The sequence below is a fragment of the Pseudorca crassidens genome, chromosome 8 (assembly GCF_039906515.1).
Source record: "Pseudorca crassidens isolate mPseCra1 chromosome 8, mPseCra1.hap1, whole genome shotgun sequence".
Lineage (NCBI taxonomy): Eukaryota > Metazoa > Chordata > Mammalia > Artiodactyla > Delphinidae > Pseudorca > Pseudorca crassidens.
In genome coordinates, this window is record NC_090303.1 from 33738461 (window position 1) to 33882639 (window position 144179).

A 144179-nucleotide genomic window follows, 5' to 3' on the forward strand; every position below is an offset into this window, starting at 1 on the left:
TGTTAATATACATTTTATTATACATGTAAAATATTAACTTTTCCATATAAAATCTGTTTCAGAAAATCTCTAACAGATAGGTGAACATGTGAATGAATGTCTTAGTTTTTAGAACATTAAACTGAATAACTTCTAATGGCAAACACCAGCAGAGGAACCAGTTAGTTCTCCCAAAGTTGCATCTCTCCACTAAGCAAAATCTACTCCTTTCCCAAATTAATTACATCAACCAGATTAATTAAATCTTACAATCTTCAACATTTCCCTTGGGAACTACTCTTTCTTTGCCACAAAGTGTTTCCAATTACTGTCAAAATAGTCTCAAAAAGGCAAAATTACTTTTAATCCCCATTAATTTTAAGAATGCATACCATACAGAACTTTGGAATAAGAAAACAGACAATTAAGTTGTTCAAAGACAGTGTATTAAACCTTTAACATTACTGGAAATCATGGCTTTGGAGACCAAACTCTACAACTGACTTTGCTAATTCAACTGGCAAGCAATTTCTAGGGCTCTCAACTTACTTGATCATAAATGCATGCTAGGTTCTCTCTCCTCATCATCCAGAAATCCAGTTCAGTTTGAGGATTTGAGTGAAGACCATTCAGCAAAGGCCGCACTAAATCTTTCTCTACAATTTCCTGGATTTGATGCGACCATTTAATAACTACTGATTCAATTGCATGGAGTACTGTCCTTTCATTTGGCTCTAGTCTACAAACATTGAAATGATTAAAAATACAAAAATGAATCATTTCATCCAAATAAGGATAGGACTTGAATTTTAATAGGTATTTTATGAATCCATAAAAGCTAGTTTTCTAAATATAAATACTTCAAAATCAGATCTATTATTTTTATAGCCTCAATTTGAGTTGTGACATTGTTATTCTGTCATGGGCATGTCTCTAACATTTAAAAAATTGTTAAAGAATCATAATGCCCTCAAAAACGTTTTACTAGAAGAGTACTGTTGACATTATGGCAATTGGTACTGCTTGCTTTTTGTACAGTCTGCTTTTAGAAAGAATACTTTGAAAGGAAATAATATATATGGTGTTTCTGTACATTATTTTTTAAAGTATGCTGTAGTTATAATAATTCTGATATTTTGCTAACAGTTTGCTGGGGGTATGATATTAAATGGGTGTGTTGGCTCTCCATGTTGATATCCTGTGTAAACCATATCATTACGTACTTGGTCTCTGAATATTTCTCATCCAGGTCAACATTTCCTGCAATAGTGGGAATTGGTAGAAGAGTTCTTCTCAACATTTTGCCCCTAAAAATATGCATTTTATTTTTCATGACTTCTATGTGACGTTCCATGTCTTGTGAAATAAAACAGGACCAGGATTTATGGTTGTTCTTATTAGAAATAATTGGCACTAAAATCTAGAGAAAGAGAAACATTTTAAAAAGCAGTGAAATTAATTTATACACAATGTGCTCCTTCAAAGATTTTCTTGTCACACAAGATCAGCAACAAAACCACCCAATTTCAATTTCATAAATATCCTCCTGTGATATCTAATCTACAAAGAGATGACAAAGTCAGTGACCCATTTAGATTTAATTAGATAAATTCTTTCGAAGTGGAAATACTATACTACTTGTTCATTCATTTACCCATTTATCAAACATTTATGGAGGCTCCCAATAACTTAAACTCTGCATGAAATAAGCAAAATCATGTCAAGTAAGTAAACTGCTTTCTTAATGCAAACTGCACACACTGGCAGGTACAGTAATGTAAAAAATCTTCTTGAATCACATGGAGGCAAGAGTAAATTAATCTTCTCCAGCCCTGGGTGACATCCCAGTGGATTAAATTTTGATAGAAAGATGTTCATTCAATCATATGAACCTTTTTTGAACTCCTTCCACCATTAAGTTGGAAATACCAATGAAATTATATGTGTGAAAACACTCCAAAATTATTTTGTGTTCCCAAAGCCCAGCATATCTTACGTAATTAGTAAGAGTTTGTTGAGTTAACGAAGTTGGTCTCTTCTTGCTTCCTCACTCATTTTCAATATGTACTAATTAAACATTTTCCTGACACAATCTGTCCAGACCATCAGCATTACCTATAAAATTTCCATTAGCTAAAATGCTTAGAAAATAGGTATTCCACCTTTTTAAAGCTGATTTTGAGAACACAACCTTCTAGTTAACTAAAAACAAACTGAAATTTTATTTTATTTTCCAATGGGGATAAAACAAATCTTTCCAAATTGTATTATTATTACAATTTCCTGCTTTGTACCCACTACTTGTTGAGCTAGGAGATTAGTAAGGAACAGTGTGTCTTCCATGGAAACAGCCTAAATGTCCATCAACAGATGAATGGATAAAGAAGATGTGGTAGGGGAGGAGCTTCAAGATGGTCGAAGAGTAAGACACGGAAATCACCTTCCTCCCCACAAATACATCAGAAATACATCAACACGTGGAACAAGTCCTACAGAACACCTACTGAACGCTGGCAGAAGACCTCAGACCTCCCAAAAGGCAAGAAACTGCCCACGTAACTGGGTAGGGCAAAAGAAAAAAGAAAAAACAGAGACAAAAAATAGGGACGGGACCTGCACCAGTGGGAGGGAGCTGTGAAGGAGGAATGGTTTCCACACACTAGGAAGCCCCTTCGCGGGCGGAGACTGCAGGTGGCGGAGGGGGGAAGCTTCAGGGCCACAGAGGAGAGCACAGCAACAGGGGTGCGGAGGGCAAAGCGGAGAGATTCCCGCACAGAGGATCAGTGCCAACCAGCACTCACCAGCCTGAGAGGCTTGTCTGCTCACCCGCCGGGGCGGCCGGGGGCTGGGAGCTGAGGCTCGGGCTTTGGTCAGATCCCAGAGAGAGGACTGGGGTTGGGGGCGTGAACACAGCCTGTAGGGGGTTAGTGCGCCACAGCTAGCCGGGAGGGAGTCCGGGAAAATGTGTGGAGCTGCCGAAGAGACAGGAGACTTGTTCTTGCCTCTTTGTTTCCTGGTGTGCGAGGGGAGCAGATTCAGAGCGCCGCTTAAAGGAGCTCCAGAGACGGGCGTGAGCCACGGCTATAAGTGTGGACCCCAGAGACGGACATGAGACGCTAAGGCTGCCGCTGCAGCCACCAAGAAGCCAGTGTGTGAGCACAGGTAACTCTCCACACCTCCCCTCCCGGGAGCCTGTGTAGCCCGCCACTGCCAGGGTCCCGGGATCCAGGGACAACTTCCCTGGGAGAACGCACGGCGCGCCTCAGGCTGGTGCAACGTAATGCCAGCCTCTGCTGCCACAGGCTCACCCCGCACTCCGTGCCCCTCCCTCCCCCCGGCCTGAGTGAGCCAGAGCCCCCGAATCAGCTGATCCTTTAACCCTGTCCTGTCTGAGCGAAGAACAGATGCCCTCCGGCGACCTACACGCAGAGGCGGGTCCAAATCCAAAGCTGAACCCCGGGAGCTGTGCGAACAAAGCAAAGAAAGGGAAATCTCTCCCAGCAGCCTCAGGAGCAGCGGATTAAATTTCCACAATCAACGTGATGTACCCTGCATCTGTGGAATACCTGAGTAGACAACGAATCGTCCCAAATTGAGGAGGTGGACTTTGGGAGCAATAATACATATTTTATTCCCTTTTTCTCTTTTTCTGAGTGTGTATGCGTATGCTTCCGTGTGTCATTTTGTCTGTATAGCTTTGCTTTTACCATTTCTCCTAGGGTTCTCTCTGTCCTTTTTTTATTACTTAAAAAATTATTTTTCTTAATAATTATTTTTTATTTTACTAACTTTATTTTATCTTCTTTCTTTTTTTTCTCGCTTTTATTCTGAGCCGTGTGGATGACAGGCTGTTGGTGCTCCAGCCAGGTACCAGGGCTGTGCCTCTGAGGTGGGAGAGCCAACTTCAGGACACTGGTCCACAAGAGACCTTCCAGCCCTATGTAATATCAAATGGTGAAAATCTCCCAGAGATCTCCATCTAGAGGCCAAGACCCAGCTCCACTCAACGACCAGCAAGCTACAGTGCTGGACATCCTATGCCAAACAACTAGCAAGACAGGAACACAACCCCACCCATTAGCAGAGAGGCTGCCTAAAATCATAAGTCCACAGACACCCCAAAACACACCATCAGTCGTGGACCTGCCCACCATAAAGAAAAGATCCAGCCTCATCCACCAGAACACAGGCACTAGTCCCCTCCACCAGGAACCCTACACAACCCATTGAATCAAATTTAGCCACTGGGGACAGACACCAAAAACAACGGGAATTACGAAACTGCAGTCTGCGAAAGGAGACCCCAAACACAGTAAGTTAAGCGAAATGAGAAGACAGAGAAACACACAGATGAAGGAGCAAGGCAAAAACCCACCAGACAAAACAAATGAAGAGGAAATAGGCAGTCTACCTGAAAAAGAATTCAGAGTAATGATAATAAAGATGATCCAAAATCTTGGAAATAGAATGGAGAAAATACAAGAAACATTTAACAAGGACCTAGAAGAACTAAAGAGCAAACAAACAATGATGAACAACACAATAAATGAAATTTAAAAATCTCTAGAAGTGATCAATAGCAGAATAACTGAGGCAGAAGAACGGATAAGTGACCTGGAAGATAAAATAGTGGAAATAACTACTGCAAAGCAGAATAAAGAAAAAAGAATGAAAAGAACTGAGGACAGTCTCAGAGACCTCTAGGACAACATTAAATGCACCAACATTCGAATTATAGAGGTTCCAGAAGAAGAAGAGAAAAAGAAAGGGACTGAGAAAGTATTTGAAGAGAATATAGTTGAAAACTTCCCTAATATGGGAAAGGAAATAGTCAATCAAGTCCAGGAAGTACAGAGAGTCTGATACAGGATAAATCCAAGGAGAAACACGCCAAGACACATATTAATCAAACTATCAAAAATTAAATACACTGAAAAAATATTAAAAGCAGCAAGGGAAACACAAGAAATAACATACAAGGGAATCCCCATAACGTTAACAGCTCATCTTTCAGCAGAAGCTCTGCAAGCCAGAAGGGAGTGGCAGGACATATTTAAAGTGAGGAAAGGGAAAAACCTACATCCAGGATTACTCTATCCAGCAAAGATCTCATTCAGATTTGATGGAGAAATTAAAACCTTTACAGACAAGTAAAAGCTAAGAGAATTCAGCACCAGCAAACCAGCTCTACAACAATTGCTAAAGGAACTTCTCTAGGCAGGAAACACAAGAGAAGGAAAAGACCACCAATAACAAACCCAAAAGAATTAAGAAAATGAGAATAGGAACATACATATCGAAAATTACCTTAAATGTAAATGGCTTAAATGCTCCCATCAAAAGACATAGATTGGCTGAATGGATACAAAAACAAGACCTGTATATATGCTGTCTACAAGAGACCCACTTCAGACCTTGGGACACATACAGACTGAAAGTGAGGGGATGGAAAAAATAGTCCATGCAGATGGAAATCAAAAGAAAGCTGGAGTGGCAATTCTCATATCAGACAAAATAGACTTTATTTTTTAATTTTTTTTAATTTTAATTTTTTTTAACATCATGTAGAGTATAATTGCTTTACAATGATGTGTTAGTTTCTGCTTTATAACAAAATAGACTTAAAACAAAGACTATTACAAGAGACAAAGAAGGAGACTACATAATGATCAAGGGATCAATCCAAGAAGAAGATATAACAACTCTAAATATTTATGCACCCAACATAGGAGCACCTCAATACATAAGGCAAATACTAACAGCTATAAAAGGGGAAATCGACAGGTACACAATCATAGTAGGGGACTTTAAAGTTTAAAATCGAAATCATATCAAGTATCTTTTTGGACCACAACGCTATGAGAATAGATATCAATTACAGGAAAAAACCTGAAAAAAATACAGACACGTGGAGGCTAAATAACACACTACTTAATAACCAAGAGATCACTGAAGAAATCAAAGAGGAAATCAAAAAATACTTAGAAACAAATGACAATGAAAACACGGCGACCCAAAACCTATGTGATGCAGCAAAAGCAGTTCTAAGAGGGAAGCTTATAGCAATACAATCCTACCTTAAGAAACAAGAAGCATCTCAAATAAACAACCTAACCTTACACCTAAAGCAATTAGAGAAAGAAGAACAAAAACCCCTCAAAGTTAGCAGAAGGAAAGAAATCATAAAGATCAGGTCAGAAATAAATGAAAAAGAAATGAAGGAAACGATAGCAAAGATCAATAAAACTAAAAGCTGGTTCTTTGAGGAGATAAACAAAATTGATAAACCATTAGCCAGACTCATCAAGAAAAAAAGGGAGAAGACTCAAATCAATAGAATTAGAAATGAAAAAGGAGAAGTAACAACTGACACTGCAGAAATACAACAGATCATGAGAGGTTACTACAAGCAACTCTATGTCAATAAAATGGACAACCTGAAAGAAATGGACAAATTCTTAGAAATGCACAACCTTCTGAGACTGAACCAGGAAGAAATAGAAAATATGAACAGACCAATCACAAGCACTGAAATTGAAACTGCGATTGAAAATCTTCCAACAAACAAAAGCCAAGGACCAGATGGCTTCACAGGCGAATTCTATCAAACATTTAGAGAAGAGCTAACAACTATCTTTCGCAAACTCTTCCAAATATAGCAGAGGGAGGAACACTCCCAAACTCATTCTGCGAGGCCAACATCACCCTGATACAAAGACCAGACAAAGATGTCACAAAAAAAGAAAACCACAGGCCAATAACATTGATGAACATAGATGCAAAAATCCTCAACAAAATACGAGTAAACAGAATCCAACAGCACATTATAAGGATCATACACCATGATCAAGTGGGGTTTATCCCAGGAATGCAAGGATTCTTCAATATATGCAAATCAATCAATGTGATAAACCATATCAACAAATTGAAGGAGAAAAACCATATGATCATCTCAATAGATGCAGAGAAAGCTTTCGACAAAATTCCACACCCATTTAGGATAAAAACCCTCCAGAAAGTAGGCATAGAGGGAACTTTCCTCAATATAATAAAGGCCATATATGAAAAACCCACAGCCAACATCGTCCTCAATGGTGAAAAAGTGAAACCATTTCCACTCAGATCAGGAACAAGACAAGGTTGCCCACTCTCACCACTCTTATTCAACATAGTTTTGGAAGTTTTAAGCCACAGCAATCAGAGAAGAAAAAGATATAAAAGGAATCCAAATCAGAAAAGAAAAAGTAAAGCTGTCACTGTTTGCAGATGACATGATACTATACACAGAGAATCCTAAAGATGCTACCAGAAAACTACTAGAGCTAATCAGTGAATTTGGTACAGTAGCAATATACAAATTTAATGCACAGAAATCTCTTGCATTCCTATACACTAATGATGAAAAATCTGAAAGTGAAATTAAGAAAACACTCCCATTTACCACTGCAACAAAAGTAATACAATAACTAGGAATAAACCCACCTAAAGAGACAAAAGGCCTGTATGCAGAAAATTATAAGACACTGATGAAAGAAATTAAAGATGATACAAACAGATGGAGAGATATACCATGTTCTTGGATTGGAAGAATCAACATTGTGAAAATGACTCTACTACCCAAAGCAATCTACAGATTCAATGCAATCCCTGTCAAACTACCACTGGCATTTTTCACAGAAGTAGAACAAAAAAATTCACAATTTGTTTGGAAACACAAGACCACGAATAGCCAAAGCAATCTTGAGAACGAAAAATGGAGCTGGAGGAATCAGGCTCCCTGACTTCAGACTACACTACAAAGCTACAGTAATCAAGACAGTATGGTACTGGCACAAAAAACAGAAACACAGATCAATGGAACAGGACAGAAAGCCCAGTGATAAACCCACACACATATGGTCACCTTATCTTCGGTAAAGGAGGCAAGAATATACAGTGGAGAAAAGACAGCCTCTTCAATAAGTGGTGCTGGGAAAACTGGACAGGTACATGTAAAACTATGAGATTAGAACACTCCCTAACACCATATACAAAAATAAACTCAAAATGGATTAAAGACCTAAATGTAAGGCCAGAAACTATCAAACTCTTAGAGGAAAACATAGGCAGAACACTATGACATAAATCACCACAAGATCCTTTTTGACCCACCTTCTAGAGAAATGGAAATAAAAATAAACAAATGGGACCTAATGAAACTTCAAAGCTTTTGCACGGCAAAGGAAACCATAAACAAGACAAAAAGACAACCCTGAGAATGGGAGAAAATATTTGCAAATGAAGCAACTGACAAAAGATTAATCTCCAAAATTTACAAACAGCTCATGCAGCTCAATATCAAAAAAACAAACAACCCAATCCAAAAACGGGCAGAAGACCTAAATAGACATTTCTCCAAAGAAGATATACAGATTGCCAACAAACACATGAAAGAATGCTCAACATCATTAATCATTGGAGAAATGCAAATCAAAACTTCAATGAGATATCATCTCACACCAGTCAGAACCCGTCATCAAAAAATCTACAAACATTAAATGCTGGAGAGGGTGTGGAGAGAAGGGAACCCTCTTGCACTGTTGGTGGGAATGTAAATTGATACAGCCACTATGGAGGACTGTATGGAGGTTCCTTAAAAAACTAAAAATAGAACTACCATATGACCCAGTAATCCCACTACTGGGCATATACCCTGAGAATACCATAATTCAAAAAGACTCATGTACCAAAATGTTCATTGCAGCTCTATTTACAATAGCCAGGACATGGAAGCAACCTAAGTGTCCACTGACAGATGAATGGATAAAGAAGATGTGGCACATATATACAATGGAATATTACTCAGCCATAAAAAGAAATGAAATTGAGTTATTTGTAATGAGGTGGATGGACCTAGAGTCTGTCATACAGAGTGAAGTCAGAGAGAGAAAAAACAAATACTGTATGCTAACACATATATATGGAATCTAAAAAACTAAATGGTCATGAAGAACCTAGGGGCAAGATGGGAATAAAGACACAGACCTACTAGAGAATGCACTTGAGGATACGGGGAGGGGGAAGGGTAAGCTGGGACAAAGTGAGAGTGGCATGGACATATATATACTACCAAACATAAAATAGATAGCTAGTGGGAAGCAGCCTCATAGCACAGTGAGATCAGCTAGGTGCTTTGTGACCACCTAGAGGGGTGGGATAGGGAGGGTGGGAGGGAGGGAGACACAAGAGGGAAGAGATATGGGGACATATGTATATGTACAACGGATTCACTTTGTTATAAAGCAGAAACTAACATACCATTGTAAAGCAATTATACTCCAATAAAGATGTTAAAAAAAAGAAAAGATGTGGTATATATATATCATGGAATACTACTCAGCTATAAAAAAAAGAATGAAATGATGCCATTTGCAGCAACATGGATGGACGTAGAGATTATCATACTAAGAGAAGTAAATCAGAAAGACATACTATATGGTATCACTTATATGTGGAATCCAAAATGTAACACAAATGAACTTATCTATGAAACAGAAACAGACTCACAGACATTGAGAACAGACTTGTGGTTGCCAAAGGGGAGGAGTGTAGGGGAGGAATGGACTGGGAGTTTGGGGTTAGCAGATGCAAACTATTATATATTGGATGGATAAACAACAAGGTCCTACTGTATAGCACAGGGAACTATATTCAACATTCTGTGATAAACCATAATGGAAACGAATATGAAAAAAATATATATATATAACTGAATCACATTGCTGTACAGTAGAAATTAACACAACATTGTAAATCAACTATACTTGAATAAAAATAAATTTTAAAAAAGAAAAGAACTAGCGTGTCTTCTATGAGCTCCATGGGTTAGGTACCTCAATATCAGAACTGCCATGAAAGGCACGTTTTTGTGTCATGTGGAAACACAGGAGAAACACCCATCTCTGGCCAGGAGGGTTATTAGGGAAGACTTGCCAGGAAACTTGCTACTTGGTTTAAATCTTTAAGATGAACGACGCAGGGCAGGCTGAAAACTGAACACTGATGCAAAATCACTGAGGGCTGCAGGCGTAGGGTTCTGAGAAAGTTCCAGTCTGGTCTGCCTGAAACTAGAGCCAGCACCCCTAAGAGGCGGGGCTGTGAGAAACGCTGGGAAGGTTCATAAAGAGCTTTGGAAACCAGACTGAACAGTTTAGTCTTACTGGGCTGAACATGCACTGATCCACTGAAAAACTGCTTTCTAGATTAAATTTCCAATAGCAACAGCTTTTTCTAAAAGTCAGGGTTGAGGATAATTCTGGTTCTTCAACATTTCTAATTTACTGGATACTGTTTCAAACCTTCACTCTATTTACTGTTCTGTGACGAGGCCAACTTCTTTTAAAATTAAATATTTGTGTCACAAGCTGTAGATAAAATTGTTAGGAAATTCTGAGCCCCATGCTTTGTGGAGCAATTAGGCGAGCAACAAGAGTAACTCCATGAACATCATTTAGAACAAATTGACCTGGGATGTGCTCTTTAATGACAATAAATCTTGTTATCAACAAGCTGTATTACAAAGTAATTCAATTAACCTGGGGTTTTGTCTTCAGCTGTAAATTTTTTGGTCTAGGTTTTATGACTTACAAGAAAAATCCGTGAACTTTCTCTAAACCAAAATAATTTGGACATGTTTACTAGGGGATATACCAGTACAGATAAAAGAGCCATGGTGCCTTTGCTAGAGTTCTCTTTACTCACCTTTCTTTTATCTCTTTTTAAATCTCTTTACTCACCTTTCTTTTATCTCTTTTTAAAACACTCTTTAAAAAGTGTTTCTTTTTACAGTGCTTCTTAAATCAGTAGAGACTACTACGAGACAAACACTTTCAAAGTACAGGAGCCTGGTCCTCTGCCAGACTTCTTAAACGGAAATGTCTAGGAATGGGCCCCAGACACTAACTACAAAAACCAAATCATAACTTTCATTCTGGCTTCATAAGCATTTACAATTATTGTTTCTTTCAAGATTTGGGTCAACATAATACTTAAGGAAATAACTACATGACATTTTTAATACTTTTGCTAATTATATAATAGAGTTAGAAATAATAATGTATAGGGACACATAATAATGTTGAGCAGCAGATCGGGAGTAAAATTTCGGAGAAGATGGATTTGAGATGTCTATTACACAGCAAGTGCCATGTCCGTAAGGGCAGTGGAAGTCTAAGCTTGGAGTTCAGGAGAGAGATCAAGGCTGGAGAGAGAAGTTTGGGAGGTCTCAGCTTCTCAGCATAAATTACTGTTAATCACTGTATATCTGAGTCAAACTTCAAAGACTATACAACACTGAATACAAGTGAGAGCATATTAGGTCATTAAACGAGAAAAAATAGTCAAATGACCTTCCCCATATTCCTTTCAAACACTTGGTCCATCCCTTCTTTATTCTACCCCAGTTAAGAACCATAGCACTGGAAAACTACCTCAATCCTTTTCATTCCAATCACTACCTCAATAACACAGTCCCTCCTCGCTCCTTGATTGAGTCACCAATTCACCAATCCTTGCATTAAATGTTTTTCTTCTTCATATACAAAGTACCCAGAAAGACAGAAGTGTTTAGCTTGGAATGCAAGTCATAAATGACCATTTGATTTCAAAACTTTCCACTGAAGCCTGTCCTGATAAAAACCTTCACAGAACATGCCTTACTGCTACCATCTTCCAGTAAACACACGGATATGAGTTTGACAACCGGCTTTGGTGGCAACCATTGGATGAAAAAGTTACATAGGTGTTAATTTTCTAATCAGCCTCTCCAGCTTTGTTTCTCACCACCCTCCAGCTCTTCTTCCCCAATCTAAACGTATTAATGCAGTCCATTTTTAAAAATGCAATCTGGGGCTTCCCTGGTGGCACAGTGGTTGAGAGTCTGCCTGCCGACGCAGGGGACACAGGTTCGTGCTCCGGTCCGGAAAGATCCCACATGCCGCGGAGCGGCTGGGCCCGTGAGCCATGGCCGCTGAGCCTGCGCGTCCGGAGCCTGTGCTCCGCAACGAGAGAGGCCACAACAGCGAGAGGCCCGCGTACGGCAAAAAAAAAAAAAATAGGGCTTCCCTGGTGGCGCAGTGGTTGAGAGTCCACCTGCCGATGCAGGGGACACGGGTTCGTGCCCCGGTCCAGGAAGATCCCACATGCCGCGGAGCTGCTAGGCCCGTGAGCCATGGCCGCTGAGCCTGCGCGTCTGGAGCCTGTGCTCCGCAACGGGAGAGGCCACAACAGTGAGAGGCCCGCGTACCGCAAAAAAAAATAATAAATAAATAAATAAATAAAAAATAAAAAAATAAAAATGCAATCTGCATTTCCTCACCTCTGTGCCTTTGCACTGCTTCTCCCTTCTTCCCTCACCTACGTCTAGCTATTGCTCCTGTCCTTCGACACTATGGGGACCAAGTAACTTACCATACAACTGAGGATGCTTTAGAGAATAAAAACAAGCAATAAAAATGAGCAGATGTTAACTGATCTGTAACAGGAGGAAAGTGGAACCGCCCCCAAGCAAACCAAGACCTACAATCATCCTATCTGAGACTCCCCACCTTCCCTGCCAACCCTGCAGGTGCCACAGCATCCTGCTAAAACCACTACGTCCACCACATCATATCACTGTTGGCTCACACGGCATGCTTTCCGATGGCAGGATCGTCCTAATTGCCAGGTGTGTTCAGTCACTGGCACCAAGCAGATATTCATTAAGTTCTGATTAAATGAACAAACGACAACTATGGGCTTAGTTAGCATACAATTTCCCACAAAGTGTCCTTTTCATATAAAGGTCCAAAAAATTCAAATGGAGATAGCAGAGATTGTACACCAAATGCTTTTTCTCTAACGAAATATCTTGCAGCTTCAGTGTTTTGTCTCTTATAAGAACAGGCTATCCTTAGCCCTTATTTAACCTTCATTCGTTTAACAAGTACTTACTTAGATCGTACTATGTGTCAGGCAGAGTCTTGCGTGTTTGGGACTCATCAGTGAGCAACGAAGATTAAGAGCTGGGACTACTGTAAGGCAAGTAAGGCACTCACTTTGGAGCATAAGAGGGCATCAAAAATAAAACCCAACAAACCTCAATAATTGAGATGAATAATATTTTTAAAGTAAAAGCTAATCCAAAAATGATGAATAAAGTATCAACATTTTTGAGTAAAGACAGGATGAGTATTACTGACCTTTTGCCTCAGCCTCTAACATGACTTGGCATGGCACTATTAGTGATCCTACTTTTACTTCAAGTGCTGATTTTTTTCTGCATTAGTTTTTATTTTTTAAAATACTGCGTTTGGGAATTCCCCGGTGGGTCCAGTAGCTAGGACTCTGTGTTTTCACTGCAGAGGGCCCAGATTTAATACCTGATTGGGGAACTAAGATTCTGTAAGCTGCGTGGCACAGCCAAAATAGTAATAATAATACTGCCTTAAATTATTACTCCTCTTGATTACTGGGTTGTTTTTGTTTCTCTCCACCTCTCTGGAAGTTTTGTTCTTGAAGTGGGTATCTCACTTGCCTGACCCTAAGTCCCTGACCTTCAAAGATCCCTGCTTACCTGGAGGGTGGCTTCACGGAAAATAGATATTTGAGCAAAAAAGACTTGCAAGACATGAAGGGGTTGGCTGAGTGGATTCTGGGGAAGATGAAGAAATGGCAAGAGCAAAGGCCCTGGGGCACCTGTGTGCCTGAGACAATTAAGGAAATGCAAGGAAGCCATGAGTTAGCAACTGAGATGAGTTGAGAGGTCATGGGGAGGTCACAGAGAATTCGAACCCATGCTTTCATCCTTTAACAATCCTAAGAATCACCTGTGCTTCTTGGTCCTGATTTAGCGGCTCTGGGGCGGGGCCTGAGATTCTACAGTTTTAACAAGCTTCCAGCTAATGCTGATACTGTTGATCCACAGCGAGAAACAATGCAAAGTCTAGACTGCTATAAGCTCTTGGGCCCTTACTCTGAGTAAAAGGAGAACCAGTGCAGGGTCTGAGCAGAAAGTGACATGTTTTCTCGTGTTTCAACAAGGATCACTCTAGCTGCTGTGTTGGGAATAGGTTCTAGATGGGAGTCATATAGGAGCAGAAAAACCAATTAAGAGGCTGATGTATTAACACAGGTGAGAGATAATGGTGAGCTGGACCAGGGTGGTAGCAATGGAGGGGAGAGGGGAACTGATTCTGGGTATGTTTGAAGGCAGAACTTGCAAGATTTCCTGACAAAATGGATATAAAGTGTGAGACAAAGCCAAGAGTCAGGGCTGACTAGGAGGTTTTTCTGGTTTGGGCATCTGGAAGGATGGAGTTCACATCCATTATTCTGGGAATAATTCCAAACAGCACAGGGTGGGGAACATCAGCTCAACTTGGAATGTTAAGTATGAAATGTCTATTGCACACGAAGTGGAATGTCAGGAAGGCATATGGAGCTTTTTGGAATTTGGAAGAGAGATCTTGCCTGGAGAGAAAAGTTTGGGAGTCCTTCAAACATCGTAAGCCACAGTTAATTAGCCAATTATGTGAGCCACTGTGGATACTAAGCAAAGACAAGCCTTGAACATTTTTTTTATCTAAAAATCTATAGTCTTGCCTTAGGGCCCCTTCATTCTGAATTTAAGCCTTGTCCATAAAGAAACCCAAGTGACATCTTGAGCGTGATGTCCTCACTTTTTTCCTCCCAATGCTCATATCCTCAAGCATAATTAAATAAATGAGAATCTTCCAAACCTGTTAAACCCGTGAGGTTCTGAATGTTCTGTGCCTTCTATAGATGTGCTCAGGGACAGCTTACTCTCTTTCACTTAAGCTTTTCAGAGGGCCGTGAAGACCCTGGTATTGAGGTAAATTCCGATGAATTGGGAAAGGTTTTGTATCTTCTGTCACCGTACACAGACAGAGTGAGAATTCCAATGAAGAGTGCTGCCTTGCCCTTCCAAGGCCAGCTGATGGCAGCCTGGATTCACAGGACCAAAGGTCATTCACATACCATGTGAAATCCTGTCATCAGATTCAGTTCAATAAAAATCTCTTGAACACCTGCTACATACCGAAAACTGTCTCAAGTGCTGAAGATAGAAAACTCTCTTCCTAGTTAACTCCATGAAATCAACTAAAACCATGTAAATTCAACAGAAGAGGAGTGAAACCAAGGTAGAACTGAAGTTGGGGGACAGAAGCTTTAGTTAGCCCAGAGATCGCAAGAAAACACCTCCTTTCAAGAAGACAGCAGAAGAGACTCAGGAAGGAGAAGAGGTGTGAAAGATGGAGACTGACAAATCATTAGTAAAAAGTATGTTGGCAATTATTCCTATGTTAAATATTGGCGTTGGCAAGACTGCTTTGGCTACTGAAATCTGGTTTAGCGATACTAACCCAGTGTTTCCCAGAGTTTGGGGTGCATTAGAGTCACCTGGAGATCTTTAACAACTACTGCAGCCTGGCTCCCACCCACCCCCAGACATTCTAATTTAATTGGTAAGAGGTGTGACCTGGGCCGAGGCATGTTAGTTCCCCAGGTGGTCCAAATGTTCAGCAAAGTTTGAGAACCACTGCTCTGGTTCTTTCAAACCTAGTTATTTGGCACGTTGCTCCTCAAAGCTGGTTCATGAACAAACAGCATCAGCACCAGGTTAGAAATCTAGAATGTCAGCCCTACTCCAAACCTAATTTATCAGTTTGTCTTTAACAAAATCCCTAGGTGGTTCTAATGCACATTAGAGTGCCAGTAACACAGGTTTAGAGAGCATTTCTCTGACTTAAGGGGAGAGAAAGAGGAATTTTAAGGCAGTCATTCCTAATACATTATTTCCATTACCCTTTCCCATTATCTAACATGAGTGCACTTAGAAACTAACAGGAATCTGAAAAACTGATAATACCCCTTTCCAAAGGGTAAATTTGTCTCTACTCTGAACATGAAGTTTAATACCAATAGCTAAGTACAGGAGCCTATTCAATTCAAGCTGCTTTTTAATTTCCTTCCATTATTTAGAAAGAGAGGAAAAGGAGGATCCTGCAAATTAACCACCTGTTGAACATTAGCATCAATAACAGCTCATTTCAGGAACAGTCTAAATACTATCATTTTCCATCCACCTGGCTAATGAGATGACTGGCTTCTAAAAATTCTCTTTTTAATAGCCACAGTTGTCCTGAATAATTCTAAGTGTCATAAAGATAAATGAAAGATTAAAATATTAAGGATAGACCAGTACCTCGTCTAGGAAAGCAGTTACATGTCCAAGGGATGAGGCAGGTAACTCTCCAAATAAAACTGTTTGAGAGAAATCATTTACTCCAATGTTTTCAGTACTCTTCTTGGCAATATAAACAAGTTTATGTTTTGCATCTCTTGGAATCTGAAACAAGAGTAACATAATTATTTTAAGTCCACAATGTAGCTTCCATGTTAACAAGCAGGATTTGCTGTATCTAACTTGTAAGTAGATTGCTAGCATACGAAACAAAACCTGGCATCTTACCTACCTTTATAAATAAGATTGCTCCACTGCTCTTCTGCAAAGTTTATACAATTTTCTTTGTTCTTTTATAATGTTAATTTCACAGTATTATTGGTGTGGAATGTCCTTTCAAAAGCATGTCAATTAGGATCATCATATACCATAAAGTCTCATAATTAAACAAATACAGGAAGAAAGAATGTTTCCATCTTAGCAAAGGTTATTCTTTTGTGTAACATTTTCTTGTTCAGAAGTAGGCCAAACCGAGATAAAGACCAAGAGGTTAAATTGTATTTCTATACTCAAAGCAGTGTTTAATCAGATATTCTAACATTTCCATAACTATCAAGTCATTTCTTCAGATATCATGACTGTTTAAGTGATACTAAACTGTTCTTGTCCACTCCACTGACAAACTTTTAAAATTAGGACAGTAGCAAAACAAAAACAATTCAGAACTCACAAAACCCTAAGGCTAACTCCAGTTACTCTCTTTCTTTGGGTCCCTATTTCCCCGCCATTATTACGACCACATCTAGTGATGATGGCATCACTTTACAACACTGACAGTGAGGCATCTCAAAATTGTAAATCTTGCTCCAAAGTCTTCGCAAACTCTTTAAGTATAAATGCCGTGATCGTAGGTGATACGTTAACCCTCAAGTGTACAAGAAGTCTAGATTTAAAAAGGTAAAAGGAAAAAAAAAAAAAAAAAAAAAAAGGAAGAGAAAAGGGAGTGGGGAGGGAGAGGGAGAGAGAACTGTCCTGAGCGCAGATTTCCGGGCAATTCTTTTTTAAAAGGAGTCCTAAGTATTATTCGTTGGGATGAAGTGTGCTAGACAGGCAGACTGAGCCATGACAAGTTATTTGGGCTCCGCCAAACACCACATTTGGCTCCGGAGTGACACAAGAGCGAGTTAAAGGAAAGTTATCTGGCAAAGAGAACTCACCTCGCGCCTCACGCCCAGGCAGCTGAAGGACGCGCTGCTTTTCCTGCTTTATCCGGGTGAAGCAGGCCCAAAGGCTGACCTTCTAGAAAACTAGCCAACAACCACTTAACAGCAGAGTGGGCACACGTGGGGGACCCTGCGGACTCTCGGCAGGCACTTGATTGAAGTTTTTTAAAGCGCCCTCATGTGTGCCCCGAGAGAACCCAAGGAAGCACAACTGGCCTGTCCCGCTCAAGTGTCCGTCAGGCTGGGCGGGAGGCGTGACCTGGTTCCCTCGCCCGTCGCCCCTTACCTGTTGGGACGCCGCGAGCCGCTCCAAGGCGTCGACGCTGAACACAAGGCAGGCGGGGCTGGGGCTCTCCAGAAACTCCCCCAGGACCTGCCGCTTGTCCTCGCTCTCCAAATGCTGGCTCCATTTCTCCTCCGGGAGCCCCAGCATCTGCTCCAGACGGCCGCCGACGAAGCGCACCCGCGCGTCCTGGGCGAAACTCCGCGCTCTCCTGGCCGCCGCCACCTCCTCGTCTTCGTCCTCCTCTTCATACTCCACTAGGCCCGCCGCCTCCGGGCCGGCGCCCGGGGTTAGGCGAAGGGTCGGGACTTCCCGGAAGCCTCCCGCCTCCCGGGCTGCCACCTGGGCTGCCATCCAGCACGTCTGAGGGGACGCGGGGCTGGCCGGCTCCACGCGCGCGCCCCTGCCCAGCTCCGGGTAGGCGAGGCCACCTCCACACTCGCGCTCCGAGAGGCGCCCACCTCCTCCAGCGATCACCGGGAGCGCGGCCGCTAGTCCCACACCTGCTCCCACTTGGCAGCCGGCGTCTGCGCGCAATGCGAGCGCAACGCGCCAGGGCTCTGGCGAGTCTTGAGCCGCCGCGTCCCGTTTCCAGGGGAACGGCGTCCCCGCCCCGGCCCTCTGTGGGCGGAGTGAGAGCCGAGTGGAGCAGCCTTCTGGAGGGGAGGAGCGTGCCCTCGACCGGCATGAGCCACTCGATGGCCTCCTCCGCTGCCCTCTGACGCCCTGGCACACTGGACATCTTGGGGCTCCCGGGAAGGGAGAATGGCAACCCAGTATTGATTAACTGCTGTGTTTTGAGCAGTGCTGGGTTGTGCTGAGCTCCGTGCTAAGTCCATCCCCTTGATTATTTTATTTAATACCTAGAAAGGCAAGGCTTCGACTGGTCAGCTTATTTAATGAGCAAAGAAACTAAGTCACAAAGTGACTAAGCAACAAGGAGATGGTGGAACCGGGATTCAGGACTCGCGTCGAGGGCTTTTAATTTACCTTGCCCATAGCTGTTAGAATGTTTCCAGAAAAGAGCCAACACTACAATTCAGCTTTCCTAGTTGCGGCAATCCAAGATCTAGGTATTCAAAATCCTGATTCTGAACCTCACCTGCCACTTACTGGGATGTTAATACACCTAATGAAAGAATGCATGACGTCTTTGTAAATAGCAAAGTGCTCTGAAAATATATAGTATTATTCAATCCAAGAGTAAAAGCTCAAGGGGGAAAAGTTCCAGATTAGTAACAGTCTCCGTGATGTTGAAATGGATTTCAGTATGGCCTATTAATGACATTTGTTGAGACTGAAGTAGCCAGAATTTTGAGGGGCAGTCCTCAAACTAAAGTTTTTTTAGTCCTTTCCATTTGTTCATTTCAAAGTAAAAACTTCAAACCCCTTGTTTCCCATAGGAACTATGAAGGAGTGCTGCCCTCAATAATCCATTATCATAACTGATTATTGATAAATAGGTTGTATCCAGCAAGATTTGGTGCCTTAACAGTTTTTCTTTTTAGGATGTCAATTGTGTCTGATAACCACCTGTAAGATTTTCTAGTTATATCATCAGACGCTTGAATGAACACAGGCTCCTGGAAGGCTGTTTTGTATGGTCCAAAGCAATCCTTGGGGCACCCAGTGGTTACTAAGCAAGCCTGGAAATCACTGTAAACACCTTACAATGCTTCTTAGTCTCTCCTCTCACGCCTATATTCTACCTTTGCATCTCCTACCCCAGAGACACAGGAATTCTGTAAATAAGAGTTGAACTAAATTGAAGTGAAAAACCACTTTAAAATTCAGAAAAATTTAAATCATAGTGTTACTATTTAAGTACAATTTTCAAGAAGTCACATAGTAACTCAAAATATAGAATGAAGACATGTCAAAGATGTCTTCAACTCATTAATGAGGATATCAACAAAATGGTGAAGTTGGTTCCAGGAGAATCAGAGAAAGAGATTCACAGGCAGTGGAGAAAGACTATTGAAATAAGGTCGCTAGGTTAGATACAATACTCCTTAATGTCCTATAGGACAATATAATCTTGACTTCCGTTTTGGGCTTTTTTAAAAAATTGTGTATTTCAGAAGTAATTCATATCTGTAATGAACAAAAATCTGCAGTTAACTGCAATTAACAGAAAACCCAAGTAATAGTGGCCTACAATAAGAACATTTATAATCTCACCCAAGAAGTCTGGTTGTAGAAGAGCCATGGGTTGGTTAACACAAGGACTCTGGGATGAGACTGTTGTTCATCTCCCTTTTCTGTGGTCTCCAACCAGTCAATTATTCTCCTATTATGGATGCTAAGTGGCAATCATGTTTTCTAGCACTCCTTGCAGGTGACAAAGTCCAGAAGCAAGAAAACAGCATCTTCATTTTTGTGTAAAGAAAACTTTCTGAAGCCCTCCAGAAGATGTTCCTTTTCATCTGATTGGCCAGTATTCCATCTCATGTCCATATCTAAACTTGGGTTTGTCAAGGGAAATGAGATCAAGATCCAACTCCAGCTTCCTTTTAAGGATATGCCCAGTAGGAGGAGCCTGAGCAAAATGTGGGTTCTGCTAGTGAAGAAAAAGGGTAAAAACTGTCCATTTGGTAGTCAACCAAGAAAGGTATGGATGTGTTTTTTTTTTCTCAGATTCCCCATAAACGTATAGCATCATGGGAAGTATCTCTTCACACTAATACAATTTCCCAAGAATTATGAAGACTTTATTACTTTTTTTCCCCCTAAGTGTGGCTAAACATTAAAAGAACTTTATTCTTGGAGAAGCCTGGATTAAGGTCAACTTGAGATTTTGGAAGGAGAAAAAGAAAAACAGGGTAAAACTGAGAAAACTATGTGATTTGAGGAATTTTACTGTCTGGATTTCCAGAGATATCAAGACAGAAACAAGTGGGTAAAGGACAAATATAATGGGGTGCCACTGTTGAGGCCATCAGGTATGTGCCATGGTCAAGAGTGGGGGCAGAGAAGGGTTGTATACCAAGTGAAGGGACATGGAAATCAAAGGCAGGAATGTCAACTCATAAGGTCAAGGCCATTCAAAGCAGATACACAACAATAGTTAAGCTACAGTTTCTTACCACTGCTGGTTTTGATTAAAAAAATAATAATAATAAATAACAACAACAAAAAAACAACCTAAAGCATCTTTGCAGAGTCTAAGCATGAATTTAGGAGATAGAGGGGGAAATGTAATAGAAAACCAACAGATTTGCAGGAAAGAATAATTTTGTAACATTTAGAGAGACAATTCTGAGGTGTACTTGTAATGACTGACAGAAGCAAGCAAGCAACAAGGATCACAGGACTCTGGAGAGGAAATCCTCACCAGTCTACAGTGTAATCTCTTCCTGTACCTGTATGATGTACTCTACCTTGCATTATAGTTATTTGTGCAACTTTCTTATTTTTCCTTATTAGCAACAAAGCCCTTTGAAGGCAGGTGCTGTCAGGGACTGTGCCATTTATTTATTTTACCCCCTGCAGCATCTAACACAGACCCTCCAGCAATACTACCGTTCGAATATTTGTTGAATTGAAATAAGCACTTCAAAATAAAATGCCAACAAGGGAAGGACTTCTGTAACCCAAAAAATTTTAGTCAAGGAAAGGGTTAGAGCCTCTGAAGGGAGAAGAGAAAAATAAATGTGTAAAAAGAGATGAATTAATTTAATTAATTAAGAGAACAGAAAAGAAGTTTTATTTCTGGAGCACTAGTTCCAGAGAAGGAAGAGGATTTAGAGATTAAATAAATTCTACAAAAGAATATGAGTTAAGTTGTAGGGAGTATAAACACAATTATTTCTGAATATCTCCTACATCGTATCAAACACATTATTATTTCTATTCCTGCTTGTTAAACCTTTCTTTGAAATCAGAAATGAGGAGAAAGCTTAGAGAAAGTGCTCAGAGTTGGGCACAGGTAGAAATTAAATGAGGATTCGTGATCCCTCCCCCCGTGGAGGCAGCGCACCCACTTGTCTAGTGCTCAACAGTTTACAAAGCCCTTTCATAGGTGCTACTTAGTTAGTGGAGGGAGATTTGAGGAGGAGAGCAGTGTGTTTATATCAGGTAAATCTGCCTTTCTCTTTTCTATTTACATTGCTGATGTACCCATTGTAAAGCTGCTAAGCTTTCTTCCTAAACCAGTAAGCATTGTTTGCATTCTTGCTTTTCTCCCTAAATATATATGTTCTTAATATGAATTCCTAATATAAATATATATTTATATTCCTAATATGAATTGTTCCAGGATATAGAATATCACATATAATTTGTAATATCCCCAAATCTCCAAGGATTAGAATACCCTAGAATGCCCAAATTCTACCAGCACCAAGAAGTCCCCAAAGCTTTCCCAGCAATTCCAGCTCCTTACAGAGAGGGCATTCTCTGTGACACACAACAAGGTTACTTGGGCTGGGAAAGGTTAGAATTAATAAAACATCCTTTCAGTGCGCACTAACAGTTCTTTTCCTGTGGCCATCCAAACCCGTAACTCCCCATGTAAACAGACAATGCAAATAAAGTAATCTCCTGTGAATCTCAGTAGTTTGATCCTGAAATGGTCAACAAAACTACAGTTGGCAAGCTCAGGGTGTTGGGGAAGAGAGGGAATTGATGGAAGCAGAAAGGAAATAAACATATCTTGAAGTGTAGTTCATTGATTCTGTGATGCACCTTTTTTCACATTTTAACATCTCTGCAATTGGGGTCTGTCTTACTTTTGTGGTCTGCCAAGAGGCATGTCTGTGGTCGTTATTACTGCCCATACATCTGCAACAAGACTTGCAAAATGGAACATTATCAGCACAGAAGAAATTCCTGGAGGTAACAGTGGAGCATTCTTTTAAGAAATGCTACATCATTAATACTCTTCATGGCACACTTTGGAGTATAAACCTACCTGTCCACTGTTCACATTCAGCTAGGATGCCAGTATAGCCACACCGGTTATTAAAATGCTGAGATAATGCCATACTGGAAACTAAATAGCCACTCTGGTTCCCAATCCCCCTACTACCACCCCATGACCTCCCCAAGATCTAGCAACTGAAAGAGTAATGCCAGGGGGGTGGGGTTGGAGGAATGGATGGGGGTGTGGAGTATAGGATGCAGAAACAGGGAGGGGCTCTGGGACCTCCCTCCAATCAATCCCTTCTGATTGATGGCTGCTGTGCTGTGTCTGTTATTAAAATTTTTTTTTTTTTTTTTTTTTTGCGGTACACGGGCCTCTCACTGTTGTGGCCTCTCCCGTTGCGGAGCACAGGCTCTGGACGCGCAGGCTCAGCGGCCATGGCTCACGGGCCCAGCTGCTCCGCGGCATGTGGGATCTTCCCGGACCGGGGCACGAACCCGTGTGCCCTGCATCGGCAGGCGGACTCTCAACCACTGCGCCACGAGGGAAGCCCTGTTATTAAAATTTTTGACTGTTATCTCTATCTATAATAATCAGGAACAATAATTATTGTTATATTCTTTTGTTTACAGGGAATGAACTGAACTTGGAACAGGGCAACTCTTAGTCTGATAGCTAAATATGTCTAAATTTTGATTGGGTGCTGTAGATTCTTGAGAACAAAGCAATGTCCTCTGGATTCACAAGCTTGATGTATTTTAGGCCAAGTTATAGCTCACCTACAAAAAATAAAATAAAACAGAGTTTTTTTTTTAGAGATAATTACTTTGAGAGTATTCTGAACAATGCCAGAGTTAAAAGACATATTTAGTAAGAGGCATAAATACTTAAATCATAAATCTGATCAATATTTCTATTAGAACAAAATGTATAAACTGAAGACAAATATTTTATTTGAATATATTCTCTGGTGATTATTACCTCTTTTCTCATCGCATTCATTCTTTAAAGAATTTGTTAAGATCATGGATTTGAATAAGGATACTATTTAAAAGAAAATTAATATTTTAAAAACATTTTGTAAACAAGGTAACACTTTTCCTAAAAATACAGAACAATAAATCTTAGATCTACAAAATGATCAGTAAAATTCTTTAGGAAGGTTCACCCTTTTATCTTTTCCTATTTTATGTCAAAGTCTGGATTTACAATTGGACATAAGAATAAAAGTACTCCTAGTTACTTATGGAATGGGTGGACATACTTACTAGACTGTTCTTTTTTTCCTTCTTTTATTAGTTTGTTTGATGTATTTTTTTGACGCATAATTGACCTACAACACTATGTTAGTTCTGTGTGCCCAAGATACTGATTCAATATTTCTATATGTTAAAAAGTGATCACTGCGGGCTTCCCTGGTGGCGCAGTGGTTGACAGTCCGCCTGCCGATGCAGGGGACGCGGGTTCGTGCCCCGGTCCGGGAAGATCCCACATGCCACGGAGTGGCTGGGGGCGTGAGCCATGGCCCCTGAGCCTGCGCGTCCGGAGCCCGTGCTCCGCAATGGGAGAGGCCGCGGCGGTGAGAGGCCCGCGTACCGCAAAAAAAGAAAAAAAAAAAAGATCACTGCTTACACTGACTTTTAATACAAATTGACATCCCCTGGATTTTGAAAAACAAAACAAACAAGAAAATAAATGAAGAACTGAGGTTCTTTTCATAGGACCCATAACCCTGTTCTAGTCATGATTTATTCCATAAAAATGAGAATTAAAGGTTATATATCATCATTAGAATAGGGTATAATTTTCTAACAATATTACCTTTCTGTCCATATAATTATAGAAAATGAGAGGAAGCGACTATAATACAAAACCATAGTAACTTATAATTTAATTCTGACTTACAAACAGCAATTAGAAATGTATATGATGCTTCACCAAACATGCACACACACACACATATTTCACATACATATATATATTTGACAAAGAATAAGCTAACATAAAAGCTTCAAAGACATAAGACAGTTAAAGTCGTAACCATTTACAACATTGCTGAATTGAGTTGGAATCTTTTTTCAGTTAGCTTGCCCTCTGCCTTTATACTATTTTCCTCAACAGTGGTTTTCCAAACATGTTAGGGTGACCAAACATTTCAAAACCATGATGCCCTTTAGAACCATGAATTACTGATGTATTTAATTCCAACATAAAATTATACAAGCTAGGAACAATTTTACCAGCAGAAAATATAACCTTATTATGGCTTCTACATCTCAAAAATAATACTGCTATCAGTAAAATATTTATTAAACCACATTTCATAGCAAGATAATAAATAACACAATTTGAGTCAAGCCAACCGTCTAGAAAGGTATGCTTCAAAGAAGAATGAGTGTGGGAGACAACTGCTCAAGTTTAATTTCCTCCTCTTCCCTGTAATTTGCTTTTGTCTGATCTTAGCTCCCAGGGTCTGACTTCTTGGCTCTCTGATTCTGACTCGAGACTTGTTCATCTTAACCTGTGGCCCAACATGATCTGAGCCTTGGCTGCTCCCTGCGGATGAGGGCTTACTGCACTCCCATCTCTGCAAGTGCTGGCCAGCCCATCCTAGGAGTCGGGGAAGGGGATTTCGAGGTGCTCTAGAAATCTAGCCAAGGGAGAGATGGAAGGAGGCAGGATTAATACAGAAAAGAGGAAGAGCATCCCTTACGCCTGAACCTGGTGGCACACAATATGTGCTAAATGGACTGGCTGATTGGAAAAAGCATCTCTACAGGTTAGCTTGGGAATGAAAGAGGCAAGTCAGAGTTAAGAACAGGATCTGAAGCCCAGTTAAGATAGTGACATGGAAGAGGTGCTGGAAGCAGCACTGCTGCTGGGCAGCAGCCAGCGGAGGTGCCTCTGAGCCTGGCAGGGCACGAAGCCAGTCTGAACAATTTATTTGTTTATATCTTATCTTATTCCACAAAGAATCTGAAAAGCTAAGTGAAGATAGCTTAGAGCTCATAAATGCAGAGCATCCTATTCTTTTCTGAACCAAGTCTGAGAGAAAGTTGTCTAGGATAAGAAAAGGTTTGGACACCAAAATGCACATTGTTTTTTTTTCATGGTTGCAATTTAACAGGGAACTGAAAACATAGGAGTACTTTTGCCCTGTAAGCTCAGGTTCATTTTGTTTATTTAAGTGTATCTCTAAACACAGGGGATGATTTTAGATATAGAAAGTTTTCCACACGTTAACAACAAAATAAAAGTTTTTGAACAGCAGATGGGCGATGTTTCTGTTTTTCACCGTTTGGTTTGCTTCTTAGTTCACTCATTTGGTTGTCTGCTATCACTTAGGTAGGCAAGTAGTTGAAATTAACATTTTAAAATTAGAAAATAACTGGGCTTCTCTGGTGGCGCAGTGGTTAAGAATCCGCCTACCAACGCAGGGCACACGGGTTCGAGCCCTGGTCCGGGAAGATCCCATATGCCGCAGAGCAACTTAAGCCTGTGTGCCACAACTACTGAGCCTGCGCTCTAGAGCCCACGAGCCACAACTACTAAAGCCCGCGTGCCACAACTACTGAAGCCTGCGTGCCTAGAGCCTGTGCTCTGCAACAGGAGAAGCCACCGCAATGAGAAGCCTGCACACCACAATGAAGAGTAACCCCTGCTCGCCACAACCAGAGAAAGCCCACACACAGCAACGAAGACCCAACACAGCCAAAAATAAATAAATAAAATTAATTTTAAAAAATTAGAAAGTAACTAAGATTTGAAACTTTAATTTTGCTTAGCATTGGGAAAAGATGACCATCATATAAATCTGAGATAGAAACTAGCTCATAGGCAGTGTGAGAAAAAATGTACAGTTGAATCAAGAAATTCTCACTGAAATTTCTCTTTTTTAAAATGGGATATTGAGCATTAACTTTTCAACATATTGGTACCCAAAGCATTTCAAGATTGGTCCAACTGGGAACTATTCCATCCTCTCTGCCCCCTTTTGGGTTGAGTTATGATAACAATAACTTCTATCTATTAAATACTATTGTGTCAGAGGCTTGAGAGTTACCTTATTTGATCCTCTTAAGACACCTACAAGGTATTATTCCCATTTTGGAAATGAGAAAAAGAGGATGCAGAAGTGGTAGTTAGATAATTTGCCCAAGGTTGTGTAGGAAGTGGCAGAACCAGGAATCAAGCCCACACTCCTCAGCCTCCCAGTTGGTGATCTCTGTGTCACACGGCTTTGCTTTTACCAGGCTGCTCAACACTCTGCGTTATGAGCAGGCCTTTATCTCCATGGCAAGGATGCACCGCCACCTCTTACCTCTCTCCTGCTCTCCTCGTTTTTGGCCCCTCTAGACTATTGCGCATTAGCTGTGGTCCAGTCAGGCGTAGGGCTCATCCTTTTTGCTGATTCCTCTTCCCCCAGCTTCCTCTCAGATACTGATCGGCAAGGTTTGCTTCCTCACTTCCAGTTTTACTCAGACATCAGTTCAGGGAGGCTTCCTGACCCCCCTAATTACAATCGCAGCCCCAGCACTCTTCACGTTTAGCCTACTTGTCCCCGTTGCCCTTACCACTTTCAAATCTATGTGTGAACTCTGTGAGGGCAGAGGATAGGGTTTTTTGTCTTCTTCTTGGTCTGACACATGGATTAGTGCCTGGTACCAAATAGACCCTCAGTATTTGTCCAATGAGTGGAGACTCAAAATATAAGCCTATTAGTCATTGCTATCATTAAGTCCTGAAGCAAATTAATTTCCAGAAGTAGAAGGGCTAGATAAAAATGTAGTTTTATGGAAACTATTGGTACAAATCTTTTATACAGAATTTTAGGGTATGTGTGTATTTTTAGGCCTATCTGTATTTCTTGCAGTCTTTCTTTCAGCAGCTTTAAAAACAAAATAGTTTTATGCTGAAGTTTGAACTTCCTAATCCAATCCTAATGTTATAGTGATATATAGCTAAAATGTTACACATAGCATATATTTTATCTATATACATGTACTTAATTTTATTAAAATACATATAGGAAACACAAAACCCTGTGGATTACGTTTCCACTGAACAAAAATTTTAAACAGTGCCACAATTATACTGTTAACTGGAAACACAGCTACTGTTTCCTTGAAAAAAGTTTTACTGTGGTAAAAATATTGTTTTTATGGAACATTTCAAATATCATAAGCGCATGTGAAAATTCCGCTTGACTATCACCCAATTTTCCTGGTTGACTTCGTAAGAGAATGTACAATGTACTTAAGGCTTGAGTATCTGTACTTAACTGTGGGCAGCATAGTGATGCATGATTTATCAGGAAAATACCTTTTCTATTTAAAGAGAATAGATTTTATGTCAGTACAGTCTAATACAAAATATGTAATTTGCTAACTCATTTGCTAAATCAAATCCTTATTGTAAAAAAGCTGTTATATATATGTATATGCATACATAACTTGCTTTTCTGGGCTAAAGTACTATAAACAGCATACTGATTTCTTTCTTTTTATACATGAAAACTTGATTATTAAAATTCTGTAATCTAGAAACCCTATTAATTGGAACATTTTCCTCCAGGAGAAATTGTCCTAGCAGTTGCCAAACTATTACCTTAGACAAAAACGAAGGTTTGTACCATCTTCCTTCCTCCCTTGCTCTGTGTTTCTCTCTTACTATTTGCACTTGAAATCACTCTCAGGTACCCAAAAATAAATTATTTCATTGCCACCTGCTTCAGAGAAGAACACAGCCTAAGACGTACACTAATCAGCAACCCTTAGAAGAACAGAATACATGCCTTAAAAATCCTGCTACACAATTACAAGTTGGTTGTGTGTGAATCAAACATTATTGCTTGGGCAGTAAATACAATAATATGTAATTCAGATGTATTAAAGAATAAAGTATTTATTTCTTGTACATACCTGAAGTCTGCACTCTTTAAGCATCTGAAATTTTAAATAAAAATAAACAAGCTATGCCATCTTTTTTTCTTGATATCTTGACTTTACCATGAACAGCATCGTGAACTATACCTTATTATATTTAGTGTTGTGCTGAGCACTGCTTCAACTTTCCTAACTTATTACACCAGTGGTTTTATGTCAACAATCTATGATATTCTGACATAAACTGCAGCAAGATCTTTTTTGACCCACCTCCTAGAGTAATGAAAATAAAAACAAAAATAAACCAGTGGAACCTAATGAAACTTAAAAGCTTTTGCATAGCAAAGGAAACCATAAACAAGATGAAAAGACAACCCTCAGAATGGGAGAAAATATTTGCAAATGAAGCAACTGACAAAGGATTAATCTCCAAAATATACAAACAGCTCATGTAGCTCAGTATCAAAAAAACAAACAACCGAATCAAAAAATGGGCAGAAGACCTAAATAGACATTTCTCCAAAGAAGACATACAGTTGGCCAACAAACAAGTGAAAAGATGCTCACCATCACTATTTCTAATAATGCAAATCAAAACTATAATGAGGTATCACCTCACACTAGTCAGAATGGTAATCTTCAAAAAATCTACAAACAATAAATGCTGGAGAGGGTGTGGAGAAAAGGGAACCCTCTTACACTGTTTGTGGGAATGGAAATTCATACAGCCACTATGCAGAACAGTATAGAGGTTCATTAAAAAACTAAAAATAGTACTACCATATGACCCAGCAATCACATTACTTGTCATATACCCAGAGAAAACCATAATTCAAAAAGATACATGCACCCGCAATGTTCACTGCAGCACTATTTACAATAACCAGGACATGGAAGCAACCTAAATGTCCATCAACAGAGGAATGGATAAAGAAGATGTGGTACATATATACAATGGAATATTACTCAGCCATAAAAGGAACGAAATTGTGTCATTTGCAGAGATGTTGATGGACCTAGACTCTCATACAGAGTGAAGTCAGAAAAACAAATCTCGTATATTAACACATATATGTGGACTCTGGAAAAACGGTAAAGATCATCTTATTTGCAAAGCATTAACAGAGACACAGATGTAGAGAACAAACATATGGATACCAAGGGCAAAGGGCAGGAGGTGGGATGAATTGGGAGATTGGGACTGACATATATACACTATTACGTATAAAACAGATAATTAATGAAAACCTACTGTATAGCACAGGGAACTCTACTTGGTGCTCTGTGGTGACCTAAATGGGAAGGAAATCCAAAAAAGAGGGGATATACATATATGTACAGCTGATTCACTTTGCTGTACAGCAAAAACTGACACAGCAGTGTAAAACAAATATAATCCAGTTAAAAAAAAAATCTATGATAAAGTAAAAAGCATTACTTTTTTGGTATTTTCTTTGACTCACTCTTGGCGCCTGGTTCCTGGTTCCGAGTATGAAGTTCCTAGAAGTCCAAGAATCAAACTGGTACTACCACATAAAAAATAAAAAAATATAGAAAAAGTTTACTACTTGCATTATCCCTTTTATACAGTATCATTCTGATGCTTCCAAATGTGAATTTTTCAGATAACTGAAGTTTACATTTTTAGTTTGATGCAAATCTTTTGAAAAATTTATTCCTTACTAGTCTTGTTTGGCAGAGTAGAATAAATTTAACTGTTTCTTGATTCAGGAATTGTTAATGAACATATATTATTACACTAGCCATGTCTTTACCTCAGGGTTTTACTATACAACGCGATCTACCCAAACACTATGTAAGCCTTGGTCGCTACAGATTTAAAAAGAATTTTTGGCGTCTTCTGTTAGTAGATCAATGTACTTCCCTGCTGCCTAACATCCCCTGCCCCTCACTTGGCCATATCTAACCTGTCCTGGGTTTGGAAATCTGTTAACTGAAGTTGTTATAGTAATGTATTCATTATGTCCATTAAGGTTCTGCATGAGATTTGCAGGGCTCTCCCAAGAGGAAAAGACAATAGCTTCTGCTTATAGACTGCGGCATCTATATATATGGCATACATTGCTTCTTAGTGTTTCTGTAAGCTTAAGAAACATCTTAATTATGTTTTCGTTTTTAGGTCTTCCTACAATTTCCTAACATTTACTGTTTAAAAATATTTAAGTAAAAAATGTCCCTAAATCAAATTTTAATTTCCATACATGTCTAGAGCAATGGCTACAAATTAACATGAAATTTGAATTGGTGTTCTTTGGTGGTACGTTCAGAGAAATGGTGACCAGATCTTAATACCAGGAATTATGAAGAGTTGCCAATATGTTTTCTAGTGAGAAGCATTTACTTTCCAGTGTTCATCATTATAAAAAGGTTGATAGTTCAAACAATTTATTGCTGTTTTATAGCATACATAATTAAATGAAGAAACGTGTTAAACTCAAGGGAATTTTTAATAGGTTACTTGCAATTGTTATTGCAGGCAACAACTTGTACATGATTTTATTTCCAAATCCACAAAAAACAAATTTTATACAAATCAGCACTGTAAAAATGTCAATTACAGCCCCAGAGGCTTTGCTGGCAGAATAATTGTCTAAATTCTAGGATATGGGAAACAGGTTTTTTTCTGGACTCATCTTTTTTTTTTTTTCTTTTTTTTTACAAAAAAAAATTTACAAGTGAAATGTTACTACAAAACTTTTTATAAGGAATTTTTGCAAAACATTTACATTTTACCATCAACTATTTCTGTTTTAAAATCATTATGTAGATTTAATACCCTATGCTGCACATCAATTTATGTGGGATGACAACTTAGTGACATGCATAAAAAAACACCACAAGGCCTTAAAATGAAGACTTAAATACAAATATTGTTGCAATAAAACAGTTATAAAATTGAAAAATAGGACCTAAACATCATGCTTATCTAAGTTTGACAAATTAACTTTTTCTCCTAGATTACACACTTTTATTACTGCTCTCATGAGAGTGTGATAAATAATGACTTAACATCAAGTTCTAATGTAATCAGCAACACATACACAAACCTAACCAAAGAAAGTATACTGTAAGAAAAAACTATTCTAACACTGGAGTTCTACCATGATAAATACATAGCTTTGCACTGATAATTACAATAAAGAAAAGTTTTATAACAGTGGCAAAGGGAATGAACAGTGAAATGTCATTAAACAAGACTCTACTGCACATCTGTGCCCTATTACTTATAACAGCTATATCCCACTGAGTCAAATAAAGGACACTGAAATTTACGATTCTTATAAGACAGAAGAGTGGATTCAGAATGGTATGCAGAACAGACTGTCAAAAGATTTCTAATTTCAGTGGTGAAATGTGCACCTGCTAACACAAATTAATATATTTTATATGCTATAAAGCTATCCAAATTCATTTTGTTAAATTTATAATAGGCCTCATTGTTGATTAAAAAATAACTTCGGTTTCTGAGGAGCATACATAGGTATGCATTAAAATTGGTTCATGGAATAATGGTGCAGAGAGCTCATACTCGGTATTAACAACAACAAAAAGTGTCACTCTGAGGAAACATGATTCAAACATTACGAAAGTTTCTTTGCATAAAAAAATTTATAGCACTGATTGTGTAGCATAATGATAGATAAAATATATATTTGATGTTTCAGCTCCTATATAATAAAATTAAAATTAATACTACCAAATGCTCCTCTGTACCAAACAAAGCAACAAACTGATTCTGATGTTTTAAAGCCAGATACATCAGTTGTTAAGAGTACGTTAAATAAAATATACAAAACAATTTACAAAATCCAACTAAAATTTAAAGACTTTGTTACAAGTCTACAAAAGCTTTAAGAAACTTGAAATTTATAACCACAGTGTAAAAATTTTTTTTTCCTTTAATCTCAAAGCTTTTTTATACAAACTGAAAGCACAAAAGACCTTCAGTTTTATATAACGCTACAAAGGGCTGGCCTAAAGTGTACATAGTGTAAACAGTGATCATTACAGTATTTCTCCTTCATCAAAAATACAAGAAACATCACAATTTCGGAAGAGATTTCACATGAGTAGTACTTTTCCTGAAATAATAGGGAATGCACAAGAAAACATACACCTATATTCAAACAGTCCCCAAACTAATGGTGTTAATAAACCGAGCAGTTAAAAACTTTAGTTTTCAAATGGTCAATTCCAATTCCATTATAATTCTTTGTAAATATATTTTTAAACTATTAAATATCTTACTAATATTTAAGCTACTGGTATACTCCCAATTTTTTTTATATGAAACTTTTGGCCATCTTTCCTATTAAGACCCTTGTATAAACAATGAAATACATTTTTTCTTTAGTCACTTAATTGAAATTATTCTGATTTTTAAAAAATAATTTTTGTTTCATAGTATCACATCTGTTATATATTTGTTAGGCTGTCTTCTTAGGGAAAATTCAGTTATTGGCATAACATAAAGACATTACTGTGTTATAAATTCTTAATCAGCCTCTAACACAGTGCTAGAAATAAAATGGGATTCGCTAATTTTTAGTAAAGAGGAAAACAGAAACTGTAATGTAGTTAAAAGATAATTTTCTGCTGGCCTTAAAAAAAGTGTGATAATTCTTTCTTTGGCTACCAAGTCAAAGCATAAAGAATTTTGCACATTGTCAACATAATTCATATTTACAGAATATGAAACTACAGAACGATTTAAACTCTATGCAAATATTTCCAATATAAACATTTAAAATGAACTTTGTGGTTCAACCTAGGGTTAGGAATATAATCAATCCTAACTTCAAAACCTTACCTGTTAAATTGCCTCATTTTATTTTTCTGAAGCTATTATGAGTTTTGTTTTCCCCCCAGTATTTTCCTAAGGTTTCAATCTAAAATTTAACCTAAGGTTTAGCTCTAAGTTCCTCTTGTGTCTCCAAATGGAGAAAGTACTTGGACTTCACTGATTGTCTGCATACGCACTACTACAATGTAGTGGTAATAAAGATCTGAGATGCCTCTCAGATTACTTTTTTGGAACTTACCTAATTCAACTGTTGAAGAACTTCTAATATTTAGAAAAGACGGCCAAAACTATTTTCAGTTGATTTTCCAAAAATCAAGCTAAGGAAATAAAGTATTATCTCTATCATCAGTTAACTATTTGTTTTCTGTGCTACTGCAAAAAAAAAATAAATCCACATAAATTATTACTGACTGAATTTATAACAAAGTACTTTCAAAGAAAACAAGTCCAATTAAGGTCCAGCCTACAAACTACTGAGGTCTGTCTTTTTAAACATGTTAACACATGATGTTAAGAGAGGGGAAGATTCAGTTTAAAGATAATGTGATAGATCTCCAAATAACTACAACGTATAATATGGAGGAAATACTTTTCTACCTGTTTCCAGTACATCTGTTTGCTTTTTATATTTTTAAAAATTCAACACTTCATGTGCTGACCCAAAATCTTGGAATACTTAAAGAAGCCAAGAATGAAAACATGATTTCCTACTTTGTAATTCACCTGACCAGCCCATTTCCAGATTTTCAAATGTGTGTAAACTTAAGTGCAGCACTAGAGGTCTCTGTTATAAATAACTTTTCAGAATTCTTCCATGTTGGTTGAAACATTGGGAGTTGCTGGGTTTGAATCTTGAGAAATGGCTGCAACTGTGACAATTCTTGGGGAGCCAAGCACCTCTGTTACAGATGAGTCCAGTTCTCCGGAGGTAACAATGGCAAGAGCTGTCCCACCACCTTTCTTATTCTGGTGCGTTTTGACATGTTTGGAGAGATGATCACTCCGCATAAATCTTTTAGAACATTCCGGACATTCAAATCTCTTTTCACCTAAACAGAAAAATAATAAATGAATAGTAATTCACTTTATCTAAATTAAATTATAATTTAAAATAATTTCTCTTCTGGTCATACTATACTTTTGAGTAGTTGCAAAATACTTCATGTTTTTATTTTAAAATGCCATCCAACACACAGTGCAGTACATGACTTTAAAGTCATGATTCTGCTAAGAACTGAAAATAAAAGCTGTTTCCTCAGTTTCCTTATCTACAAAATAAGAGGGTTTTCTAACAGATGATCTCAAAAATCTCTTCCAGGTATAACAATACATAATGTTCAAGGCTCATATCCGCCCTTCCTTAAAAACTATTGTCTAGGTTTTGAATATAATGCCTAGAGGCAGGAAATACCTTAGAACTACTTCAAATAAAATCAGTTAATAATTTTGTAGTGTACTGAGTTTCTTCACAAGGCAAAAATAAGAGTGGGGCAAACACTACATTTCAAATTTAACAGAATTTTTAGGTCTCACAGAATTAAGACTATTAGATTCTGGTACACGGAGTGATCCTTATATATTCTCTAAGTTATAAGATAGTTCTACTGGAACTAACTGCTTCTGTATTTCAGAAAAAAGTCCTTTCGTTTTGTGTATAATGGGTGCAGCACATAAAAATTTGGTTAATTGGTATATTGTCACGTTCTTAATGGATAAACTATTAGCTTTAGTCCTTCCCTTAAAATTGTTACTTAAGGGAAAGAAGCAATATTTTTTCCCAGTCTGATAGTAGAACTTGGATAATAAGAATATTCAATTCAGCTGGCTTCTTTTACCTGGCCCTGCTTTTGACTTACTAATAGAAAATCTATAGTGTCCATGTCAGATATTATCCCCTATTCTTTGTTTTATTTTAAAAAATTGCATTTGAGGTATCTCATTGAAATTTTCTTCCTCTTTCAGTCTTGAAAAATTAAATGAAAGGATAAATAGTTGAGACAAAATTCTTAAAGACATTAAAAATAAAGGCAGTTAAGGTTTAAGGTAAAACGACTTGCATCTTATGAATGCTAACAGCCAGACAAGGGCTAAAAACAATTAAATGAGGGTTTATGTTTAGGATCAATCTTGAACTCTTTTATCTTTCAAGTTTCCCATTTTACTTCAAAAGAAAAATTCTAAGTGTAAAAATTTAAAAGCTGGAAGAAATTTTAAGGATCTTATTTTACATTTTCATTTTATAGATAGTAAGTTGGGGCTCAGAAATTAATTAATTTGCTTGGGAAACATACAATTTATTAATATCAGAGCAGAATTCAAGGAACCTGGTTTCTAGTTCAGGCTTTTTGTACTGAATCACCTGTAGTAGAGACCTCTGTTCTTTTACAGCAACAGTGGCCAAGAATAATCAGAAAGAAATCAGGTAAGTGATGGCTTGAAGGCACGAGATCATTCAGTAAACACTGAATCAATGGGTGATCAACTTGTACACACTGGCTATTTAATAAACATTTGTTAGCTGTGATATTCATGAGCTCAGTCATTTTTCAACAAATATTTGTGGAACATCTGTAATGTGCCAGGCACTGGTGATACAAATCTGAACAAGTCAGAGTCTCTGATTTTAAGAAGCTTCCGTTATCTTGAGAGAGTCATTTGTAACCACATGGAGCTACTGGTACCAAATGAGAAAGAAATTCAAGTCCCCACCTACTCAGCAGGAAACTGTAAGATAAATGAGAAATGATGGGGACATGGTTTGTGTGTGGACTTTCTAGTCTACTCCTAAGAGGTGTGGGTATCCAATTAATTTCAAGCAATGAAAGTTGGATAAAATCTCAAAATAAGTAAATTATGTTGTACAATTCAACTATCATTAGGGGAATGACATTTCAGTTTATTAACCTTTTCCACAAAGAAGTGTGTTTTCTATGGTGTAAGACAATTTCTGAATTTCTTACCTCTTAGCAAACATTATCATTATACTTTATAATATATGGATACAGGGAGGTACAGGGTTCTTGTACTAACTAAATACACTATAATATCTTTTTTGTATTTATAATTATTTTAATTATTTTTATAATTATTTTTAGTAGGGTTAATACTTTTTATAATTAATGCAACTAATTATCAAAACTGTTGATATTAGTTAGTTATGGTGGGCAAAATGCCCCAATCCCCCACAAAGATGTCTGTGCCCTAATCCCTGGAACTTGTGAATACGTTTTATTACATGGCAAAAGGGATGTAACTAAGTTTATAAAGGTTAACAAAGGGAGAGTGTTCTGAATTACCTGCGTGGGCCCAATCTAATCACATAAGTTCTTAAAAGGAGACTGCTTTCTTCAGCTGGAATCAGAGAGACGCAGCAAGAGAAATCAGAGAAATCAGAAGTGTGAGAGGAACTTGACCCGCTGTTGCTGGAGGGGTGCCACGTGGAAAGTGTGAGAAGGAACGTGGGTCACCTCCAGGAGCAAATGCCAGCCCCACTGCCCACCTGCTGACAGGCAGCAAGAACACAGGGACCTACGCCCTACAACAGCAAACGCTGAATCTGGCTGATAGCGTAAGTCTGGAAGCAGATGCTCTCCCAGAGCCTTCGGGGCGGGAACACAGCCCAGCCAACACCCTGATCTCACCTTTGTGAGAGGCTAAGCAGAGGACCCCGGCTGAGCCTACTAGGACTTCAGACTTAAACAAACAGTGATATAAAAATGTGTGTTATTTTAAGCTGTTAAATTTGTGGTAGTTTGCTGTAGGAGCAATAGAGAACTGATAGTTATATAAGACACAGTCTTGAAAAAGGTAAAGCCTAATTAAAAAAAAATTACAGCTGATCTGTTACATGGATCAAGATCTGTGAAATATCTACATCACAAGTATCAAAAGCATATCAAGAAGAAATTCCAAATTTTATTTCTCTAAGAAAATCTCAAGGATGTAAGCAAAATGATTTTGGTTTAATACACTGAATATAGGGAAAAAATTGCTTATTTCACCTATATTATTAATAAAATGCCAAGCTGTATTACACAACTATTAAAATATGGTAGTATTTTAAAAGGATTTAAGTAGAAGATTCATATTTAGAAATTATGTAGATTATTTGCTAACATGATGTTAACAGTAATTTCTCTCAGAAAAAAAATTTGCTGAGATTTTAAAATGGAATCATAGACTTGAAAGGATAAACGGAACTAAATCAGATCTTTTAAGCTTTATGTATTTGAGGTAGCCATCAAGAGCCAATTATCTAGCTGCCATAGTTCTGCCTACAATCTCATTTTCAAAGTGTTACCCTCAAACTTAAGCTAATGTAATATATAAAACATACTTTATGGATTACTGATGTTATTTCTACGTTTGTCATTTGATAACATACCTGCATATTTATCAATTAAAATAATTTCAGGAGTGAACTGAGGGCCTATATTAGTTTCCAAGGGCTACTATAAAAAAGCAAAAACAAAAAATCACAAACGGGGTGGCTTAAAAACAACAGATATTCTCTCTCTCACAGTTATGGAGCTAGATGCCCCAAATCAAGGTGTCAGTAGCGCAATGCGCCCATCAAAGGCTCTAGAGAAGAATACTCCCTTGCCTCATCCTAGCTGCTGGTGACTTCTGGCAATCCTTGGCATTCATCGGCTTGTAGGTGCAGCTCTCCAATCTTTGCCTCTGTCTTCACATGGCCTTTTCCCCTGTGTCTCTGTGTCTTCTCCCTTCCTTACATGGATGCCAGTCATTGGATTTAGGGTGCACTAGGTCCTAAATCCTAGACACTAAGCATAGTATGACTTCATCTTAATTCATCTCATCTGCAAATAACTATTTCCCAAGAAGGTCACATTCACAGATACTGGGGATTAGGACTTAAACATATCTTTCTGGGAGGCACAATTCAACCCACTACAGGGACATTTTTAAATGTCTGGCATTTATTACAGCTAAGTAAAAAACACACCCTTTGCTCAATGAATAACTTTCAACTAAACGTCCATTTGTAGCATATATACAATTTCTTATCAGACTTTTATATATAACTCACTCTACAGAAATCATATTTTGATTTGTTCTAAAAAACCTCATTATTCAAACTGAGAAACCTGTAGTCCCTGGATCCCTCCAATGTCTATCAGGAGGGACCTATCAGTCCCTCCTGGACACTCTCCCTTACCTACTCAGCCTAGAATATCTAAATGAATCTTTTCATAAGTGCACTCAATTCTCCTCTATCATTACCTGTGGATAAAAACAAATTAAAAGGGGGAGGAATGATAATTTGAGAGAATTTATATGGCTCAAATTTTCTTGAAGTAGAAGACAGAGTAAGGGAAAGTTAACTGGGAGTGACAAGGGAATTCAGAAGACTTAAGGAGGTTTAGGTAATTGCTAAGGTAATGAGGAAGCTGAAAAAAAGAGTAAGACTGATAGGCTGTCTGAGAGACTGGATGAGATTTGAGACCATAAATTTGTAGATATCAAATGTGCATCACGAGTAATTTTTCATTTCTTCCTTCAGCAATTATCTACTCAGATATAGAAGCCCTTTGGTCATTTCATTATAAACACTTTTTTTTGTTTGTTTGTTTTTTGGGGTTTTTTTTGCGGTACACGGGGTTCTCACTGTTATGGCCTCTCCCGTTGCGGAGCACAGGCTCCAGACGCGCAGGCTCAGTGGCCATGGCTCACGGGCCCAGCCGCTCCACGGCATGTGGGATCTTCCCGGACCGGGGCACGAACCCGTGTCCCCTGCATCGGCAGGCGGACTCTCAACCACTGCGCCACCAGGGAAGCCCTAAACATTTTTTTAAAAGGCAATCTTATCTACTCTAATGGTTTTAACTATCATCTATAAATGGATAGGTACATCAAGATCCAGATTCCTAAACTATGAATTTAACATCTCCAAGATGTGCCATAGAAAGCATCATTCAACATGTCGCAAACAGAACTCATTAACTTTCCAATCCTTATAATTCTCAGAAATAAAGGGGAAAAGTCCCCCAAACTATGAAAGAGGTAATGTCAGTAAACATGGTGATCTCCAAAAATCCACTCCTCTGTGAAAGGAATCAGAAACTGGGAAAAAACAATCAAATCAACCCTTTCAGACTCTGGAAATTAATCAAGCGTTCCAGTAACTCAGGGAGTGTTTAATAAAGAAAATGTCTGAATCTTGGTAAGAAGAGCAAGTTTTGTGGTGTTTTAACTTGCCTAGTTCCATTTTCTACTCCCCAGCAGCCTGGTAGTCACCAGAGGGAACAGAACAGAGCTGGAGCCCTTTCAAAACTTCTTTCCCAAAGAATCATCATTGTTTCTTTGGAGGACCCCACTTAAAATACTTTTCTATTTAACCTTCCTTGGAAATATCCAATGCAAAAAGTCTTCTTCCGGGGTAGAGAACGGCATGTGTTTGTCTAAAACAATTATAGGAAAGTGTTTTAACTTCATGGATGTCCAAAACAATGAATAATACTTGGGCCAAACAATAAACAGACTAAACAAAAAGCTTAAAAGAAAAAGCTGACATACTCCTTGGAATCTAGAAGGCCACATACATGCTTAGGGCTGTGAGTCTACTCAGGAAAGGGCTGAGAAGAACCAAACTCTCACTTATGCCTATCCTTTGAGGTTCTGCAAAAGCAGAAAGTGAAGGCTATGGTAGCATTGTCAACTGTCTGGCTGAGTGTTGATGGGGGCTCCAACATGCACACAAAGCCTCTCAGCAAAGAGGGAGAGACTTATTGGTCCTAGGTTTTTAAAAGAAAGAATATTTGGGGCTTCCCTGGTGGCGCAGTGGTTGAGAGTCCGCCTGCCGATGCAGGGGACACGGGTTCGTGCCCCGGTCCTGGAGGATCCCACATGCCGCGGAGCGGCTGGGCCCGTGAGCCATGGCCGCTGAGCCTGCGCGTCTGGAGCCTGTGCTCCAGGACGGGAGAGGCCACAACAGAGAGAGGCCCGCATACCACAAAAAAAAAAAAAAGAATATTTGAAGAAATGATGGCTGAAAACTCCCCAAATTTGATGAAAAACATTAATATACACATTGAAGAGGCTCAGTTAACTTCAAGTAGGTTAAGTGAAAAGAAATTCACACTGAGACACAATAATCAAACTGTTTAAAGTGAAAAACAAAGACAGAATCTAGAAAGCAGCAAAACAGAAGTGACTCATCATCTACAAGGGATCATCACTAAGAAAAAAGCTGATTTTTTTCATCAGAGATCACGGAGGTGTGAAAGCAATGGGATGATATATTCAAAGAGATAAAAGGAAAAAACCTGTCAATCAAGAATTCTATATACAGAAAAATTATCTTTCAAAAATAAGGATAAATTAAGATGTTCCGAGATTAATAAAAACTGAAGGAATCTATCACTAGCACATCTGCACCTGTAAGAAATACTAAAGGGAGTCCTTCAGGCTGAAATGAAAAGACACTAAATGATAACTGGAATACACATGAAGAAATAAAGAACACCAGGTAAAGTAACTACATAGATAAATATAAAAGACAGTGTAAATGCATTTTTTACTCATTTTTCCTGCATCTAGTTCAAAACACAACTGAATAAAACAGTAATTACAAATCTGTGTTGATGGGTACAATATACAAAGATGTAATTAGTGAAAGAAACAGCAGAAGTGGAGGCAGAGCTATGTAGGAGAAAAGCTTTTGCGTGCTATTAAAATAAAGTTGGTATTAATCCAGACTAAACTGTTTTAAGATGTGAACTGCAATCCCCAAAGCAGGCAACCACTAAGAAAATAACTTAAAAAAACATACATACATATATATATATATATATATATGTATGTGTGTATATATATATATGCATACATATATACATACACATACATACATACATATATTAAAAGAAATTACAAGGTAATTAAAATAACACATGAGCAATATTTGTTTAACACAAAATGTCAATAATGGAGAAACACAGGAACAAAAAAGATAAAAGACATGAAGACAAATAGAAAACAAATACCAAAATGGCAGAAGTCCTTAGCAGTAATTGCATTAAACATGAATGTATTAAACACTCCAATCAAAAGGCAGAAATTGACAGACCGGATTAAGAAAAAACATGATACAACTATATGCTTTCTACCAGAGGCTCACTTTAAATTCAAAGACATGAATAGGCTAAAAGTAAAAGGACAGAAAACTGATACACTGTGCAAATAGAGTTGGAATGGCTATATTAATATTAGAACAGTAAGATAAAAATTACTACTAGAGACAAGTAAGGATACTTTATAATAATAAAAGTGTCACTCCACCAAGAAGATATAACAATTAGAAACATGTATGTACCTAACAACAGAGACCCAAACCATAAGAAGCAAAATCAACAGAATTGAAGGGAGATAGACAATTCTACATTATACCTATCGCTTTCCTGAATTCTCCATTTCAACTGGTAGTAGTCATCATTGGTACCTTTCATCTCTTTTCTCACATCTAATTAATCACCAAGTCCTGTCAATTTTATTACACAAACATCTCTTAAACTGGTCCCAAATATACCTTACAACTTGTTTTAGTTGGTATCTTACCAAAAGTCCTTACTGTCTTTGCTGATTGGTCTCAAAATTATTCCCTATAAATTTATCCTCCATACAAATACTAAATGGTCTAAAATGAAAAGGTGACCATCTAATTATCTGCTGAAAACTTTCAATGGTTCCTCATTTCCTATGGCTGCAGAAAAGAACAAAATCAAATAGTACATAACATCCTACTGACCTCTGCCTACCTTTTCTGTTTTATCTATTGCCACAAATATCATGGTTCCCAAACACTGAACTGCTTGTAGGTTCTGACATATCATACTTTCTTTCTTGTATGAGTTAGATTCTAGTCCAGGTGACTCTACTCCACCTCCCAGTCATATAATTTTAGGCAACTTCTCTCTCCAATTCTCAGTTTCTTCATTTTTAGCTGGGAGTAACAGAAATACCTACCTCATATTATTGCTCAAAGGATAAAATGAGAAAATGGATTTTAAAAAAGCATTTAGAAACCCAGCACACTGAAGGGGATCAGATACGTTAACTACTACTGTTACTGCCTGTCTGTATTTGTTTACTGCTTCCATGGCTCATTCTTCCCCATTATTAAATAACTCAACTTGGCTCAAGGAACTAAGCTTCTCATTAGTCCTTATTTATAAAATGATGGAATTGCACAAAATCATTTTCAGGAGTCCCTCTGGCTCTAACTCTTATCTTTTTTTTTTTTTTTTTTTGCCTTACGCGGGCCTCTCACTGTTGTGGCCTCTCCCGTTGTGGAGCACAGGCTCCGGACGCACAGGCTCAGCGGCCACGGCTCACAGGCCCAGCCGCTCCGCAGCATGTGGGATCTTCCCAGACCGGGGCACGAACCCGTGTCCCCTGCATCGGCAGGCGGACTCTCAACCACTGTGCCACCAGGGAAGCCCAACTCTTATCATTCTTGATAAAGAGACATGTTTCATGACGTTGAGGCATATGCATGAGGCTGAGCAGGAAATTCTTTGGATTGTTAAAATAAAAATAAACTAGAAAATCTCTCTCCCTTTTTAGACTGCAATTTCGCAAAGATAAGAGTTGTCTCACACTTCTGAAAATGTATTAATTTACATACAGTAAAATTCATTCTTTCTGCTACATAGTTCTATGAGTTTTGATAAATGCATTAAGTCATGTAGCTATCTCCAAAATTCAAATGTAGAAGAACTGCTGTCACTTCCAAAAACTCCTTCATGATGTCTCTTCAGTCAAACTCCCTCCTCCATCACACGCTAGAAAACACTGATCTGTTCACCTTTTGTATAGTTTTGATTTTTCTATTACATCATACAAATGGAATCATTCAACAAGTAGCCTTTTGATGCTGGATGCTTTCACTTAGCATAATGCATCTGAATTTCATCCATGTGGTTGTGTGTATTAATAATTCATTCCTCTACGTTGGGGAAGAGTACTCCAATGTATGGATATACCACAATATTTCATCCATTCACCAGCTGAAGGACACTTGGGGTGTTTCCAGTTTGGGTGGTTATAAATAAATCTTCCATATATATTCAAAGGTGGGGTGAATACTTGGGAGTGGATGCAAGGTCATATGGTTAAGTGTATGTTTTAACTTTTATAAGAAAATTCCAAAATGTTTTCCAAAGGTGCTGTGTCATTTTGCATTCCCACCAGCAAGGAAGTTCCAGTTCTGCAATCTCCCTGGTACTTATAATTGTCAGGGTTTTGGTGTCCTTGTTTTTTATTTTAGCCATTCTAATAGGTGTATACAGGTATCTTGTTGTGGTACTAATTTGCATTCCCCCAAATAAAAGACGATGTTGAACATCTTTTCGTGTGCTTATTTGCCACATGTATAATGTTTAGTGAAGTGTCCAGATCCTTTGCCAATTTTTAAAAAGTGTACTGTTGTTCACATACTGTTGAGGTTTGAGACTTCTTTATATATTCTAGACAAAAGTGCATTGTCAGATATATGATTTTCAAATATTTTCTTCCAGTCTGTGTCTGGTGTTTTCAGAATTTTTCACAGAGCAAAAGTTTTCAGTTTTTATGAAATCCAGTTTATCAATTTTTCTTTTATGGATTGTACTTCTGATGTTGTATTAAAAACTTTGGTCTAACCTCAGGCCACAAAGATTTTATCCCATATTTAAAAGGTTTTACAGTTTTAGGTTTAGATTTAGGTTTGAGTGATTCTGAGTTAGTTTTTATAAAACATATGAGGTATGCAGGTCAAAGTTTCTTTTTTGCATGTGGCTGTCCAACTCTGCCACATTTTGTTGCTGAAACTTCTGTCTTTCCTTTTATTGTAAGCATGCTTACCTTTACTCCACGGATGATGGTTATAATATCTGCTTTAAAGTCTTTGTCTAATAATTCTAACTTGTGGATTATCTTGTATCATGGTCAGATACAGAGTATGTTGAGTAATTTTGGATTGTATCCTGGACATTTTAAAAAATAAATTTATTTATTTATTTTGGTCACATTGGGTCTTAGTTGCTGCACGCGGGCTTTCTTTAGTTGCGTTGAGCAGGGGCTACTCTTGGTTGGGTGCGCGGGCTTCTCATTGCAGTGGCTTCTCTTGTTGCGGAGCACAGGCTCTAGGTGCGTAGGCTTCAGTGGTTGTGGCACGTGGGCTCAGTAGTTGTGGCTCACAGGCTCTAGAGCACAGGCTCAGTAGCTGTGGCTCACGGGCTCTAGAGCACAGGCTCAGCAGTTGTGGTTCGCGGGCTCTAGAGCGCAGGCTCAGTAGCTGTGGTGCACGGGCTTACTTGCTCCGCGGCATGTGGGATCTTCCCGGACTAGGGCTGGAACCCGTGTCCCCTGCATCGGCAGGCAGACTCTCAACCACTGCGCCACCAGGGAAGCTCAATAAAGTATTTTTTAATTAAGGTATATGTATTATTTTTTTAGATGTAATGCTACTGTACACTTAACAGACTACAGTATAGTGTAAACCTAACTTTTACATGCACTGGGAAACCAAAAAATTCATGTGACTGGCTTTACTGAGATATTCACACTTCATCAAGGTGGTCTGGAACCGAACCTGGCATATCTGAGATTTGCATGTAACGATGGGATTGGATCATAACTCTATAAATAAATACTCATGAATGCATACCATAGTGGTAAAAATAAATGTCTGAATAAACAAATAATTGGGGAAGAAAGTATAGATAGATCTTCCTTATATAAGAGTCACAATTAAAAATTGTACAAACGTGAGGGAAATAGAAAATGACCTTTAGTACATCACAGTAACATCACACAGAACATCACAGTAACATCACACAGAACATCACATTGTATCTGCAGGCAAGATACAGGTGGGCGGGGTGATGCACCACACCAGCAAGAAAGTCGCCACGGACTCCGACATCCCACGGACTCTGACACCCCACGGACTCTGACATCCCACAGACGATATCAGGCGTCCCCCGCCCTTAACTGTCCCAGTCTTTTCTGCACTGGTCGTGGGACGTGTAGGAGGGACTCGGGGAGACCCCAAAAAGCTGGATATGGACTCAGTGACCTTTAAGGATGTGGCTGTGAACTTCATCCTGGAGGAGTGGGCTCTACTGAATCCTACACAGAAGAAACTCTACAGAGATGTGATGCAGGAAACCTTCAGGAAGCTGGCCTCAGCAGGAACAAAATGGGATGGTGATGACATTGAAGAGCAGTACAAAAACCAGGGGGGAAAACCAAGAAATCATATGACAGTGAGATTCTCTGAGAGTAAAGACAGTAGTCCAAGTGGAAGAAACTTCAACCTTACTCCACCTCTTGATCAGAACAAGAAAACTCCTGGATTAAAACCATGTGAATGCAGTGTATGTGGAAAAGTCTTCATGCATCATTCATCTCTTAATAGACTCATGAAATGTCACACTGAACACACACCTCAAGATTTTTAAAAAATATGATCAGGGCTGTATAATACATATAAATGTAAGGAAAGTGGGAAAGTTTACAAATATTACAGTTCCTTACAGAGGCACTCACACAAGAACTTACACAGGAGAGAAACTGTATGAATTCCAGCAATGTGGAAAAAGTTTCAGTAATCATTCATCAAGGTTTCCAAACACATGAAAGAGTTCACTCTGGAGAGTAGCCCTATGAATATAAGCAATGGCATAAAGGTTTACGTTCTCAAAAGGTTTCCAAAAACACGAAAGAGATCACACCGGAGAAAAACCCTATGAATGTAAGGAATGTGAAGAAGCATTCATTAACCCCAGTTCTCTTCAAATACATGAAAGGAGTCACAGTGGAGAGAAACCATATGTGTATAAAACATATTGTAAAGCATTTAGTATTCCCAGATAGCTTCAAGAACATCAAAGAACCCATACTGGAGAAAAACCCTATGAATGTAAAGTATGTGGGAAATCCTTCGCTTCCACTTACGTTCAAGTGCATGAAAGAGCTCACACTGGACAGAAACCCTATCAATGTCAGGAATGTGGGAAAGCCTTCGTTTGTCCCTCAGGCATTTAAAGGCACAAGAGACTGCACACTAGAGAGAAACCATATAAATGTGAAGAATGTGGGAAAGCATTCAATATCCCAGTTCTCTTCACATACATGAAAGGACTCACACTAGAGAGAAACTGTATGTGTGTAAAACATGTTATAAAGCATTTAGTATTCCCAGATAGCTGCGAAAACATGAAAAAAAACATACTGGAGAAAAACCCTATGAATGTAAAATATGTGGGAAAACCTTCAGTTCCACTTATGTTCAAGTGCATGAAAATAATTCACACTGGAGAGAGACCCTATAAATGTAAGGAATGTGGGAAAGTCTACATTTTTCTCTCTCAGGCATTCAAAGACACATGAGCCTGCACACTGGAGAGAAACCATATAAATGTGTAGAATGTGGGAAAGCATTTATTATTCCCAGTTTTCTTCAAACACGTGAAAGGACTCACACTGGCAAGAAACTGTGTGTGTGTAAAATATGTTCTAAAGCATTTCGTTTTTCCAGTTCTCTTCAAAAACATGAAAGAACTCATACTAGAAAAAACCTATGACTGTACAATATGTGGGAAAACTTTTGCTTCCACTTATGTTCAAGTGCATGAAGGAATTCAAGCTGCAGAGCAGCCTTATGAATGTAGGAATGTGGGAAAGCCTACATTTGTCTTAGGCATTCAGAGACACATGCATACTACACAGAAACCATGTAAATATGAAGAATGTGGGAAAACCTTCTCTGATCTCTCTACTTTGCAAAAGCATGAAAGGGTTCACTAGATAATAAATCTAGTTTTTATAGAGCCTAGGAAAGACTTCAGTGGGCCCACATACTTATATGTGAAAACTCTCATGAGAAACAAATATAAATGTCAGTAACGTGAGGTAACTTGTTGGAAAGTAATCCAGGAATAATGTTTTAGAAAATCTTCAATGTAAAAGACTTGTTATAAAAATTTATAAATATGTGTGTTTACTAAGGATCTTTATGAAAGTGTCTTTCTTGACATTGGATTTGTACTAGTTACCTTCAAAAATGAGTATTTAGGTGAGGTAATTCTGTAAGTCATCTTTTAATAATAGTTCATAAGGTTAAAAGGTAGCAATTTTTCCTTTAATCAGATAATGATATTTTCTCTTTCCATTTTTAAGTCTGTTGGACCTATGGGTGATTGAAGTGTATTTTTTTTTTTTTTTGACATCTTTGTTGGAGTGCGGTTGCTTTGCAGTGGTGTGTTGGTTTCTGCTTCGTGACAAAGTGAATCTGCTGTACATATACGTATATCCGCATAAAGTGTAGTTCTAATATGCAATTAGGCTTGTTATTTGTTGGGATTTTCCTACTGGCCTTGGGTGGCAGTTCTCGAATATCCTTAATCTATTATATATACCGTACCTTTATTACAAAAAGATCTTTTTTGGGGGGTGGTGAGTATAGGAGCCTTTTTCCATTTTCTCTACTATTAAATACTTGGAATAATTTTTTCTGTATGGCCAGGTTGTCAAAGGGTGTACATTCACGTAAATTATGTTTTTCCATTTGCTTCTTCATTCCTTCTGACTGGTATTTGGTGAATAGACTTTGAAGAAGAGAGACTTGTGATAGGACAAAAAATCTAGCGTTGGAGATATCCTGCCTGTGAGTAACATTAGGACCTAGATTTTCCAGAATCTATCCCTTTTGTGGTTCCATGTTAGAATTCACCAATAGCGTCATCTGTGTGCAATTTAAAGGCAGATGAGAAGGCATACTTCAGATTTTGGAGCCACCACGCTGGGAGAGAGACAGATACATAGGAGGTTTGAGGACACCACCTTTCATCCTATTTTCCAGATTCTGGGTCTTTGTATTCAAGAATATCCTCAAAACCACCAACAACTGTTTGATTCCTGTTATCAGAAGTGTAGTTTTCCTCTGATGTCTTCACAATTCTACATAAAAATCTGTCAGAGTTTGAATTTTTCTGTGAGGCATCCTGTGTCCAGTTGGAAAATAATTCAGAATTTCATGGTTGGGAATACTGTCAGATTACCCTTCTGCAGATTTACAGCTTCATCATGTCTAATTTGTGTAGGAAACACCTTATGCTGTTAACATTGTTAGTGAGTATGTTTTCCTGATTCACCATACATTCACAATGGTGCAGCGATAAACAAGGACATGGGAGTTTGCTGCACTGTGCAGTGGCTGCCTTGACCCACTCCTTCAATGTGAGAATAAGCCCCTTCCTCATATCAGGAAAAGTATGGGTGCTTTCTGTTACTTGTAGCTGAATATAATCCCTCTTTGTTTTCAGTTATGTTTGATGGTACATGATTAAAAGTCTGTTCATGTTTTGGCGAAAGAAATGATTCTGTAGTTGTTTCAGAGAGAGATTTTATCAACTCTTTCCTCAGCTTTCGTATGCTAACAAATATTGTGGTTTTTATTTCCTCAGAAAATATATTAAAATACCCATTATAATTATGGATATTCAGGAAAAAAGAAAAGATACAATGAGGAATGCTAAAAGTGAAAATAGTATTTTCTTTAAAGAGAAAGAGGACATTTGTGCAGACTCAAAATATCTCCTCTAAAATATTTACTAATTACTGTGGTTGTGTTCATTTAAGTCCACAGATTCTTTGATACTCCTCCCTCTAGGAGGTGGAGCTTAATTCACTTCCTCTTGAATATTGAATGGACTTAGTCACTTGCTTCTAATAAACAAAATATGGAAAGGAAAAAAGAAAAACTTCACAGTGGAGATACCTGGCAAACATTATCTTAACTAATTCATCAAGGTTAACATCACCAATAATAAGACATATTGACATCATGTACTCCCTGATATGATGCGATTAGAAGGACAATAATGTCTGTGATATTCTTCCCAGCAACAATTCATAACCTCAATGTAATCATGAGAAAATATCAGACAAACCCAAATTGAGGAATATTCTACAAGATACTTAACCTTTAAGTGTCAAGGTATGAAAAGACCAGGAAAAAAAATGAGGAAATTTCATAGACTGCAGGAGACTAAAGAGTCATGACAAATAAATGCAATGTGGTACTCTGGACTGAATCTTGGAATAGAAAAAGTATATTTGTAGGGAAGCCTTAACTGGTAGTATTGTACCAATGTTAATTTCTTAACATTGTGCTATGGAAGACATCAGTTATAGAGGAAGCTGGGTGAAGGGTATTTGAGAACTCGCTATATTATCTTTGCAACTCCTCTGTAAGTATAAAGTTACTTCAAAATAAAAAAGTTATAAATAAATAAAATAAATAAGTTCCTTAAAGCTGAAGAGGTAAAATTAGGTCACCTACAAAAAAATATGAGAAGAGAACAATGAACTTCTTATTAGTAAAACAGATGCAAGAAGACAACAGAGCAGTGCCATTAATGTTTTAAGTGAATATAATTTTCAACCTAGAATTCTGTATTAGCCAAATTATCAATGAAATGGAAAAGTAAAATAAAGACATTTTCAAACAAATTTACTTCTGTATGCCTTTTTGTAGGAAGCATTTCATAACGTTTTCCAGAAACCAAGGGAATAAACTAAGAAAGCTGAAGATGTGAGATCTGGAGAACACTGGATCCAAACCATTAGAGCAGGGAAGAAAAGTCTCAGGATTACAGTTGTGCAGCACCTAGACAGGAATCAATCAGTGTTTGAAAGGAAAGCTGGAGTCCTCCAGGAATAAGGAGAAACCTGATGGAGTTGATACTTTTCTTGAAAAGTTAAAATAACAAAAGGAGGTAATAAAGTTAACCAATTCGAAGGGGAAGAAGGCAATTTGAAACTTCAGGGGAAAAAAAACAAAAAATACACAGGAAAGGACAGGTAATCACAGTCCATTACATAATGTAATTATTATTTATTTACTAATTTTCAACTTTAAAAACTAAGCTATAAAAAAACGAAGGCAGTGGTTATTAAAGAAAATGTAAGCATTTTAACATCAAGAGAAAGAGAAGAGATAGTAAAAGTTTAGGTGAGAGAAGTTAAAAGGTGAAAGGGATGGAAACTGAAGGACAGACATGGTAATACGGTATCACACAGTGGTGAGTCATGAGACAACATTTGGCCTGCACACAGTTAAAGAAAAAATGCAATGCCATTGATGGTGTAAAGTCAGATAAATTATTTTGGGGGGAGTACTGATTTCTGTCAGTTTACAACTGAGTGTTCATTTTTTTAATTTGAAGTATGTTGATGTATAATACTGAATAAGTTACAGGTGTACAATATACTGATTCACAATTTTAAAGGTTATACGTCATTTATAGTTATAAAATATTGGCTATATTCCTCATGTTGTACAATATATCCCTGTAGCTTATTTTATACCTAATAGTTTGTACCTCTTAATCCCCTACCCCTAAATTGTACCTACCCCCTTCCCTTTCCTTACTGGTAACCACTAGTTCGTTCTCTATATCTGTGAGTCTGCTTTTAAAAATTTATAGTCACTAGTTTGTTGCATATTTTAGATTCCACATATAAGTGATATCATACAGCATTTGTCTTTCTCTATCTGACTTATTTCACTTCATGTATTGATCGACACTTAGGCTGCTTCCATATCTAGGCAACTGTAAATCATGCTGCTATGAACATTAGGCTGTGTGTATCTTTTCAAATTAGTGTTTTGGGGTTTTTTTTTGAACACATATCCAGGAGTGGAATTAGTTGGTCATATGGTAGTTCTATTTCTAGTTTTTTGAGAAACCTCCATGTTGTCTTCCAGAGCAGATGCACCAATTTACAGTTCCACCAAGAGTGTACAAGGGTTCCCTTTTCTCCGCATCCTCACCAACATTTTTTATTTGTATTCTTTTTGATGATCGCCATTCTCACAGGTGGGTTTGATTTGCATTTCCCTGATGATTAGCAACACTGAGCAGCTTTTCATGTGCCTACTGGCCATCTGTGAGGTAAATTCTTAACTCTTAATGCAAGAATAGTCAGTGTCTAATATTGCTGTATCAATAAATAACAGTGTAAGCATATTATACAGGTATGCACAGCCATCACAGGATGAATAAAAAAGTAAAAATAGTTAAAGGATTAAACATGATTTTCTCCAGGGAGCAGATGGGGTGGGCCAAAGAGTCTGCTTAACAATCCAAGCTCTTCTACATGATTTGATTTTTAAATACCATATCCATGTATCTTTTGAAAAAAAATTTTTATTTTACAGAAAGCAAAAAAAAAAAAATCTGCACTATTTTCAACAGTGAATAAAAATAACTCACTTGTCCACTCATAGTAAGATGATAACTGAATTTCTACTTAGTGCAGTGGTTGGGCATTAGAGAAAACAGTTACTGCCATGAATGACCAAGGCTTTCAACTTAACATATAAAATGCTTAATCAATACTTATTTATTTCAAAAGACTTGTTTCATTTTCTTTTCAACAACTTTAATAAACACTTAGAATGAAAGTTACTTGTACTACTTCTTTAAAAGTAAAAGGTATCTGATGTTAAGCCAAACACTTCAAAATAACATGTTTAAATAAACAATTTTGTGTATGATGTATTCAAGATGTCTGAAACACTGAAAGTAAGCTGTAAGTATATTAAATTCTGAATTATTCAGGTTATTAGAAGACAATAATGGTGTGGACCATTTAAAAAGAAGAAAGAGGGCTTCCCTGGTGGCGCAGTGGTTGAGATTCCGCCTGCCGATGCAGGGGACGTGGGTTCGTGCCCAGGTCCGGGAGGATCCCACATGCCACGGAGCGGCTGGGCCCGTGAGCCATGGCCGCTGAGCCTGCACGTCCGGAGCCTGTGCTCCGCAATGGGAGAGGCCACAGCAGTGAGAGGCCCGCATACCGCAAAAAAAAAAAAAAAGAAGAAAGAAATTATGCTTCCAACTCATTAATCTTTTGAAGTAGTTTATATAAATCCTTCAGTAAATCTGCCTTGTGTTATCTGTATGAGTATGAATGTGCAACAGAAAGGAACTTTAGAAACTCATCGCTTCTCAAACAAAATGATGAAATCACAATGTGAGAGGTTCCAAATTTTCTTGGCTTCCCTAATCTGCCCCACTGTTAAACCAGGGCAGAAATACTGCATCCACTCATACTGACATAAACAGCACAGTATTTTTCTAAAACAGACATCAATATTGTTATGGGCTTAATTTTTTTTTTTAACTGTATTTTTTTTTTTCTATTTTCTTAGTGGTTACTCTAGGGCTTACCTCTGGACAGTTTACTATACTGTCTTCCTGTCCCATCCCGGTAAGTTGTCCCCAGGAAAGGTCCTGGGCAGAGCGTGTGGGCAGGAAAGTTGCCTGAAGAAGGATGGCCCTGGACGATGGGGCACAGGAGGGAGGACTGAGGCACTGAGATGGCCACAGGGTGGCAGCCCCAGTGATAGAGAGGCTGCAGCTTTTTTTTTTTTTTGCGGTACACGGGCCTCTCACTGTTGTGGCCCCTCCCGTTGCGAAGCACAGGCTCCAGATGCGCAGGCTCAGCAGCCATGGCTCACGGTGGGCTTAATTTTTAATCACAACATATTTGCCAATATGAAAGATGAGGTGGCATTAGAAACCCAAATGTAATACTATACAGAGTTTTTAAAACTTTTTTTAATTAAAATTCTTATTTTTAATATAATGTTAACTCAGTGATTGAGCCATTACACTAAGACTCTTCTGTGTTACTAAGTTGTGTGCATATCAAACTAAGTAATTTTTACTTATCACTTTAAATAGATTTAGCAACCATTATTTCTTCTCTGAGACTATTTTCTAATCTGTAAAATGGAGCCAATTTCTAGCTTACAGTGCTTCTGTTAGAATTAAATGAGCTGATATATTTGAAACATCTGATATTCAGTAGTTGATCAATAAAAGTCAGCTCTAGTTCCCCTTTTGTCCTACATGTACCTTGATACAAGTTAAAGTTTAATGTCTAATTCAAAAAAATCTACCCAAATTATTACTTTATTCAATAATTAAACATTGAGTCCCAAATATATATACCAGACATGTTCTAAATAGAGAAGGTCAGTGTTATATACCAAAACAAGGAAAACTGCCCTACCAGATATCAAGACTTAATATACGCTTCTGGTAATTAAAACAGTATAGTATTACTGTAGGAAGTGACAAACAGACAAAACAAAGGACTCAGAAATTGAGCCATTCTTAAAGAGGACATCAACATATGAGAGAAGTTCCATTACATATCAATGAAGAAAGAACTGGACTATTCAAGAAATGGCTTTCCACATGAAAGAAAAACAAAATTTTATCCCCTTTTTAGTCCATCATGAAAAAAAAAAATTTTTTTAGACTAATAAACTTACACAAAGAAAACCTTAAAGCCAATTAGAAGAAAATGTTTTTAAAAACGTTATGACCTTGAGATAGGAGAAATTTTCATTTTAAAAAAAAGCAAAATGCAAAGGAATATATTTACATATCCTTATATTTTACTAAATAAAAATATAAAACTTCCATATGACAAAAGATAGCACTAAGATAAAAAGATAGCAATACTGGGGAAAATTGCAATATATAATCAGTAAGAAAAAGGAAAACAACAACAACAAAAAAGATCAAAAGAATCAACAGAAAACAAAATATAAATGACCAATAAACACAGGAAAAAAGATGCTTATCTCACTATAATCAGGAAAAATGCTAATTTAAAAAATTAAATAGAAACCATTTTAGACTGACAAGAACTTTCAAAGCCTGATGCTACTGAGTGAACATACAGCCAAGTGGAAACTCTCAATCAACACTAGTGAAGCAGAGATGGTAACAGCCACTTTAGAGACTCTAGTGGTTATCTAGCAAAATCAAACATACACATTCTCTAAGATCCAATAATTCTACTTCTTGTACATGTTCACTGTATGTTCAAAGTAGTAAAGTTTGTGACAGCAAAAATCTTGAACTCATCTAAATAGTGTGGGAAATGGATCAATACAGTGTAGTAGAGTCATGTGATAGAACACTACATAGCAGTTAAGAGAAATAGACATGTATTCATACACATATGTATACATATATATGAACTTGGATAGATGTCAAAACATAGTAAGTAAAATTATACTGTAATATATCAGTTACATAAAATTTCACAGAAAACACAAAACAATATTCACATATATCCATGAAGAAAATATGTAAGAGTATTAAAACTACAGTAAAAATTTACACTTGAAATTCATGGTAGCTGTTGTCTTTGAGAGGTAGGAGGACAAAGATGATGTTAACTTTATAATGATTTGTTTTGTTAAAAAATAACAGATAATACAGCATGTTAACAGCTGTCAATTCTGAGTGAGAGTTAAGGTAGGTGTTTGTTATACTTTTCTTGATACTTCAGTCAATTTTCTGGATTGAACAAAAACTAATCAAGGTCACCAACAAGATGATAATTCAACTCTCTTCTCATCAACTTAAATACTGACAAAAAGTAATATGTGAGTTCAACATGCTAAGAATGCAAGATAAGCAAATGGAATAAATTCCAAGTCATGTAATTATGCTGATAAAGCTTACGAAAAGTAGAATAAAATATATCTCAGAAATGAGGTAAAGAATTTTGATCTTAAACATCTTTCATATAATCACTAAAATGAATTTTCTCTCTTTAATTTCCATATTTCCCAATTTGATAGCTAACTATCACTATAATTTTCATCTAAGCACTGAGAAAAGAAATAATAAGTACAAGTCCTAAAATAAATCAACTAACCTGTATGGGTTCTTCTATGTCTCTGAAGCTCATCACTCCTTGTAAATCTTTTGCCACAAAACATCCAGTTGCATATAAAAGGTCTTTCTCCAGTATGCCAGCGAAGATGTGCTCGTAGGTGAGATGTTTTGCCATAAACTTTTCCACATCCTTCAATATGACAGATATGTTGTTTCTTTTTTCCTGGTTCATTACTGCCTCTACAAAAACAAAAACAAAAACCAAACATTAATTACACTCCCAAACACCAAGCTTGTAATTCAGGAAAAGTAAAAGGGAATCAAGGTAATTAAATGATGCTTTTCTAAATGAGTTTTTAAAATCATGATGCCACAACTGTAGTTAAAAATCAGAAAAAAACAGCACTGTGTAGTAAAACTCAAAAGTGGTATGAAAACATTAATTTTAGAGAATGTATGTTCTGCCATGGAATTCACATGTTCATTTCCTAGTACGTTCCTCCCCTGTGAAAAAAATCTCTTTAAACTTTTCAAGACACTTGAAAACTCTCCTCTAAAATACCAAAGAATGGTAATCCTCATTTAAAAGTGTAACGTTCAGAGTTTCGCTTCCAGCAAAAGCAGCACGAAGAGCTCCCTGGACCTACTCCCCAGTGAAACCAGTGCAAATGATAACAAAAAAAGCAAATAACATTTACAATCTCTGGAAATGGCCTTATGAGTATACAGCAAATAAAGAAACATTTATTCATGAAAATCAAATAGAACTTGGTAAGAAGAATGAGAGTCTGCTGTATTTGAACCAATACTCACTCTGTGTCTCCCTCCTCCTTCCACCTCCCCTGACACAGAAACACTACAGACTTGTGCAATCAACAACAGGGTTCCCTCTTCTCCCACCCTTCTAGTTGCTGGGTTATCTCCCCAAGAAAGGCAGGACATCAGCATTTCTCAATCTACCCGCAGCTACCTGTTACTGAGGCTAAGTTTCAGGTGAGTGTGGCTGACAGATGGGGAACAACCTTCTTCCACCCAATCCCAACCCCTGAGACACAGGCTCAACCTTGGATAAGGCATGATGAAAACACTGGGGTCCAGATGACCCTTGACCCAGCTCATTTGTAGTTCATAAATCAGAGGTTCCAAGACTGGAGTGACCAGCCAATAAAACTTGAGGCTACTGCTGACCTCCTGCCCCCACGTACTCAGCTCCTAGAGCACAGAATGCATAGGGAGAAATGTGTCACTGTCCCAACCCCAGTTCAAGAGCCATGACACAGAGATTTTGGCCAGAGGGAGAGTATACCATAAAACAGAAGGCTCCAAATCTCTTCCCAAGAAATTGACTTTCATTTGCAACAAAGTGTGGAGAGGTTTGAGCCTAAGGATGATCTTAAAGACAGTGGAGATTGTTGCAAAAGGCAACTGGGAGGAGACTAATAGATTCACTGGAGACATAAGCTAAACTATAGACTGACAGGTTGCCAGAAAGAACTGAGGAAAGAGGTAGCCGGTAGGAGTCCTACAGGATCAGAATAAATCTCAAGCACAGACCTAAGTTCTGCCTTTTAAAACTCTGATTGGATCAGGCTGTGGAGCAATATATGCTTCAGGGTATTACTGAAAACAACAGAGCAATCAGCTGGCAATTAGTGGAGCTTAACAGCTGGGTGTGGTCAGAGAAAGAACCAAAAATATCCCTACCAAAACCACTGTCATCCCAGGGTCACTAAGGAGCAACACGCTTCATACTGGAGAGGGGCAGGGGAGTGGGGGCAGGGATTTTCATTAAAATAATCCAGCTCCTCACTAAACAAACAAGCAAAACAGTAACAAGCCAGAGGTGGGAGAAGGACAGAAGGCAGTACTAGGAGTTGCTACAATATACTATTTCTCTAGTTTCCAACAAAAAATTATGAGACGTGCAAAAACCAGAAACAAAGAAGGAAAAAACGACCTATACACTAGAGAAAAAGCAGGCAAGAGAAACTGCCTGTGAGAGCAAACAAATTTAACAAGACTTCAAAGCAGCCATTATGAATACGTTCAAAGAACTAAAGGACATCATGATTAAAGAAGTAAAGCAAGATATAATGACATCACATCAAACAGAGAATATCAATAAAGAGCTAGAAATGATTTTTTAAAGAACCAATTGGAAACTCTTGAGATAAAAGGTACAACTGAAATGAAAAATTCACAAGAGGGACTCAAGAGAAGGAAGAAATAGTGAAACTGAAGACAGTTCAATAGAGATTATGCAACCCAAAAAGCAAACAAGAAACAGAAGAAGAATAAACAGAATGTCAGAGAAATGTGGAACACCAACATATGAATGAGAATACCAGGAGGAGAGGAGACGAGAGGGAAAAGGGGAGTGGGGGATGAAGCAGAAAAAATATTCAAAGAAATAACAGCTGAAAACTTATGAAAAACATTAACCTACACTTTCAGGAAGCTCAACAAACTCCAAATACGATAAATGTAGAGATCTACAAATAGACACTTTACACTAAAAATCCTGAAACCCAAAGACAAGGACAAAATCTTGAAAACAGCAAGAAACATGACTCATCACTTGCAGGGAAAGCCCAGTAGGATTAAAGGCTGACTTCTCAGTAGAAACATATTCAAGTACTCAAAAACAAAACAAAAACCAACAAAAAAAAACAAAAAAACCTCAAACAAGAATCCTATATCCAGCAGAGCTATCTTTCAAAAATGAAGGTGAAATAAAGATATTCCCAGATAAACAAAAACTAAGAGAATGCGTTGCTAGTAGACTTGCTTTGCAAGAAATACTAAAGGAAGTTCTTTAAGCTGAAAGCAAGTGAAACCAGCAAGTAATTCAAATATATATAAAGAAACAAAAGCGCACTAGCAAAGGCAATTACGTAATTATAAAGGACAGTGTAAGTGCATATTTCTTCTCACCTAATTTAAAAAGCAATTTTGGGCTTCCCTGGTGGCACAGTGGTTAAGGATCCACCTGCCAATGCAGGGGACATGAGTTCGATCCCTGGTCTGGGAAGACCCCACATGCCACAGAGCAACTAAGCCCATGTGCCACAACTACTGAGTTTGCGCTCTAGGGCCCACGAGCCACAACTACTGAGTCTGCGTGCCACAACTACTGAAGCCCACATGCCTAGAGCCCGTGCTCTGCAACAAGAGAAGCCACTGCAATGAGAAGCCCGTGCACCACCACAAAGAGTAGCCCCCGCCTGCCGCAACCAGGAAAAGCCCATATGCAGCAACAAAGACCCAAAGCAGCCAAAAATGTGGTTTAATAAAAAAATAAAAAGCAATTTTATAAAACAATATGTATAAAATGTATTGTCAAGACTGTAACATTAGAGAAATGCAACATATGTAACATATCTGCCAATAACAGCACAAAGGAGGTGGCTGGGAGCAAAGCCATAAGGAAATGACCCCAAATAGGAACTCAAATTCATGGGAATAAATAAAGAGAACCAGAAATGATAAAGTTAACAGAGCAAATTTAAAAGACATAAATTTATAAAAATAATAATTATAACAACGTATTGTGGGGTTTGTAACCCTTATGTATTTAACAGTAATACCATAAAAAGAAGCACAAGGGAACAGACCTATATAGGAGTAACATTTCTATAACTCACTGGAATTAAGTTACCGTAAATCTTAAACTGATTATGATAAATTAATATATTGTAAGGCCTAGAGCAAGCACTAGAGAAATAAGCACAGTGAAAACATCATTAATGAAATTATAATGCTACATTACAAACTAAAATATTAATTTAATTCAAAAGAAAGCAGTAAGGGAGGGATAAGGGAGCAAAAAAAGACATGAGACATAGAAAACAAAAGGTAAAAATGGCAGACATAAATTCATTATACTGATAATAACATCAAATGTAAATGGATTATATAAACTAATAAAAAGGTAGGTTTTGTCAGATTAGATTCAAAACAAGACCCAACTATGTACCATCTATAGCTGACACACTTTACATTTAAAGACACAAAAATACAAAGATATTGGAAAGTAAAAAGATGGAAAATGGTATCATGCAAACAACCACAAGAAAGCTGGAGTGGCTATACTAATACCAGGCAAAATAAACATTAAAACAAAAGATGTTATTAGAAATAAAGAGAGAAATTTGATAAGGATAAATGGGTCAATCCATCAGGAAACATACATGCATTTAAACAAGCGTAAAAAGAGAGTGCCAAAACAGAAGTAAAAACTGACAGAAATGAAGGGGGAAATAGACAATTCAATGATAATAGTTGGAGATTTCAATACACTATCTTCAGTGATTTTCCACAAAACAACTAGGTAGAAGATCAACAAGGAAGCAGAAGACTTGAATAACACTGTAAATAAACAAGACCTAACAGACATACACAGAACACTCCAGCAACAACAGCATTCTTCTCAAGAGCGCATGGAATGTTCTCCAGGACAGATCATATACTAGGCTGTGAAACAAATCTCAGTAAATTTAAAAGGACAGAAATAACAAAGTTTTCTGACCACAGTGGAAGAAAACTAGAAATCATTTATAGGAAGAAACTGGGAAGTTCACAAATACCTAGCAATTAAACAATATACTCCTAAATAACCAATGGGTCAAAGAAGAAATCAAAAGGGAAATTGTAAAAGACTTTGAGATGAAGGAAAACGAAAACACAACATACCAAAACTTAGGGGATACATATAAAGTAACGCTTAGAGGGAAACTTACAGCTGTAAATATCTATATTTAAAAATATCCTACCTCAAACCTGTCAGAATGGCTAGTATACAAAAGAGAACAAGTAACAAACGTTGGCAAGGATATGGAGAAAAGGAAGCCCTCATGCACTGTTGCTGGGAATGTAAATTGGTACAACCGCTACACCAAACAGTATGGATACTCCTCAAAAAATTAAAAATAGAACTAATATAAGACCCAGGAATTCCACTCCTGGGTATTTATCCAAAGAAAGTGAAAACACTAATTAGAAAAGATACATGCACCCTTATGTTCACTTCATCGTTATTCTCAATAGTCAAGATATGGAAGCCACCTAAATGCCCATCAATACATGAATGGATAAAGAAGATGTGGGTGTGTGTGTGTGTGTGTGTGTGTGTGTGTGTGTGTGTGTGTGTATACACACACACACACACATAATAGAAAATTACTCAGCCACAAAAAAAGAATGAAATCTTGCCATTTTTGACAACGCAGATGGACCTAGAGAATATTATGCTAAGTGAAACAAGTCAGACAGAGAAAGACAAATACTGAATGATTTTACTTATATGTGGAATCTAAACAACAAAATAAATGAACAAACATAACAAAACAGAAATAGAGTTATAGATACAGAGAACAAACAGGTGGTTGTCAGAGAAGAGGGGTGTGGAGGGAGGAAAAAAAATAGGTGAGGGAGATTGAGAGGTACAAACTGTCAGTTAAAAAATAAATGAGTCAAGGAGATGAAATGTACAGCGTGGGGAATAGGGTCAATAACTATGTAATAATTTTGTACAGTGGTAATATCATAACTAGACTTACTGTGATCATTGTGAAATGTATAGAAATAGTGATTCACTATATTGTGTAACAGGAACTAACAGAGTTATAGGTCAGTTACACCTCAAAAACAAACAAACAACTCACAGAAAAAGAAATCAGATTGGTGGTTACCAGAGGAGGGGAAATGGATGAAGGCAGTCAGAAGATACAAACTTCCAGTTCTAAGGTAAATAAATACTAGGAATGTAATTTACAACATGATAAATATAAGTAACACTGCTGTATGTTATATATGAAAATTGTTGAGAGCTAAATCCTAAGAGTCCTCATCACAAGGAAAAATATTTTTTCTATTTCTCTAATTTTGTAGCTACACAAGATGATAGATGTTCATTAAACTTATTATGATAATCATTTCATGATGTATTAAGTCATATTATTATGCTGTACACTTTAAACTTATACAGTGCTGTACGTCAATTATATCTCAATATAACTGGAAGGAAATAAAGATCTTAAATAATGTAAACTTCCATCTTAAGACAGTAAAACAGAGCAAATTAAATCCAAAATAAAGCAAGCAGAAGAAAGACAATAATAAAGAATAGAGCAGAAACTAATGAATTAGAGAATACAAAAACAATAGAGAAAAATCAATGGAACCAAAGGCTGATTAAAGGTCAACAAAACCAACAAGCCATTAGGGAGACTAACAAAAAAAAAAGAAGACTCAAATTACTAGAATCAGAAATGAAAAAGGGGATATCACTACCAACCTTACAGAAATAAAAAGGATTATAAAGAAATACCAAGAACAATTGTATACCAATTACTTAAAAAACTATAAGATGAACAAATTCTTAGAAAGATACAAAGTACCAAAGCTGACTCAAGAACAAGACAGAACTCAGAACAAGTAACAGGGTTGAATTAGTAGTCAAAAAAATACACAAAGGAAAAGCCCAGTGAGCTTCACAGGTTCACAAAACATTTTAAAAATTAATACCAGTTCTTCACAAACGTTCAAAAAATGAAACTGGAGAGAAGACTTCCCAACTCATTCTACAAGGCCAGTAATAACTTTGCCCAAACCAAAGGCATTATAAGAGAACAAGAGACCAATATCTCTCATGAACATGGATGCAAAAATTCTCAACACAATAGTAAAAATCCAAATCCATCAACATATAAAAAAAATTACATAGCATGACCAAGTTGTATTTATCCCATGAATGCAAAAGTACTTTAACATTTAACAATCAATTAATGTAATATACCATATTGACAGAATAAAAAACAAAACTACATGACCATCTCAACAGATGAAGAAAAGCATCTGACACAATCAAAAACCCTTTCATGTTGGGTGAGTTGGAAGACTCATACTCCCCAATGTCAGAAGTTACCACAAAGCCAAAGTCATCAGGACAGTGTGGTATTGGCATAGAAACAGACATACAGATCAATGAAACAGAATTGAAGAGTCTAGAAATAAACCTATCTGTCTATGATCAACTGATTTTTGACAAGGGTGCCAAAACCATCCAAAGAATGGGGAAGGGACAGTCTTTCAACAAATGGTATTGGATGAATCCTTACCTCACAAAAATTAACCCCCAAATTTATCAAAAACCTAAATGTAAGAACAAAAACTATAAACCTCTTATAAGAAAAGTGGGAATCTTTGTGACCTCAGATTGGGCAATGGATTCTTAGGTATGACACCAAAAGCAGAAGCACCCAAAGAAAAGACTGGACTTCACAATTAAAAACGTTTGTGCTCCAAAGGACACTATCAAGAAAGTGAAAAGACAACTCAGAGACCGGGAAGAAATATTTCAAATCATAAATCTGATAAGGGACCTGTATCTAGAATATATGAAGAACTATTATAATTCAATAATAAAAAGACAAATAATCTAATTAAAATAGGCATAAGATCTTAATAGACAATTGTCTAAAGAAGACACACAGGGACTTCCCTGGTGGCACAGTGGTTAAGAATCCACCTGCCAATGCAGGGGACATGGATTCGATCGCTGGTCTGGGAAGATCCACATGCTGCAGAGCAACTAAGCCCGTGAGCTACAACTACTGAGCCTGCATGCCACAACTACTGAAGCCCACGTGCCTAGACCCTGTGCTCCACAACAAGAAAAGCCACCGCAATGAGAAGCCCGTGCACCACAACAAAGAGTAGCCCCCACTTGTCACAACTAGAGAAAGCCCATGCACAGCAACAAACACCCAACGCAGCCAAAAATAAATAAATTAATTTAAAAAAAAAGAGATACACAAATGGCCAACAGTAAGCACACGAAAACATACTTTATATCATTAGTCATCAGGGAAATGCAAATCAAAACCAAAAACTTGTATTGTAGCAGCGTAATAGCCAACAGGTGGAAAAAGTTCCAAATGTCCAACAACTGATGAATGGATAAGTAAAATATTGTATATCCATACAATGGAATATTATTTTGTTCATTAAAAAGAATGAAGAACTGACACATGCTATAATATGGATCAACTTTGAAAACATGCTAAGTGAATGAAACCAGTCACAAAACCCACATATTTTGTGATTCCATTTATATGAATGTCTAGAACAGGCAAATCTATACACAGAAATTAGTTTAGTGGTTGCCTAGAGCTGGGAGGGAAGAGGGAGTGATAACTAAATAATACAGGATTTGTTTTCAGGGGAACAAAAAAGTTCTAAAATTGACTGTGGTGATGGATGTACAACTCTGTGAATATATTACAAACCACTGAAATGTACAGTTTAAATGAGTGAATTACATGGTATGTAAGTTTTACATCGATAAAGTTGTTTTAAAATTTTACATAAATAAATGAAGAAAGAAAACCATAAAAGAAAGTATAAGGTACATGGTAGAGGACCACTGAAATCCCATTCCCAGAATAGCTCAATCTAATCCCCTTCATAACAATATTGTATCTCAACTCTTGGGCTATAAAGCTAGTGATGTTCTAATGATCGAAGTACTCAGCCAATGGCTTGATTTTAACTAACACCCTACGTGCCTTGATTACATGTAATTGTTCATTACATGTTAGCTATTATACTAGTCTCCACTGAGTTGGGTGGCAATAGAGCATTTACCTTCCTTCTCCTTCCCTACAATTAGGACAGGAACAGGCAACTCTTCGAAGCCTCTTGCCAGGCTGCACCTCTTGATCAGAAGCCTGCTGGCCTTGCTGCAAATGCACTTGTGTGAGTTGGTCAGGACTAACAGCACCTATAGTTGCATTAGCAATTCCTCCAACTGCTACGGTTACAGGAGCTATTGTAGCTTGTTGGACTTTCACTCCATCTTGTCCTTGCTGCTGACCTAAAAATGAGAGGGGAAAAGAGTATTACAATGTTTTCTATTCCTAAAAAAAGGATTTAGAAAATTTCCATATGGACACTTTAAAGCTACCATATTTGTTCTAACAGATTATCTGTGTAAAGTACAAAAGCAAAGGGGTTAATTTAAGTTTTATACTATGCCAATCCTCCTAAAATATAATATTCTAACCTTAGCAGCTCAGGCTTCCTCTATATCTGGCTGGTGGGACTATACATAAATTTTAACCCCCTTGTGGCTTAATTTCTCCATCTGTAAAATGAAGATTAATAATCCTTGCTACCTTACTACCTCACTGAAGTGCTGTGACGATTCATGAGACATTCTTTGAGATCCTCAGATGAAAGATGTTATATAAATAAAAAGCATTATTATGACCATTTCCACAGTAAGCAACATCTCATTCACTCCATAAAAGTAACTAAACAAAGGATTAAGTATAATGGACATTTCTCATTCCTAAACACTTGAAATTAAGCAAACATCTCTTTACTGATGAGTCTTTTTTTTTATTTTACACATTGAGTTAAGCAGTTTTTTTAAAAATGCAAAACCATGCATGATTATTACATACTGTCACTAAAATCACAGAACAGACATTTAGGATATTATTACTTCATTCACTCATGTTATATAGCTTAGTTTTCACCTCTCAGGTCAGTACACATACCAACTTGGCTATGTTGGCTTAGGGAAAAATATGATAAGCAATATATAATATGACAAAATTTACATGGCTTAAGTTGATCCTGAGTGTATATGAGTATGCCTTATAATTATACTTTCTCTCAGCATAGTTCTACTTTCTCAGGTGTGGGAATAGCAAGTATGTGAAGGGGCAGAAAACACCCATTTATGAAGGAATGCTCCCACCTCAGAGTTGATGTAAGAATTAAATACGTTAATTTTTACAAACCCCTTACCACCACCAGCGCCTAGCAAAGAATTGTTCATTACATGTTAGCTATCATTATTACTAGTCTCCACTGAGTTGAGTGGCAATACAAGAATAAAATATGGTTGCAGAAACAAACATGTGAGTACTGCATATAAAATAAAAGGGTTTATTTTAAAGCTGCATATGTAGTACTTTAAACATGCGAAGCAACCAAGAAAAGACAATAAAAATTAGCAAGTGAGAAAATAGCACACATTTTCAAAACAAAATTAAACCTTTGACTCTGCCAGCCAAAGTCAATCTCACCCTCCTCTGTGTAGTCACAGCAATCTGAAACCTTTGGTAGTACCAATAACTTTAACACAAATAAAATATATGTGGAGCTTCCCTGGTGGCGCAGTGGTTAAGGATCCGTCTGCCAATGCAGGGGACATGGGTTCGAGCCCTGGTCCGGGAAGATCCCACATGCCGCAGAGCAACTAAGCCCGTGCGCCACAACTACTGAGTCTGCGCTCTAGAGCCCATGAACCACAAAGACTGAGCCTGTGTGCCTGGAGCCTGTGTTCCACAAGAGAAGCCACCACAATGAGAAGCCCGCACACAGCAAGGTAGAGTGGCCCACGCTCGCCGCAACTAGAGAAGAGCCTGCGCGCAGCAACGAAGACCCAACACAGCCAAAAATTAATAATAAAAAAAAATATGTGTTCTGTCACTGCTTTAGTAGAGACACATATTTTAGTTCTTCTAGTAAAGTTTAAATTTTCATTCACCTTTGCATTAACAAGGTGTGATAGGTAAAGAAATGAAAAGTAAAGTGAGAAGTTGTGAGTTCACGTCCCATTCAGTGACTGTACACTTGGAGATCCTCACTTTCCTCACCTCTAATAATACTGACCTCCCTAAAATTCCTGTCCCTCACCTACTTTGAAGAGTTGTTTATGAAGATCAAATTGATTTTCTAATGGGTAAAGGCTTTGTAAACTGTAAAGCAATATGTAAAGTATAATTATTATGCCTCAATGCAGCTTTCGGGCACACATAAGTTCTACATACTCAGTAAAACCAGATTCCTTAAGGATGACCTTGGCTAAGCAAACTATGCAAACTACTTATGCATCTAGAAGCACAGTGATACACATACTCCCTATTTACTGGGGGGGAAAAAGCATTTTTGGAAATGGGAGTTCTATCCAAACCAGCACTAAACACTATACAAAGTCTTTATAGATTGGTCCCTATGGAGATGCAGGTATTTCAGGTTGGCAAGTATTCTTTATGTCCCCTGAAGTCATGAGATATTTCTGGCCGTAATTTTTCCAGCTACTGTTTATACAACAGTTGGTCATTCCTTTCAGGTTGCAATGATATTTATTTAAGATGCCCTTCATTATGTCAAAGAACTGCTAGAGATCCATGATCACTGGCTGATCATACCATTTCAACAGACTCTCAAGCCTCCCTATGAACGTTTATTTGTTGAATGCCTAAACAACTTGAGGAGTTATTTCAAGGAATAATACTAAGCAAACCATATTTGAATTTAAATATTTAAGCCTGACAACTCTCTTGACTTCTTAACCTAGATGTCCCAGACACTTCAACAACAGCTCAATACTACTTTTCTTTCATTTCTGTGACCGATCAAGAACAAGCCACCAAACTCCTTACTAAGGCCTCTAAGGCCCTGCTCAAGTTTAACTCCACCCACCTCTCAGACCTCATCTTTTATTAGTCTCTCCCTTGCTCGCTCTACTCCTAACACACTTGCCTTTTCCTCTGGTCCTCAAACAAATCAGGCTCATTCCCTGCTTAGGGCCTTTGCACACACTCTCTAGTCTGGGCGAGGATGCCTTTGCACCCAGATCTCTGCACAGCTGACTCGTTAGTAACAGTCTGATCTCAGTTCAAATCCTCCTCTTTAGAAATGCCATTCCTGACCACATCATCATAGTTCCCCTTAGTCCATTTCTGTATGATCACCAAGTTTTGTCTTACTTGCCTTAAATTATCTTGTCCTTTTATTTTTTTCTGTCTTCGCCTCACTTCTGAATGTTCAGTGCCATGGTAACAGAGATCCTGCCTGTTATGTTCACTGATGTATCTCCAGATGTGGAACAGAGCCCAAACAACAGAGCCACTCAATAACATAAGCTTAATAAAGGAAAATTTAAAAGAAAAACACATTTTAATGCTGTTTTGATCATATCACTTCTGTGCTCAATAACTTTCATTCATTCCCCATTGACCAAAGTCTGGCATTCAAAGGACTTCCACCACAGGGACTCAGCTCCTGGCTCACAGATTTCCTCCTAAAGGCCAAATCCAATGTGCATTTTCTCAATGCACACAAATAAGACTGCACTGTTGCATGTGACACCATTGACTACTCTGTCCTTAAAACTTGACTGTTGGAGCTAACTCCCTACAATCTCAGAAACTCTTCCTCTCTGTTAGCTTTCCCTATCAGCATTTAAACCTAAACTGACGTCACGTTCTTAAAAGATTTACCTACACTGGTTGCCTTTACTCCTCATTTCTTTCTTTCTTTCTTTCTTTCTTTCTTTCTTTCTTTCTTTCTTTCTTTCTTTCTTTCTTTCTATCTATCTATCTATCTATCTATCGGCGGCGTTGGGTCTTCGTGCTGCGCATGGGCTTTCTCTAGTTGTGGAGAGCAGGGGCTACTCTTCGTTGCGGTGCTCAGCCTTCTCAGAGCACAGGCTCAGTAGTTGTGGCGCACGGGCTTAGCTGCTCCGCAGCGTGTGGGATCTTTCCCATATCAGGGATCAAACCCGTGTCCCCTGCATTGGCAAGTGGATTCTTAACCACTGCGCCACCAGGGAAGTCCTTCCCATTCTCTCTTTAAACTACTGAAATTAGGTGTCCAACTCATCATTCTGCTAAAATGATGACAGAACGAATGATTTCTCTGATGGTAAACCCAAACATACTCTTCCCTTTGATCTTATTTCACCTCTGGAGCACCTGGAGCTGCTAATCCCACCCTCTTCTTGAAATGCTCTCCTTCTTGGGCTTCTCACTACTCACCACTGCTGTTCCTCCCACTTCTCTAGCCACCCCCACATAGTTCCAACTTCTCATTCTAACTTGCTCCTTGGTTTATTCCCACACTTTCATAACTTTTACTACTATGTGTAAGCTGTATCTCCCAAATCTGTACCTTATGCTCAAACACCTCTCATGAGTGTCAGACTCTTCTTGTCATCTGCCAGGGAACATTTCCACACAGATTTTTCACAGGGAATCTGTCTAGGAATCAGACAGGTTATCCCACAAAAACGGTACTCCTACCGAGCTACCATTTTCTCTTGCTTGATTACTACAATAGCCTCCTAACTGGTCTCCCCGCTACCACTGTCCTCTATAAGTTCATTCTTAACATTGTTTCCAGAAGAATCATATTTGCAGAACTATTATACAATAAGAATATCCTGGGGCTTCCCTGGTGACTCAGTGGTTAAGAATCCACCTGCCAGTGCAGGGGACACTGGTTCGAGCCCTGGCCCAGGAAGATCCCACACGCTGTGGAGCAACTAAGCCCGTGTGCCACCACTACTGAGCCTGCGCTCTAGAGCCCACATGCTGCAACTACTGAAGCCCAAGGGCCTAGAGCCTGTGCTCCACAACAAGAGAAGCCACCACAATGAGAAGCCCATGCACCATAACAAAGAGTAGACCCCGCTCACTGCAACTAGAGAAAGACCGCGTGCAGCAACGAAGACCCAACGCAGACAAAAATAAATAAATAAATAAATTTAAAGTGTATATTGGGAAAAAAAAAGAATATTCTGTAATAGATAAAAAGAATGAAAGAAATCTTTATGCACTAACCTAAATAAACCTCTAAAATATATGGCTGAATGAAACAAAGTTACTGATGTTTACGTTATGATACATACTACAGACACTATATATTTCCTACAATGATTTTCACACTAACACATAAATTGAAAAAAGTCTGAAAGGATATGTAACAAACTGATTAACAGTGCTTACTTCTAAAAGGGGGACTGAGATTGAAGTGTAGTCAGCAGGAGTGTTAGCTGCACTTTTTTTAAAACAAGGAAAATGTTTCCATGTATTACTAGCATTATTAAAGATTAATTTTAAAAGGAAAAAACCTGCTGGTAACTAACAGACCCAATATGGAACTTTATTATTGCTTTTATCTGCATTTATCTGATTCCTAATAGAACTGAACATGTTCTTCAAATATGTGTTGGCCATCTGAATACCTTTTCTGAATTGTGCGTTCAAATCCTTTGCCATTTATCTACTATGGCTTAGATCATTTCTTTTGTGTAGCTCTATTTATTAAGGACACTTTGTCTTGTTTAAAATATTTTTTATGATGTATAAGCTTTACCCACATATATTAAAACCAAAGGAAATATGGCTTGGTCAAGCCCTGCAAAGTCAGCTATAAATGACATTTTAAAAACTCTGATGCCTTCACAACATTTAAATACAATGGGAACACAAGGGGAGACGTAGAAATAATAAAAGATGAAGATACAACCTTATTGTCCACTTCCTTTGACTGATTTGATCCTCTTAGCATTTCACACCAACCCTTTGAGGGAAGTAGGACAGTTAATATTTTTGTTTTATAAATAAGAGAATATAATCCAACTGGTCCTTATTTATTCTTATGGAAAAAAACGTGACTTACAAGATTTGAACGACAGGTAACATTACTGTGTACGTAAAACAGGCCTATACATTTGAAAAATAAAAGAAACCCCAACTATCTATCAGTAAAAAAATTAACCCAACTACCAATTCACTGAAAATGATCTATTTAATAATAGTGACGCACAGGTTCAAAATACTATTTTAAGTACATGTTTCATAATTGTGTTTTTTACACATAGTCTAGGATATAAGGTTATCTACTAGATTTGAACAGGAAAAACAAAAACTGTTGACTTCCATAATATAAAACTTGCTGTGGAGGGCTAGAGGGACTTCTTACTCTTGTGAAAACATTAAAATGATTCTTAAATCAGCCTATTTTGGTTTATTTATTTCCTCTACAGATTTAACTGGGAGTCTGTCTATACAAAGGCCTCTGAAGGAAAGAATATATGCCTCCTTACTTTGATGCAAATAATTTTCAATAACTATACTCTGAAATAGGATTTGGTTGCCTTATAATCTAACTTAAAACAGACAAGAAGGCTGTGTATTCCTAAACATAATAAGATAACCAGGTATGTCTAGGGTTGGGGGGCAGGGGGAGTAGGAAGAAGAAATGGGAAGTGACTGCTAATGTCCCTGGGGTTTCTTTATGAGGTTATGAAAATGTCCTAAAATTATATCATGGTGATGAATACACAATTCTGTGAATACACTAAAAGCCACTGAATGTAAACTTTAGATGGTTGTATCATATGGTATATGAATCACACCTCAATAAAGCTGTTCAAAAAAAAAAAGTTAACTAAAAATTCTACTCTTGTTGGCTGTAAGTCTCTTTAAACTAGTGATTCTCACCTGGAGGTATTTTTGTCTTCCAGGGGATATTTGGCAATATCTAGAGACGTTTTTGGTTTTCACAACTTGGAAGGTATTACTGGTATTTAGTGGACAGAGGCCAGGGATGCTCTTAAACATCTTACAGTGTACAGGACAGGCCCTCAAAACAAAGAATTATTTGGTCTAAAATGTCAGTAGTGCTGAGGTTAAGAAGCCCTACTTAAACTGAGCTTCCATAACTCAACTAATGTTCATGGCCCTCATTTATTCATTATAAACAACCAGAACCAAAATAAAATGTATGAAAAATTAAAACATGGTACATTTATATGCCTAGAAAAACGATAAACTATACGCAGCTCCATTAAAAAAAAAAAAAAAGCAACTACATGACTCTGAATTAAAGCCCTTACAAAGAGAGTAATATACATTTGGGAACAGACTTTGACAGATATATGACTTGGATAGATTCCATAGTACAGTGGTAGTAAAAAGAATAATACGTTGAGTTTGAAATTATGCTTATTCCAAAATACTTCTTTACCTATTGAAGAGCTGTCAACTCTGTGTTTTTCTACAGATGAACTATAACCTGAGAACATTAAGAAATAACTGAGTCTTCTCTGCACTTCTTAAGTGAAGGTGAACTATATATTAGCAAATGATTTCCATGACCTATCATGGGTCATGTACAAGTTGTAAACCTATACTGAGTCCCTGAGTAGGTACAACAGACAGTTTAGCAATACCTATAGATTAAACAGAGCTTTGAAGTCAGGCAGATCTGTCTTTCAGTTCTAAATCTCTGTAGTTTCTTCCTTTGAGTGGCAGGAATTAACTGAGATAACGCATGTAATACACTTAGCACAATGTCTGGAGTACAATAAACACTCAATGTTAACTCCAATACATCTGAAATTGCATAACTGGTTAAGTACAAATACTTAATAACAGCCGTTCAGATTTCTATAAGTCTTAGATCTTTGCATAAGAACTTAGTGTACAAGTGAGATTTATTCATTCGACAAACATTTCCTGAGTACCTGCTACATGCTTAACACTGCTGGAGAAATAAAGATAAATAGAGTCTGACTTGAAATTCGAACGTGTGGGGAAGACAAGTTTAAACAAATAATTATAATATGTGCTACAACAAAAACATACATAAGATGCCTAAATAGTACAGAGGAAGATGATTTACTGGAAAGGAGAAACAATGAAGGTTTCCTGGAGGAGATAAAACCACTGCCAGGTAGAAAGAATAAAGGTAAACAGGAAGGCAATGGGAATGGGTATATTTACAGGCATAACTCTGAGACAGCATATTGCTGGAGATTACAGTTCCAGGAAACGAGGGGCTTAAAGGTAGTGCTGGAGGGCTAGATCAGGAAGGTCCTTATTCAATTTCTTAAACAAGTGACTTTCTGGGGTAGGGGTGTGAGGGGTGGATCCTTGTTAAAATATCATGGCCACCCCTCCCTTCCCCAACCAGAGAATAGCTGCCATATAATAGTCACCTACATTTACTGAATTTATTAAATGGCCAGAATACATAATCAACTACTTTATCCTTTATCACCTAATGCCCTCTCTGAAGGCTCTGAGAGGTTATGTAAATTTCCCAAGGTTATACAGCTGCTATCAAGTACAGCTGCTATCAAGTTACAAAGCCAGGGTGTGAACCTTGTTCAGCCTGAATCCAGAGCCCCGCACTCTTTTCCAGGTGGCTATGGTATCTCCTTGGGAACCAGGGATATAATTTGGGCTTTGGAGGCAATAGAGAGTTATCAATGTCTTAAACAGAAAATTAATGGATTCAAGGTCACATTTTAGATACAACATTGCCAAACAATCAAGTGAATGGAGTGTGGAAGTTCTATTCATAATTTTCAAATAAGACCTGTAGAAGACCCATCATTATATCCTCCATATTACATTATGGACATGACTTTATCAGTGTTCTAACATGACCTTTACACAGATTAGATAGGAAAGCTGCCTAAACCAGCCCTATGCATCAATTTAAGATTTTGCTTTTCATTACCATCTATTGAAAAAAACAAAACTCCACACACAACCAGGTCAAGCTTGGTTTACAAGCTATGCATCTCTTAAAATGGGTCAGAAATTCAACAACACCTAATAAGACACTAGGCTGTATTTCAAGAGCAGGTATCTCAGAGGTATACCTAAGTAAAACCTGCCAACCAATTTTCATGCTTGAAGGTGTTGCTCTTTTGAACCTCCTTGAACTAGGAAGGAAAGGCAACTCCAATCACTTAGGATCTGCTATTGATGAGGCATGGCAGGTGGTAATTAAGCTTTTTCACTCTCATTTTAAGTCCTAAAGTGGTTGCCATTATTCATGAAGAGCAGATGTCGACCATGAAGAGCAGATTTGGGCAACGTTTTAAAAATGAACCCTAAACACTAATCTGATACCTGAATTCAAGAAAGTGAAAGGAAGAACTACCTTTTTTTACAGAATGAATACACTTAGAAGGGACATCTAAACAGAATTAAGAAGCAAGCAGTGAGAATGCTGATTGTAAGAAAACAAACACTAGTAATCTCCAAAGTTTCTTTACTATATAACCCTACCAGTAAAAATATCTTAACTTCGTAACCCAAAATATTTCTTTAGGGCTTCCCTGGTGGCACAGTGGTTAAGAATCCTCCTGCCAATGCAGTGGACACGGGTTCGAGCCCTGGTGCGGGAAGATCCCACATGGCGTGGAGCAACTAAGGCCATGCGCCACACTGCTGAGCTTGCGCTCCAGAGCCCGCGAGCCACAACTGCTGAAGTCTGGGAGCCTAGAGCCCGTGCTTTTCAACAGGGGAGGCCACTGCAGTGAGAAGCCCGCGCACCACAGCGAAGAGTGGTCCCTGCTCACCACAACTAGAGAAAGCCCACGCGCAGCAACAAAGACTCAACACAGCCAAAAAAAAATTTTTTAATTAAAAAAAAAGCATTAATAACTTGAAAAGTCTGCAACTGGAAACCTATGAAGGCTCTGACGAAGAGAAAAGGAGCACATAATCAAATCTGGGTTTTAGGAAAACTCTGGAATGTCAAGTATGTGACAGCAAAGCTAGAGACAGAGAAGCCAGTTAAGAAGAAGCTATTTTACCTTCCAGATGATGAGTCCCTGAAAAAGAACACTGACAATAGAAAGGAAGAACTCAATAAAAGAAAAATAATTATAATAACAAAAAATGGTTGCTAGCCCTAGTGAAAACTTTTCTGTGCTCTAAGCACTGTGCAAAAGACTTTACATATATTATTCCACTAAAGTAACACTATTATTGCCATTTTACAGATGAGGACACTAATATCTAGAAAAACACTTAACTGAGATTTAAGTGGTAAAACCAAGACTTGAATCAAGGTCTGTCTAATTCCAAGGTTCAGGCACAGAACCACAGACTCTGGCTAAAATCACTGCTAATCCCAAAACTTCTGAACTTCATCCTCATCCTCACCTTGCTCTCTAGTTATCTGACTGCAAACACACTCTCAATTCAGCAACCTCTTCTGGCTTCATCTGGCGTCTTTTGCTAATAGTCCCTTGCCTCTTTGAACTTCTGCCATATCCAGTGGTAATTCCCCTCAGAAAACAAATTGATTTCGTCTTCTAATACTGCCTCAGAAAACATATTTCTTCTCTCTCTCCAGTCCTTCCCTCTCCACTAGTTCTATATTCCTATTGAACCAATCTCCTTGAAATCAGATTAGCCCCCTCCCATCCAAGTCCATATTATGCAACCTAAAATGAAAATTTGACCATGATATTCCACTTCTTAAGGTTCCCCAAGGGCTCCTCATAGCTTTCAGGATACCTTTTCAATTCTTATCATGACAAGGGAAGAATCTCCATGACCTGGCCCTTGCCACCACAACTAGAGCATATAAACTCTTGGTCTGAACACATGAAACTATCTGTGGTTCCCTGATCACATCATGACATGACTCTGACCTTTTGCCTGGAATATCCTTTCTCTGCCAACCTGGCTAATTTCTTGCCATCCTAGCTGAGCTATCCTGTATCACCTCCTTAAGAATCCTTCCTCACAAATTCCCTCATTTGATTACACAGTATTGTATCCTCAGGGGACTGGTTCCAGGACGCTCTGTGTTTAACCAAAACCTGCTCAAGTTCCATAGTCAGCCTTCCATATCCACAGGTTCCGCATCCATGGATTCAACCAACCACTGAAGTGTTTACCTGTCCTTTGTCTATGTTCTGCAGTTGGTTGAATCCACAGATGTGGAACATGCAAATACGGAGGGCGGGGCCAACTATGCACTTTTATGTCCCCACAGAAGCCAGTTACTTCTATTTAAAGCATTATCACACTACATCATAGCTAATCTGATTTCTAACCAACCGCCCACATCCCTGCTCCACTTACATATTTACGTACTCTTTAATGCCTTCTTTAGCATTGTGGTCTCCATACCTAGCATAGTACTTAGCAACTAATAGGACTGCAATAAATTTTTACCAAATGAATGAACATAATCAATCCTAAGAAGCCTTTCTCTACTAGCCCCCAATATAGTGTCCTCTTCCTGTTTTAATCAAACTTATCCAAAGTGTATCCTACACTTGCTAGGTCATATTTTCACCACTCATTCATCCATTTAAATGCTTTCACAGTTTTGCTGCAACATTCCCTAAGCTGCACAACATAGTACTATCCTATAGAACTTTCTGCAATAATGAAGAAATTCTGTATCAGGGCTCTCCAATATGGCAGCCTCTAGCCACATGTGGCTATTAGCTATCGAAATGCAGTCCAACTGAGAAAATAAGTTTTTAATTTTAATTAGTTTTACCTTAAATAGTCACATGTGGCTTGTGGCTTTCATATTGAACAGCACAGTTCTCGGATCTCATCAAGTTTCAAACACAAAATTCAACGAACTTTTCTCAACACTCACTCTCCAAGTCATCTTTTCAATGTTTAACACTCTGAGATTCCTCTTAGTTGTCGACATACAACCCTGTCCTCCTCCTATCTCCCTGACTGCTCTCACTTCTCTAGACTCAACCCTTCCTTTGTCCCCAGAAGACTGAGTGTAACGCTAAGGCTAGTTGTCACTCTACTGCACTTCAAACTCAAAACTGTCTCCCTCATCAATTTCACATACTGCCATAATTTCAACTACCAGCTCTATGTAGAAGACTTCCAAATCTGGAACGTCAACTCTGATCCCTCTTCTCAGATACAATCTCCAAATACAAACTGGACATCTCCAAAGAAATGTTTTACTATTAACTCAAACTTTAAAAATATCAAAATTCAGGTTCATCACTTTGCTTTTCTCAATGTCGTTTCTTTTAACAGTGCAATCATTCTCATGGCCACCTGGGCTCAAACTCTTAAGGATTACCTTTACCTTATTCTTTCCTCTCTATAGTCATGCATCAAATCCTGTCAATTGTTTTCTTGAAGTCTCTTGAGTCACACTTTACACCCAAGTTCTGATTTCCCATCACTGATATCTGAGCTAACTCTACGGTCCCAAAATTGGCTTTCCTGTTTCTCCTATGTCTGCTAGACAATAAAACTAAAATACCACTTCATAAATGAAACTTCCCTTCCTCTATCCCTCCAAAAATTAACACATTCACACACTCCTTCAGTGACGTGTGCCCTGTCTTTGGTCTGACACTCTCAGTCTATAACCAAACTTCTACCAATCTTGCCAACTGCATCTTCTACCATTTCCCTCAAAGTCTCCACTTTGATTACACAGTACTGTATCCACAGGGGACTGGTTCTAACTAAAAGGATCTACCAATTCTTTCTTAAATATGTAAAGCACATTACAGCTTCCTCTCTTTTGTACCTGTTGTTTCTTTGGCCAATAATGCGTTCCTTCTTACTTCATGCTTTTTGGGGGGGCTTCCCCTTCCTTCAAGAATCAGTTCAAGCCTCCTAGGCATCATAAAGCCTTTCATTTCTATCCTGGCTCTCAGTGGCATCTTCCTGCTTTTAATTTCAATATAACTACCTTTTATCATTCAGCTTGCTTTTACTATATTATTTCTATGTACTGTCTTTAATTTTAATGATATTCTGTCTCCTCATAGAACAGAACCTTTTTGAAGGCCGGGACTATGTCTTATACCATCTTTATGTCCTAGGAATTTAGCTCTGTGCCTACACTTAGTAGGAACTTAAGGACTAATCACAAAAAAGATACGTAGTTGAGAGGTTACAAGTAATAAGAAAAAGAGCATATCAGCAACCAGGGACACTAACAACTCAATGACAGGAAATAATAGGGGTAAAAGCAGTCTGACATGACAGCAGAGAATTGGCAAAGGCAATCATGGAATCAGGAAATAGTGTACTGGTATATGAAAACAGCAAAATCTTTTAACAATGATCATCAAATGACGGGATTTTTCTCTTTTATAGGCAGTTCACCCAAACAAGCAGTGCTCAAAATAAACAGGTAAAATATAAGGTTTCTGTTTTAATTATCTTTCTTTCCCCCCACAATGGTATTTATTTTAATGAAATCTGATACATCAAGGCAAGCTAGCTTGTGTAGTTTGGTATGAGGATTCCTAAAACATCAGAATGATAGTCTTAATTGCATAGAAGTTTACAGCTGATCTGTCCAGCCCTGGAAACACGGAAGTGGCCCTCACTGCTACCAGGGTACAGTATGCCCTGTCAGTTCTTAGGCTCACAGCTTAAAATAGTTGTGCAGTTCAGGGCCAAGGGAGGCTGAGCCAACACTGTTAGGTTGTCACAGATCAGTCTAACCCCATAGATGGCTATTTTAAGATTCATCTCTAAACAGCAAACTGAGCAACCAGGAAAGACTAGCTTTCTACTTCCAAGTGTACATGAACCAGGCACAGATTTTCTCTAAAACCATAGAGGGAATCATTCTAACCATGTAAGAACCATCCTACATCCCCTACCATGCAATCCAGACCCATCTTCAGTTGTGGGGAATTCAGTTCTAGTCACCTCTTTTCAGTTCCAATTAAGATGAGTATGAGCACATCTTTGGGGGTGGGGGGGGAGAATTTTTAGAATTATATTGACTTTCTTGAACAGAAATAACATTTGGCATATTTTGGGGGGGGTTAGAACATAGACAAAGAAAAGGTTCTATTCACTTACATAAATTCACAGATTAATTTAAAATCTCATTTTCAGAAATAAAGCTTAGAAGACAGAACTGTTTGTGCATTTGATGGAAGAGACTAACTTAAATAATTTAAAGATGTGTGCAGACAAGGAAATGAATGAACTCCACTGTAAAATTATAATCAAAGCCTCATTCTTAACAAATGATCTCTACATTTCCTCTTAAATAGTTCTAAGAACTCCTAAGTTTAACTATTTTGTCCTTTTAATTTCTTCATCACAATAAAGCACCAAAAGACCATGAATGAATTACAATACACCTGTATTAATATTTTATTTCATTAATTACTCACAGCTAAGGTATCTCAAGATTATTTCTACATACATACATTTAACCATGATATATAGCAATAGCTGGGAAATGAATCATATAAAGTAAAAGAACTAATTTAAAAAAATACAGTGGATCACATTCATATCCCTATCCCCTTTGTCACATTAGGGAGTTTAATTATTTTCTATTTCTATTTTGCTGTCCCTCGGAAAAATTCAATGTGCTTTATCAGCTTGGGCAGATGATGATCTATTCATTATCAAGGAAGACTCTTGCCTGCTTACCCTTGATGATTTTGAAAAGGAAAGGAACATGCAAGTGTTATTTCTCAACCTACTAAATCCTGTATAAACTTAGAGAATAGCCTGAAAATAAAATAAAACTACATTTAGTTATATTTCTTACAAACCCTAACAACTTACTAACTTAAGTTCAAAGGCCACCAGTAGACCTGTCTCACATAAAAATTTTAGTTTTAATTAGTAAACGAAGAATTACGAATGATTTTATTTTATTTTTTGTTTTTGTTTTTGTTTTTGCGGTACGCGGGCCTCTCACTGTTGTGGACTCTCCCGTTGTGGAGCACAGGCTCTGGACGCGCAGGCTCAGTGGCCATGGCTCACGGGCCCAGCCGCTCCGCGGCATGTGGGATCTTCCCAGACCGGGGCATGAACCCGTGTCCCCCGCATCGGCAGGCGGACTCTCAACCACTGCGCCACCAGGGAAGCCCACAAATGATTTTAAAATCCTAAAACAACAAGGTGTAGAATTTGGCCAGATTTACAGTATCTAAACTATGGCTGTCCAATGAGTATCTAACATTTCAGTACAAAAAGGAACTACAATGCTAAAACACAAGAAAAGGGCTTCCCTGGTGGTACAGTGGTTAAGAATCCGCCTGCCAATGCAGGGGACACAGGTTCGAGCCCTGGTCCGGGAAGATTCCACATGCCACGGAGAAACTAAACTGAAGCCCATGTGACTAGAGCCCACGCTCTGCAACAAGAGAAGCCACCGCAATAAGCCTACGCACCACAACGAGGAGTAGCCCCTGCTCTCCGCAACCAGAGAAAATCCTGCGTGCAGCAATGAAGACCCAATGCAGCCAAAAATAAATTAAATAAATAAAAATTAAAAAAAAAAAACAACACAAGAAAAAATTGTTTAATGTAACTTTTATTAGCAGTTATAATACACAAACTCAATATAGAACTAATATGTCACTAAATAAAATCAGAAGATTTTATAGTAATATAAAATATAGAGATTTTGGGTTTCCCTGGTGGCGCAGTGGTTCAGAGTCCACCTGCCGATGCAGGGGACATGGGTTCATGCCCGGTCCGGGAAGATCCCACATGCCGCGGAGCGGCTGGGCCCGTGAGCCATGGCCACTGAGCCTGCGCGTCCGGAGCCTCTGCTCCGCAATGGAAGAGGCCACAACAGTGAGAGGCCTGCGTACCGCAAAAAAAAGAAAAAAAATAGAGATTTCCAAGCTACCATGGGATTAATAAGATGATTATATCTTATTCAATTAACAAAAAAGGCAAAGCATTCTGAAAGGTGAAATCCAAAGTTTCTGTATGCTTATTATTAGTACAGTTAAAATGAATATCAGTCCTTAAAATAACTGACAATTTTTGAAAAATGACCACATACTATGGAAAATGGAATCAAGTATTTTAAATACAAATTTTTTTTCAATAGAGCTGCATCTCCTGAGTCATATATTTATTAAGCGCCAACTATATGCAAGGCACTGTCTCTGCAGACTGGAGGAAGCCAAGATAATCAGGCTACTATTAGAAAAAGCAGAGCAGACCATTACCCACCTCCCATTTATAGCTGTTCATTTTCAACTACAAAAGCTGATTGCTTTTGTAATAAGAGTGTCTCTGGGCCTCTAGCAGACCAGGTATAAGAGCTGGCAGATGGGAAATCTGGCAGGAAGTAGCCAGATTTATTCTATGATCAAAAAACTTAGTTTCTCTTATTTATTTATGATCAAAAAACTTAATTTCTCTTATTTAGAAAATTAGAGGATCCCTGGTGAGCAACTGACATGCAATTCTAGAACAATCCGAAAGGTAGTTAATATATAAAAGATTTTCAAGGGTAGAGATTTAAATCCTCCCTCAATAAATTATGCCGTATTTAATTACTTACATTATTAAGAATGTATTTCTTTAGTTTAACCTAAATTTCTCCTTCCAATGTAATTATATCACATTTTATTCAGTTTTCTGAGGAAATGGAGAACTATCACTAGTATCTGTGTGGAGGACCAATTTAAAGCCAACTGTTCTTTCTAATCCTTAAGATGCTACCAGAAAACTACTAGAGCTCATCGATGAATCTGGTAAGGTTGCAGGATACAAAATTAATACACAGAAATCTCTTGCATTTCTTTACAATAACAATGAAAGATCAGAAAGAGAAATTAAGGAAACAATCCCATCTACCACTGCATCAAAAAGAATAAAATCCTAGGAGTAAACCTACCTAAAGAGGCAAAAGACCTGTACTCTGAAAAATATAAGACACTGATGAAAGAAATCAATGATGACACAAACAGATAAAGATATACCATGTTCTTGGATTGGAAGAATCAATATTGTCAAAGTGACTACACTACCACAGGCAATCTACAGATTCAATGCAATCCTTAACAAATTACCAGTGGCATTTTTCACAGAACTAGAACAAAAAAATTCAGAATTTGTATGGAAACAAAGAAGACCCCAAATAGCAAAAGCAATCCTGAGAAAGAAAAACAGAGCTGAAGGAATCGCACTTCCTGACTTCAGACTATACTACAAAGCTACAGTAATCAAGGCAGTATGGTATTGGCACAAAAACAGAAATATAGATCAATGGCACAGGATAGAAAGCCCAGAAATAAACCCATGCACCTATGGTCAATTAATCTACGACAAAGGAGGCAAGAATATACAACGGAGAAAAGACGGTCTCTTCAGTAAGCGGTGCTGGGAAAACTGGACAGCTACATGGAAAACAAAGGCAGAACACTATCTGACATAAACTGCAGCACTATCTTTTGGGATCCACCTCCTAATGAAAATAAAAACAAAAATAAACAAATGGAACCTAATTAAACTTAAAAGCTTTTACACAGCAAAGGAAACCATAAACAAAATGAAAAGACAACTCACAGAATGGGAGAAAATATTTGCAAAGAAGCGAACAACAGGCGATTAATCTCCAAAATAAACAAATAGCTCATGCCACTCAATACCAAAAACAAGCAAAAACAAAACAAACACACCAATCTAAAAATGGGCAGAAGATATAAATAGACATTTTTCCAAAGAAGACAGACAGATGGCCAAAAAGCACATGAAAAGATGCTCAACATGCTAATTACTAGGGAAATGCAAATTAAGACTACAATGAGGTATCACCTCACATCAGCCAGAATGCCCATCATCAAAAGGTCTACAAACAATAAATGCTGGAGAGGTTGCGGAGAAAAGGGAACCTTCCTACACTGTTGGTGGGCATGTAAATTGGTACAACCATTATGGAGAACAGTATGGAGGTTCCTTAAAAAGGTAAAAGGAGAATACAGAGAATTATAGTATGATCCAGCAATCCCACTCCTGGGCACATACCTGGAGAAAACCACAATTTGAAAAAATACATGCACCCCAATGTTCACTGCAGCACTATTTACAATAGCCAAAACATGGAAGCAACCAAAATGTCCATCAACAGAGGAATGGATAAAGAAGATGTGGTACATATATACAATGGAATATTACTCAGCCATAAAAAAGAATGAAATTTTGCCATTTGCAGCAACATGGATGGACCTAGAGATTATCATCCTAAGTGAAGTCAGACAAAGAAAGACAAATATCGTAAGATATAACTTACATGTGGAATCTAAAACAGTGATACAAATGAACTTATTTACAAAACAGAATGAGACTCACAGACTTCAAAAACAAACTTATGATTACCAAAGGGGAAAGGCTGGGGGAGGGATAAATTAGTAGTATGGGATTAACATATATGCACCACTATATATAAAATAGATAATCAACAAGAACCTACTGTGTAGTACTGGGAACTCTATTCAATATTCTGTAATAACTTTTATGGGAAAAAAATCTGAAAAAGAATGGATATATGTATCCTAATCACTTTGCTGTACACCTTAAACTAACACAACACTGTATATCAACTATAATATAAAATAAAAATTAAATTTAAGAAAAGCCACCTCCCCTTTCTATTTCTTCAAATGTGGAAAAGCCAAACTTGATCCAATATTTATATAAAGACCCAGCAATACAGAACACAGCAGAAAGCTATTTCACCCCACATCTTGTATTATGTACCTCTTAAGATTATGTCTACCAAAAAAATTAAAAACAACTCACTGAGAAAACCCACGAAAACTCCTAACTCATTTTTTTGTCCACTATAATTCACTGATCTCTCAACAACTTCTCCCCATATTATCTCAGTTCACAAAATGATTATTTGGCCCAGTCAAATTTACCATAAAAGTACAAACACGGAAAAATGTTTACAACAAAGTGTCTAGCATAAAGGCTGCTACAAGTTTCTAAGTTTGAAAATCTAACATCAAAAACAAAAATTAAAAAAATGAAGAGCTGAGATACAAAATGGGTGAACTGTGCACATAAAATATTTGGATTCTAGAATTAAAAATAGTTTATGAAATAAAATTTAATAACTATATCAAATTTTAGTTTTGCTAAATGAAAAAATTATAACAATTGGAACAATTATTTAGCAACCAAAATACTGACACTTGGGACAGGAGAAAACAATATTAACTTTAAGATCTTATTCCTTTGAGAAAGAGAAGAAGCAAGAAAAACTTATCTACAATTTTCTTCCTAATAAAGATGCTTATGACACTTGCATGTCTATTTAAGCCTCAGGGAGTTGGACCTGGGTTATCCTGACTTTGCCAATAACTAAAGATGTGATTTGGGTAAACTACATATCCACTTTGGGGTTTTTCACTTATAAACAAACTTTAGTTTTTTCACCTATAAACAAAAAGAGCTGAACCAAAGATGGTGTGTAAAGGTAGCATACAGATGAGAATTTCTGTCATCTTCCAATATGGTTAAAAAAAATTTTTTTATATACATGAACATATGTATATATTCACCTGCACACAAACATACATATCTCAATACCATTCTGAATCTCTATTTTCGTTAGTTCTGAAGAAAACTTTAAACTTAGCAATATTAAGTACTATTTCTTTGTAATAAGACTCTTTGACATAAAAATTAGAAAATAAATCAGCAGTCCACTGTTTTAAAATATAATGTATTAACAGAAAATCTGAGGTATAGTAAGCTGAGAAGATTGCCAATGAAAAGACAGCTTGTTATTCAGTTACCCAGAGGAGGGTAAGAGTTACCATGCCCCAGCGGGCCACACTGGGGGGCACCAGGGTGGATCAGGAGGCAGAGGGCCAGAGAGGAATTGTGGACAGGATCCTTTATTGTGGTTTCCACAAAAAGGAAAAGGCACGAGGCAGGAGGAACAGAGGCAGGGGAAACAGGCTTAGGACTGGCCAGTGTGAATAATTTCAAAGGGCTCTGGAGCATGAGGTCTGTCCTTTGTTGTCTGGTACCTGGTCCTGTGATTAGAGCAGGTAGATAGTGGCCTGAAGTATGACGGCCATAAAGGATGTGGTTGTGGGGTGGGCTCTGGAGTGGTTTGTATTTGAAAAGTACACTCAAGGTGGAGTTGTTTACTATCTCTAGGAACTTGTTAACCCTGGAAAGGGCAGTCCCTCCAGGGTCAGTGAGGCCCCAGATGTCAAAGCATCAGAAAACAGAAAATAAAACCCATAGTTAACACACCCAATTAAGCTAAGTAACAGAGAAGTCTCACTTCTTTCTACTGGGTATTTATTGAATGTTTAATACATTACCAGAATGGCACTGTATGTTGCAACAAAATGAACATGTGATAGAAAATGAGACTGCAAAATATTAAACACATACACATATTAATTTAGAAAAAAAGAGTAAGGGTAAATTTATAATAATAATAGTTTACATCCATTCAGTGCTTTGCTATTTACAAAACATTTCCACATGCTACTCCATTTAATTCTCAGAAAAACCCAGTTTAGTAGGCATTTTGTTATCTTCATTTTACAGGTGATTACGACTAAGGCTCAAGAACACTAAAGGCCATCCCCACATCACAGACAGTACCTGGCAGACCAGGGGGCTGAGGGCAGGTCTTGATTCCTGTCCATCTCTATTTCACCAGCACCACAACGTCTCCTTCGTTTTAAGTTAAGCCTACAGTATTATTATGCAAAAACAAATAGCTATTCCTAACCAATGAGAACTGAGTGTTCGATTGCCTTTACTATAACAACTGGGCTAACATATTGAAAAGCATGTAGGATTCTTAATAACATAAATAAATAAATAAATAAGTAAATCCTTTACTAGGGGTGCTTTTAAGGGATATTTGAAGGCACAATTTTCTTTATGTTTTTTTTAAACTTCTGTATAACAGTTGAGTGCTAGACCTCACATAACCTTTTTAAGACATGATTCCCAAAACAACTCTTGTTTCTCAGTAATCATAGGGAATTAAATATATACTTTTAAAAGTGTTTCTATAAATTAAAATTAACTTTACCAAATGAAATCCAAGCAAGTATTATATTAAAAATTGCTTTTGAAACTCATTTGTTTAAAAAAATCCTGTTTTATCATTATTTAATTTTTAAAAAATTCCTCACAGAAGTCCCTCTACGAATCATCTTGACATCAGCACAATCCAGCATTTAAAGAAGTACTTTCTTCCCGAGGTAGCAGCTGGAATCTATATTAAACTCCCCTTTGCCAGTAGTTGTGAAGCTGAAAATGGAGTTCTCCCTGCTTTAATACCCCAAGCAGAAAATTCTAAAGTTTAAACAGATGAAAATACAACTGCTCTTATGAGACCTCTTTGGACTACAAATCAGCTGTCATATTCTTCACCTTCTAGAATAAGAAGTAAGACAGTTTCTCCTTTGAAACTGAGATACAGAGATCCACCTAACTCTTCTACTTCTAAATTTGTAGATTTTACACTATCATCCATGGGGCAGGCTGACTAAGAAATCTAAGTCATGAGGTGCTAAGGTAATAAAATAGGTGGATTGAGATGGTTACTGTAAAGTTGGAAAACAGGAAGGCAGCAAAGACAACAGTAAAATCTCTGGTCTGAAGATCAGGAACTAGCTTTTGGAAAGGTTAGAAGGTAATACTGCATAAGAGAGTTCTCTGGCTACTGCGGCAGTGTTTGTTCTCACAGGGCTATCGATGCTTCTTCTTGGCTAGAGAAGCTCAGGCCTAGGCAAGCATACTCCCTGGCTTAAAGGGCAGCTGGTCTCTGACCAGGGAGCTTCAATGCCTATATCCACCAGCAAGGGCATTCTGAGTAGTCAGCTGAGGTCCCAGATGGCGATCTGAATGCCCAAGTGTTTAGCGCCCTGGTCCTCATCTTCGCTGTTGCTGATGGCTGGGCATACGTCTAGTTTAAAAGGATGGTGGCAAATCATTTTCTAAAAAAATTCTGCAAATCCTTAGTAATGACTCAAACCTAGATGAATGACCTTCTTTAAAAGGCAACAGCATTAGATTCAATACCAAATTTGGCTTCAAAGGTTTGCCAAAACAAAAACAAAACCCGACATTTTTGAAATACTGACATATCTCTTTCACAGTTTTACTCCAAAAAGTAACCGATTCGATTTAAACACTAGAAATATTGTTAAATGATATTTTTCCTGAGTTTTCCTCTTGGCTCAAATGGGCTTGAAATAAAATATAAGCGCAATTTGGTTTCTACACATTTGTGCTTAAAATTATAGAATTTTTAACACTAAACAAAATTACCTCAAATATTTCATTTTACAAAATACACACAAACACAAATAGTTCATTGTAACAAAAGGAAAAAAACCAAGACCTCCATTCCCAAAGGTAACACAACTATTTAATGGAAGAGACATGTTACCAGCACAGAGCTCTTTTCTTAAATATGTCAGTTACCTCTGCTCAACACAAACTGCTCATAGAATGAAACATGTTTGTCTTCCAGTTTGCAAATTATACATAGTTATCACTGCCAGCTCAGACAGCTGCCAAAGGATCCTTTAAAAAGCACGGAGAGCTGTCTGAATACTTTGATTTCAACAATCCAGTTTTCTCTGTGATTTGGGGTGTGGGTATAGTGTGAGGAGGTGTGCTAATTTTTTAGGATTACCCCAAAATGGGTTGGTATCCTTAATTATAGGGTAGGGTTAAGAGAACAAGGATGGTGATGAATAGGTCCACAGATGTAGAATATAATCCCCTTAACTTTTTACTCAATATGTTTATAATGAGTAAATGTATATATGTAAATGTGTACACACACACAAACTTACAGATAGACAAAATGAACTCAATCACATCTTTTGAAAATACAGACTAAATTTACTCCGTCCTCATATACTATAAATTTACTCTGGTGTATCAATCTCTTAGAAAATGTAAATTGGTCTTTAACTCTCTTTGGTATTTTGTTACTTTAAAATTGAGGGGGGAAAAAAAGAAAAACCTTTAAAAACTTTTCATGGAAGCAACTTCCTTGGCCCCAAGGACTTATGATAAAACAGCAAAAATAATTTTGAGTCTAGGTGGAATCTGGGTTCTTTCCCCAACATTCCCATGTGTTAATTCTGTAACACTGGGCAAATTATTTAACTTTTCTGGGCCTTGATTTTTCTCATCTACTAAAAATAGCAATAACCTAACAGTGATATAAAACAAAACTCACGTAGAACAAAGTATAGGCCCCATGAGTAGAGAAGAAATATCTACTCTACAATGTATGGTATACATTGTATGGTATATAGTGGCAGATACTCAAATATTGATGTATCTTGTTTCTTATTTATCCAGTAAACAACAATAATAAAGTTATAGCACCATCCCTGTCAAATGAATAAAGTTATAGCACCATCCCTGTCAAATGAGTTAATGCTACATAAAAATGACACGCAGGATTATCTGAAGAACACAAATTCTATACATATAATTTTTATGATCTTTGGATTTTCTTTAAGTCATTTCGTGGCGATATTTCCTTCAGATAGTAGAAAGTTTATATCTATACTGACATGTCACATCCTGATCAAGAAGCAAGTGATGAAAATACAGGCCTCAGGAAGTATATATTTTTTGGTATACTTGATAATTTTATTCATTTTATATTAATACAATTAAATAACAGTGTGTATAAATATAGCACAGACATTATCAATATATGCTGATTTAATAATATTGCTTAATACAAATTAACATTAAATTCTAATATTAACAGTTTACAAATATTAATGAAAATAAAATATAAGACTCCTCTGTGCCTTACATTCTTAGAATCTGGTTTTCAAAATTCATTCAAAACTGGTTTATGGTACACATATATTTAGTAAAGGAAATATTCTTATTAGCCTCAAATTCCCTATCAACACAGGATACCACAAAGTAATAAAACCTTTTTTTATTCTAATTCTCTCTGTGGTACATATGCCCTGTGTCCCAAAGGGCGATAAAGAGTCAGAGTGCTCACCTAAAGAACTTATTGAACATACTACCACAATTACAGTAAGGTAACTTAAAATCATATTGCTTAGCTGTAAAGATAGTCCTGTTCACCTAGACCAGACTTATAAAATATTTTCACTTACTAGCTGCCTAACATATGGCTATATGCCCTTGGTCAAGATACTAACCTCTGACAGCCTTGGTTTCCTGTTTGAAAAACTAAGGTCACCATCACTACCTTCTTCATAGGACTGCCAAAATTAACTGAGTTAACATATATATAATGCTTAAGCACAAAGTCTGACACATAAGAGACAATGAATTGTTTCCACAACTGGTCACAGGAAACACACAGCAGTACATAGGGAGTATACGGTGAGAGACTGTAAGTGGTAATGGTGCCAGGGTTCTAGAAACAGAATGTGTTTGGATTAGGTGGCCTTGAGCAAATTATTTACCACTCTAGGCCTCATTTTTGCACCTGACAGTACTCAACTTTATAGGGTGCTCTAAAGAGTAAATGAGTTAATATACCAAGTGCTGCATACAGTATCTGGCATACTATAAACATGCAGTAAATGTGAGCTTAAATATAAAACAAACATTAAGGGTTAAAGCACACTTGTTTCTTGTTTCATTCATGAAAGAAAACAGAACGACTTCTTTCCCTATTAGAACATTATGGAAGTGGGAGTTCAGCCCCATGTTATTCAACCTCATAAGGAACATATCAAGCCTCACAATACAGATGCTGGGTACCTATTTGCTGACTGAATTTATGGATGCAGTCGGCTAGCAGGGAGTCCATGAAATGGATGAAAGTCTATCAAGAGGTTACTAAAAACTATTAACCCGCCCTATCATTAAAATCAATTTAAGTACTGACACCCTACCAATGAGGACAAAAGGTGAGAGAAATTCTAGAAATAAAAATACAATGTGCTTTAACTTTATAAAACTAAAAAACAAATAATCAATTTGATTATTTATGAAACAATCAAATTACTCCTTCAACAAGCATATTATCATAGTCTGCCCTATTTATGACAAATATCTGTCAAATGTCAGTGTCTCAAATTGGTTCGTATGTAGATTTAAATATATGGGAAAATGCGTATGATTTACAAACCACTTTAAGTGTATTTACCTTACATAAATCCAGTTAGTACTCGTCATCATATGCATCTAGTGTCTTCCTCTTCCCTCTTCTCCCTCAAGTCCCTGGTTTAGACACCCTCAACTACAACAAAGACTTTCCACCCTCTCCCCCAACCCCACACCAGGCACAGGTACCCACTTACCACAGCACAGATCACTATCTGGTTCCTATACTTCTGTGCAAAAGCAGCTCCGCTTCTGTGAACAAAAAGCTGTGGTGACTTGACTCATTATTACAGAACTGTACTAAACCCTCTGACTGGCCACATTATGAGGCACCTACATGAGAACTTCTGAGGGACAGAAACAACCTGGAGACTTTAAACACCTTTGATTTCTCCTCAAAACTTCCCCCACTGCTAAGATTCTCACAGCAACTGTCTCTCAAAACATATGAACGTATGTGTAAGTTCCTCTGTTATTTAATTTTTACTACTCATTTTTCCTTTTATAATCATAAACTCTCATTCCTTTTCAAGTATTTGTCTTGAATCCATCCCAAGGATCTACCCATCCCATTCTCCTATGCAATCAACATTCTCCACCTGTGGGCCTTCCCCTAGTTCAGCATCAGGACTATTTATATTGAGCAATGTTCATCAATGTGTGAAATAGAAAAAAACATACACGTAAGACACAGCTCCTGCCTACAGGAGGTTTACAATTCAACTTTAATGTATACTAATATTCCTTGATCTAAGCCTGAATTTTGCATTGTTTATAGAAGACTCCTTAACTGAATTTCCGACATGTAAAATCCAACATAACCTGAAATAGCCCTCCTCATCCCAACCTTGCAAACTTTTTAGTCATCCTTTTAAGGCCCAGCTCAGTTATCACCCTCTCCATGAAAATATCCCCAGAATTCTACAAGCAGAACAAGTTTTTCCTTCCTTTGGGCTTCTATAACACCTCATTCACAGCCTTTATAAACCAAATGCCATGTTGTACTTTAATCGATTATATAGTCATCGTATTCCATTAAGTCTAAGATGCAAGTGATCATAAGAAAGAAAAAATATTCTGCTAATTAAACTATGACATGCCTTTGCTTATAAAGTGGATTTCAATTTCCAAGATGTTAAAAAAAAAAAAAAAAAGTATGTTTTAGAAGCAAAGAGATATGGTTATGTCTCCCCAACAGGTAATATATTCTGTGAGAGAGGCAAATTTGTCTCACTTCATTTTCAGTTTCTCAATGCCTATTACCATACTTGATACAGAGGAAAGGAACCAGCAAACCTGATGTTTTTACCTAATTCCTTAATACTTATTTCATGTCACCATTCTGTATACTAAAGAGAGGTTCAACAACCTGTCTTTTGTATTAAGCAACTTCACTGCCATAGCCTTTCTCAAGACCACTGTGAATTCGTGGCTAAATTATTCCAACAACATCCTTTCCACTGGGCTCCTGATTTCTTACTTCTCCACACTTTTATCTATAGAGAAACGCTCTAACAATATCATTTGCAAACTTATTATTCATGTTTTTCAAACTTATTATTATTATGGCAGAATCTCTTCTTCAAACAAAATGTAAGCACACAGTGCAATAAACACACAACTTCTCTGGCTAAAGCAGGGGTGGCAGGCTGTCCACTGGGCATGCCCTGAGCTACTCTGTGAGAACACTATGCCTCTATCGAGCACACAGATGAGAGAACACAGCTCCCTGTGTTAACTCTAAGCTTCCATGCGAGGGCTCTACCCTTTTCATTCCAAGTTCAACTGCTTGGCTCAAGACATCCTCTCTTCACCTCTCTACCCTCAAAGTTTCAAATATCCACTTCCCAAACCAATCTTCACCTCAGAAAGCCCTCCCTGTTTACTGCAAACCACTGATCTCACTTGTCTTTGAGCTCTCCTAGTCATTTTCCATAGCTCAAAACCCAGCACTTAAGTATAAACTCTCATATGCAATTGCAGCAAGCCATATAATTGATTCATGTATGTAAGTCTTATCTCCCCAACATAAGTAACCTTTTTAGACAGGCGAGTACTTTCAGAGCTTACATAGACAGTACGCAGCAGACATTTAGGTCTTACTATACTGAAACACACTGCTTCATTTCCACCTGTAGATACACCCCTCCCCATATCCTTAGCTGCACTTCACCAAAGCTTTCTGATACTCCTTTTATACAGATCTCTCTTTTACTTCTGATCTTTAACTCAAGCTAATACCCATATCGAAAACTACTCATTCTCCCGCTTTACTACTTCACATTCTTCTAGTGGGCCAGAGTCGCCATGTAGAGATTTTTACCAGGTTACCAACTTCCAAATATAGTTTTCTTTACAATATCCAAAGCCTTTTTATACATATCATCTCATCTGATCTTTGCAGCTCTATGAGGCAAAAAGGGAAGGAATTAATAGCACTATTTTACAAATGAAAAAAGGATTGAAGCTCCAATTATAATATGTTTGCCCAGGATGGAATAGCTAATGGAGAGCAGTACCCTAACAAAAATATAAGAGTTCTAATTCCTAATCCTGTTGTATTATATATTTTAAAACGTTATTTTCCCCTGCTGCCTCAACATCCCCACAAGCAGGCTGTAAGCACCCGGCCCAGGCAACCAGGTGCACCAGTGGGATAAGGGTTGCTTCTGCCACAAGGTTCCCTTCCTACCTTCCCCTGACTGTGACCAAGCAGCATTTAAACAAACCAATGAAATCCCCTCACACACTGATCCTTCAATAAAGGCACCTGCCCATGGATTCTTGCTCTCTCTGCTCCCCACCTGCTAGGTTGAGCCAGATCCCTTGGCATCACCTCCCATGTGTGCACCTCCCCTCTCAGTGCACACTGACTGCCTCTCTAGGACCTGTGTGTATAATAAACTTTTTTTCCTGGGCCTCTCCTGTGTCTCCTCTTCTGGTTGCACCTGACTGATGATCACCTAAAAGAACACAAAATACCTGTGGATCTAGGAAGCCTCTCAGAGTACATACATCTGCAGTAATAATAAATGTACTACTTGAACTACACGGCTGATCAAGCCCAGATAGTCCCTACTCCTAACTTTATTACCATACCTAAGGCAAAAAGAACTTCATATATGGGAATTATTACTTTTTCTATTCAAAAGGGTCTCGGGCCTCAAATATTTTTTTAAAAGCGCCTATGTGCTAGATATTCTGAGTCAAAAAGAAAGACCTACTTCATTTGTTTACTCCACAGGATAAATTAACAAATTTGAAGCTCTGAGCGCTTCCCACAGTTTGAACTCCATCAGTATACTGGATTTTCCAACTGCTCTCTAAGTCTACTGAAGAAAAAGTAATCACATTGTTCATACTAAAGTGTCATTATCAGAAATATGACTATGGCTAAAGAGCTACTGAGATAAAATATCCTAACTACAAATTCAATGTTGGGCACTTTAGTGTGTTTTTAAAATACTAATGCTTTGGTAGTCACCTAACAGAAGTGCAAATGACATAGAAAAATAGCATCTAAGAGCACAATCAGTAAGTCTAACAAATAACGAAGAACAGAAATCTATTAATTTATGAATTAAAGTATTGCATTTATTTCTTAATAGAATTTATCTCAATAATACTGCCTTTGTAATAAGAAAAATGGTAAATGTGACCCTCAAACATCCCCTCCACCCTCACCAAATCCCTACTTAGTCAATCATTTAAGTTTAACACGACTTACAAGGAACTCTCACCATATGCTGGATGGAAGTACCCAGAATAGAACTACGTACTCAAATATTCATAGAATCCTAAATTTTAGAATTAGAAGACTCACAGATTATCTAATCAAACCTTCTATACAACACAGGAAATTCTATATTTTAGTGTCTCTGATAGATGGACACCCAGCATCTAACAACAGGAAGATCACTACTTCATGAAACAAACCATTCCATTACCGCACAGCATTAGCTCATGTGTGTGTACATATACTTATTGTATTGGTTTCCCAGGGCCAAAACATAACAGAACTTTATTAAAAAACAAAAACAACAAAAAATAGCTCTTCACATACCCAAAGAAGCTGTCACACTTTCTCTTATTTTCTTTTAATAACAACCCCCCCTCTCTGATTATTGCTAGTGTGAAATGTTTTCCACACGTTTCATCCTGGGAAGCCTTCTCGATATGCTCGCCAGTTTGTCACTGTCCCATTTAAAATGTGCCACACCCAGTACTGTACGCAGTATTGCAGAAATGGTCTGACAAGCATAAAATACAGGAGCTTTACTCTACTCTTAGTTCATATTAAGCCAATAAATCCCAAATCATCTTCACATGTCCTGCTGCCAAACCATGTTTTCCATCTTGTAGGTGAACAATCCTGCCCCCCACCCCTCAACTTTAAATAGAGGATCTTACCTGTTATATTTATGTTGCTAATTCTGGCCCAGCATTCTGGTCTATTAAGATCACTGGGCATCTCAATTCTATGCTCTATCATAATTGTTAGCAACATCTCCTGGCTTTGTCTCATCTTTGAATTCAGTAAATAGGTCACCCTTCAGTATAAAATTTGAAAAAAATGTTCAACAGGACTGTATCAAGGATAGAACCCTATGCCATAATACCAGAGACCTCTACCTCTACTGAGGTAGACAATCAACATTTTTCATATAATAGAGCAACCAGGTACGAGCCTTTAAAGAAATCATGACTATCAAGGCTGAAATCAAGATACACTGTACTGACGTTATTTTGTATACTCATCTGCAAACTCTAAAGAAAGAATTTATGAACCTCGTTCCTTAGTGAACCCATACTGGTTCCCAATGATCCCTGAATTCTTTTAAATGCTCAGAGGCCAACTACTCCATAATTCATTCAAGGACTTTGCTAGGACAGTTATCAAGCTCATTTGTCTGTAGTGTGGGATGTTTTCAAAAAAGGAGGTGCTTATTCATACTCAATTCTTCCATGCCGCGTAATTTTTAAGTTACTGATACAGCCTGAAATGAAACCGGAAAGTTCCTCTAACTTTAGGATAGCATTCGTCTAGATCATCCTGACTTCCGAAGAGCAACTAAACGTCCCCTACCTCCTCACTTACCTTGAATAAATATCTCGGAGTGAGTTACAGTTCTAGTCATTTCAGCCGGAACTGCATTTTCCTCGCTGGTTAACAGCAGCAGAGTGGAGGAGTTCTGCCTTTTCTTGATATTACACCATTTTGCTCAAACAATGAGCATCTCTTTCTCTGACTGAAAACCGTATAAGTTGTTTGAAAGAATTTTAAAAGCCTGACTTTATTATGAGCTTCTGTTTAACTGACTATTATTAAATGTCATGCTTCTTTTTGTTTTTATCCTATGCCCCTACTCCTATCTTCCACATACACTATTTTGAAATCTGAGTGTAACATGGAAGTCTCCATGCAGCCACACTAGTTTCTTTCACTACTTTCTATCATAATTGTCTGTCAATGCCACATTGTCAGGGCTAGTAGAAACCTTAACTGCATAGTCAGCAATTTTCAAAACTGCTTACCCTTTAAGGGATTCAAGTATACATCAGATACAAAAAGGTGAAAAATAGCCTGTATCTGTAGACTTATCCTTTTACTGTATGTCTTGTGAACACCTTGGAATCAGAGATGACTTTAAACCATGGCTCTACCACTTACTGGAGGGCAAATTTTCTTTTCTTTTTTTATAAAAAGATTTATTAGAATATAGTTGATTTACAATGTTGTATTAGTTTCAGGTGTACAACAAGGTGAATCAGTTATACATATATCCACTCATTTTTAGATTCTTTTCCCATATAGGCCATTACAGAATACTGAGTAGACTTCCCTGTGCTGTAGAGTAGGTCCTTATTAGTTATCTATTTTTTACATAGTAGTGTGTATATGTCAATCCTAATCTCCCAATTTATTCTGCCCCACTTCCCTTTACCCCCTGGTAATCATAAGTTTGTTTTCTACATCTGCAACTCTATTTCTATTTTGTAGGTAAGTTCGTTTGTACCCTTTTTTAGATTCCACATATAAGCAAAGCTCAGTGAGGCTATCTGTAAAACAGGTACAGTAATCCCAAGGATACTGTAGGATATACTGAGATAGCATAAATACCTGGCCCAGCACATAACACATTCTAGGAAAACAATAAATGTTTGTTTTCTTCCTCGAATCTCATTTTAAAAAATCCATTTCTAACTACTGTTTGGGAAAAAATGCAGTATCTCAACAGCCCTAGAACTTGCTTACCTACATACAGAATTTACTAATCTCTTCAAGTTCTGAATTTTCTCTTTCAAAAAGGACAAAATTATACCACTGAGATTTCACCATTAAATTCAATAACAAGGAGGCAGATAGAATTGTGTTTTCCACCAATATTATATTCAATATATTAATGCTGAATATCCAGGAATAACAGACACAGTCTACCTGGGAGAAGACAACTCAAGCTGGATACTCTCCCCTCTCTGATCCCTAAACCTCAGCTACATTTACTCATAACTAGCAAAAGATTTGGATAACAAAGGCAGAAATATGAGAAAGACAACTGGAGCAGAAGCCAGGATTCTAGTCCTCACTTTGCCACAAAGTACACGTCGTTCAACCTTCCTGGCTTCAGTTTCTTTAGTTCTGAACTACCACTAAGGGATGAGGGAGGGGGAAGGATGCTCAATTATCTTTAAGTTACCTTAGTTAACTACAATTTCAGTAAGTCTTTATCTCACCACACACACTCATATAAGTAATAGGTTTCCTCTGCCACAGTTTGCTCATTCACTAGGTAATAAAATGACAAGCATTAGGAACATACAATCTTATCTCATACCTACATCAGAAGGGTACAGGACAGCCCACATATACATAGGCATATGGTCCGGTATCAGGCCAGGTTCCCTCTTTTACTGTCAAGGCGTACTATGTCATCCCCAAGTACCTAATGTAGCACTGCAGAAACTCTGACCCATATTTCTCCTTTCACTTATAACAGAAAAACACAAAATTCCTTTACAGACTTTAGCAGCAATAACAAAAGGCTACAAGTGGTGAGCAATAATCTCAAAGATCCTTTTAAACTAAAATTCTCTCATTTTGTAAATCTGTGTTATTTGTGCAAGATCTATGTAGAGCAAATTTTCCCTATCTTCCTTCTTAATCAAGCTTCCTTTCTTCCTCTTCAACTTGCTTTTATGCCTGCTCCAATATTTCTTATGTATTACTTGTTATATATTCCTTGATTTAGATTTGAAAAGCAGATGATTAACACTGTTTTCCTTCACTCTCTTATCCTGAAATCCCTCGCAAAGATGCCCTTTTAAAAAATTAATGTGGCTCTACAATGAGTACCTTACCTTCCAAGAAAAACTTAAAACTACACAATGATATTGTTATGTCATCATCAACAAATCTTAAAGGTCATGCTGTACATTTTCTAATGGGTAAAACCAACTTGGTAGTTCAGAACCCAAATCTTGTACAGGGCACAAGATGTAAGTTCCTTATGATGAATTCCAATCTGTAACAAAGATTAGTAGAAGATTTTACTAGAAGAAAATTACAGGAGTAAATGTGACTTCTCTGAAAAAAGAAATAACCAAACACAAGAGACATATGTATACACAAAAATAGATGTGTATATGTTTATACATGTACATATACATATGTGTATATATGTGTATAACATATATGTATGTTATTTTAAGATGCCTACTAGAGAAATCCAAATTAATACAACATATGGCAAAGGAAAACCATATCTGTATTAAACTTCTAGTCAATTTTCTACTTTTAGTAGCTCTGGAAAAAAGTTTGGTGCAAGAGGTTGATTCTACCGGATTAAGTTAGGTTTTTAAATTAAATAAAAATGTCAACTATTTCCTTTGGTCTCCATTTTCACCAATAATGAAGAACTGGCTCTCCCATTCCTGGTTCTGTTAATCCCCAAAGAAGTAAAGGAAGGTAAGAGAGAAAGTTCTTGAACAACCAGCAACATCTCCTCAAGTCTGAACTACCTTTATGTAAGAATTTGCACAGGAATGTTAATTTCCATTAAAACTGACAAAGAAATATCCATCCACCAAGCAAAAACATGATCTATTACCATATGTGATTAGGGCCAAAAATAAATCAAACTGCTGGCCAATGCAAGTTAAAATTTAGAAACCAATGGTCCCTACATATTCGAAATCCTTTAACTAAAGAGAAATAACTCCTAAAGTTCATTTTAACTACGGCACTTTGGCTACCAGAATACATCGTGAAAACAGGTAGTTCTTTTTGAGGAAAACATCATCCCCTCTCCTCACTTAGTTAAAACAAAGGATGTTCTTAAGCCAGCAGCATGATTAGTTATTACCTTCGCTCTTAACTTAAAATAGGATTTCAAACTCTGAATCCCAAAAAGGAAACAAACAATATGTAGCAGGAGTACATGTATTCAGTTCCTACTACAATTCTAACTAACTAAATGCTAGATGCTCAGCCTGGAACACAGGATTTCGAGCTGAGACCAAACCACAGAAACACATTATGCTGAATACGTTTTCAAGGAAAGAGGTTCCCCGTAGGATGTCATTAACATTCTTATTTCATAAAATCAAGTATGAAGTGTCCCAGCTTCAAAAACTGGTTTCATTTGATTTACCTTGTATGATTTTTTTTTCTTTTTCTGTCCATATTATCCAGAACCTTTCCTATACTTCCTGAAGTAATATGAGGATGGATGGTGGAGAACTCTTAGCCCCTTGTCCTTGAGCTAGCCATTACATTTTGTCAAAGCTGATAATTTTTTCAAGCCCTGGTAATAGTTGTTATGAATATTCAGAGCAAAAATTTTCCCATAACTCAAACAATACCATTCTCCTGGGGGTGAACCAGGAAATAATCAAAAAGTACTAAAAAGTGAATGGGGACAAAAAGTAAAAAATCTCAACTTCCAGGGCTCATTTATAAAAGGGATATAGGCACTTGTTGCTCACTCTCTCCCTTTCAGAGATGGTAAAGTACCTGGTGTACCACTCTCAGTGTCTTAAAAGCTCAAAACCAAAAGAAATTAATGAAAACAGAGTTAATTCCTTAGCTTCATTAAAACCACTCCAGGGTGCTGCTCCCAATTCCAAATTGCTATCTTCTCCATCACCATTTATACCTTAATCCAGCAAACATTTGTCAAACACCTATTATGCCAGGAAGTAAAGTAAAATCTGCAAACAACCATACCCAAATTAACTACACAGAGTTGCTGAAATCGGGGTACATTTCTGGTCTTTGTAACATGGCTATCTTCTTAAACGATAGAGCGTATGTATTAGAACATCAACAAAATTTAAAATCTTTGGTTTCAGGAAAAAACCAACTACATAAAGTTCAAATTTCCTTATACACATGTGCCCCCCAAACCATATAAACTCTTTAAATAAAAAAATTATCCCTGAAAATGCAGGACTAAACACACCTATTGGGAGTGCTCAACACATAGCTAGTCAATATATATTTGTGGAATAAAAACTATAAATAGTACTTGTCAGAGAAATCCACCCTCTGAGGCACTTACGAACTAGGCTCGAAATCCATCACTTCCGAATTTTGCCTTATAGTTCATTGCGGACGACTTGATCCTTGGTTCTCAAACTTAAATGAGATTTACAATCACCTGGACAGTTTGTTTGAAAGATTCCTTGACCACACCCCCCAAAAACTACAGTTCCAGAAAATGGATCCTGCATTTACCATAATGTATCATTCAAGTGAATCTGAGGCGGTCAGAAGATCATACTCTCAGTTACACCGGCTTACCCTCACGACAGGCAAAGGAAAAACTCTGGGTCATAATTGATGTCAATTAAAGAATAGAAAAACTGACTATTTCTAACCTAAATTATAAATTATTCAATTCTCTTCATCATAATTCACTAACTAATGCTTAAAAGGCAAGATAAAATATAAATGAAATAAATTTTGCTTTGACAATACAAATTGTCATTCAACCCACCCAAAACAGACATTTTTCTGAAATACTTAACTTATTATCAATGTTTAGAAAAAGAGTAGAAACAAAGCAAGGTAAGGACTATAATCCACAGAAACACACATATAATTGTGCTGTAATAGTCTTAGGGGAAAATGTACCACGCTCAAAACGCTCTTTGACTACGTTACTGTGTCTGTCAATACAGGAGCCACTAGCCACGTATGGCTATTTAAATTAATATTAAAGAAAATCAAGTAAAATTAAAAATTCAATTCCTCTGTTGCATTAGTCACAATTTAAGTGCTCAATAACCACACGTGGCTAGTGGCTAACATACGGGATAGAACAAATATAGATCATTTCCATCATCACAGAAAATTCTGTTGGATACCTCTGGTTTATAATCAACGGGTATCTAAATAAAACATGTTACCTCTGTTCTTCTTAATCAGAGAGCTCTGACAACTTCCAAATCTTAAATATATACATCTACTTTAGGTAGTAACTGTAAAACAAGAACCCTAGCATAATTTATCTGAAACTTGTTTCAAGAAAGGTCATTCAAAAGTGATATGCTTATTCATTTCAGATTATCAAAACAGAAATAATTTAACTAAAGAGGTCTTAAAGTATCAAAGACACCAAAACCACAACTAGGTTTTCATAATCAAATGAAAAGTATTTAATTACTAGAAAACAAAAGGTGTTAGATGAAAAAAGACTGGTCCAAAATGATTAAAATACTTAATAAGACTGGTTTTCCAAATGCTTCAGAAGTATCTATTTACATGCATTAACAAATAACTGCTTTATAACTGATTTTAAAACAACCTTACTACAACAAATTCAAACTATTGACAGTTTACTGTCTATATTTTTAATTGCCTTCCACCAACTTCATACTAAAAACACCTATAAATAACATAACCATCACAGATTTTACTTAAACATAATTTTATGTGAAGGACTATTCACTCAAATCCTGGTTTTAGCAGAAAAGTAGACATAAAAGTTAATGAAACAATTTGCAACTCAAAATTATCTCTCTCAACTGTATCAATATCTAGTTTAAAACAACACCGTGTAATAAAACGCAAAAGCACGGGCAACAAGATGCGGAAGCATGAGGAGTAACATACAGTAGCATTAAAACTGTAACAGACTCATAACTGTATTATTTCAGGTTTAAACCTACTTTCCCTTAAAGAAGATATAAACATCATTTTGACTAGGGTTCTTTCAGAAAAGTTCAAGTGTACACAAATTTGGTCTCTGAATTACAAAAAATTATGATTCTAATCAGGACGTTTAGCTCCGCAGAAAAATAATTTTATAAAATTCTCCAACGAATTTAACACATAAAACCTAATGCTGAATAGTATGAATGTGAATGGGTCACACTGATGATTACAGAGTCACGGTACTGAGTGTAATACTCTCGGGTATTTTAGTTTCCTTATGATTATCTGTTTACCTCAGAGGTTTACATCAAATCTGAGTTAGCAAAGAAAAACAATAACCATTATTAACAACCAGAGAGAAGAGATTGCAGTTGACTTACCTGCAACACTGGTGATTGTAACTGGAACTCCTTGCACTTGAACGCCCGCAGCACCCAGGTTGGCAACACTCACTGTCTGAAGATTAGGCACTGATGCAAGCTGGGCAGTATTCAAAGTTATTGGGGCGCCAGCAACAGCCACGGGAGCAATCTGAGCAAGAGTTGTGCCACCGCTTGAAGACACTGGGGTGATGGTTAATTGTTGGGATAACCCAGCATTCTGAACTTGCAAATTTGAAAGACTCTGAATATTCTGAACCTGTACAGTTTGCCAGCTGATTTGCCCTGAAGGTGTTAAAGTTGGAGCCCTGATAAGCACCTGAGTCGGATTTACTGCTTGAAGTTGAACATTCTGCAAAGGCTGCTGCTGGATGGTCTGAATCGTCTGCCCGGACTGGAGTTGAAATGACTGTGGTGGAATAGCCTGAATTATCTGTTGCTGAGGCTGTTGGATCTGGATCTGTTGCAAGATAGGCTGGCCTACAATTTGCACCTGCTGAAGGGAATTTGATTGATCCTGTGTATTCTGTATTCCATTAGACTGAAGCTGACTGGAGCTCTGGGCTTCAGACTCAGTAGCAGCAGGTGTTTGAGAATCTTCGACGGTGCGTTCAGAACTACTGGCTGATGTGCTTGCATACTGGCCCGTATCTGCTGAGCTCACTAACGTGTCACTGCTGCTCAGAGATGCTGATGCAGTGGTGGTGCAGGCAGTGGAGGAGGAGGGCGATTCTGGCATAGTACTGGCAGAAGCAGTAGTGGTGGGTGTGGGAACTAACTGACTCCCATTGGACGTCCCGCCATCAGTAGTAGGAGCAGACTGGCCGACCTGTCCAGTCCCTCCTCCAGCGGCCACACTGTTTATCACTGGCAAAGCTAAAGTCACTCCTCCAATGTTAATTGGTAGAGTTGTTACAACTTGAGCCTGAGTACCAGGAAGGGTCTGTAATTGCAGTGGTATTGAGACACCAGGTCTAATTTGGACTGGAACTGTCTGATTTGCCAGGTTTTGAGCAAGAATATTCCCAGAAGCTGTCCTGTTAGCAGCTGTGAGTATAGCTTGATTATTACCTGCAGAAATGAGCTGAATTTGACCCTGCAAATCCTGTAGAGATGAACTACTAGTTGGATTGATTTGAATTTGCTGGCCTTCCACTGTTTGAAGTTGTGGAATCACTTGGTACTGTACACTACCACTTGGATTTTGTACTTGTATGACTTGAAACTGACCAGGGGAGGAAGAATTACCTGATTTAGTTTTTGTGGGAGATGCACTCCCGTTATTACTGCTGGAAGAACTAGATGAACTAGAAGCTGGTTGAGAAACGTTATTTTCTTTTGAAGCGGGAGGAGTGGAGGCAACAAGTTGCCAAGCGTTTCCAGCAAGTTGTGTTGTTACCAGTTCTAGCTGTTGTGGTTGATTTTGAAGTTGCACCAATCCTTGGCTTGGGTCTATAATGATTTGTTGTTGTCCAGTTGCTTGATTTTCACCAGGAGTCCCTATTTTGCTGCAAGTAGCTGCCAGTAAAGCCAGAGGAGAGGGCTGAGAGTCCTACCCAAAATGGGATGGTAAAGGAGAGGGGGAAAAAAAAAGTGGGCGGATTTAGTGAAGGCCAAGTAGCTGGGAGGGGTTTATTTATTTATTTATTTATTTTGACAGCTCTACATTTCAGAACTCACTCAGGAAGTGGCAAAAATCAAAATAAATATTAACAAAAGCAGTAAGATATAGGAATAAGGAAGCAGATCCCGCACTATGAAGTTTAAATAAAAGGACATTTCTAACAAACTTTCTTGAAGTGTTATTTTCCTAAACTCAAAATGCCCTTGGGAGAATACACACCTTTTTCTTATAGTCTGAGTTCGTTCCTGGTGGAATTTTAAACAGCGATATCCCAAACATGTGAAATCTTTATGAATTTACAATTTAACTTCCTCACTCTCAGAAAGATGCTTTGAGTGGATAAAACATTTTTATTCTGTTCTTCACTTCTGGACATTTAAAGGGCATAACTCCCCTTTCCCCTTATGTTTCGTGATGAATTTTTTTTTTTTTATATGTTTGCTTTTACCTGGGAGCCTGAGGTTTTGGGTTTTTTATTGTTATTCTCTGGCTCAGAGGTTTTCCCTCCTTCTGTAGCCATCGCCGCTGCCGCCGCCGCCGCCGCCTCCTCCTCCTCCTCCTTCTTCTGATCTGCAACAAACACCCCCATACACGACAACAGGTTATTAGGATTATTATTATTCGCCTTCCCCCTCTCCTCTCCTCCCCCTCCCCCCGAACATTAATCTCCATAAACCCGCGATCCACGCACACCGGCAAGGGGTGGGGGAGAAGGAGGGAAGGGAGGAGGAGGATATCACAAAACGTGGTTTGAAACCCGACCCATCGGCTCCAGAGCAACACCCAGAAGGTTGTTCTCTCTCAGACATTAAGACAAAACACAACCCTCCTTCCCTCCCCCTGATTCCCTCCCTCCTTCTCCTCCTCCCCTTAAAGCATCTCAGCGGCCCCGGGGGAGGGGGGAGAACCGAGCAGGGTCTGGGGAGGGAGGGAGGGAGGGAGGCGGTGAAGGAGACCGAGGGGGGTGGAGAATACGTACCGCTCATCCCGCATTAACAGGACAAACCCTCAGACGGAGACACAGGGATAGAGGTGGGTGGGGGTGGGGGCGAGGCGGGAGGAGAGGCCGGTCCCGCCCGCCCGCGGTGGCTCGGAGGAGGCTGTAGCTGGCACAGGCTCTGCCTCTTTTTCCGCGAATGGCCGCCGCTGGGCTGTGGCGTAGCAGCTCCTCTCTCCGCCCGAGCCCTGCTGACTCGCCCTTGATTGACAGCGGCGGCGCGCCGCGCGGGCGGCGGCGCGGGCCGGGGGCGGGGCCAGGGCGGCGCGAGCCCGGCCGACTCCCCACCCCCCTCGGCCTCTCTCTGCCGGAGCCGCCGACTCTCCACCCCTTCCCCCAGCGGATTGGCCGCCGACCTGCCGGGGGCCGGGGCGCTGGGGCCGCCTCCTCTCCACCCCCTTTCTCGGGGTTATTCTTTCAGCAGCTTTTCTTTTCCTCCCGTGGCTAGTCCGGCGCTCGCTCTCTCGGTGTTCTAGCTAAGGCGCGCTGCCGGTAGGCCCTCCATACAGCCAAACTTGTTGTCTCAGGATATCCCGCCCCCTACTCATTTCCCAGCGCCCTCCCCTCAAAAGCCGGCTCCAGCATCCCTTGGAATTGCCACGAAAAAAAAAAGCAGGGCTCTCGTTCAAGGGAAGCGAGAGAAGCGGACAAGGCAGCGCGCGAGCCACCGACGACTCGGCGAACCCGGAGAACTGCCCGCTGCCCCTGCGCCGGGAGCATGGCTTTCCTGAGGCGCATCCGGACCCGGGCGCTCTTTTTCCCTGGTTCGGTCCCCATTGGTTGAGCTCCTAGGTGACGCGCGCTGAGTGGTGGGAGAAAGAGGGCGGGGCGCTGCCGCAAAGGCTGTCGGCCCTTGTAGTTTGCTATGGCCGCATTGGCCCCTCCAAGGCACCGCCTTCCCTCCCGCCCCCGACCGAGGCCCGGCTGCCGAACGGAAAGCTGCCCGAGGGGGCGGTGGCGGCAGGGCGTGGCCCGGGCCGAGTGGGAGTTGAACTGAGCGAGGGGGAGGGGGAATGGGTGTTGTTTGCCTGGGCCTATCCGCCGCGCAGAGCTGCCCAAACCACCTCTACCACCGCCTCCTCTGCTCCAAGCCGCTCCCCGCAGGGCGAGCTCACACCCGGAGCGCTCGGCGATTGAGCGGGTGGCGGCGTGGGGAGGCGGGGTTTGCTGTCCTCCGGGTTTGAATGAACCCGGCTTCTTGGAGCGGCGCCTTCCCCTTTCCTTTCTTTGCTCACCTCCCTCCCTCAGGCCCCGTGTTTCAGATCCGAGGCCTGCTTTCCCTCAGAGAAAGATCTTCCATTTTATTTTTTGTCTCTGGCTGGCTGCCGGAGCAGAGCAATGACCCGCCCTCTAAGGTTGCTTTGGGTTTTGCCGAATAGCCCGCGTGCTTGTCGGACTTCTCACTGTATGGGTCTCATAAGATTCTCGAGTGGAAGAAAAGCGCATCTCCATTTGGGCCAGCCCTGATCACAGTTCAGCATAAGCTTCCGGGCAGGTGGAATTCACATCTGGCTGCACAAAGCACTTGAACAATCTCCTGACCCAGCTTTCCTCCCAAGTCCTGAAGTCAGGATGATGCCATACAATATAATAATCGCCTGATTAAACGTACCAAAGGTGGAAGTGAACTGCTAATGTAAACACTGGCCTTGGGGACTAGGCGCCCTTACACACGGAGGCTCACGGCCATCCGCTCCCTTTTTACATGGGCTCCACACACAACCTTGAGCGTTTTTCTCTCATGCCAGAGGCCTTATATGTTGCAAGGGTGAGGAGGTCCCAGGTGCTGCACTTGACTGGCATTTCCTTTGCTTGTTAAAGTAATTGCAACGTTGGCTGATGACAAAGCCAGCAGTGCAGCAAGACAAAGCAATTCGAATAAAGAATTAAATAGTATTGTCTACCCCTTAAAAAATGAGCCTAAGATCCGTAATAACCTGCTTTTTCACCATCATATACAATATAGAAAGCTCAAAAGAGCTTCTTGCATTTACAGATATACTGTCTATCCTCCAGTCCTTTTTTTTTTCTTTTCCCTAGTTCACTATGATGAATGAAGGAAGACATTTTGCAGTCTTATGAATTGGGGCATTCCTTGTAGTTTTTCTTATCTTACAAAACCTGCCTCAGAGGGGCAATGTCACTAGCTCTGAACATGGGTTAAAAAAAGAATGTGTATCCATTCAGTGTGGATCTAAAAAGTGTCCTAAATATTCTGCACCCTATAGATAAGTGGTAATACTGGTAATTCGTGAAACATAGTGTAAGGGAGGAAAAATCATTTTTCCTCTACCCTTTTGAGTTTTTAGCTGAGATGCCCCTCCCCCCAGTAAATCAAATATTAACAAGAGAAAAAAAACATGTTATTAACATGTATGCCTCAAGTATACATGTGAGATACCCACAGTAAAATGAATAACTCCTTAAGGTGTCTTAGAATTCGGACTTAAATATCATCTTAGTAGGGAAAAGGGAGAGGTAATGTAGCCCTCTTAGGGGAGAATAAATAATTTTTAGGAAGGATGAGTGGGCCCATAGTGAAATAGTTTGTGACAAAGTTGTCTGGGTGTGGTATAGACTTCAAGTCCCTGTGGTAAGAGTCAGTCTATCCTGGTTGATGAAACCTGGGGCAGGTGACCTAAATTAATCACTTCTCAGGCACCATCATTTTATCTATTTAATAGAAGGTTTAGCTAGATAAGATAGTTCCAAAATTAGTCATTCTTACCCTACCTTCCTAAGTTAAGTTATATACCATCTATACTATGATTTAATGTTTTTCTTTAAACCAATTTACCTTATTTCTAACATAATTAATTAAAGAAGTTGATATTACCATGGAGGTAGAAAGCCAGTATTTGCCGTAGAGGTAGTGTAAATATACAATAAAATTCTCAGCCTCAAGTCTTCAAGGGTGGTTTCTTCCCAGAGGATTCCTTCCTACACACATATTGGCCACAGAACAGTGGCTTTCAAACTTTTTTAATCATAACCCACAGGAATAAATATAGTTAATATCATTACCTGATACGTATACACACACACACACACACACACACACACACACACACACACACAGAGGAAATGAGCATTTTTATTCAAACTATTTAACAACAACATTGAGCACTGACAGATCAAACTCTGCCTCGATGCTTTAACAGTATCCTAGAGGCCCCCAGCATTGCCCTGGTAGATGCTGAGGAGAGCTCCAGAGGGTGAGGAAACAATGTTGGGTATAGGGAGGGGACTTGGACACTAGTTATTTGTTCAGCGGTAACAGCTTTTAGAGACATATCAATATGTATTAGTTGAATATCAACGAATTATGTTAACTGAAACAAAGCTTCAAAAAAAACTCGTCTTCCTACTCTTCCCTCTCTCCGCCCTTAAAAAAAAAAAAAAACGGTAGGAGCAGCCCAAAGTTTGGGATTTTTTTTTTCTCCCTCCCACCTTTGTGGAGCAGAAAGTTCTTATTTCTAATTACACTGTAGAACAAGTCTAGAATCTAGGTAGATTTCCTGTGCATTGCTCTGCATACCTAAATTAACTCCCAGTCTACATTTGGAAGAATGCTGCTGGAATTTTTCACAGGTTTCTTCCAGATATAAGCTATCTCCTGGTCCCCACTTTCTAGGACCTGGCATTTTTCAATTGACCATTCATTCATTCAGTCAACAAGTCTTGAAAGCTCAGGTAATCATACTGAAACCAAAATGCCCCCCACTACCCCCCGCTTCCCTGCACCAGTGCAAGCCCTTAGCCCTTTGAGGGCAAAAGGCCAGGGCTTTTAATCCCCCACAATGATAAGGATACACTTAGTAAGACTTTACTAAATATGTTTATGAATGAATGTAATAGAAGCAGTTCCAGAGAATACTTAATAGTACAGAAGAAACTAGGCCCAGACATAACAGGCGATTTGAATGGAAAAAGGGACCAATTTTGAGTGTCTCCATCAGCAAGCTACTTGTTGAAATAATTGTGAAACGGCTTCATTTTGGCTTTAGGAAGCAGAAAACAGAAGTTCTGGAGAAGCCACAAAACAGAGAAAGATCAAAGTTTAACATCCACCTCTGCTCCAAAGTGTATTAACTGAGAGTATAGCCAACCAGGAATTAGATACAAGCTCAGTAAACATATTTCATTTAGGACAGTAGCTTCATTTGTATATCTAGGAGATCATGCATAATTCCTATCATAGTAAAACCCTGGTAGTTTACTAAATTATACTAAAAAAAATAAATTCCTTAAATACCAACAATAATTGTTTTCAAAAAGCAGAGAAAGTTTTATAAATTTAATTGTAATTGGGACCCAGATATAAGGCATTTTATATTGAAATAGGTAAAAGAGGTGACTGTACATGTGTAGGCCTTTTAAGAGTTACAAATAATGTTTGTAACCGACACTGTCAAGTAGTAAAGATAGACTGTCAGATTGCTTATATTTCTCCAGCAAGAGTTGATAGCATTGCTGTTCCTCATATGCACTTAGGTCTTTCATGGATTGTTTATGTACTTCAGAAGATTTATTGATAATTCACAATTTATAAATGGCTAAAGTTTATGATTTTAACCTAGTAACATTTATTGTTAATTCATAGAAAATAATTAATAGCGATTGGCAGTTAATGGGACATAGTATAAACACCTATTCAAAATTTAAATCATTTTATGTAAGTAAAGGAATATTATGAGGCTCATTGTGGCCACAGAACAAAAGATATTTGATCAGTGTAGAAGTTGAGACATAAATTAATTTTCTTAAGACTATAGGTAAATTAGTGATTCAACATCTTTAAATATAGAGCACAAATGCCTGGTGTGTTTGCAGCTGTAACTTTCCAAAGCATGCCGATTCCATATGCTCAATTTATTATGTTTTTTATTAGTAAAGAAATCTCACATTGGATTTTTGTTTAAAGAGCATAAGAACTGGAATCCAACACTTGGATTTAAATTTTGGTCTGCTACTAAAAGTGCAGCCCTGTAAAAGTGACTTTATCCCCTGTGAACCTCATTCCTTCATCTATAAATTGGCAAAGATGATAATATTACCATCTCATTCTTTGTCAAGAATCAAATGAGATTAAAAGTTCTTAGGATAGCGGAGAGACCTTCAAGATGGCAGAGGGGTAAGACGTGGAGATCACCTTCCTCCCCACAAATACATCAGAAATACATCTACATGTGGAACAACTCCTACAGAATACCTACTGAACACTGGCAGAAGACCTCAGACTTCCCAAAAGGCAGGAAACTTCCCACGTACCTGGGTAGGGCAAAAGAAAAAAGAATAAATAGAGACAAAAGGATAGGGACGGGACCTGCACCAGTGGGAGGGAGCTGTGAAGGAGGAAAGATTTCCACACACTAGGAAGCCCCTTCACTGGTGGAGACGGGGGAAGGGGGGGAGGAAGCTTCGGAGCCATGGAGGAGAGCACAGCAACAGGGGTGCAGAGAGCAAAGCAGAGAAATGCCCGCACAGAGGATCACTGCCGACCAGCACTCACCAGCCTGAGAGACTTGTCTGCTCACCTGCCGGGGCAGGTGAGGGCTGGGAGCTGAGGCTCGGGCTTCGGAGGTCAGATCCCAGGGAGAGGACTGGGGTTGGCTCCGTGAACACAGCCTGAAGGGGGCTAGTGTGCCACAGTTACCGGGAGGGAGTCTGGGAAAAGTCTGGACCTGCGTAAGAGGCAAGAGACCGTTGTTTTGGGGTGCATGAGGAGAGGGGATTCACAGCATCGCCTAAACGAGCTCCAGAGATGGGCGCAAGCTGCAGCCATCAGTGCGGACACCAGAGACGGGCATGAAACGCTAAGGCTGCTGCTACAGCCACCAAGAAGCCTGTGGGCAAGCACAGGTCACTCTCCACACCTCCCCTCCTGGGAGCCTGTGCAGCCCATCACTGCCAGCGTCCCGTGATCCAGGGACAACTTCCCCGGGAGAACACATGGCACACCTCACACTGGTGTAACGTCACGCCAGCCTCTGCCACCGCAGGATCGCCCCACATTCCGTACACCCCCCATCCCCCCGGCCTGAGTGAGCCAGAGCCCCCTAATCAGCTGCTCCTTTAACCCCGTCCTGCCTGGGCGGGAACAGACGCCCTCAGGTGACCTACATGCGGAGGCGGGGCCAAATCCAAAGCTGAACCCCAGGAGCTGTGCGAACAAAGAAGAGAAAGGGAAATCTATCCCAGTAGCCTCAGGAGCAGCGGATTAAATCTCCCCCATCAACTTGATGTAGCCTGAATCTATGGAATACCTGAATAGACAATGAAAAATCATCCCAAAATTGAGGCAGTGGACTTGGGAAGCAACTGTAGACTTGGGGTTTGCTGTATGCGACTGCCTGGTTTCTGGTTTTATGTTTATCTTAGTTTGGCAATTAGAGTTTATTATCATTGGTAGATTTATTGATTTGGTTGCGCTCTCTTTTTTTTTTATATATAGATATATATATTTTTCCTTTTTCTCTTTTTGTGAGTGCGTATGTGTATGCTTCTTTGTGTGATTTTGTCTGTATAGCTTTGCTTTTACCATTTGTCCTAGGGTCCTGTCTGTGGGTTTTTTTGGTGTTTTTTTTGTTTTGTTTTGTTTTGTTTTTGCGGTACGTGGGCCTCTCACCGTTGTGGCCTCTCCCGTTGCGGAGCACAGGCTCCACATGCGCAGGCTCAGCGGCCATGGCTCACGGGCCCAGCCGCTCCGCGGCACGTGGGATCTTCCCGGACCGGGGTACGAACCCGTGTCCCCTGCATCGGCAGGCGGACTCTCAACCACTGCGCCACGAGGGAAGCCCTGGTTTTTTAGCATAGTTTTTAGTGCTTGTTATCATTGGTGGATTTGTTTTTTGCCCTGGTTGCTCTCCTCTTTCTTTCTTTTTCCTTTTTTTTTTATTACTTTTTTAGTTTTAAAATTTTTAATAAATTTTTATTTAATATTTTTATTTCCTTCCTTCCTTCCTTCCTTCCTTCCTTCCTTCATTCCTTCCTTCCTTCCTTCCTTTCTTTCTTTATTTTTCTTTTTTTTCCCTCCGTTTTCTTCTGAGTCGTATGGCTAACAGGGTTTTGGTGCTCTGGCCGGATGTCAGACCTGTGCCTCTGAGGTGGGAGAGCCAAGTTTAGGACACTGGTCCACCAGAGATCTCCCAGCTCCATGTAATATTAAACAGAGAAAACTCTCTCAGATACCTCCATCTTAACACTAAGACCCAGCTCCACTCAACAACCAGCAAGCTACACTGCTGGACACCCTATGACAACCAAAGAGCAAGTCAGGAACACAACCCCACCGATTAGAAGAGAGGCTGCGTTAAATCATAATAAGATCGTAGACACACCAAAACACAACACCGGAAGTGGTCCTGCCCACCAGAAAGACAAGACCCAGCCTCATCCACCAGAACACAGGCACTAGTCCCCTCCACCAGGAAGCCTACACAACCCACTGAATCAACCTTAACCACTAGGGGTAGGCACCAAAAACAATGGGAACTACGAACATGCAGCCTGTGAAAAGGAGACCCCAAACACAGTAAGTTAAGCAAAATGAGATGACAGAGAAGCACACAGCAGATGAAGGAGCAAGGGAAAACCCCACCAGACCAAACAACTGAAGAGGAAATAGGCAGTCTACCTGAAAAAGAATTCAGAGTAATGAAGGTAAAGATGACCCAAAATCTTGGAAATAGAATGGAGAAAATACAAGAAACATTTAACAAGGACGTAGAAGAACTAAAGAGCAAACAAACAGTGATGAACAACACAATAAATGAAATTAAAAATTCTCTAGAAGGAATCAGTAGCAGAATAACTGAGGCAGAAGAACGGATAAGTGACCTGGAAGATAAAATAGTGGAAATAACTACTGCAGAGCAGAAAAAAGAATGAAAAGAATTGAGGACCGTCTTAGAGACCTCTGGGACAACATTAAATGCACCAACATTCAAATTATAGGGGTTCCAGAAGAAGAAGAGAAAAAGAAGAACTGAGAAAATATTTGAAGAGATTATAGTTGAAAACTTCCCTAATAGGAAAAGGAAATAGTCAATTAAGTCCAGGAAGTGCAGAGAGTCCCATACTGGATAAATCCAAGGAGAAACACATCAAGACACATATTAATCAAGCTATCAAAAATTAAATACAAACAAAAACTATTAAAAGCAACAAGGGAAAAACAACAAATAACATACAAGGGAATTCCCATAAGGTTAACAGCTGATCTTTCAGCAGAAACTCTGCAAGCCAGAAGGGAGTGGCAAGACATATTTAAAGTGATGAAAGGGAAAACCCACAAACAAGACTACTCTACCCAGCAAGGATCTCATTCAGATTTAGTGGAGAAATTAAAAACTTTACAGACAAGCAAAAGCTAAGAGAATTCAGCACCACCAAAGCAGTTTTACAACAAATGCTAAAGGTACTTCTCTAGGCAGGAAACACAAGAGAAGGAAAACACCTACAATAACAAAGCCAAAACAATTAAGAAAATGGTAATAGGAACATACATATCGATAATTATCTTAAATGTAAATGGATTAAATGCTCCCACAAAAAGACACAGACTGGCTGAAAGGGTACAAAAGCAAGACCTGTATATATGCTGTCTACAAGAGACCCACTTCAGACCTAGGGACACATACAGACTGAAAGTAAGGGGATGGAAAAAGATATTGCATGCAAGTGGAAATCAAGACAAAGCTGGAGTAGCAATTCTCATATCAGACAAAATAGACTTTAAAATAAAGAATATTACAAGGGACAAAGAAGGACACTACATAATGATAAAGGGATCAACGCAAGAAGAAGACATAACAATTTTAAATATATATGCACCCAACATAGGAGAACCTCAATACATAAGGCAAATGTAAGAGCCATAAAACGGGAAATCGGGGCTTCCCTGGTGGCGCAGTGGTTGAGAGTCCTAAAGATGTTATCTGAAAACTACTAGAGCTAATCTATGAATTTGGTAATGTAGCAGGATACAAAATTAATGCACAGAAGTCTCTGGCATTCCTATACACTAATGATAAAAACTGTGAAAGAGAAATTAAGGAAACACTCCCATTTACCACTGCAACAAAAAAGAATAATATACCTAGGAATTAACCTACATAAGGAGACAAAAGATCTGTATGCAGAAAACTATAAGACACTGATGAAAGAAATTAAAGATGATACATAAAAATGGAGAGATATACCATGTTCTTGGATTGGAAGAATCAACATTGTGAAAATGACTCTACTACCCAAAGCAATCTACACATTCAATGCAATCCCTATCAATCTACCACTGGCATTTTTCACAGAACTAGAACAAAAGATTTCACAATTTGTATCGAAACACAAAAGACCCCAAATAGCCAAAGCAGTCTTTAGAAAGAAAAATGGAGTTGGAGGAAACACTCTCCCTGACTTCAGACTATACTACAAAGCTTCAGTAATCAAGACTGTATGGTACTGGCACAAAAACAGAAATACAGATCAATGTAACAGGATAGAAAGCCCAGAGATAAACCCATGCACATATGATCACCTTATTTTGATAAAGGAGGCAAGATTATACAATGGAGAAATACAGCCACTTCAATAAGTGATGCTGGGACAACTGGAGAGCTACATGTAAAAGAATGAAATTAGAACACTCCCTAATACCATACACAAAAATAAACTCAAAATGGATTAAAGACCTAAATGTAAGGCCAGACACTATCAATCTCTTAGAGGAAAACATAGGCAGAACACACTATGACATAAATCACAGCAAGATCCTTTTTGACCCACCACCTAGAGAAATGAAAATAAAAACAAAAATAAGCACATGGGACGTACTGAAACTTAAAAGCTTTTGCATAGCTAAGGAAACCATAAGCAAGATGAAAAGACAGCCCTCAGAATGGGAGAAGATACTTACAAATGAAGCAACTGACTAAGGATTAATCTCTAAAGTTTACAAGCAGCTCATGCAGCTCAATAACAAAAAACAAACAACCCAATCCAAAAACGGGCAGAAGACCTAAATAGCCATTTCTTCAAAGAAGATACACAGATTGCTAACAAACACATGAAAGGATGTTCAACATCACTAATCATTAGAGGAATGCAAATCAAAACTACAATGAGGTATCACCTCACACTGTTTAGAATGGCCATATCAAAAAATCTAGAAATAAATGCTGGAGAGGGTGTGGAGAAAAGGGAACCCTCTTGCACTGTTGGTGGGAATGTAAATTCATACAGTCACTATGGAGAGTGGTATGGAGGTTCCTTAAAAAACTAAAAATAGAAGTACCATAGGACCCAGCAATCCCACTACTGGGCATATACCCTGAGAAAACCATAATTCAAAAAGTGTCATGGACCACAATGTTCACTGCAGCTCTATTTACAGTAGCCAGGACATGGAACCAACCTAAGTGTCCATTGACAGATGAATGGATAAAGAAGATGTGGCACATAGATACAATGGAATATTACTCAGCCATAAAAAGAAATGAAATTGAGTTATTTGTAGTGTGGTGGATGGACCTAGAGTCTGTCATACAGAGTGAAGTAAGTCAGAAAGAGAAAAACAAATACCGTATGGTAACACATATATATGGAATCTAAAAAAAAAAAAAAAAATCATTCTGAAGAACGTAGGGTGAGGATAGGAATAAAGATGCAGATGTAGAGAATGGACTTGAGGATACAGGGAGGGGGAAGGGTATGCTGGGACAAAGTGAGAGAGTGACATGGACTTATATACGCTACCACATGTAAAATAGATAGCTAGTGGGAAGCAGCCACATAGAACAGGGAGATCAGCTCAGTGCTTTGTGATCAGCTAGAGTGGTGGGATGGGGAGGTTGGGAGGGAGACACAAGAGGAAGGAGATATTGGGATATATGTGTATGTATAGCTGATTCACTTTGTTATACAGCAGGAACTAACACACCACTGTAAAGCAATTATAGTGCAATAAGAATTTTAAAAAAAAAGAAAAAATAAAAGTTCTTAGGGTAGTCTCTGGCATGTGGTAAACTCTCATCAAATGCTACCTATGATTTTTATTAGTAATATTATTGCTAACATACATTAGTTGCAACAAGCCAAACCAGAGGTATATAAATAACTGAAAATTATCCTTTAACCTACCTCTATTCCAAACATTAAATTTACTACTAATAACTGATTGGCAAGTACTTTCTCACTTTTGTCTGGCTTACACATATTTATAATGTGTTTTCTAATTTGTTAATGTAAAATTTGGTACACACACGCACACATACTTGAACATACAGATGTATTTATGCAAAGTTGCTTTTTTTAACCGTAACATATAATGGCCATATCTCCAGGTCAAAAAATATAAATTAAAATCACTATTTTTGTAGAATTTACTACTCCATGGTATGGATATATTTTATTCATAAAATTATCCCTATTAGTAGTCACTCAAGTTTGTACTGTTTTCAACCTACCATAAATAATTTGCAATAAACTTACTTGTACTGCTACCTGCAAATATATTCTTTTATGTCAGCATTTTTATTTTAATGGAAAGATTTCAAACAGTGGGATTACTGACACTAAGTGCATGCATATTTAAAATTTTAATACATACAGTAAGATTACTGTACAAAAAAGTAATTTTATTTCACATATTTCCCTGGTACGTATGAGAGCTCATTTCCCTATAATTTCACCAGCACTGATTTTTCCTGACCTTGTAAATTATTGCACATCTGATGGGTGAAGAGTGTATTTATCTGACTGCTAGCTTGAGCCTCTTTGCATTTGCTTAGTGGCATGTGATTTTTACTGCAGCAAATTGCTCACTGCTACCCTTGCCTCTAATTTCCTATAGTATTGTTTGCCTTTCTCTTATCAATCAAGGAGCTCAGTATATATGATAATATTAAGCCTTTGTTTATCATTTGTATGGCTAAAATATTTTTTCCAACCTATTCTCTTTGGTATTTTTCCATGTATTCTGTATAATATACCCTGAGCCCTATTTCATAAAGGATAATATCAACCTAAATGAATGCTTTTCAGAGTTCATTAAAATATCGTTATATACAGGAATAAGGTACCTTTTGTACTGTAGAGGTAGAACTGTTTTCTCCACTAGAATAGGACCAGATTATTGTCTCCCCTACTCCACACCCTACTCCTCCACACCCCACCCCTCCCCTGTCCCTTTACACCCATAATCCTAAATGCCTAGAAGAGTGCTTGGACCATGATAAGCATTCAATACATATTTATTGAGTCAATGAATTTTAGAGTTACAGTACATGATCTATACAAATAAAATAACCCTGTCACACCACAATTGCTGGAATAATTTTTTTCTTATCAAATTTGGAAGATATTTGGAATGGTCTGAAATAAAACATAGACTATCAAATTCACCAGTAGTGAGAGTAGAGGCATGTATACCTGAGGGAGCACTCCACATATTATAAAGAGTTATTCTCCCTAGCAGCTGCAGGCATTGATTTTTAATGATGGTTGTAGATTCTCTCAAATATACTGAGGGCAGGTAGTAATAATATTATTCAGATCTATTTCCTTATTTAATTAACAATTTTCACAAGGACCTGAATCATATGTAATAAAATAGTGAAATTTAAATTTAAAAATGAAAAGGGGAAAACAAATATGACCACCAACAGTGTCAGCAGATTATGTTTCATCTGAGTTTTAATTCTGACTCCAAGCTTTCTAGCCCAAGAGCAAATAAAGAAACACGATTGGCTCTATACTTCTCATTATTAGAAAGTTGAAAAATGCTAATTTCTCAGAGAAAGCAAAGCTCTTCCTAACTCCAAAAACTAATAGCTATTTTGTAAATGTCACTTGCATATTAGGTCTGTAATTTGCCATTTCAGGCATTTTAAATGTTTGGAAAATTTAATTATATTAAAGTTAAGAATATGGTTTGAAATATTTAATGAATTTAAATTAATTTCCTATATGAGATTTTTAGAAAATTTTCATATGTTTATTTTGAGATTAATAGAGCATGAATCAAAGATCAGGTAAAAGTAATTTTCTTATTTTATTCAAATACTTCTAGAGTGAAAAACTGACCAAGAAGATTTGAAAACTGGATATGAAGCCATGAGAAAAAAAAAATTGTGAGTTTAATTAATTCAATGTTAATTAAAATTCCAAAAATCTATAAATTTATTGTTCCAAACTGTCCAAAAGGCTCCCTTGGACATTTAAAACACTCATACTAACACTCTTAAGATAACTAAATGAATCAACTCAAAACTAGATATCTAAGAATTTCTCTCAATGCCGAAGATTTTAGTTTTCAGATTTTAGTTTCAGTCCTTCTTTCTAATATCAGAGCAATTATCTACTGAGGCTACTCTGTTTTGTGATAACACCAAATCCTGAATCTAAGTATTTTAGCCAAACAGGGCTCAGGAGAACAAATGGCCATTTTATCTAAGAGTGAATTCAAAGTTTAAAGATATGGTATAAACCAGGTTCTTGGATTGGAAGACTTAATATTGTTAAAACAGCCATACTACCCAAGGCAATCTATAGATTCAGTGCAATCCCTATCAAAATACCAAGGGCATTTTTCACAGAACTAGAACAAATAATTTTAAAATTTGTATGGAAACACAAAAGACATCAATAGCCAAAATAATCTTGAGAAGGAAGAACAGAGCTGGAGGAATCACACTCCCTGACTTCAGACTATACTACAAAACTACAGTCATCAAAACAGCATGGTACTGGCACAAAAACAGACACATAGATCAATAGAACAGGATAGAGAGCCCAGAAATAAGCCTATGCACATATGGTCAATTAATCTATGACAAAGGAGGCAAGAATATACAATGGAGAAAAGACAGTCTCTTCAATAAGTGATGCTGGGAAAACAGGACAGCTAATGTAAAAGAATGAAAGTAGAACATTCTCTAACACCATGTACGAATATAAACTCAAAATGGATTAAAGACATAAATGTAAGACCAGACACTATAAAACTCCTAGAGGAAAACAAAGGCAGAACACTCTTTGACATAAATTGCAGCACTATTTTTTTAATCCATCTCCTAAAGTAAAGGAAATAAAAGCAAAAATAAACAAATAGGACCTAAGTAAACTTAAAAGCTTTTGCACAGCAAAGGAAACCATCGACAACATGAAAAAACAACCTACTGAATGGGAGAAAATATTTGCTAATTATATGACTGATAAAGGTTTAATATCCAACATATATAAACAGCACACATAATTCAACATGAAAAAAACAAACTGATTAAAAAATGGGCAGAAGACCTGAATAGACATTTTTCCAAAGAGGAAATGTAGATGGCCAACAGGTACATGAAAAAATGCTCAACATGGTTAATCATCAGGGAAATGCATATTAAAACCACAATGAGATATCACCTCACATCTGTTAGAATGGCTGTCATCAAAAAGAACACAAATAACAACTGTTGGCAAGGATGTGGAGAAAAGGAAACCTTCGTACACTGTTGTTGTGAATGTAAATTGGTGCAGTCATTGTGGAAAACAGTATGGAGGTTTCTCAAAAAAACTAAAAATAGAGCTACCATATAACCCAGCAATTCTACTCCTGGGTATATATCCAAAAAAAAAAAACCAAAACCAAAAACATTAATTCAAAAAGATGTTCACAAAAGCATTATTTACAATTGCCAAGATATAAAAGCAATCTAAGTGTCCATCAACAGATGTATGGATAAAGAAGAAGTGGAATACTGCTCCACCATAAAACATAGTGAAATTTTGCCATCCTGCAGCAATATGGATGGACTTGGAAGGCATTATGGTAAGTGAAATAAGTCAGACAGAGAAAGACAAATACTGTATGATATCACTTATATGCTGAATCTAAAAGATAAAACAAACTAGTGAAAGGAACAAAAAGAAACAGGCTCACAGATATACAAAATAAACTATACCAGTGGGGAGAGGGAAGGGATAGGGGCAAGATAGGGGTAGGGGACTAAAAGGTACAAACTATTAGGCATAAAACGAGCTATAAGATTACATTGTCACATATATACAATGGAATATTATTCAGCCATAAAAAGGAACGAAACTGAGTTATTTGTAGTGATGTGGATGGACCTAGAGACTGTCATACAGAGTGGAGCAAGTTGAAATTGAGTTATTTGTAGTGAGGTGGATGGACCTAGAGTCTGTCATACAGAGTGAAGTAAGTCAGAAAGAGAAAAACAAATACCGCATACTAACACATATATATGGAATTTAAGGAAAAAAAAAAATGGTCATGAAGAACCTACTAGAGAATGGACTTGAGGATATGGGGAGGGGGCAGGGTAAGCTGTGACAAAGCAAGAGAGTGGAATGGACATACATACACTACCATACATAAAATAGATAGCTAGAGGGAAGCAGCCTCATAGCACAGGGAGATCAGCTTGGTGCTTTGTGACCACCTAGAGGGGTGGGATAGGGAGGGTGGGAGGGAGGGAGACGCAAGAGGGAAGAGATATGGGAACATATGTATATGTATAAATGATTCACTTTATTATAAAGCAGAAACTAACGCACCATTGTAAAGCAATTATACTCCAACAAAGATGTGAAAAAAAAAAGAGAGAAAAACAAACACCATATGCTAACACATACATATGGAATTAAAAAAAATAAAAACAAAAAAAAAGTCATGAAGAACCTAGGGGCAAGATGGGAATAAAGATGCAGACCTACCAGAGAATGGACTTGACGATATGGGGAGGGGGAAGGGTAAGCTAGGACAAAGTGAGAGAGTGGCATGGACCCATATACACTACCAAATGTAAAATCAATAGCTAGTGGGAAGCAGCTGCATAGCACAGGGAGATCAGCTTGGTGCTCTGTGACCACCTAGAGGGATGGAATAGGGAGAGTGGGAGGGAGGCAGATGCAAGAGGGAAGAGATATGGGGACATATGTATATGTATAACTGATTCACTTTGTTATAAAACAGAAACTAACACACCATTGTAAAGCAATTATACTCCAATAAAGATGTTAAAAAAAGTATATATTGTACAAGGGGAATATAGCAAATATTTTATAATAACTATAAATGGTGTATAAACTTTAAAATTGTGAATCTCTATGTTGTACAGCTGTAAGTTATATAATATTATACATCAACTATACTTCAATAAAAAAATAAAGATATGGTATAAAGAAGAGGGGAGGGATGTGGAACCCAGCACATGTTTTAAATTGTTCAGGGTTGCTTTCTTGTTGGTCAAGCCACCACTCTTCCTGCTTACCCAGATTCTTGTGGAGCTATAAAAATGCAAATTGATGAAGATGATCAATAACGGAGTTCATGCAGCTTGGCTGATAGCCATTCTAGAGTGAGTGAGGTCAAGTAGGATGAGTACTGTGTACTTTGGAACCTGGCAAACAAGCATTCCCATCTTAGCTCCCAGGCAAGTTACTTCACCTCTCTGAGTTTCCTCATCTTTATGTAAAATCTTCATAATAATTCCTACCATATAGGATTTTAGGAAGGTTACATGAGGTAATCTACATGGTAGGTATTTAATAATTAATTTGGATTTATTTCCTCTTTGGTTCACAGTGTTTTTATTATCTTTCATGAAAATTAAGCCCTCATTTTACTAGGCTTCTAGTTCTAACATGTAGTGAACAACCTAAGGAGTGAAAGGTGCTTTTCATGAGCAAATAATAGCTTCTGGGGTCATCAGTGGCCCTTTTGGGTCTCAGAATCTGTATTTAATTTCTTACAGCAATTTGCTATGAAACTTACAGAAAGCAATTTAATTAAAATTTAATGGGGAAGAAAGCCCCCAATTTATCTCCAAAAGAATCTGAACTCCAAAGTTTACTAACTTCTCTACCTAAAAGATTGAATGAGGAGTTTGCCCAACAAAAGGAAAGGGCATAAGGGAGATGTGAGGGACTCTTTGGTAGACACAAGATGATGTGGAAGATGAGTCTGGGGAGAGGTGGGGCAAAGAGAGGAGCAAAGCTGAAACCTGCAGGGAACACACTGTCTGGCTTCCCTCCAAAGGGGATGTGCTCCCTCAGCATGGAAGATGCATAGGCTTGGGGTGCTTCTCTATCCCTACATCATCAGAGAAGATGATGAGCTTCTAGACAGGACAAAGGGAATACTAGGGGGAAAAGAAAAAAGAAGAACAAAGCAAAAGGGTTGAGAGGAATTCATGTAGAAAAGAATATAAATAGCAAATGTGACGAAAAAGAAAAACATCATAATTATGCTGTTCAGTGAGCTCTTCCTATAAAGATTTCTCCCCAAGCATGATTAGTGGCTTGAGAAAACTTAGATTAAGAGTGTGATCATGGAGCAGGTAACACCTGCCAAGGGGTACAGACATGGCGGTATGATATGCAAGGACAGCTGTAGGTGTGCTATCTTTCTGTAACACTTGTCTGCAATGTGCCAGGAAGCCTTCTTGCTAAGTCCTGCCAAACCCACCCCCTGACAGATCGTGTGATGTGAATGACATCACCACATGAAGAATAGGAAGCATCTCTCCAGACGCTGACATCTGGGGCAGGAAGCAAAATATGAGCACAACACAATTGGGCAAAAGCTGCAACCGTGAGCCAAATATAATAGCAACGATCATTTCCCACAGAGATAAATGCAACGTCCTCAACAAAGAAAGAGAGCAAGCGGGTTGCTTTGCTCTCTGTCAGTCATGCCAAACGTGGAATGCTCTTTAAGAAAGGACATCAACAACTGGAGGAGAAGGTGGGCCAGGATGGAAGAACTGAGGAACAGTTGTAAGCACTGAGGATGATTTGGGAAAAGGTCCTGTAACAGCCTTCAGATACTTTCAGACGCATTAGATGGAGAGGGATTAGGTTTACTTTATGTGGTTTCAGAGGGCTGAACTATAATCAATAAGTGCATGCTGTCAGGAGGTAGATTTTGGCACAGTATAAAAAGAACTTCTGAAGAATTAGAGCTATCTGTAATGAAACAAACTCCCTGTGGGGTGGTGAGCTCCTCTTAATTGGAGATTTTCAAGCACAGGCTAAACTACTCCTTACTGGGAATGTTGGAAAAGAGGATTTACGTATCTGACGGCAACAGAAGCAGATCCAGATTTTGCGAAGTCCACAGTTTTCAGATTTGGGGAGCTCTTTTTAAGAACAAAGAATACAAAATTATGAATAAAAATCAGAGAGCCTTTGGAAGGCATTTTTTTAAACATCTTTATTGGGGTATAATTGCTTTACAATGGTGTGTTAGTTTCTGCTTTATAACAAAGTGAATCAGCTATACATATACATATGTTCCCATATCTCTAAGGAAGGCATTTTTATAAATGAGGAATCTTTGAAACTTAAGTTTCATTAGCTTTGTCATAAATCCATGGCAAGGGAGTCAGTTGATATCAAATAAATGTGAGATTTGAATTTGTTTTTAAATAATAAAGAATTTTTCTAAGTTTTAAAATAATCATTTTGCTAAGTATGGGACAGCATGGAGGGAGTAGAAAGAGAGAAGAAGTGAAATTAGATTCACCTGGGTTCCTAGCTGGCCTCTGTGTTTTCATAGCTGGGTAACCTTGGACAAATGACTTAACCTCTCTGAGCCTTAATTCCTTCATCGGTAAAATGGAGGTGATGATCTCTATACTGTTTGGGAAAATCTAAATGAAAATGTATATGAAGCGCTGGTATATAGACATTGTGTAATTAATGACAGCTAAATTGGAGGACTAATAAGATTTGAGTAGTCATAAGGAAGATGTTTTAAAAATGCCATTTGGAGTTATCATCTGTCATTATCTGAAGATAATGAATGACATTGTTCCCCATCTCCCAATTTAAGGCATAAGCCAACAGTTCATGAAATGTTTCTAATATTCACATTAGGTTTATTTCAAACAATTCTTGCTGTGAACGGATTAGAAAACTCCCTTACAGAACTGACCAAGATAAACACCTTTGTCCTCCTTGCCCCCGCTTCACTCACACAAAGTTTGGGGTCAGAAGCAAGGACTAGGACATTTCTTGTCACCCCACTTCCAAGAAGCAGGCTGGCCTAGCCCAAGTGTATTCAGATGGACCACATTATCTAGAGGGTAGTTACGTAGCAGGAGTTCCTGGGCATCACACAACTCTTGGTCACCATTCATCTAGAAGACTCTTGCTGCTCTAAGTGAAGTCCTTAGCCAGCAGCAATGGCATCGCCTGGAAGCTTGTTAGAAATGCAGAATCGCAGGCCTACCCTTGTATTTTAACAAGATCACCAGGTCATCTGATGCACAGCAAAGCTTGAGAAATGCTGATCGGATTACACTGTAATTGACTTTCCCACCTGGTACCATGCAGTTGAAGTCCCCTCCTTCCGGCTCTTGGAACACACTTTCTTTTATGAGAAAGGTGAGAGTGAGAGATCTGCCTGCTATTCCTTGAGAGAGGGCCCAGTCCATCTGACTCTCATTGACCTTTCATTCTTTGGATTCTTTTCCTTTCACATAACTCGTGAGGACACTTCAAATTTGAGATGGCAAGTTAAGCTTAATCAGAAGGTCCAGCCATCTTTCTCCGGCTACCACATTTCTTTCTAAGAGGTGGAAGAGAATGATGGGACCAGGGTTTGTCTCCCATTCCAGAGAGAGGCCTAGTCTCTCTAAACCACTTCTCTCGTTCCCCTTTTCCTTTTCCTTCCCCTCTCCCTCCCCCTTCCCTTCTCCTCCTGTCTGCCCTTGTCTCCCCATCCCTCTCCTGTATTTCCTGGGCAAAATACACCAGGGGGCAAATTTTATGGGAACGACTCCTCTAACACTAGGAAGACCCAGGCCCAACCAGCACTGGGACTCATGCTTTGTATTTTTTTCTATCTGATTGGTGTGTTCTGAATCCACCTTTCCTAGCTTTGGCTGTAGCCTTATAGAAAAGGGGAAACAGGAGGAGAAACCTATTAGGCCTATATTACTTCTAAACCTCTAGCCTAGACAAAATGAGTCCTCCATCCATCCCAGCACAGCTTCCCAGGGGTGCACTGGCATTTGGGAAGACTTATCTAGTACCTAAGGACATGGCTTTGCTAGCGTTGACTCTATGCATATATTAATAGTAAATACTTATTTAGCACTCTCTATGCTGCATATAAGTACTTTATGTGTATCAACTCATTTAATCCCCTGGTAACCCTATAAAGTACGTACTATAGCTATTCTCATTTTATACCTGTGGAATCAGTGGCACTCAGAGGTGAAGTAATTTGCAAGGCTGCCCAGAAGATAAGTGGTAAAGCTGGGGTTCGAACCCAGGCCACTCCCGCCAGAGACCTTGCTCTTAACCTGCCCCTGACACATTTCTTCAGGAACCCTGTAGGGAGGGGTGTGTGTCTGGTTTGGTTGTTCCCACTCCCCCAGCCAGTTACTATCCTAATCGCATTACCAGTCCCTACAGAGATCCTTTGTCAAAGCCCAGCAACAGATTTTAAACCACAAAATGTGTCTGACTGCGGTTGTTTGTTTAGTAGACCAACCAGATTTACAAATGAGAAAAGGAAGCATATCCTGGGCTCAGGAAGACTTCCCACAGCACTAGGAGTTAAAAAAAAAGCCACATAAGATGATCAGATAATCCAATCAAAGTGAGTCAAAGAGTTACTCTTTTCCTGAAGCAAATTTTCTACGGGTAAGATTTTCAAAACCAATGAAATTTGTTTTCTGTTCTCAACCACAGTTCCTTGCTTTGGGTAAAGCAAGAATGCTGTTTACAAAGTACTTTCACAGATGTTTACCCTCTGATCTTTACAGCACCCCAAAGAGTTGAGTGTCTTGCCTAAAATAGCACATAAACTAAGTGGTAGAGTTTAGCCTGCAGCCTGCTCTCCTGATGTAGACAGCAGACCACCATAGCCTCACTGTCTGCTCTCTGTTCTTCAGTGATCAGAGTGAAAAGAGTTGTGAGAATCTCATACTTTAGATCTGGAAATTTCTAGTCACCCAGAAATAGCAGCTAGCAAGCACTGAGGGCTTTATCATGCACCCAAAGAATGTCACATGGTATAATTCAATTAATCCCCACAACAAATCAATGAGAAGCATGTTACTATAATCCCCATTTTGCAGATGAAGAAACAGAGGTATGGAAGAGTTATATAACTTACTCAGACTCACTCTTCTAGGAAGTGGCAGAGCTTGTATCTAAACCCAGACTTCTGATTCCAGAAGCTGTCCTTTAATCCACCAAGTTCTCTGGCCTCTGCTGAAAAATTAAGATCGAATTATTCAACAGGGAACCCAACAGTATCAGTGCTTAGAAGAATCTGTGAATAGAAAAGGGAAAGTATACAACATGTTTATGGTGAAGATAAATATGACAGTACTCTCATTATGTTAAATAATCATTAGAAGGTAAACAGAACTATCATCTGGGTGTCGGCATGGAATATTAATGATTAATAAATTAAACTATATCAATTTATATGATCTGAATACCTTCTCTGGGTAAGGGTCTATGTCAGGTAGTGTGGAAGCTCCAAAGACAACTGAGCCTGCCCCTGCCTTCATGAAGCCTACAGGGAAGCTAGAGAGACAGCAAGGCACCATCACACACAAAGGTTATACAACCCAGAAGGTAAAAGTAAGAGTTCAATGCAATCATTGAACAAGGCAGTAGGCGATTAATGGCTAAATGAATTCTACAGTCAATAACTGCGATAGGAGTTCAAGGCAAGGAGCCATCCCTCCAAGCTGGGGTTGTAAAGGAAACCTCTGTCGAGGATACAGCTGGATCTGAAAGAATGCCTAAACTCGGAATAGTTCTAGGGGAGGGGAAGGGCATTCCAGACGGGGGTGGGGAACAGTGTGAGCATAGGTACGGAGGCAAGAAAATGCTGGAAGAGCACACGAGGTGAGGACAGTAAACACGAAGTCTGAGAGGACCTCATGTTATTTCAGGGCCAGCCTCTTACCCTCAGGGCTGCTGCTGTGGAGAATTCTTGGTAAAGTGCCGTGGTAGTAACCGGGATCTAACGATCCACCCGTGCCCTGCCTGCCAGGAAGCACTTAGCAGCACATTCGTCTACAGGATGGGCAACTCCTTCCAACAAATCTTGTGTTCCTCCCACACCCCAGTGACTGCTATTGTCTCTCATGTGGATTCCTTCAGAAGTATCATCAACCCAGAAGTACAAACCAAGCAAAGTCGGCTCTAAGTTTTATGGAAAATTTAAAGCCAGCAAATGTCAGCACATCTCCCATCCCTGCCATTGTCTTTGGAGACTTCCTGAAAGGTAAGTTCCTCCAATCACCCACACTTGCTGTCTTTGTGTCCCCGGATGGCTCTGGGCTTCTTACCAATGACCTGTGCCCACTGCTCCACCAACACTTCCCAGAGTGCCCACTGGAATGTCATCGCCTGGCAACAACTCCTCAACATGCACCCACACATCCCTCCCTACCTTTCCCTGCAGTTCCTCACAAACTCCAAATGGTTAGTGTCAAGGTCTTTCTCACAACCCACTGCTACTGCTACTGCCTTCATGCAAAAAAAAATTTACCTATGCCTCCTATAGAATATAGCAGTGAGCAGTGGCCAAAAATCCTGCCTCCAGGTAGCTTCCATTCTTGGGAGATGGATGCTAGGGAAAAGAAAGCAAACATATGTAAAGTTAGCTGGTGATAAATGCAATGTAGGAAATGAAGCAGAGGTGGAGAATAGGGACTTTCTATAGGAAAGGGCACAGGAGGAGATGAGGAAGGTGACAGTTAAGCAGAGATCAGAAGGAGATGAGGGAGGCCCCTGGGGGAAGAGCTTTCCAGGCATAGGAAAAAGCAAGTGCAAAGGCCTGGAGTTAGGGACAAGTTTGGTCATGCTGGGGACACGAAGAATCCGGCGTGGCTGGAGCAAGCAGTCAAGTGGTAAGAGATGAAGCCAAAGAGAAAGGTAGGCAGGCCAGATAGTGAAGGCCAGGGTGTAAATATTGGCGTTAGGGGGAAGTGGGAAGCCATGGGAGGGTTTTAAATAGAACAACGTAGATAAGAAATACATTAAAAAAAAAAAGGAACCCAACTGCTGTATGAAGGATAGACAATGGAAGCAGGGAGATAGGTTCCAGGTCAATCTTCCATTCTTTTGAAGAAATTCTGCATCTTTAAGGGTCACACCATCCAGTTGTAGCAGCCTCCTCACTTGACCATCACATTTATAGCTCTACTTCCTCCCCATCATTCCCTGAAGACTTTAGCCCTTCTTTCACAGTCTTCTTCTCCATAAGAATTGCCATTGACTACGGGAATTTAGCGCATACTTTGATGCTCCATTCAACTCATTGGCTTCTGAGTTCATTGACTCCCTTGCCTCAAATGACCTTCACGTCATTTTCCTAATTAGCCACTCAGTCCCACGGCTAGGTTCTGATCTTATCATCACCTGGGATGCACCTGCTTCTGAAACCACAGAATAGCAGGTTCCACGCTCAAATCCCAGTCTCCTATCTTTGCAGTTTTCTTATTTACGCCTAGTTGAGCTGGTCCCAAATTCATGGAAAATACCAGTCCATTTGCTGTTCACTCAATCCTTCTACAGTCATTATGGCTATTTCGAACATTCTTTATACTCTGCAAACCATCTACCCTCCTATTTGCCCTGTCATTGACTTTGAAAATGAAACCCATCAAATTCCTGCCAACCTGTCCTCCACACCCATCTTTGCTTCTTCCTTCTAATCCCACAGAATGAGGCTAACACCTTCACCTTGTTCAACTTCTCAGTCTTTCCCACATTAGACATCTTGCTCCTCAGCAGTTCCTTCCAACTTGTGCTGGCTCTGGCTTCTTCCCTTCACCGTTGAAACTTGCTCACATCTCTCTTATCTTGGAAACACACACACACAACAACTCTGAACACTCCCCCTAGCATACACCCCCTTCAGCCTCTTGCCTTATCTTTCTCTCCCTCTTGACAGCCAAGTTGATGGGGAAAGTGTTCTACCCCTTTTTTGTGTCCACTTCTTCACTTACCATTTAATGTGTCTCCTACCTTACTCACTCAAATCTCTCTGTCTACATTCACCAGATTCCCTCTCCAATCCTCATCTCTCTGAACCCAACCTTATGGATCCACAGGTAGGCCAAGTTCACACCTGGGATACTCTTCTCTCCACTACACTTCTGCTCATCCTATTTGTTTCAGGAACTCTTCTGGCCTCAGGAAAGCCATTGCTAACACATTCCACCTTCCTATCCCCAAATTACTGGGTAAGATGCCCTACGTGCCGGAATAGCATCTTCCGCTTAATCTTCATTTACATTATCACACTGTTTGGAAATTTCTTGTTCACTCATGAGCCTCCTTTGCTAGACCATAATCACTTGAGGTCAAGGTCTATATCTATATCACAAGTTCTCACATGTTCAATACACACTCTTTTTAATTAAATTTAAGAGAAAGTTGAATTATGAGTAACAGTATGTAGAATTGGGGTTTTCATCTTTGCACTCTAAAGAATAATTGAAAGTTGTCAACCAAAGGTGTGACTTGATCAAGGGGGTAGTTTTTAAGAGACTCTTTCACTCCCCTGTTCTGTTTGCATTTATAAACCTTCTCATTTCATTGGGCCCTAGGAAAGCACTAGTCTACCGTACGCAAAACTGAACTGACTATCAAAGGCTTTCTTTCCATTTTCCAAGATAGGGAGGAGAGGATGATAAGCCAGATGGAGAAGGAGTGATGTTGGAGCTGAATTTGGGACATGTGTGGGACAATCAGGTAGAAATGTCTAGTGGGCAGCTGAATAACTGGGGTTGATGCTCAGGCAAGGTCTGAGCTGTGAACATGTCTTTTGGGCTCAGCAGAATACACATGGCAGTTGAAACATGAGAGAGTGTGCACTCACCAAGAGACAGCATGTAGAGCAAGTAGAGTAGAGGGTTGGCTTGTGGAGCACCTGAGGACACAGACATTTGAAGGATGGACAATGGAAGAAGAATGGCGAAAGAAAGAAGACCATGAAGGAATGGTCAGATAAGAAAGAACCCCAGGAAGACCATATGGTGACCAAGGTCTGCACCCTGACCTTCAGCCCCTGTGTGCAAGTCCTTCAGCCTGTTCACTCCAGACTCTGAGCTGAAGATCTCTGTTCTTGCGGGCTTGATACTCCTGCACGTGGTCGCAACCCGGTTTTAATCAGTGTCTCACCACTTGACAGAAATAGTTGGCCAATTCCTACCATATTTACTCCACCAGCTATCCTAAACCATCACCCTTCCAAGGACTCTAATCATTCGCTACTCTCTTTTGTTTTCAGTAACAGCTTTATTGAGATATACCCATTCAATTCACCCATCTAAAGTGTATAATTCAATTAAAAAAACATGTATTCACAAACTTGTGCAACCATCACCAGAATCCACTTTAGAACATTTTCTCACTCCCAGAAGAAATACTGTACCCTTCAACCATCACCACACAAACCCTGTCCCCTAGCACTCAAGCCCTAAGCAACCACTGATCGAATTTCTATCTCTATAAATCTGCCTGTTCTGAACATTACATATAAATGGAACGACATAATATGTGTTTTTGTGTGACTGGCTTCTTTCACTTAGCATAATGTTTTCAAAGTTCCTCCATGTCGTAGTAGGAATCAGAACTTGAAGATATATATCTGAATAATACTCCATTGTGTGGATATACTACAGTTTTAAATCCACTCATCCGTTGAGAGACATTTGGGTGTTTCTACCTTCTGGCTATTGTGAATAATGCTGTTACGAACATTTGTGTATAAGTTTTTGTGTGGATATATGTTTTATTTCTCTTAGGTATACACCTAAGTGTGGAATAGCTAGGTTATTTGATAACTCTACGTTTAATCATTTAAGGAACGGCCAGACTATTGGTCAAAGTGACTACCCCATCTTAAATTCTCACCAATAGTGTAGGATATGAGGGTTCCAATTCTCTACATCTTGCCAACACTTATTTTCTGTCTTTTTGATTTTAGACATTCTAGTATATATGAAGAGGTATTTCATTGTGACTGTGATTTCTCTGATGACTAATGATATTGGCCATCTTTCATGTGTTTCTTGGCCGTTTGTACATCTTCTTTGGAAGGTACAAGTCCCTTATCAGATATATGATTTTAAAATATTTTCTCCCATTCAGTGGGTTGTTTTTTCACTTTCTTGATGATGTTCTTTGAAGCACATTTTTAATTTCTATAAAGTCCAGTTTATTTATTTTTTTTGGTTGTTGTGCTTTTGGTGTCATATTTAAGAAATCATTATCTAATCCAAGGTCATGACGATTACTCCTTTCTTCTGAGTTGTTTTAATGTCATATTTTGGTACTTAGGAACACCTGCTTCAAAGTACTGAAGCACTGGGTTTGAGCCATGAGTTCTCATTTACCAGTTGTCTAACTTTAGGCAAACTGTATTTAACTTTTCTAAGCCTTGTTTCCTCTTCTATGAAGTGGAATGAGTTAGTAAAAGCAACCTACTGCATAGGAAAGTTTTTAGGCTCCAATGAGTTAGTGTTTGTCCAAGCTCCTAGCGTAATGTCTGGTGCCTATAAGTGTTCTATAAATGTTAACTGCTAAAGACCACCAACTGTAGCTTTTCAATATTTACTCACCTGCATCTTAAACATCTCTGTGTTTTTCCTTCACTTCTATATCAGAGCAAGGGTGTAATTGACTTTCAAGTTATTTACTGTTAATACTATGTAATCACAATTGTATTGTCTAGTGTACATTCTATTATCTAAAACTGTGATTAACACTTTCCAAGATCTAACTTTTGGGTGCATTCTTATATTTGTGTTATGCAGGATGTCACATTATATTGATCATTTTAGCAATGCCATACAAGCTGTGTTTTTCATGAAATGTAATTATGGCAATTTTACATTGCATTATATAAATCAGAATGTATTACAACTATTAATTTGGATAATAACAACAGCCTATTTATACAGAATAGATGGAAAAGAAAAAAATCCACCAAAACATTTTGTTTCCATATAATTATAGAGTCTATTTATTTATGGAATAAAGGACAAGCTAACAGTATAATCTACACTAAAGCCATGATAATTCTTCATGAACTTAGTTGAGAGTTATCCAGAGCTCTTCTGGGAGTTATTCTGAAAAGCAACTCCATTATCTTCTGACAGATCAATAATGTGAGCCATCATAAAGGGTGTTTCAAGAGTCTGGCTAGTGAACTTCATTTCCATTTTGCTCTGGACCAGTGGTTCTCAAACTTCAGTTGCATCAGAATTACTTGGAGAGTTTGTTAAAATACAGATGCTGGGACTCATCCCCAGAGTTTCTGCTTTAGGAGTCATGGGGCGGGGCCTAAGAATCTCCAGTTCTATTAAGTTCCCAGATGTTGCTGCTGCTGTTGGTTGAGGTCCACACTTTGAGAAACATTGTTCTAGCACATAGTTAACATGCATTGAAGTTACCTAGTCTACATTTCTAAGTTGGCCAGCATCCAGGGAATTTCAGGGGTCTTCCAAATGCCATCAACTCTACTGAAGCTCTCTAGAGAACCCATGAAGCTCCAGACATCTCACAAACCCTTTGGACTTCTAGATAAAGATGTAAACATGTGGAAAAAATGGAGGCGGGGGGGATTACTCTTCTTAAATTTCTAGGAAAGCTTGAGGCCCTTGGAGGCTCTCCTGACTTTTGAGTCCAGATCATAGGGTTATCCTGCAGCCTACCTAATTATATACTTGGTCCAGTTGATTTTGTTTTGACTTAATTCTCCCCAGCAGACCAGACCCTGTAATACTTTTAGCATCTCACCCCTGCCCAATTATGCCTTTCTAATATTACAGGTCTATTACATACACTCCTAAATTCACAGCCGTTTCAGTGAGTTTTATGATGATTATAATTTGCTTTCCGGTCCCTTTCATACCAACATTTTTGGCTGACTAGCAACGTTTTCTTCCTTTCCCTTCCTTCAGTAGTTGGTTTTATTTTTTCTGCCAACAGCGGCAGGCGTGTGCTTGAGACTTGGGCAGTTCCCTTGGTCATGCTTTGGAGTTGGAGTACAGCCATCCCAATTAAAAATCTGTGGGGCAAGTTTATCTTTCACATGGATGCACAATGTGGAAAGGTATAAACCTGGAATCACCATTAACCATTATCTCTGCAACATGGAGAAGACAACGCCAACATCCAGAGAGAAACAGAACCAAGAGAAGAGAACTTGATAATATTGTCTGAACCTGGATTAAGGCATGCCTGATAACAGAAATACAAGTCCTTCTAAATTATTTGAGCCGACAAATTTCTATTTTAAGTAAGCTAGTTTAAGTTGCGTTTCTATCGTTGCTAAAAAGTCCTGATTACATTGTTCCTGAAGTTAACTGCTCCATAGGGAAAAAACATCCCTGTATCTCGCCTCTATGGAATACTTCACTTCTGGCCCTTCTGTTCACCAAATGTGTGTGGACTTTTCTCCCATACCAAGCAATGCTCTGATTCTCCAGACACCAACTGGTGTCTTACAATTTAACTCAAATTCTGACACTATCTACCTGGAGTTAGCATCAGATTCCAGAGATTATGGCTTCAGTCCCACAGGACTGTTCCTTAACCCCATGTCAGATGTCAAACACGAGGCCAGGTTGTCACCCAGGCTTCTGACCTTCTGACTGGCTACAACACAGAGATTTCCATGACCCGCTCCTCAGGTTCAATTATTTCCTAGAATGGGCCGGCCACAGAACTCAGGGAAACACTTTACTTACCACTGCCTATTTTACAAAAGATATTTCAAAGGCTACAGAAGAAGATCCTGACGCAAGCGATGCACAGGGCAAGTACAGGGGAAGGGGTTTAAAAGGTTCTTTACCTGGCCAAACTTTAGTCAGGCTCCCCTAAACTCTCTCTCCATCAAGGCCCATCCCTGTACTTCCTTATAGAATCTAGTTTTAGCAAGAATCCTGCTAAATCAGTTTAGCAAGAATTCTCTACCCTTAATATCCCATTAAACTTCTCATCCCCGCCACCCCGCCAGGTGATATCTGATCAGCCTGGCTTGCCCTCAGCAAGAGTCCTGTTAAGTCATTTCAGCCAGACTCCCCCAGACTTGATATCTCTTCTTAGTAATTTTCCATCTACCAATGGCCCGTCCCCAAACTTGCTCCTTGGTTATAAATCTACACTTGTTCTGGTTATATAATTTGGAATTAATTCCAGCTCTATACTGGAATCTCTCTTTTCCTACTGAAATAGTTTCTGGTTTTTTTTAACTTTTTGTTATGTATTTATTTATTTAAAATTAATTTTTATTGGAGTATAGTTGATTTACAATATTGTGTTAGTGCCTGCTGTACAGCAAAGTCAATCAGTTATACATATACATATATCCACTCTTTTTTAGATTCTTTTCCCATATAGGTAATTACATAGTATTGAGTAGAGTTTCCTGTGCTATGGAGTGGGTCCTTACTAGTTATCTATTTTATATATAGTAGTATGATAAATTGGGAGATTGGGATTGACAAAGACATATGCAATAGTTTTTTGAATAAAATCTATTCTACTGCTTTAACTTACTGTCTAGTTCCAATTCTCTGTAACAGCACATGGAGTCCCCGGGGCCTGTCCGGGCAAACCACCTGCCCAGTACCTTCTATGTGCTCAGCATTCCAGAAGATCTGTGAACCCATTCTTTTGCATTTTTATGGAGGCTTCATTATGGAGGCATGGTTGATTAAATCTTTGCCAGTAAATATCAATTCAAACTCATTTCTTCTGCCTCCTCAGAAGTGAGAGGGTAGGGACAAAGTTATGGCCCTCTAATTACATGATTGATTCCACTAGTAACCATATCCCATCCTTGGGAGGGGATTTCTGAAAGTTACCTCATTTAAAAAAAATTTCCTGACAAATAAAATTCTCTTTTAAAAAAACTGAAGTACAGCTGATATATTGGGTTGGCGAAAAAGTTCATTTGGGTTTTTCTGTAAGATGGTACGGAAAAACAATATTATATAAGATACAGGTGTATAACATAGTGATTCAAAAATTTTAAAGCTTATAGTCCATTTATAGTTATTATAAAATATTGGCTATATTTCCTGTGCTGTAGAATATATCCTTATGGTTTATTTATTTTATACATAATCGTTCGTATGTCTTAATCCTCTACCCCTATCTTGCCCCTCCCCCTACTGGTAACCCCCAGTTTGTTTCCTATATCTGTGAGTTTGTTTCTTTTTGTTATATTCACTAGTTTATTTTATTTTTTAGATTCCACATATAAGTGATATCATACACTGTCTTCCTATGTCTGACTTATTTCACGTAGCATAATACCCTTCAAATCCATCCATGTTGTTGCAAATGGCTGAGTAGTATTCCATTGTATACATATATATTACTTCTTTATCCATTCATCGGCTGATGGACACATAGGTTGTTTCCATATCTTGACAATTGTAAATAATGCTGCTATCAACACTGGAGTGCATGGATCATTTCAAATTAGTGTTTTTGTTTTTCTCAGATATATACCCAGGAGTGGAATTCCTAGATCATATGGTAGTTCTATTTTTAGTTTTTTGAGAAGCCTCCATATTATTTTCTGTATTGGCTACACCAACTTACATTCCCATTAACAGTATATGAGGGTTTCCTTTTCTCCACACCCTTGCCAACATTTGTTATTTATGTTCTTTTTGAAGATAGCCATTCTGACAGATGTGAGGTGATATCTCACTGTGATTTTAATTTGCATTGATGCATCCTCAACAATGTTGAGGATCTTTTCATGTGCCTGTAGGCCATCTGAATGTCCTCTTTGGAAAAATGTCTATTCAGGTCTTCTGCCCATTTTTAAATTGGGGTTTTTTTAATGTTGAGTTGTATTAACTGTTTATATATTTTGGATATTAACCCCTTATTGGTTATATCATTTGCAAATACTTTCTCCCATTCAGTAGGTTGTCTTTTTGTTTTGTCGACGGTTTCCTTTGTTGGGCAAAAGCTTTTAGTTTAATTAGGTCCTGTTTGTTTATTTTTGCTTTTTTCCCTTTGCCTTAGGAAATGGATCCAAAAAATAGTTCTGTGATTTATGACAAAGAGTGTTCTGCCTTTGTTTTCCTCTAGGAGTTTGTGGTTTCCAGTCTTACATTTAGATATTTAATCTGTTTTACTTTTGCATATGGTGTGAGAAAGTGTTCTAATTTCATTCTTTTACATATAGCTGTCCAGTTTTCCCAGCACCACTTACTGAAGTGACAATCTTCTCCAGTGTATATTTTTGCCTCCTTTGTCATAGATTAATTGACCATAAGTGCATGGGTTTATTTCTGGGCTCTCTATCTTGTTCCATTGATCTATGTGTCTGTTTTTGCACCAGTACCATACTGTTTTGATGACTGTAGCTTTGTAGTATAGTCTGAAGTCAGGGAGTGTGATTCCTCCAGCTCTGTTCTTCTTTCCTGAGATTGTTTTGCCTATGGGGTCTTTTGTGTTTCCACATAAATTTTAAAACTATTTGTTCTAGTTCTGTAAAAAATGCCCTTGGTATTTTGATAGGGATTGCATTGAATCTATAGATTGCCTTGGATAGTATGGTCATTTTAGCAATATTAATTTTTCCAATCCATGATCACAATATATCTTTCCATCTGTTTGTGTTATCTTCAATTTCTTTCATTTGTGTCTTATTGTTTTCCAAGTACATGTCTTTTACTACCTTAGGTAGGTTTATTCCTAGATATTTTATCCTTTTTGATGTGATGGTAAATGGGACTGTTTCCTTAACTTCTCCTTCTGATAGTTCATTGTTAGTGTATATAAATGAAACAGATTTCTTTATATTAATTTTGTATCCTACAAATTTATCAAATTCATGGATGAGTTGTAGTTTTTTTGGTGGCATCTTTAAGATTTTCTATGTATAGTATCATGTCATCTGCAAACAGTGACAGTTTTACTTCTGTTATAAGAGACTAAGAAGGATAAAGGTCAAAGGATCTCTTAAAAGAGAAACATAATTGACAAACCTTTAGCCAGACTGATCAAGAAGAAAGAGAGAGGCCCCAAATCAATAAAATCAGAAATGAAAAAGGAGAAAGTACAACCAACATCACAGAAATACAAAAGATCATAAGAGACTACTATGAACAACTGTATGTGAATAAAATGGCCAACCTAGAAGAAATGGACAAATTCTTAGAAATGTGCAACCTCCCAAGACTGAACCAGCAAGAAAGAAAATATGAAGAGACCTATTATTAGTAATGCAATTGAATCAGAAAAAAACCCAAAAGAACAACTCCCTAGAAACAAAAGTCCAGGAGCAGATAGCTCCACAGGTAAATTCTATGAAACATTTAGACAAGAGTTAACACTTATCCTTCTCAAACTTTTCCAAATTGGAAAAGAAGAAGTAAAATTGTCACTGTTTGCAGATGACATGATACTATACATAGAAAATCCTAAAGACGCTACCAGAAAACTATTAGAGCTCAGTGATGAATTCAGATTGATTTCTAAAAAGACCTCTCAAGACCAGGAAAGCCATGCCAAGGACTTGCTATAAGATTTGCCTGCAATACCTACAAATTTCGGTGAACTCTTCTCTTCTCCAGATCTAAAATATCTTGAGCTTCCTGAAGCTGCCAGAAAGAGCCCTTCCTTATTCACCTGGTAAGTCTGTTGGGAACCCTATAAGCAAGGTACTGGGTTGCTCCCCAAGGGCCTTTATTGGCTCCATAAAGTTACCCTAGTTCTTTAAGGTTGTCTGGTTATATCTAAGTCTACATGTGTCTCTCTCAAATTTGACATTCCAATCAAAGCCTTGGTAATATAATAAATGTTTCCAATTATGTCTTGTTGTAAGGATTCATATTCCTGTTAAACTAATGCAAATAGCTATATTCCTATGAAAATAAGAAAACTCACTAAGAGTTTCCAAATTCTGGAGGGATTATGTAGAGAGAAAACATAAATGTTTCAATTCTGCTTACAAAGGCATAATTTAACAAATTGCTGTAAGTCATAGTTAGCTTAACAGGAAAGGTTTCCTTATATGTGGAAAACAAAGATTAACAGCTAGTAATGTTCCAGACAAAAAGTCATACTTGTTGATCTAGATCTCTCGTTAACAGCTTTATGAAGCCATAAAGTTTCCTGTCAGAATTATTTAATTTCTTACCTAGGTCAGTGGTATGATCTGAAAGTTATCAGAAACCTGTACTTGTCAAAAAGTCCTTCCTTGAAGATGAAGCATTTTTTGCAAAACCATTAGAGTAAGATAATAACTCCATAATCACAACACTTAAAATGGCATGGTTAAAGATCTGTATAGAATGCAATTGTCAAAGAAATTTGGGTTATTTTTGTGACATTCACTATTAAAATAATAACTAGAATTATGACCGATAACTTTACACCAGTACATATTCATATTTTAGAAATTTCATGTAATTTCTAGAACATCAATAATAATGATATTTACCCATACAATATACTCTAAAAACGTTTATCACTGCTCATTTGACAATGCTTCCCATGTAATTTAACATACCAAATAAGACTAATTAGTTTAGTATCTCTCTTTGAGATGTTTCAGGGGCCCTCTGATGCATCCCAAAGTTAGCTAGAGGTCAAAAGAACCTCATTTAGAATTTGATTTGGGGCAATTTGTTGAAGACATCAAAAGGTTTTAAAACACTTGGTCAAATAGGAACATAGGACATTGTGAAACAATACTTATTCACTAAATCAAAGTGACAATAAAAGATTTCAAAAAGCAAATATAGATGGTTATAACAGATTGCTTAAAGGGTAAAGACACCTTACAATCTGTTATCAAAAGCAGATCAGTATTACAAGAAAACGTTGTCCTCTTAACAGAGAGAAAACCAAATTCTGATTTTGCACCATCTTACCTTTAATATTAAAATTTATTTATCAATTAAACTTGTTCAAATCTTAGTCCTGAGCATGCGCAAAACTCTTTCCTCAGAGTTCCTTTTCCATAAACCTCCTATAACTTCTTTTTGCCTTCAAATTTTGTCCTATGTTTTCCTTTTCTCCCTCTCTTTAGGACAAAATTATTCTCTTTTCCCTTGGTAAAATGCATGTACTTTCCTTATACCTTCTTTTTTCCTTGCATACGAAGATATTTTTCTAATTAATTTTTAGTAGTTTTAATTACATATTTTAATTCAAATCCTCAACCGTTAAAAACCTTAATTTCTAGTGAAAATTAAGAAGTAAGCAATTATGAACTATGTTTTACATTAGTATTCTGTAAAATGGCAAACTTAAGAAATACTACTTATAATTTCTAAAAACATTTGCTTTCTTTTTTAACATTTGCTTCCTTATAGAAAATATTACAGTATGGCACCAAACTTATTTATTTTTATGCTATTTTTTAAAACATTTATTTATTTAATTTATTTTTGGCTGCGTCAGGTCTTAGTTACAGCATGCGGGATCTTCGTTATGGCGCGGGCTTCTCTGTAGTTGTGGCGTGCAGGTTTTTCTCTCTCTAGTTGTGGCACACAGGCTCCAGGGCACGTGGGCTTCTGTAGTTGTGGTGTGTGGGTTCCAGAGCACGTGGGCTCTGTAGTTTATGGTATGCGGGCTCTCTTATTGAGATGTGTGAGCTCAGTAGTTGTGGCGTGAGGGTTTATTTGCCCCACAGCATGTGGGATCTTAGCTCCCTGACCAGGGATAGAACCTATATGCCCTGTATTGTAAGGAGGATTCTTTGCCACTGGACCACCAGGGAAGTCCCCATACTTATTAATAGTTCAAATATCTTTAATTTCTCTGTAAAAGAAGTCTATGTTCAGGAATTAATGTTTCAGTATCTTAGTTTATTTGGGAATGATCTAGATATTCAAGAAACATCCATAATTTAGCAAAACTCTAAAGTTTCAAGTTACCAAAAATATGGAGGAACAATTTTTTTTTTTTTTTTTTTTTGCGGTTCGCGGGCCTCTCACTGTTGTGGCCTCTCCCGTTGCGGAGCACAGGCTCCGGACGCGCAGGCTCAGCGGCCGTGGTTCACGGGCCCAGCCGCTCCGCGGCACGTGGGATCTTCCCGGACCGGGGCACGAACCCGTGTCCCCTGCATCGGCAGGCGGACTCTCAACCACTGCGCCACCAGGGAAGCCCTGGAGGAACAATTTTTAAGGAGACATATCATAAAACATCATTATGCTTGAGGAGTTTGCCTAAAAACTCTTACCTCATTTACATTTAATTCACTTATGAAAAATTTCATCAAACCAAGTTATTTTTCTTGCTGACAAATTTTGTACATAGATAAGATCTTACTTAACTTTTATTAAACCTAGATTAAACAATAGTATTATACTTAATGCTGATGACTGTAAAGACATGTCTGTATTAATTAAACCAACAAGCTTAATCTAACTTTAATACTGAATATTAATTTAATACTGCATATTTCCCAAATCATGTGAACCTGAAATTCATTTGGGTCAGTTTCTATAATATACATAAGTGCTTAATTTCCTTTAAGCCAGTTAAATATGGCTCATTTACAAATTAATTTTGGCAGTACCATCCAAAGGTAAAGACATGTCGAATCTACCATGTACACACAGACATATGGACAGACACAACTAATGTCCCATAGCTTCATTTTAAAACTTAGTCATGAATCAGGTATTACAATATACAACTCATTAGTTTATAACACTTGGAAGTTAAGTTTATTTGTTTGAGTTTAAATACGCCTCTGTTCCCTTTTTTCCCCCCAGTCTCAGGAATTGGAGATGATATACACAAGAGTTCCCTGACCTAGTAGAACATTTATATATCAAAGACACAGGGAGAGAAATACAAGCTCCTCCTAGAACAACTTCTGTTCCCTTTCGGTCAAAATTTTGGAAAGATATTTTATCAGGCTAGTTTTCTCTAACTGCATGCAAAAGCTGGTTTTGGAACACGAAAAAGAGTTCCATGTTGGCCATTTTAGAGAAGGGTTTCCTTTAGCTCCAAATTAAGTAAGTATGTGCAAGTATAAGTTCCTTATGTACATAAATCCAGTTGGGGTGTTAGTTAGAGGTTATCTAGTGGTCCTTTTTGTTCTCATTTAGAGCCTTCATTTCCCAGTTGAAAGGTGGTCTGTCAGGATAAAATTACTATTGAAAACTATGTGGCTCAACTCCTCTAGGCATCACTCTAGAGTCCTCTCAGTGCTTTTACATGTCTCGGTTTCTCCCTCCAGAGTCTGAAACTGCCATGGGTGCTCAGAGCACTAGATGGTTCATCCTCATACGTGCAGCTCCATATGAGTGAGTTTTTCTTTTATTTATTCATTTAATATTATTTTTTTACTTAATTTTTTCTAACATCTTTATTGGAGTATAATTGCTTTACAATGTTGTGTTAGTTTTTGCTGTATAACAAAGTGATTCAGCTATATGTATACTTATATCCACATATCCCCTCCCTCTTATGTCTCCCTCCCACCCTCCCTATCCCACCCCTCTAGGTGGTCACAAAGCACCAAGCTAATCTCCCTGTGCTATGCGGCTGCTTCCCACTAGCTATCTATTTTACATTTGGTAGTATACATAAGTCCATGCCACTTTCTCACTTCGTCCCAGCTTCCCCTTCCCCTTCCCTGTGTCCTCAAGTCCATTCTCTAGTAGGTCTGCGTCTTTATTCCCATCCTGACCCTAGGTTCTTCATAACCATTTTTTTTTTTTAGATTCCATATATATGTGTTAGCATACGGTATTTGTTTTTCTCTTTCTGACTTACTTCACTCTGTATGACAGACTCTAGGTCCATCTACCTCACTACAAATAACTCAATTTCATTTCTTTTTATGGCTGGGTAATATTCCGTTGTATCTATGTGTCACATCTTCTTTATCCATTCATGTCAATGGACACTTAGGTTGCTTCCGTGTCCTAGCTATTGTAAATAGAGCTGCAATGAACATTGTGGTCCATGACTCTTTTTGAATTATGGTTTTCTTAGGGTATATGCCCAGTAGTGGCATCGCTGGGTCATATGGTAGTTCTATTTTTAGCTTTTTGAGGAACCTCCATACTCTTCTCCATAGTGGCTGTATCAATTTACATTCCCACCAACAGTGCAAGAGGGTTCCCTTTTCTCCACACCCTCTCCAGCATTTATTGTTCGTAGATTTTTTGATGATGATCATTCTGACTGGTGTGAGGTGATACCTCATTGTGGTTTTGATTTGCATTTCTCTAATGATTAGTGATGTTGAGCATCCTTTCATGTGTTTGTTGGCAATCTGTATGTCTTCTCTGGAGAAATGTCTATTTAGGTCTTCTGCCCATTTTTGGATGGGGTTGTTTGTTTTTGTGATATTGAGCTGCATGAGCTGCTTATAAATTTTGGAGATTAATCCTTTTTCAGTTGCTTCATTTGTAAATATTTTCTCCCATTGTGAGGATTGTCTTTTTGTCTTATTTATGGTTTCCTTTGCTGTGCAAAAGCTTTTAAGTTTCATTAGGTTCCATTTGTTAATTTTTGTTTTTATTTCCATTTCTCTAGGAGGTGGGTCCAAAAGGATCTTGCTGTGATTTATGCCATAGAGTGTTCTACCTATGTTTTCCTCTAAGAGTTTTATAGTGTCTGGCCTTACATTTAGGTCTCTAATCCGTTTTGAGTTTATTTTTGTGTATGGGGTTAGGAAGTGTTCTAATTTCATTCTTTTACATGTAGCTAGTCCATGAGTTAGTTTTTAAATTAATGAGTGGGTTTCCCTATGGGACTGCTACACAGGATGAGGACTTGCCTTCACCACTCCTGTAAAAGCCATAACCAGCATCACTAGCTGGGAGTTGTGTACCTTATCTTTGGAGCTAAGGGCTCTCTTATGGTATCTTCACTTTTATTCTGACAAACTCTGTTAAAGGAGTTAATTCAAGGAAAGGCAGCTCCTTACCTAATCACCCAATTCAAACCTTCCCAGCGTCTTTCAACTGAGCACTTTCTCAGTATATTCCAACTGAGAAGTCAGGTACATTTTTATTTTTTATTATTTTATTATTTTTTTTTTTGCGGTACGCGGACCTCTCACTGTTGTGGCCTCTTCCGTTGCGGGGCACAGGCTCCGGACGCACAGGCTCAGCGGCCATGGCTCACGGGCCCAGCCGCTCCGCAGCATGTGGAATCTTCCCGGACCGGGGCACGAACTCGCATCCCTTGCATCGGCAGGTGGACTCTCAACCACTGCGCCACCAGGGAAGCCCAGTCAGGTACCTTTTTAACTACCACTGCATAAAACTTAGGATCATCCACCAAGACAGGAGATCTGAGATCAGGAAAGACTCACCCAGTTAGTCTGGACTTGCCAAGGAGGTGGATAGACACAGGGGCCCTTGTTGATACCAAGGCTTTGGATCCTTGTAGAGTTCAGGTGAAGGACAGAAGTCTGCTCTGGTTCCCTTTGTGGTAGCCAAAACCGCCAACTGAAATTAAAACACACACACACACACATAATGTGAGAGCTGTGAATTTCAGTTTTATTTGGGGACGTCACTGAGGATTAGGGCCCAGGACACAGCCTTTCAGAGAGCTCTGAGGAACTGCTCTGAAGAGGCAGGAGGAGAGGCCAGTATACATGTGATTTTAGTCAAGGAGTAAGTACAATCCAGCTTATATCTCAGTAGAAGGTTACTGCTAGTCATAAGAAACGTATATTTCCGTTCATGATCTTCGTAATTTTATAAGTATGGGAAGATGCAAGAATCCGAGATCATAAAACATTTTCCTGAAATATATATACCTACCTAAGGGCCTGTTTATCGTGTTTTCCCAAAGCATAGAGTGCCTCATCCAGGTCTTCATCCTGATTACCCTTCAGGGTATACTGTAGGTCAGTGACCACAGTGGCTAATGACTTTTTCCTGGTAGAACTGGATGATGGTCAACATGCTTTGTTTTACAATGTTCTGGTCCAGTTAATTGAGGCTGGCAACATATTTTAAAATAAGCTTCCACAGAACTACCTAGGGCAATGAGAAGATAAGCAATTTTGGAGTGTGAAATTTTGCCTATGAAAGCACTTTACCAGCAATAGATGAATGAAATAAGGCATACCATTGCTGTAGTAGAGACACATTGCACACGTTTAAATTATAGGAGAAAGATTTAAAAGAGGTAGTGCTCTAAAATAGGGAATGAGGAACTCCCCTTTCAATTAACATTTTAAATTATTTTTGCAAGGAAATAAGAAGGGCATAAAAATTTTCATGGCGAATTCTTTGTGAAAAACAAAAGATCAAATGGAATATTTATACTCTTGAATAGGAACCTCTTTATAAGTACTGGGTGATTCCTGAAGAGAGATACTCCCTATAGCAGGTCAGGATGCCTTGATCTGCCTACAACAGCTTATATACTAGACTAAGAGTTACCTAAGACATAGATAAAATTGAATCTTCTAGAAGAAAATTTAAGATTTTTGACCTACACTCCACCATTGTGATGGTACACAAGAGTAGCTAAATTGGTGTTTTATTGTTTTTTTTTTTTTTGTGGTTTTAAAGAATCAGTAAGACTTTATTGAAATTTTCAGGTAAACTACAGATGGAGATGATAATTTCTATGTGAAATCATCACTGGTATGCCCTCCACTTAATTTCTTCCTTTATTAAATTTTTCAATAGAGTCCACTGAGTGAATTCTTTTTCTCTCACAAATACATATTTAAACAAATAATTTAAATAAAGGGAATCAATTCATTATATGAAATATTACCTTCAAAGGGCTTATCACAAATATATTCATTTCCTAAATTGAAAGAGCCTCTGTAATGTTTTGTAAATATAACTCTTGATTGTATTTAAGTAGCTCTGCAAAATATTTTAGAACTTAATACCATTTACTGTTTGATAATATAGTTACTTCCTGGGTAATTTCTTTCTTGAATTTACTACGACGGGGCTGCTAACTATAATTCTGGCTTATTGTTATTAATTTAAAAAAATCATAACATGTGTCTAGGTGGCTACTGCTTCCTTTTTGATAATTTTCCCATTTGCCTTAATTCTAATCCCATAATTTTTGGTCACAAAATAGGAATAATTAATTGAATTATCAGTCAGAAGAGAAAAATGTAATAATTTTAGTCATTTACGTTTCTATTTAAGAAATACAATGATAAAAAATGGTTCTGAAGAACCTAGGGGCAGGACAGGAATAAAGACGCAGATGTAGACAATGCACTTGAGGACACGGGGAGGGGGAAGGGTAAGCTGGGACAAAGTGAGAGAGTGGCATGGACTTACATATACTACCAAATGTAAAGTAGAGAGCTAGTGGGAAGCAGCCGCATAGCACAGGGAGAGCAGCTCAGGTGCTTTGTGACCACCTAGAGGGGTGGGATAGGGAGGGTGGGAGGGAGGCAGACGCAAGAGGGAAGAGATATGGGAACATATGTATATGTATAAATGATTCACTTTGTTATAAACAGAAACTAACACACCATTGTAAAGCAATTATACTCCAATAAAGATGTTAAAGAAAAAAAAAAAAGAAATACAGTGCTAATTTGGTACTCTTATGACTGTATCTAGCTGTTAGTAATACCATCATCTAAACTGAACATTTCAATTCTCTTTGTTTCAGGCTGATGATTTCCTTAGTTCAACTGAATTTATCCAAGCTAGTTTGTGTATTATTTGTTTAAAAAGTGGGTGAGTTAAAGGTAAAAGAAAGCAATCCATTCACTCATAAGTACATTAAAACCATAAAATCATTAAGATAAATAAAGTAGGTACAATGTAAGTAACAACTGAGGTGACCAAAGAATAATTAGGTGTTAGGAAACCTGGCATAATGGAAACTATTTAAATTCAGTGCTAAATTTGACTCTTTACTTTGGGGACATCGAATGGAAAATAAAATTGGTATGTTATGGATCATACCTGTGTAACAAGAGGAACAAACTTCCCTACCTTTTACTTTGGGAGGTATATATTCCATAGGGTTCTAATTTGGCATAATAAAAGACATTCAAAAGTTTCTTTAAGAGGAGGACAATTTTATCCCACTAAATTTTAATCCCACTAATGAAGTGCACAAAATGTTAACTTGTGGCTCTGTGAAATTTCTTTGGGGAACTAGTTTTATCCAGGTTGACAGATTACCAGTGAATTGCTCTGTACAGGCTAAAAGCTTACAGAACCTAGGGCACTGGTCTTTAGACATTTTTGTTCATGTACGTCCTAAAATAATTTGGAAACATCATATGCTCCTTGAACATTTAAAAACTAATACCTAAGACTTTCCATGAGAAGTTTAAAAATTTTTAAAGCATGTAATTTTTAGCATACTTTAACTATGGCATTTTAAAATTAAAATGTTTACAGCACGTTTAAAAGTATAAAAGATTATTTAAATACCACACAGATTTGATACCATCATTATCCATTTAAAATACATGAACAAGATTTTCTTCAGTAGCCAGCAATTGTTCCTTATTCTCTTTGAACTCATATTTCCGTTCTATTTGCACTATAGAATTCTCTTTGGGGATCAATTATCATCGATATAACTTCTGGCATTCGGTTGCTCCCA

General features: G+C 38.2%; 1 protein-coding gene across 2 annotated transcripts; it reads right to left on the reverse strand.

The window, feature by feature from the left end:
* Nucleotides 1-30845: 30845 nt before the first annotated feature.
* SP4 (Sp4 transcription factor) lies at nt 30846-102774 on the reverse strand. 2 transcript variants are annotated; one of them, XM_067746180.1, is made up of 6 exons: nt 102594-102768; nt 102063-102184; nt 99991-101542; nt 63641-63869; nt 55035-55234; nt 30846-34330 (listed from the first exon to the last, which is right to left on the reverse strand). In XM_067746180.1, the coding sequence occupies exons 1-6, from the start codon at nt 102598-102600 to the stop codon at nt 34083-34085; spliced, it is 2358 nt and encodes a 785-aa protein (XP_067602281.1). In that variant the 5' UTR covers nt 102601-102768; the 3' UTR covers nt 30846-34082. The 2 variants fall into 2 exon arrangements, with proteins under 2 accessions (XP_067602281.1, XP_067602282.1); XM_067746181.1 differs by lacking the exon at nt 63641-63869 and having other exon boundaries at nt 102594-102774.
* Nucleotides 102775-144179: the final 41405 nt, after the last annotated feature.

What these genes read in the sequence shown, in the direction of transcription:
- SP4 (XM_067746180.1), bottom strand. An exon ending in TACAATCACCAGTGTTGCAG is followed by an intron (nt 63,870 to 99,990) that starts GTAAGTCAACTG and finishes TCTCATTTTTAG; the next exon opens with GTCAGCAGCAAGGACAAGAT. An exon ending in TGTAGGGAAGGAGAAGGAAG is followed by an intron (nt 55,235 to 63,640) that starts GTAAATGCTCTA and finishes TTGTTTTTGTAG; the next exon opens with AGGCAGTAATGAACCAGGAA.